The 144,179-nt window shown below is 44.9% G+C and overlaps 1 protein-coding gene across 2 annotated transcripts; it reads left to right on the top strand.

Annotated features, from left to right (window-relative positions):
• The first annotated feature begins 49,584 nt into the window (after positions 1-49,584).
• STEAP3 (STEAP3 metalloreductase) lies at positions 49,585-143,901 on the top strand. Of its 2 annotated transcripts, XM_060262182.1 has the most exons (7): positions 49,585-49,610; positions 87,994-88,104; positions 106,292-106,422; positions 107,022-107,516; positions 114,175-114,702; positions 123,567-123,731; positions 143,325-143,901. In XM_060262182.1, exons 4-7 carry the CDS (start codon positions 107,031-107,033, stop codon positions 143,613-143,615), a joined length of 1,470 nt encoding a protein of 489 aa, XP_060118165.1. In that variant the 5' UTR covers positions 49,585-49,610; positions 87,994-88,104; positions 106,292-106,422; positions 107,022-107,030; the 3' UTR covers positions 143,616-143,901. The 2 variants fall into 2 exon arrangements, with proteins under 2 accessions (XP_060118165.1, XP_060118164.1); XM_060262181.1 differs by lacking the exons at positions 49,585-49,610; positions 106,292-106,422 and having other exon boundaries at positions 88,077-88,104.
• Positions 143,902-144,179: the final 278 nt, after the last annotated feature.

The following is a 144,179-nucleotide window of genomic DNA, read 5'->3' as shown; positions in this document are numbered from 1 at the left end:
TTGTGGAAAAAAAAGTAAAGTCATTTGCAGCTGGAAATTTGGAGAGACCATTAAATATTATAACATTGTGCGCTATGCAGAATTCAATTAATCTAAGACCCGCCTTATTGGTTAAAGTATCTTTAGAACAACGGGGTAAACATAGTTGTAGTGGAGGGGATTCAACCGCTTCAAAGCCAAAATGAGAGATCCATTTCTGATTGTTACTGCCTATCCGAGCATTAAAATCACCAAAAATCATGAGCTGAGCAGTATGGAATTTCCTAGACAAAGACGTCACATAGTCAGAAAATTTCTCCCAAACAGCATCAAACTCCAGCTCACCATTAGAAGGGGCTAAATAAACATTAATCATGATTAGGGTCAGTGCTGGGGAGGACAGCAATAAAGCCTGGGCAATTGGCGGGCAAGGATCCAAGAGGATCACCTTAAATGGTAAGCTGGATTTCACCAAAGCAGCCATGCCTGCTTTACTGCGACCTTTAGAGTGAGATCTATAAGCGGGGAGATTAAAAACTTTAAAATCCGTCAGTCTAAAACTGTCTTCTGCCCATGTTTCCTGAAGGAAGACACAATCAAAGGATTTCAAAAAGTCCAAAAAATCTGAGTCATTCGCTTTACTCTTCCACCCAGCAATGTTCCAGGAGATGATGTGGATCTTCCTTGTGGCTTCCCTAGCTGGTAGTCAATCGATAATGGATATCCTTTCTAGAACCCTGGAGTCATCAGTGAAAATACAACCATTATGTTGGGGTGCCCTTGAGCCAGTTAGAGAGAGTTCCATAGACAGATCGATTAAGTCAGCTGATGGGGGACAAGGGGGCAGGGGGTTGCTTGCAGGATCTAGGTTGATTGAAGGAACTGATTTCCCCGGCTCTAAAGACCTTTGCAGCTGCAGCTTAGTACCTTCAAGTCTTATGAGTATCGCCTGTTGATCTTTTGCTGGAAGACTCCCAAATGACTGCAAAAGGTCATCTTCTAATGAAACATTAAGGGGACTATGCGTCACATCCATAGAGGGCTGCACTGATGACTCATTATGCAACTCGGGGTTTGCTTGGGACTGACCAGATCTGGATACCTTAAGACACATTGCAGCCTTATATTTTGCCGCTGAAGATGATGCGTTCTTCAAGAGATGGGGATTACTTCGTGTCCTGACCCCTGCGGACAGGTTAGGCAGCAGAGCATTAGTTTGAGAGTTAATAAAAGATCGAACAGGGAAAACCCCCTTTGACCATAGGTAATTCTTTCGCCTCAAAATTAGTGAAGGAATGTTGGAGGATTGAAAGGTAAGCAGAATCCTCTGCATTTGAGACTGATCATTAAGAGATTCAATGGTAATCAAGTCAATTTTGTGATAGTTCAGATGAAGAAGTTCACAGAGATGGGATTTAGCTAAAAGTTTACTTCTCCAGCATGGGGTCTTCCTGCCATAAGGACAAACAGTGATGCAAACCTTATTGGGCTGTAGAACCAATTGTTGCACGTTCCTTTTAAGGCCCACGCTGACCTTAGACTCCGTAAAGGAGCTCCGGGGATCAACCTCCTGAGTTGCAGACGGACATCGCTTTAAAGGGGCTAGAGCTCCAATAGAGGTATCATCCAGCTGGGCTAAGTAGACTTTATCCATTGACACTGATAGTCTCTTTAGTTCTAAAGAAAGGTCAAGAATTTGGTCTTCTAAACTCTTTAACTTTTTAAAGATACAATCCACTGTGCTTGCAATAAGGGTAATTGGGGCAAGTTCGTCAGAAGACATGGATCTTTCTTCATTATCATGCTGACTCTGCTGCACCTTTAAAGCCCCCACCCCAGACAGGAGTTGAGAGTCAACGCCATCCTCGTGATCAGACTCATTAGTCAATTCATTAGTCGGTTCCTCCTTTTCAGCAGGCTCTACCTCGTCTTCTAAAGGGGAGAAGCGATTCGATGTTTCAATAGCAAATGATGGCAGAGCAGATTTGGACTTATTGTTTAAGGTAAAAAAGTCCTCTATCCTGAACTGTTTGCAAAGTGGCAAAGAAGCAGATTCCTCCTCCACTTCTCTTGGCCGCTTGCCTGATGCCATTAAGAGGGTTCTGTTGGGTGACAATTAGCCCTGTCCTGATAAAAATGAATAAAAAAATAAATAAATAAAACAAATACCAAACAACTAATGTCTTAGAACTTACAGATAAAAGCCACAACATCTGCTAAGAATATCGTAAAATATCTTTAAAAGCCAAATTTGTCAGAGCCAACTCTGTAGCCGACTGCACTCCGCCTTGTTGCTTTGCAGGAGTTGACTTAATTTCAACCTTCAGTTCAAATTAAAAGATTCTAAAAAACACACAAAAAAAACAAAACCCTGTCTTTGAGAGACAGGCTAAGACTGTGTAAAACTTTATAAAACTTTATAAAACTTCAGCTGTAGGTCATTAGCTGCAGCAGCTTCTGATTAGGAAAACGAAGGCAGAGGCTTATTGACTAATTAAACAACCAGAGCTTGGGAAAGACAAAACAGAGGCACCAAATATCAAAAGTGAGGAGATAGGATAAGATTATTTAAAAACAATTCCTTCCATCAAGGCAAGATAAAAGTTAAAAGATTAAAACAACTTAGCGTTAGTAGGAGCGAAGAGACAAGCGGCTGCCTTCCTCCGAGTCTGCGCAGAATCTCAGATCCCTCACCCACCCAGTGAGCTTTATAAGGAGAAAGAAAAGTCTACTTCACAAGGCAACAGTCCATCCAGGAAACCAGGCTGGAGTGCAGAGCTTCTCTACAGCTTCCACACAGCTTAGAAGTCTGTCCTCCCTCGCTGAGGCCTCTTCTCTCCCAAGCTGTCTTCTGTGCTTGAAGCCATTCTCCCTCTGCCATCCAAAGCCACCGTCTTCTGACGCTGCCAAAGTCACCACCCTTCTCTCCGAAGTTGCCTGCTTCTTATCTACACAGCCTTCTCATCCCAGGTGTTCTTCATTTATAGTGCTATGTAGAATTCAACCCCTGCTACCTGGGACTGCCATTCACACTGCCATTTCCACTACAAACAGTCATCAAAGGGAAGGAAGAGGTACAGTTGCCATCTTCCAGGTGGGACCCTGAGATTTCCCAGAATTACAACTGATCTCCAGACTACAGAGATCAGTTCCCCTGGGGAAACATACTGCTTTGGGGGGTGGACTCTATGGCATCACATACCTGCTGAGGTCTTTCACCAAACCCCACCCTCCCCAGGCTCCATCCCTAAATTTTCACAAATTTTCCAGTCCTGAGTTGGCAATCTTAGAAGGAAGTCAAGTGTGACAATGGAACAGCCCATTTTTCACACTGTAGCTAAGATAGGGGTCGAGTATGATTCATACACCCCACATCCAGTATACCCCCCTTCCATGCACTTAAGAATGCTGTTGAAAATGAAACTTTAAAAATTGTTACATTTGTTTGATACTTTGCCTCAGAATAGTACTTTTTTTTTTAGGGGTAAGCCATTCCAGTATATTTTAAATTTCTTTTATTTGATATCTGGTCTGATAAATAGGTGAGTAAAAATCAGAAATCTTTAATCTCGACAATGTTGGTGATAGCTCATATGGTGATTGCTAAAAATTGGAAACCTCTACATACTCCCATGATTGAAATGTGGTATGATAAGTTATGGGACCAGTATGTAATGGGTAAGACAATGGATAACCATTTTTTCAAAAATGATACTGATATGGCTATAGATTATGATTTGCTTTGGGTCCCAGTTTTGGAATTCCTTGGGAATATTTCCTTTTTGTCTAATAGAATAAATTGTAGGCTTTCTCTTAATTCTTAATACCTAGCGTATTATGTATTGTTTTTGTAAATTATTTGTTATAAGCATCCAATGATCTAAATTGGATTCTTGTATGTTGGATTTGTATTTCTGTTATTTATTTTCCCTATGTTCTCTATGCTCCCTGTGTTCCCCTTGTGTTGGATTGGATTCAATAAAATAACTGTTAAAGTTATTAAGGGTAAGTTAAAGGGTAAGCCAGTTGGTACACATTGTGCACTTTTAGCATTTTAAAAAAGCCACAAGGGGAACAGCTGGTGTATCAGGGCTGTGGTACCAGGGACAGTTTTTTCTCAGCAGTTTTCTGATCGACACCATACACACGAGGTGCTATTAGCCACAACAAGGAAATGGTACAATAGGAAAAACAGAGAGAGATAAAATGAGTACCTGACATTTCTCTAATTTCCCCATATTCCTTCTTTGGCAGCTACTCTTTAACAGTAGACAACATAATATACAATCCAATTATAGAGATCTACTGTAATGTTTAGTTTGTTCCTTAGACACAGAAAAATACAAACATCACTCTCTAGAGCAGACATCTGGAGAGACAGCACATACATTTTCTAAATAAATATATAAAACCACTTTTGGAATCCTGCTCTGTTATTCCTGAACTTTTGGGACTCCCTGGCGATTCCTAAAATATGACAAGAACTGATTATCAGTTTGTTAGTTGCTGCCAAAGCCTCAATAGCCTCATTCTGGAAAGCTTCAACTGCTCCAACCATCACCACCTGGTTATCCAAAGTATGGGAGCACTTTATTATGGACAAAATTAATTCCAATCTTCAACAATCTAATCTCTCTGATTTCGCTGCTAAGTGGTTTCCTTTTGTTGCGTATGTCAACTCCCAAGAAATTCCTCCATGCAACCCTCACAAAGATCACTATTTTACTTTTAAAATCTTTTTTCCCCCTGTCTCTGACTTCTCTTCTGCTGGGCACAGGAGTGGATGACATTTTGTTTATATACGTTGCCTTTTGTCTTTAATTTGTTTGCCTGTGGATTTGTTTCACTTTCTCACACACTCACACTTCTTTCCTCTTTGTACTTTAACTTTTCTTTCTGTTTCAAGTACTATATGGTTATTCCCAGCTTTCTCATGGTCTTTGGTTTTACTGTGCCTTCTTAAAGCATTATTATATAAAATGCAGTTATGATTCATAGCACTTAGCCTTTTAATCCATTCTAAATCCATAGCTAGACACAATTTTATTATGCATTACCCATTTTGGTATCGTTATGCTTGGTGATTCTTACTTGTTTCTGTATCCTTTTGAATTTTCTTAATAAAATTTGTGCAATGTTAAAAAAATCACTTTTGGAACCAGCCTTATAAACAGTTGCTGATGAGTATAATTCTACAAGTTACAAAACGTTTATAGTCTCTTCTTCACAGGATATTGAATATATTAACAGAGAAGTCACAGAGCTATCCTGAGCAAAGTTACATGCATCTAAGCCCATTGATTTAGGAAAGGTGTGAGTCTGAGTTGACTTTCAGCCCGCCTCCTGTTTAGGCTATGGGCAGATTTATGCTTGCCCACAGAGCCAATTGGACTTTGGCTCTAGCCAGGCTTTGCCCTAGGATCAGCTCTGTGACACAGTCGGTGTCTTGGTGAGGAGGTAGCTCGTTGGCTTCTTCCTTGCTAAACACCACCTTGAGATCTCTGTATTCTTTAGGTATGGATCTCACTTCTTCTATAGTTAGGCATAATTTCTCATTCACTGGGGGTGGATCGGGGCCCCAGTCGCTTCTCCACTTACGGCTATCGCTGACTGGGTCCCTAAAGAGCCAGTTTGGTGTAGTGATTAAGTGTGCAGACTCTTATCTGGGAGAAACCAGTTTGATTCCCCACTCCTCCACTTGCACCTGCTAGCATGGCCTTGGGGCAGTCAAAGCTCTGGCAGAGGTTGTCCTTGAAAGGGCAGCTGCTGTGAGAGCCCTCTCCAGCCCCACCCACCTCACAGGGTGTCTGTTGTGGGGGAGGAAGGTAAAGGAGATTGTGAGCCTCTATGAGACTCTTCGGAGTGGAGGGCGGGATATAAATCCAATATCATCTTCTTCTAAAGTCTATGATTTGGTCTCCCCACCTAATGTTCAGTTCATGTTTAGCTAGCCAGCTTACTTCTAACATTAGGTCAAACGAGGACGAGGGGGCTACTACAAAAATCTCTCCGTCTCAGTGGCCCTCTATTCCTACTGGTACCAACTGGGTTTTCTCAGTGCAAAGTTCCCCCTTCATTATTGTCCCATCCATCTGCTTGAATTGGATAGGGTGGTGTAGAGGGCTCTTGGCTATTTCTAGAACCTCTACCATTTTGAGGGTAATTATGTCTCTGGTACACCTCGAGTCCGGCAAAGCCCTTACATGCATGAAGCGTTTCAGGGTTCAGTAAAGTTAGTGGGATGAAGAACAAAGTCCCCGTAATTCTCATCCTCAGGGGTGCCATTCAATTTCCGACCTGCTGCTCAGTGCCACTCAGTGCAGGTCGTTCCCATTTCCCAATGGCCCTTCTTCCTAGGATCCCTCTCCGGGCTCCAGCACTACTATAACATCCTCATCTCGCGGGGCAGCCATGGCGATGCTGCCCCATCCCAATTCCTTCGACTGGCCTTCTGACTTCTTGGGCTTGGGTGCGCTGGTCTTTGGAATAAGGGGGTGGCATCAAGGTCTCTCTGGGCTCTCATTTGCCATGTGGTTCACATCCTTACATCGGCAGCAACTTTGGGGCCCTGCGGGTTTTGGTTGCACCCTGCTGGGTCCCTGTTTCTTCCCTTCTGGTTTCACCCCACACCAAGACTCATGTCCCCCCTTACCCCTTTGCTGCTGCTGTCGCTGGAGGGCGACACGCCGCATATTGGTTTCCACTTCTCCCACTAATTGGATCCACCCCACCAGCGAGGTCAGTTGAGCTTGGTATAGGGCCCAATCCAGGATGCTGCCATTCAGCCTTCTCTGGAACTGCTCCATCTTCATCAGTTCACTCCAACCGCATATTTTGGCTGCATTGACCTGAAATTCCACTGTGTACTCTTTCACAGATTGGGTCCCTTGCTGCAAGTCACGCAGTGTTGTTGGGCTCGAGTATCATGTAGCGGGTCTTCATACTGGATTAGGACAGCTCGTAGGAATGCTTCTACAGTGTCCAGTTCTGCACTGCGGGTCTCATAGAGGCTTACATACCATCTTTTGGTTGCTTCTTGTAGTTTCAACCCCAAATAGTCCACTTGGCTAAATTCATCGGGGAAGATATGCCCCCCATAGTACATGAAACTGTTAGCTTGTATGGTGAAGTATTCTACTTCTTCAGGGTCCTTGGCGAAAGTAGCCGCCAACTCTCGGCCTCTCCCGTAATCTTGGGGAGGAGAGGGCGACTGTGCCGGGGGTAACTGGGGTTGCAGCTGTGCCAGTGGCCCCTGCGGCTGTGGTAGCAGCTGTTGGACTGGAGGCAGCTGGGGTGGTGGTGGCGGTCTAGCTTGTGGGGTGGGTGGTCAATGTAGGGCCAATGCTTGATCTACTGGCTGACCTTTTGTGTAAGACACACGTTGTTTGCCTGCATTTCTTCCCTCAGGTTGCGTGTCATCTCCACCATCTCAAACCTCATCAGTTGGAGGAAGTCTCTCAAATCCACTCCGTCTTCTTCCCCCTCATCATCAGGGATTGGACTTGTCACCTTCTCTTCCCTTCCATCACTCCCTCCTGCTCCTAGCTGGTCCTGGTCGTCCTCCGCTTCCCCTTATAGTTGGAGGGGGGATAGTTCCAGGATCACATCTCGTCTGGCTGGGCTGGCGTCCATTAAGCTGGTGGATCTGCGTGGCCCCCAGTCCTTCGAGGTGATGAATAGTTGCTGGGTGTGCAGCAGGGAATCCCTCCCAGCCTGTCTCCTCATGTCCATTATGTGCCACGGGGGTTGCTTTGGGATGGCTCCTGGTTCCCAGCCCCTGGTTTCTGGAGAGGCTGGTTGATCTGGTCATTGTCCAGTGCTTCTTCCACCATAGCGTTAAAAGTTACTGGATCTGGTTCAGTCCCAAAGTGAGAGTTCTTTCAGAACGTCAAGCTCCGATAGTCCCAATAACGATATCCTTTGTTTGCTTCAAATAGATCCATTTATTAAGACCTAGAGATGCTTACAAGACAGGTAACTGAAAGAACTGAAGAATCAAACCATATACAGAGGTATATAATAGGGGTACACAACTGTTACTATTTTGGCTGGCACTTCTACCTTAAGGATCAAATGTTACCATAATAAACAACAAAAGAGAAAGAACCACATATCAAAGATATAAAGAGTTTGAAGCTACCAGAGCACTCCTTCTCACACTCATGAGACCAAACAGTACTTCGTGAGAATCTAAACACCCCCTAGCTAGATGGCTATGGCTATTATGTAGTAAATACCAAAGATCAGCTTCTAAGGGAAAGATATATGCAGGAGCTTGACACCCTGGTTGAGAAGAGTTGAGTACTGACAGTTTCTGAATTCAACCCTGTATGACTGCAGTTTAACAAAGACAGGAGAACTATGGAAATTTGGCAAGGACAAGTGGATAGTTAGATGGGGTCTCCCATTTTAGCCAAGGAAAGGGGATAAATCTTCTAGTTAGAGGAGAATTTCCATACCCAGTGTTAGGAACAAGGTCCTGACAACATTGTTTGTTCAAGTTAAATGCTATATACTCATTCTGTTTGGTTTGGATTATCCAAGGTCCTGACAAGGTTGTTTCTTCTGGTTAGAGACAGTTTGGTGTAGTGGTTAAGTGTGCAGACTCTTATCTGGGAGAAACTGGTTTGATTCCCCACTCCTCCACTTGCACCAGCTGAAATGGCCTTAGGTTAGCCATAGCTCTGGCAGAGGTTGTCCTTGAAAGGGCAGCTGCTGTGAGAGTCCTCTGAGCCCCATCCACTTCACAGGGTGTCTGTTGTGGGGGAGAAAGATAAATGAGATTGTGAGCCGCTCTGAGCCTCTGAGATTAGGATATAAATTCAATATTTTCTTCTTAAATGCTATATATTCATTCGGATTGGTTTGGATTATCCAAGTATTATTGTCATTACTTATTTGAAAAACATAAAAGAAGCCATGTTGGATCAGGCCAATGGCCCATCTAGTCCAACACTCTGTGTCACACAGTGGCTAAAAAAACCAGGTGCCATCAGGAGGTCCATCAGTGGGGCCAGGACACTAGAAGCCCTCCCACTGTGCACCCCCAAGAACCATGAATACAGAGCATCACTACCCCAGACAGAGAGTTCCAACAATATGCCTTGGCTACCTCTGCTCCATATGTTTATCCAATCCCTCTAGAAGTTGGCTATGCTTGCGGCCGCCACCACCTCCTGTAGCAGTGAATTCTATGTATTAATCACCCTTTGGGTGAAGAAGTACTTCCTTTTATCAGTTCTAACCTGACTGCTCAGCAATTTCATTGAATGTCCACGAGTTCTTGTATTGTGAGAAAGGGGGAAAAGTACTTCTTTCTCTACCTTCTCTATCCCATGCATAATCTTGTAAAATTTTCACCCTCAAGGCCTCACTTCCAAATATAACAACAAAAGCCTTTATTGGCATATATCAGATTATAAAATAAACAGATACAGAAATAACAAAAACAATCATATGCAACTATACATTGGACAATCGATCCTTGATTACCAAACTCAAGAATAAAGCAACCTTTTCAGTTATTTCAGATGACAAATCATTCAGAAGAGGACAAACCTTTGCAGCATCTGAGCAGCCTGTCATATTGGACAAAATTGGATCCAGAAACCTAAGGTGTATAATATCATATTGGGGACAATAAAGGAGAACATGGGACAATGAGTCAACTTGTTTTAAATTACATATACAAAGTCTTAGATGAGAGTGGATTTATTACATATACAAAGTCTTAATGAGAGTGGATTTTTCTTTATATCTATGTGTCCTTCTCCAGCTTGCAAGCACTCCTAATGCCTGCACCAACTACACACCCCTTCCTCGACAGCACTGACAAGTGTATGCAGTTGGGAGTGTCAAGCATCAGAATTTCGAATAATCGAGCTATTGTTTAAATCAAAGACTCGTTTTATTGATAATCCAATACTTGCTCCAAGGAATGATACCCTGGAAGTGATGCAGAATGTTACACAGCATAGCATCTTAAAGGCTACTTCAAAGACAAGGTTCAGATAACTTCAAAAGCATAACATACAGATGTGAATTGCATAGAGGGTTCAAAGCATACTATCAACTGTTCATTTGGGTAACTACAATATCTCCTGTTTCCCACACATTCCTGGCTTGCAGATATGTATGGGAACTCGAGGGAGAGGCATTTTGCTTTACAATAGTAAGATTACTTGCATATCCTGCATCCTTGAGAGTTAACAGGGAAAGAGGGAAGGGAGGGGGGAGGTATGAGCACAGAACACATACTAATTCAATAATCAGAAATATCATGCTTGACAGGGAGTGCTGTTGCCATTGCCATCAGGATGTCAAGCTCGACTGATTCTGACCAAAGACTGCTGGGTTCTGGCCTGTCAAAACCAGGCCTGGGTAAAATCATGATGAACCAAATGCTGCTAGTTTATTACCCTTTAGTTACCTCCCTTTTCCTTTATGACTGGTAACTGTTGAGAACAAAGTAATCTGTGCCTTCCCACAGGGCCTCCCGAGGGAGGAAGATTCGCATAAGAATACAAGGACAACCAGCTTGATAACTGCCCTGGGAAAGTATCTTTGTAGTTGTGTGTGAATGTTCCTTTGCTCACCCCTCCCGTAGGAATCTCTTTGAAGCGTACCTTAAAACTCTTGTATCAATGTATTGGTCTTATTCCTCTCAAACCACCGGCTTGAGCCAAAGTAACGGTTTATCAATAAATGTAGTCTTAGTATCAATTTTGACTCATCATTGAATCCGTCTACTTGACACAGGAATGCCAGCATTCTGTACCACCCACACTGGGCCCTGGCAGCTGCTCTACTTCAAAATATGCTGAGGGTATACATTCACCACTTCTCTCTGCTTTACATTAAAATCCATTTTCAGGCTTTGCCTTTTCTTCCCTTCAAAGTCCCCCCCCACCTAAGAATTTTAGCTGATTTCTCCAGAGTCAGCAGTCAAGGGATATGCTGGTAACTATTTAGTCTCAAACATGCAGTAACTTTAAAAACAGATTTCTAAAAGTACACTGACTGGCAGACTTAACCCACAGGGGGCTTCCTGCCCTCACTGCTGCCTCTTTAGCAAAGTTTCATAAGAGCCAAAAAAAACCCCTTTGATTTCTCAATTTCCCTTCAATGTATAAGAAGACGTAGTTTAGTCAACCATGGAGGCAGAGGAAGGACCTCAGAAAACAGGAACAGAGCTGAAATCTAAATACTTGCTGCAGAGAATTCCTTCAAGAGGCGGATGATGCCTGAGAGCTAAGGGAGCTGGAGATCAGGGAGGGTGGAATAACTGTGAATAGAGCTGGACCCCAGCAACCTGACAACGGCTACTCTAAGGTTGCCAGGTCTGTGTTAGAAAATACCTGGACATTTGGGGGATGGATGAGGGTGAGGGAGGGTCCTCAGCATGGTATGATGCCAGAGAGTCCACTCTTCAAAGCAGCCATGTTCTCCAGGGGAAGTGATCTCAGCCAGCTGGAGAAGAGTTGTAAGAATGGGAGATCTCCAGGCTCCACCTGGAGGCTGGCATCTCTAAATCTAAAAAATCTAGTATAATTTACTTTGGCTCTGGTACCTATTCAAATGTGATGCTTGCAGCCATACACCTACAAAAGAGCTTATTGTCAACATTAATCCCTTTATGCACTTAGGCTGCAATAAAGAACCCCTTCATGGGAGAAAACCCCACTGGATAGCAAGGGTCTTACATAAGGTTGACAATTCAAGGATCAGGAATTCCTGGAGATTTGGGGGGAGTCTAGGGAGGATCCTCCATGGGGTATAATGCTACAGAGTCCACCCTCCAAAGCTGTCATTTTCTCCAAGACAACTGATCTTTGTAGTCTGCAGATTAGTTGTAATTCCATGAGATCTCCAGGCTCCTCCTGGAGGTGGGCAACCCTAGTTAGATCTGATCCAGTGCACTGAAGATTGCTCCCTGTAAGCCTAGATGACCCTGGAGACCCTTTCCAACTCTATGATTCTGGGATACTTCAAGCGGGGACTTGCATGTCAAAATACTCCTCCATACAAACATAAACTTTAAAAAAAAAAACCCTGCACACAGAAAGCTAGACTTCAAGGAGAAAGGTTGAAGGGCTTTCCTTGAAGCCCCTGCTGTATGAACGTTGCACTCCTGGGGTACATATCAGCTACCTAAGACAAGGCAAGGAGGGCCATGAGCTTCCATTTATATTCGTGGTGACCTGTATATGAGCCTCCCATGCACGGGTTACCTGCTATACATCGGTAAACAGAGAGGTGTCCATAACTTGTGAGCATGAAACAGGAAGGGAGGGGGAGGAAGAGACTGGTTTACTCTCATGGGCTCCAAGGTTTTGCTGAGCCAGAATTTCAGCACCTCAGCATTTTCTATGATCATTTTAACCACCTTCTAGAGCGACCCGAGCTCCACCTCCCCCAGGCAGCAATGGAAGAGGTGGCAGCCAGGGCCCAGGCCAAGAAAGGGGTGGGGACAGCACCAGGGATGGCAGACTGCTTTGCAAGTGGCTGTGTGGAAGTCTCGCTCCCAAGCAGGCAGCTGAGCTTGGCCCTTTGAACACTGCGGTCCTTCCCCTCCCTCTCATTCTCCCCCAGACCCTCTTCCACACAAGGCCTTAACCAGCCACCTATCAATGACTGGGCTCCAAGGCTTTGCTTCCCCCACAGCTGCCGCCACCGCAACAACTAAGATTGAGGAAACCTCGCAGAGGGAGGAGCGAGAAAAAGGGGTGGGAGGGAAAGAAAGCGGAGGGTTTTCCGGCTCCTTGCAGAGGAGCACTCACAGGGTTAAGGGAGGGAGATGGGGGGAGGGGACTAAAGCTGCATTTTGTATTTATCCATTGTAGGGTAACTGTGTGCTTTCTTCCCATTCCTTTCCACAAGTTTTTAATTTCCATCTGGCTCTTATGATCTGCCTTTCCAATTTAATACTAGAACAAAGTTTTGAGTCCAGGGGCACAATTTAGGGGTGGGGTCAGCTAAGGCTTTTTTGGTGACCCGGCATTGAAGCTGGCATGACCCGGTGCTGGGTCACGACCCAGCAAATGGAAAACACCATTCTAGAAGAAAGCCCTACATCATTTTGATGATCTGTTTTATTTTTATTTTATAAGATTTATATCCAGCCCTCCCCTAACGGGCTCAGGGCGGTTAATAGGTACAAAAAAAGCACTAATAGAAATGATGTGCAAGTTCCAGGCTCTTTGCACCAGGCTGTTTCCCAGGGAGGAGAAAGAAAGAGATCCACTCAGTGAACTCATTCTGTTTACAATCCATTAGATCTCACCATTTGGCCATCAACGCAACACACAATAGCTGTAAGAATACATTTTAAGGTCCATATCCCACTCCAAATGACAATAATGTACTAAATGCACAAAATGTTTTTATATTTAGCCAAATAACTCTCACCATATATATTCATATTTTTAGTTGTCTATATTTGTTTGTTTGGAATATGCATTTTAACAAGTTAATTTTGTAACATTTTTAAAGCATTAACCTAACATTAGTAGAATAGCAGGTATGAAAGTGAGCCTGCTCAAAAGTGAAAGCATCTGAGAGAACTTTTATCTCATCTCCAGGGAGACATAGATGAGCAGCAACCAAGATGTGTCTACCTTGAAATGCATGGCCTCGGCTGGGGAAAATATCAAAGTCTAGGAATCCAATCTGGTGGGAGGTTTGAGCAGGAGAATATGTGTCAGTTAACTGGTATCTATATAAGTCCTTTTAGGTTTTGTTTTTATTTAGTCCTGGCAAGACCTCAGTCTTGCTAACATGCTATAAGACTGTAATAAGAGTTTGCTTTGCTGATTCACTTCAAGTAAACTTTTTCTGGTTCTGCATGAGGAGTCTACCTGATTGACACCTGAGCAAAACCATATACCCAGTCAAAAGCCATCTACTAATGGATGGCCAGCCTGGCTCCGTCCCAGAAAGCCTGGACCTAGCATTGCAAGCCGTGGCAGGTTGGCTCAGACTAAGCGGGCTGAAGTTGAATCCAATGAAGACAGAGGTCCTGTGCTTGGGTCGCGGTGCCCTGGGAAGGGAAATCCCCTTGCCGGTCCTCGACGGTGTGCAGCTTAAAGCGGCACACAAGGTCAAGAGCCTGGGGGTTCTTCTGGAGCCTTCATTATCGATGGAGGCACAGATAGCGGCCGCTACCAAGTCCACGTTCTTTCATCTTCGACGGGCGAAGCAGTTGGCCCCCTTCCTGGTGCACCGTGACCTAGCAATGGTGATCCATGCTACGATCACCTCGAGACTGGACTACTGCAAAGCCCTCTACATGGGGCTGCCCTTGTGCCGAATTCAGCGGCTGCAGCTGGTGCAGAACGCAGCGGCTAGGCTGTTGTTGGGGCTCCCAAGGTGGGAGCACATACAGCCGGGGCTGCGCGGGCTGCACTGGCTGCCAGTGGCATACCGAGTTCACTACAAGGTGCTGGTTATCACCTTTAAAGCCCTATATGTCTGAGGACCTACCTACCTGAGGGACCGTCTTTCCCCATATGAGCCCCAGAGGGCACTGAGGTCATCCGGGAAAAACCAGTTGAATATCCCTGGGCCAAGGGAGGCCAGACTGAAGGCCACCCGGGACCAGGCCTTCTCTATCACCGCTCCACTACTGTGGAATCAACTCCCTGAGGAGGTGAGGGCCCTACAATGTTTAGATGGATTCCGTAGGGCCTGTAAGACCCACCTTTTCAAGATGGCCTTCAACTAGTGACAAAACTAGTGACAAAGCTAGAGGCTGCTGAAAATGCTTTTATTCTTTGAAACTCACTGATAACCTGTTTATAACGCTTTATTGTTAACGCCTTATTGTTATGCTAATTTTAATAATTTGTAATTGGTTTAACTATGTTTTTATAAGTATAATTGATGTAATGTGTATTTTATGTTGTGAGCCGCCCTGAGCCTGCTCCGGCGGGGAGGGCGGGATAGAAATAAAAAATTATTATTATTATTATTATTATTATTATTATTATTATTATTATTATTATTATTATTATTATTATTATTATCAGTTAGCTTTGAAGACTGTAGAGATCCCTGGTCTGGTGTGGTTAGCAATTGTCTTTAAGGACCTTAAGAGTCAGTTAAAAACTCAATATAAGTACTGGTGTTTCAGGAGTTCAATCCCCAGTGGAAGCTGGGTTTTCAGGTAGCCGGCTCGAGATTGACTCAGCCTTCCATCCTTCCGAGGTCGGTAAAATGAGTACCCTGCTTGCTGGGGGGAAAGTGTAGATGACTGGGGAAGGCAATGGCAAACCACCCCATATAAAAAGAAAATAAGTGGAAAAGAGTGGAAAATAAAAGGACATTGGACAATTTTTGATAATAATTAAGCTTTAAAAAGAATATACATTTTTGTTTTAATAGTTATGGGTACCTTTAATATTTTTTAAATAAAATTTAAGTAAATAAATATTAAGTAAATATTTAAGTAAATAAAACCATTGGCAACAATAGTTTGGAGGGTGGAGTCTATGACATTGTACCTGAAGTCCCACCCCTACTCAAACCCCATCCTCTCCAAGCTCCACCCCTCAAATCTCCAGGAATTTGCTAATCTGTAAATGTGTCTACCACCACCCAGATTATGGTTTTCCCCATAGATGGGGGCAGATCAGTTAAAAAGTCCATTGATACGCATTCCCAGGGGCGCAAGGCAGGAGGTGCCCAGGAGGAAGGCCTCCTCTCTTCTTCGCCATGATACACATGGGGCACCCTGCTGCATACTTTCCCACGACTTTTCTGAGCCCCAGCCACCAAAACTGTCTTTGGACTAAATGTACTGTTTTGACAAACCCAAAGTGCACCCCCAGTTTGGAGTCGTGTGACCTCTGAATCACTTGTTTGTGTAAGGGAGGGGGTACATAGAGTCTCTCCCCCTTCCACCAAAGCCCATCTTTGGATTTTTCTAAATTGAAATCTCCCCCCCCCCCCCAGGTGGGTTATCCAAAACAACTTGTTTCAGTTCCATTAGAAATCCCTCCAGGGGTTCGGCTCCCTTCCTGCTCTGCGCACGCGTAGTCACTAAAGCACTCCGTTGGGAGGCGTGAATAGTGAATCTACAGTTGAGAGTCCTCCCTTTTGCTGTCGTGTTGTGGGAGGCGGGACAGCGCGTCGATTAGGAAGTTCAGTTTCCCCGGGATGTGACCCAACTTAAAATTAAACCGCCGGAATAAGCCTGCCCACCTCACTTGCTTGTTGTTGAGGTTGCGGGTGGCTATAAGGGCGGCCAGGTTTTTGTGATCAGTCCACAGCTTAAAATGTTTCTTTGCCTCCTCTAGGTAGTGCCTCCATTTTTCTAGGGCGAGTTTAATGGCGGAAGCCTCTTTGTCCCAAACAGACCAATTGCGTTCTGCTGGGCTAAATTTTTTGAATACGTACGTGCAGGGGTGCAGCTGGCCATCTGGCCCTTCCTGGAGCAATATGGCTGCATGAGCAACGTCGCTTGCGTCACACTGGACCACAAACCTTTTGTTTTCGTCAGGGTGCACTAGGCAGGGTTCAGATGTAAAATGCGCCTTCAGTTCATCAAATGCTTTTTGACACTCCCCTGTCCACTGGAGGCCGGAACTACCTTTTAAGGCTTGCAGGCCCTTCCCTTTTGTTTTTAACAGTTCGATGAGGGGCAGGGTGAGCTCAGCAAAGTTATTGATGAACCCCCTGTAAAAATTGGCGAACTCCAGGAAGCTTTGGAGCTACTTGCAAGTGTGAGGGGGTTCCCAGTCGCCCACTGCTTGTACCTTGTTCGGGTCCATCCCCAAACCTCCTGTGGATATGCAATACCCCAGGAAATTGAGTTCCGTTTTATGGAATTCGCACTTGGATAGTTTGGCAAACAGTTTATGCTCATATAAGGTCTAGAGTACCTCCCTCACCAACCGGATGTGCGAGGGTAGATCCTGGGTGTAGGTCATCCAGGTAACAAAACATGCCTTTGTAAAGGTACTTATGCAACACTTCATTGATCAAGTTCATAAACACCCCTGGGGCCCCCTTGAGACCAAACAGCATGACCAAGTATTCATATTGTCCAAGTGCGGTGTTAAAGGCAGTCTTCCACTCATCCCTCTCCTTGATGCACACCCAGAACTATGCATCCCGGAGATCAAGCTTGGTAAAAATCTTCCCTTGGGACACCTCCCCCAAGAGGTCCTGAATGAGCGGGAGAGGGTACACGTTACTCATAGAAATCACATTCAACCCACGAAAATCAGTACATAGCTGTAAACTGCCGTTCTTTTTCTTTCTGAAGAGTACGGGGGCGGCATGGAGGGATTTGGCAGGTCATATGAAACCCCTGCATAGGTTCAGCTCCAGAAACTTCTGTATTTCCTCCCGCTCCCCTCGGCTCATTAAATACAGTGGTCTTTGGGCAGGGGCTCCCCCTCTACCAGCTCGATGGCACAGTTCGTATCTCGGTGGCTCGTCTGGCTCTTGGTATCTCGTCTGGCTCTTGGGCATCAAACACCTTATGTAGGTCTTGGTATTAGGGGGGTAGGGTGGGTGCCTTGACTTTGATAACAGTCGAGGCACTGTTTCCAGTTAGGGAGGGGAATGTGGGCCCCACCTCTTGTCGCAGCGATGACTCTCGCACACCAAATCTAGGAAGTATATTGCACTCCCACTCCATTGGACGAGCGGGTCATGATTGGCCAGCCACTCTAGGCTGAGGACGACTTGGAATTTGGTGGCTGGGGCTATGATTAAGGTGCAGGGGTCCCAGTGTTCTCCCACCTTCAGGGTGCACACTTCCGTCCCCGTGCTACACTGCTCCCCCTTCATCGGGCTCCCGTCCATCTGCTCGAATACTTAAGACTCCTTAAGGGGCACAGTTCTCAGTCCCAATACCTCTACTAAACTGGGCAACAGTAGATCTTTCGAGCACCCCACATCCAGGAGGGCCCGGATGCAGGAAAACTGTTTTGTGACTGGATTAACTAGGGTTATGGGCACATAGTACAAAGTTCCGGATAATCTCAACCTTAGTGGCGTGGACCTCCTCACAGCAGGTCATTGTCATTTCCCATCAGCTGGACCTCTCCATCCTCCCCCTTGGAGTCTTCTGGAATTGGTTCTCGAAACTGTAATACTGTGGACTTGGCTTTGGCAATCGGGGTCCTGGACACCCCGGCTTTCTACTTCACTTCCGGCTTGATCGGTATGGAAGTTCGCAGCTCTCTTGCCTTGCTCGGACATTCGCTGGCAATGTGGTTCTTCCCCCCACACTTGAAGCACAACTTGGCCTATGGTCTCGCTCCTCTTGGGAGATTGACTCAGGGGCCCTTTTGGGGAAGCTCAGTCTTGGGGTTTTCTCCTAGCCCTCTCTGGGGGGCCCACTTTGCTGTTTCTTGTGGAGAGCAATCGTTGCGATCCTCTATCTCACAGGCTATTTGGATCCAGCTGACCAGGTCTCTCGGCTCCCCCGCCTTGGGGGCTTTTCCATAAATATTGGAATTCAGGCCCCTCTTGAATTGTTCGATTCTGGCCCCTTTGTCCCATCAGTGGACCTTTGAATTTAGCACCTTAAATTCATTGAGGTAGTCATGTACTGACCCTGCACCCTGTTTTAGGTCCTGCAGGGCTGATATGGTGTTAGTCTCTTGCAGAGGGTCCTCGAAGTGGTGGCTTAGGACCCTCAGGAAGTCCGTGGTCAAATTGAGGGCAGGGGACCGGCTTTCAAACAGGGTGACATACCACTGGGTAGCCGCCCCATGAAGGCAGCTTCCGATGTATACCACCCGCAATTGCTTTGTCGGGAAGTTGCATGCCACATGCTGAGGTGGCCCCACACTGACACTATGAAGTAGGTGAGTTCTGCAGACCCCATCAAACTTCGCCTCGCTGACCCAAGGCCTGCCTTGCACTGGGACAGGTTCCTTTAGCCTGGGTTGGGACTGGGCGGCCGGTTCTCCCCCCCCCCCCCACTGGTGGCTCTCCTCCCAAAGGAGCCCCTGGTTGGTCACCCTCCCACGGGCCTTGTTGGGGGGAGCAGCCGTGACCCGTTCCACCACCATCTGTAGCTGCTGGGTGAGGTTGCGCATCTCCTGAATCAAGAAGGCGTGCATGGCTTGCATCTCCTCACATAGTTGGCTGCTCTGACTGGTGAGGGCTTCTTGCACCCACTCATTAGCGCCGTTCCCAATGCCTCTCGCACGGGGGTAGTCCCCTCCACTCTCATCACCCTGGAACCCTCATGGGTGGTAGGACCTCTGTAGCCCCAAGAGTTGGTTGTGATGATGGTGGTCCTCTCTCAGATCTCCAACAATACTCTCCCAGAAATCCATGGAACTCCACTCTCTCCTCCGGACCATCACTGTGGCAGGAGTCACCCTCGGCCCTTCAGGCTTTGGTTCCTCCTCCTCATTTATTTATTTATTTATTTATTTATTTAGTGGACTTATATCCCGCCCTTCTCACCGAAGTGTCTCAGGGCGGCTCACAGCATAGTGATTCATACAATTCAATTTAAAACATTTACAAATACAATTAAAACCATAATTAATAAAACAAAGATAAGATAAAATCAGCGGTCTATAAAAGCATTTTGTTCCATCCAAAGGTGTTCTCATTATCAGTTAGGTGTTATAGGCCTGCCGGAAGAGGGCTGTCTTACAGGCCCTGCGGAACTGCCCTAGGTCCCGCAGGGCCCGTACCTCCTCCGGCAGCTGGTTCCACCAATGGGGTGCCGCTATTGAGAAGGCCCGATCCCTGGTGGATTTCAGGCGGGCCTCCTTTGGCCCAGGGACTACCAACAGGTTTTGTGAACCCGAGCGTAGTACTCTCTGGGGAACGTGTGGGGAGAGACGGTCCCTAAGGTAGACAGGTCCTAGGCCATATAGGGCTTTAAAGGTAATGACCAACACCTTGTACTGGACTCGGAATATTACTGGCAGCCAGTGCAGATCCCGGAGCCCCGGCCGAATGTGCTCCCATCTTGGGAGCCCTAATAGCAGCCGGGCAGCAGCGTTCTGCACCAACTGCAGTTTCCGGGTCCGGCACAAGGGTAGCCCCATGTAGAGGGCATTACAGTAGTCCAACCTCGAGGTGACCGTAGCATGAATCACTGTTGCTAGGTCGTCGCGTTCCAGGAAGGGGGCCAACTGCCTCGCCCGCCTAAGATGAAAAAAAGCGGACTTGGCAGTGGCTGCTATCTGAGCCTCCATCGTCAGAGAAGGCTCCAATAGCACCCCCAGGCTCTTGACCCTGCCCGACGCTGTCAGCGGCGCGCCGTTAAAAACTGGCAGGGGGATTTCCCTTCCCGGGCCGCAGCGACCCAAGCAAAGGACCTCTGTCTTCACCGGATTCAGCTTCAGCCCGCCCAGTCTAAGCCACCTAGCCACTGCCTGTAACGCCCGGTCCAGATTTTCTGGGGCGCAGGCGGGCCGGCCGCCCATAAGCAGATAGAGCTGGGTGTCATCAGCATATTGATGACAACCCAGCCCGTACCCTCAGGCAATCTGGGCAAGGGGGCGCATATAGATGTTAAATAACATCAGGGAAAGTACCGCCCCTTGAGGCACGCCGCAATCAAGCGTGTGTCTCTGGGACAGTTCCTCTCCAATCGCCACCCTTTGTCCCCGACCATCAAGGAAAGAGGAAAGCCATTGCAAGGCCAGCCCCTGAATCCCTGCGTCGGCAAGGCGGCACGCCAGAAGCCGATGGTCGACCGTATCGAACGCTGCCGATAGGTCCAACAACATCAGCACCGCCGAGCCGCCTTGATCCAGATGCCGCTGAAGGTCATCCACCAGGGCGACCAGCACCGTCTCCGTCCCATGGCCCGGGCGGAAACCAGACTGGTAGGGGTCAAGGACAGAAGCATCCTCCAGGAAACTCTGTAGCTGCAACGCCACTGCCCTCTCAATAAGTTTGCCCAAAAAGGGCAGATTCGAGACCGGCCGGTCGTAGTGGTTATAGTTGTCCCCATAGCTTGGTCCTGTGCACTAGCCATTGATAGTCTGGGTTCAGGCCGCTCAGGGATTGGTAGAGTTCTGACAAAATGTCAGACCCAGAAGCAAGGAACAGACAAGTAAAGTTCAAGATCTTTATTCCAGCATCATAGGCAGATATAGGCATTGTCGGAACTAGCTCTCCCACCATTTCCCTGCTCTTATAACCCCTTGCCTTAATCGTTACAATTCAAGCCAAGCGCCCCAAGCTGCAGCGGGGATTTTACACGGGTTCCTTCCTATTCTATCATTACCCCAGGTGCTTGTTATCTACCCCCTCGGCCACATCTCCACCAGCTTTTTGACCTTGGTTGCATAGTAACGTGCAAGTTTCCAGACATGCCACCCTCTCTCTAGATAAACAGTGAGGATGCTTCAAAGCAAAGCATAGCAAGCACAAGCATTAGCATTTTATAACTGTTAGCAATTTGGATACATGTGGCAAGAGGAACAAAGATGGAGTGACTCTTGACAGCAACAGCCTCTGACTAGGGATGAGGCTGAGGGGAGGAGGGAGAGAGGGAGTGACAGGAAAGAGCTATGGCCTGTGAGGAAATGTTCCCAGAGGGACAAGGCCTTGCAGCCTAGTTGCTTTACAAATGCGGAGACTCGCTGGCTATTTCTGTGGCCTTTGGAGGCTGTGTGTGCTGTGAGGCCATCTGTGTGGACCGTTGATGGGGCAGCAGAGGTCTATTGCCAGTGACGCCTTTCATAAGGCTGATTGACAGAGAGGACACAGAGAAGCTTCTAAGATATGTCTGTCTCTCAGGTAAACCTGTTTTGGTGGTTTGTTCAACATTCCTGGGCCTGAACTAAGTTGGAGCAGGGGAATCTACCATTGGGAGGCCAGAGATGCTGACTGAGCTGTGATAGGCCAATAGTTTATGGAGTGCATGGAATGCACCCCTAAGCCAATGGGAGAACTCCATTTGGCCACCATCATTATGATCTACCTGTCTCACTACTCCATCTTTGGCAATACCACTAGATCATAATGGGGAATAAAGATTCCTCCAGACACACAATGCAATTGCCAGTTAAACTCTGGAATGGAACAGTCACAGAGAAAGAACCTTTCCTTTCCCAGGCCACCAGCCTTCTGGTTGGACTCCCTTTGCATTTAACTAACCTAACTTCAGCTTCAATTACACAAGGAGTGTCAAACATGTGGCCCGAGGGCCGAATCGGGCCACCAGAGAGCTCCTAACAGGCCCCACGAGTAGCAGGCTGTCATCTGCTTCATTCTCCCTCTCTCTTGCTTCCTTCTGCATCACAGCTTGCTTTTCCAGGCTTGCTCAATTGCACAGGAGCTACAAAGCAATGTCTCCTCTCTTGGGGAGGAAGGGGGGAGAAATAGCTTTTTTTGCCAAGCTCTCTCCATTGCACAGTAGAGCTGCTGAGCCAAGCCTCTCTTCCTTCTATTAGCTGAGGCTCTTCCCCCTCCTGGTCCCCTGGGGAAGGAAGGAAAGAGCCAGAGCTTCCTTTGCTCATTTCCCTGGATCACTTACAAGAGTTACAAAGAAAAATCTTCAAATCCAATGAGTGCTAATGTTTTAAGCATATTTTATTTTAATATTTTTAAAAATCTTTGTGTTTGTGTTCTTTATAAAGTTTATCTCTGCTACCTGGCATTACAAATTTGCCACAGAGCAAACCAAATGATAGGGAATCGGAAATTGGCTGTGAGGCTTTCACAGATTTTTTTACAGATAAGGTCCTGTCACTCTGCCACAACCTCCCTACCAATTTTGATACAGTAAGCGAGCTTGAGGCCTTGAGCTTGTCTTCTGTTTCAACTCCGAACCGATTCACTCCATTCAGTCTGAGGGAAGTCAGCAAAGTCCTCTGTTCTGTGCACCCTACTACTTGCGACCTGGACCTGTGTCTGCCCTGGCTGATACATGCTTTTTGGAATACGGAATTACTGGTCCCATTGCAAGAGATCATCAACAGGTCCCTGATGGGAGGGACTTTCCCCATGCTTCTCAAAGAGGTGGTGATTTGGCCACTCCTTAAAAAACCATCTTTAGACCTGGCTGAATTGGCCAACTATCGGTCGGTGTTGAACTTGCCCTTTTTGGGCAAAGTTATTGAGAGGGCAGTGGCAGCACAATTACAGGGGTTTTTGGATGACACTTTCGCATTAGACCCATTTCATTCCAGTTTCCATCCAGGCCCTGGGATGGAGACAGTGCCGGTCGCCCTCATAGATGATCTCTTAAGACATCTGGATCGCAGTGATGCAGCAGTGCTATTCTTATTAGACCTGTTGGCTGCTTTTGACACAGTTGACCACCAGTTGCTGTCACACCATCTTGCTGACGTCAGGATTCAGGGGTTTGTCCTTCAATGGCTTACCTCTTTTCTCCAAGGTTGGGGACAAAGGGTGGCCATAGGGAAGCAATCGTCCCAGAGACACCCACTTGTGTGTGGTGTGCCTCAAAGGGTGGTTCTTTCCCGATGTTATTTAACATCTATTTGCGCCCCCTTGCCCAGATTGTCTGGAGATATGGGCTGGGATGTCATCAGCATGCAGATGACACCCAGTTCTATCTATTGGTGGGGGGCTGAGCTGACTGCGTCCCAGAAAATCTGGACCTGGCCTTGCAAGCCATAGTGAAATGGTTCAGGCAGAGTCGACTGAAATTGAACCCAGTGAAGAAGGAGGTTCTGTGTCTAAGCCGAGGTGGCCTGGAAAGAGAGATCCCTTTGCCAATCTTTGATGGGGTGCCTTTAGCGTCAGCTTCTAGGGTCAAGAGCTTAGGGGTGTTCCTGGAGTCCTCATGGAGGCCCAGGTAGCAGCCACTGCCAAATCTGCATTTTATCACCTTAGGCAGATAAGGCAGTTGGTTCCAAACCTTGAACGCAGTGACTTAGCAACAGTAATCCACACAACGGTCACCTCGAGAATAAACTACTGTAACATCCTCTACATAGGGCTGCCCTTGACACGAACTCAGAAGCTGCAACTGGTGCAAAACACTGGAGCTACTGGAGCTGCCTTTATGGGAGCACATTCAACATGTGCTGGAGACATTGCACGTTGCACTGGTTGCCTGTGGAGTTCTGGGCTCACTTCAAGATGCTGGTTATGACCTTTAAAGCCCTGTATGGACTGGGACCTGTTTACCTCCGGAACCGCCTTTCCCCATATGAGCCCCAGAGAGCACTATGATCAAGCTCACAAAATCTCTTGACGATCCCTGGGCCATAGGATGTCTGGAGTGAGAGCTTTTTCGGTGGCAGCCCCTACCCTCTGGAATGCTCTCCTTGAAAACACCAGAGCCCCATGGAACTTGCCACAATTCCACAGGGTCTGTAAGACGGAACTGTTTAAACAGGCTTTTAACATCTAATGGAGGTGACCAGTACTTCACTACCCCACAGCACTGATACCCTACCCCAACCCAAACAGAAATGTAATGCGCTAAACACCATCTAAAAACATCACAGTAAAGAGTGCTAATCAAGAACTAATAATAATGCCATCTAGGGATTAGAACTGTATACGTTTGAGATTTTTTTTATTGTGATTTTATTGCTATGATTTAATTCTGTCATTTTAATTGCTGTTAGTCACCCTGAGCCCGTCAGGGAAAGACAGGATATAAATGTTATTAAATAAATAAATACAATGTTATGACACACACGGCCTGGCCCAACAAAGTCTCATTTATGTCAGATCTGGCCCTCATAACAAATGAGTTTGACACCCCGACTTACACCATGTCCAGAAATGCTGAAGTTACTTTAGCTTCTCTCTTCCCATCTATATCTTTCACACCTTCTGTGGATTTATACAAACATCAACTGGAGTTCAAATTAATACTAATTTGAATTTTTTTTTAGCATTATACTGTGTCATTTTTTCCAGGAAATCAATGAACAATGTATGTACCACAATTATGTCAAATGCTCTTAAAGAGGGGGGGGGACCTCTGTGTTAACCACTAGGTGGCACACTGAATGGCTGTTCTTTGATGCAACATCCTTCGAAGCAGCCGCCTCTTCATTGACTTTCTTTGTAAAAATTGTGCTAGATATATGTCCATCATAGAAATTGCTATAATCGTTATGTCAGCTATGGAAATGTTATCAAGAAAGCTGATTAATGAGGATTTGAGCTGAAACAAGAATTCAAAGCATGATTAAAACTCCATCAATTTCACAAAATCATGCAGCATTTGCTCCTATTCTGATTCCACATAGGAACTCTGAAGGTAGTTTGCAAAAAGACTGTCAAATGCAGGCCTCAGATTCAGCAGGCGGTCACAGGAGCACAGCTCCTGAACCTTCCTGAAGGCTCCCCCTCTTCTTCTCCACCTACCTTGTCCATTGAATAGTAGGTGGAGCACAGGGGTGGAGTCTGGGGCTGCAGTGTCCTACAGAGTTCCCATTTCCCCCAGTCCCCATCCAAAAAGATCCGAAGTTTTAGGTAGGGTTGCCAGCTCTGGGATGGGAAATACCTGGAGATTTGGGGGGTGGAATCTGGGCAGGGTTGATTTCGGCAGGGAAGGGATCTCAGCAGAGTATAATGCCATAGAGTCCACCCTCCAAAGCAGCCATTTTCTCCAAGGGAACTGATCATGGTCACCTGGAGATCAACTGCTCTACACTAGCCTGCCCTTGAGGTTGACCCTGAAACTCCAGCGGGTCCAGAATACAGCAGCACAAATCCTGACAGAAACACCATGGACAACACATATGTACTGGCTTCCAGTGGAGTACCGAGTCAGGTTCAAGGTCCTGTTTTTGACCTTTAAGGCCTTGAGTGGTCTGGGGCCAATGTATCTGTGGGACCATCTCCTCCAGTATGCCCTTGGAAAACTGTAGCACTTTTTTAACAGCAACTTGCTGGTGATCCCCAGCCCTAGAGAATCTCACTGTCCTTGACCGGGGCCAGGGCATTTTTGGTCCTGGACCCAACCTGGTGGGACTTTCTGCCAAATAACATCAGGGCCCTGTAAGGCAGCAATGGTTTATTTTGGTTGGCCTTTTGGTTGAAGGCCTTTTTGTCAAGCATAGGTATTTCAAGTAATCAAGCAGTTGTTAGATACAAAGACTTGGTTTATTGATAATCCATTGTTGCTCAAGGTGCAGCACCTTGAGAGTGATACAGAGTTGCTCAAAGCATGGTGTTTTAAGGATTACATCAAAGAGTATAGGAAAGATCGCTTCAAGACATAACAAGCATGTGTGAATTGTTACAGCTATGCAAAGATACTATCTTGCAGTTGAAACTTCCCTCGGTCTCATACATTCTTGTCCCTGTTGATAAGCAATGAATGGGAACTGTTCAGAGGAGGCACCTCCTTTCTTTCTATCATCAAAGTTACAGCATTCCTACATTTGCTACCCAGAGGTGGGAAAGAAGAAAGGGAGGTGGGAAAGTAAGAGAGGGGAGTTTAAGCTTTGATATGCAGCTATGAGAAAGGACAGTTGTCAGGACTAAAGATGAAGAAATCAGAATCCAATAATGCACAGAAATAGCATGCTTGACACTTTTGGTTGAAGGCAGCAATGGTTTATTTTGGCTGGCCACTTTCCTTTTTCTCTGCCCCCCCCCCCCGATGCTTTGTAAGTTTCCCTTCCCTTTCCCCATTATGATGTCCTGATAGCCCAAACTGTATACAAAATACTCATAGGATGCCATCTGAGCCTGTTATGAGGAATTTTAATGTTTATTTATTGTGTTGTTTTAAGGCTATGCATTGTTTTATTAAATATCATGTATATTGCACAGATCAGGGGTGGCCAACGGTAGCTCTCCAGATTGTTTTGCCTACAACTCTCATCAGTCCCAGCCAGCATGGCCAATGTCTGGGGCTGATGGGAGTTGTAAGCAAAAAACATCTGGAGAGCTACCATTGGCCACCCCTGGCACAAAGAATGGCTTGCTGGGATTGGGTGATTAATCAAATCCTCCTCCTCTCTATAATAAAAGCCAAATAAAGGTGGCCAAATCCAGGTCTCCCATTGGCTGAGAGGTATATTCAATGCACTCCATAAACCATTGGCCCATCATGGCTCAGTCAGCATCTCTGGCCTCCCATGGGTTTACTCCCCTGCCCCCACCTACTGCAGGCCCAGGAATGTTGACAAAACCACCAAAATAGTCTTACCTCAGAGAAAGACACATCTCAGATGCTTCTCTGTGTCCTCTCTGTCAACTGGCCTCAGAAAGGGCTGCAGCTCTACTGTGGTCTCACAAATGGCGTCATAGCTTCTGCTGGCAACAGACCTCTGCCATCCCATTAACAGTCCACATAGATGGCCTCCCAGAACAAACAGCCTCCAAAAGCCATCGAAATAGCCAGGGAGCCACTGCTGCCACCACCATAATGCAACTAGGTGGTGAGGCCTGGCCCTGCCAGGAGCATTTCCTCAGAGACAATAGCTGCCACCTCTTTCCTGTCACTTCCTCTCTCGTCCCCTCATCCTCACCCCAGGACAGACAAGGATTGGGCCACTGGGGAAGCTGTTAGTCAGAGGCTGTTGCTAGGCAATACAGGATGGCGTGGAATTGTTTTCTGTGGCCCCAGAAGGTAGCACCAGAACCAGTGGGTTGAAATAAAATCAAAAGAGTTTCCAGCTCAACATTAGGAAGAACTTCCTGACCATTAGAGCAGTTCCTCAGTGGACCAGGCTTCCTTGGGAGGTGGTGGGCTCTCCTTCCTTGGAGGTTTTTAAACAGAGGCTAGATGGCCATCTGACAGCAATGAGGATCCTGTGAATTTAGGGGGAGCTATTTGTGAGTCTCCTGCATTGTGCAGGGGGTTGGACTAGATGACCCTGGAGGCCCCTTCCAACTCTATGATTCTAAGGTTGCTTTTGTCCACAAAGGGAGAGGCTTCAGCTGAATAGAATGCCATAGAGTCCACTCTCCAAAGCAATTTTCTCCAGGGGGAGAGAGCTGTTGTCTGAAGTTCAACTACAAAGGAAAAGTGGTGAACTACCATGAACAGTCCCTAGTCATATAAGGCAAACCTTATTTGATTCTTGTTTGATTCTTTATTATAACATCCATATGAAATAATCAGAACAGTCCCATATACATATCTTCTTTCTCTTCCTGGAGAAACTGAAAGTGAATGACAAACTCCGTTGACTTCACCGTGTCAAAATTAAACTGCTGGAATGCTTCTGTTGTTTCCACAGTTTAAAGGTCCTTGAGCACTAGATGGTCCCATAGGTACCAATAACATTCATTAACAGATTAGTCACTTCACAAGTATGAAAACAGCAATATACTTCAATCAAGCAGACGGACACGCCTCCCGTTTGTAGACAGGTGCTACTTTCTCAACATTTTGCTTAATGCAAAATTCTTATTTGGAACCACAGAAATAATTTTATATGAATCTATGCTTAATATTTTTACACAAAATTCCAGTAGTTTTCTTCACAACAGCCTTTATTCATAATTTTCGATTTTTGTGTTTTTATGCTTTTATATCTTAATGTGATTTTATGTTCTATGTATTTACATGAGTGTGCAAGCCGCCCTGAGCTTGCTTTCGTGAGAAGGGCGAGATATAAATTAATAAAATAAATCAATAAATGATGATGATGTTCAGGGTTGGCCAGCGGTAGCTCTCCAGATGTTTTTTGCCTACAACTCCCATCAGCCCTAGCATTTGGCCATGCTGGCTGGGGCTGATGGGAGTTGTAGGCAAAAAACATCTGGAGAGCTACCGTTGACCACCTGCTGGAATTTTGGTGCACGAAACTGGAAAGTAAGTGCACAAATACTTGGCCAAGTTTACAGTTTGTGCAGTCAAGGTGCAAGACTGGTTGGAAAGGGTCAAGACTGAATTTTACTGGGCCGGTCTAAATCTTGATCTCATGGCAAAAGTGATGGTGCAAAATGACCCCCACGCCCTACCGAGGTGGATATTTATTTATTCGGCTTATATCCCACCCTCCCCATCGAAGCAGGCTCAGGGTGGCTCACATTCCACAAAATCATAAAACCAGTATCAATATAAACCAGAGACATAAAAATATAAAAATATATATATAATAAAAACATAAAACAATATATATTAATGTGTTGGTAAGCTACCAATTCAGTCCATGGTAGGATTTATTTGGCTGTTACTACTGGATCTTAAATCTTCGTTCGCGAAGTCAAGCTGAGAGAGAGAGAGAGAGAGACTACTGGATGTCCTATTGAGAGAAAGGTCCTAAAGTCACAATTGTGCATTTGAGGTGGGTCAGATAGTGTCTGTTTTTATGGCTCAGTATCTGTTGTTTTCTGTTGTCATAGATCTTAATTTATAAATTCCTGGTGGAAGAGCACTGTTTTGCAGGCCCTGCAGAACTGTGGAAGCTCTCACAGGGCCCTAATCTCCTCTGGAAGCTCATTCCACCAGCACGAAGCTACAACAGAAAAGGCCCTGGCTCTGGTCGTCCTGAGCCTGGCCTCTTTAATGCTGGGGATCAAGAGCAGATTTTGTGACCCTGACCAAAGTGCTCTCTGGAGAACATGCGGAGAAAGGTGGTCCCTAAGGTATGCAGGTCCTTGGCTATATAGGGCTTTTAACGTAATAACTAGCACCTTGCAGTGAACCCAGCAGGCAATAGGTATCCAGTGCAGTACTTTTGGCACAGGTTGAATGTGTTGCAGTAAAGGAAACCCCATTAAAACCAGGTTGCAGCATTCTGCACTAGTTGAAGCTTCTGGGTTTGAGACAAGGGCAGCCTCATAAGAACATACAAACATAAGAGAAGCCATGTCAGATCAGGCCAATGGCCCATCCAATCCAACACTCTGTGTCACACAGTGGCCAAAAAAATTATATATACACACACACCCTGTGGCTAATAGCCACTGATGGACCTCTGATCCATATTTTTATCTAACCCCCTCTTGAAGCTGGCTGTGCTTGTAGCTGCCACCGCCTCCTGTGGCAGTGAATGTATTTATTTTGATTTGATTTGATTTATATCTCGCCCTACCCCACCGAAGCGGGCTCAGGGCGGCTCACAGCATAAAAATTCTAACAATAAAATTCAGAATTAAAATACAATAGTAATTTACAAAGTTAAAACATTAATATCGATACATCAGTCCAAATTCCACATGTTAATCACCCTTTGGGTGAAGAAGTACTGCCTTTTATCTGTTTTAACCTGTCTGCTCAGCAATTTCATCGAATGCCCATGAGTTCTTGTATTGTGAGAAAGGGAAAAAAGTACTTCTTTCTCTACTTTCTTCATCCCATGCATTATCTTGTAAACTCTATCATGTCACACCGCAATCGATGTTTCTCCAAGCTAAAGAGCCCCAAGCGTTTTATCCTTTCTTCATAGGGAAAGTGTTTCAACCCTTTAATCATTCTAGTTGCCCTTTTCTGGACTTTTTCCAATGCTATAATATCCTTTTTGAGGTGCGGTGACCAGAACTGCACACAGTATTCCAAATGAGACCGCACCATCGATTCATACAGGGGCATTAGGATACTGGCTGATTTGTTTTCAATTCCCTTCCTAATAATTCGCAGCATGGCGTTGGCCTTTTTTAATTGCAATCGCACACTGTCTTGACATTTTCAGTGAGTTATCTACCACGACCCCAAGATCTCTCTCTTGGTCAGTGCACTTCGCCACACTGAGCCTCATCTGCCACGTTGACGCCCACTCACCCAGCCTCAACAGATCCCTTTGGAGTGCCTCACAATCCTCTCTGGTTCTCACCACCCTGAACAATTTAGTGTCATCTGCAAACTTGGCCACTTCACTGCTCACTCCCAACTCCAAATCATTTATGAACAAGTTAAAGAGCATGGGACCCAGTACTGAGCCCTGCGGCCCTCCACTGCTTACCATCCTCCACTGCGAAGACTGCCCTTTTATACTCACTCTCTGCTTCCTATTAATTAGCCAGTTTTGGATCCACAAGAGGACCTGTCCTTTTACTCCATGACTCTCGAGCTTTCTAAGGAGCCTTTGATGAGGAACTTTATCAAAAGCTTTCTGGAAGTCAAGGTAAACAACATCTATAGGGTCTCCTTTGTCCACATGTTTGTTCACTCCCTCAAACAAATGTAACAGGTTAGTGAGGCAAGATCTTCCCTTACAGAACCCATGCTGAGTCTTCCTCAATAACCCATGTTCATCAATGTGCCTACTCATTCTGTCCTTGATAATGGTTTCTACCAACTTTCCCAGTATTGAAGTCAGACTGACTGGCCTGTAATTTCCCGGATCTCCTCTGGAACCCTTTTTAAAGATGGGGGTGACATTTCCTACCTTCCAGTCCTCAGGAACGGAGGCAGATATCAATGAAAGATTACATATTTTTGTTAGAAGATCCCCAAGTTCAACTTTGAGTTCTTTCAGAACTCTTGGATGTATGCCATCCGGACCTGGTGACTTATTAGTTTTTAACTTGTCTATCATTTCTAGGACCTCCTCTCTTGTCACCTCAATCTGACTCAGGTCTTTCAACACCCCTTCCAAAATTAGTGGTTCTGGAGCGGACAAACACTTCTTGTCTTCCACACTGAAGATGGAGGCAAAAAATGCATTCAACTTCTCAGCCATTTCCCTATCCTCCTTCAGTAATCCTTTGACCCCTTGGTCATCCAAGGGCCCCACTGCCTCCCTGGCTGGTTTCCTGCTTCTAATATATTTGAAGAAATGTTTATTGTTGGTCTTTATGTTTTTTGCAATATGCTCCTCATAGTCCCTTTTTGCCTGCCTGATCACAGTCGTGCATTTGATCTGCCATAGCCTGTGTTCCCTTTTATTAATCTCACTTGGACTAGCTTTCCACCGCTTAAAGGAGTCCTTCTTACCTTTTACAGATTCCATTACTTGGTTTGTTAACCATACAGGCCTTTTCTTATACCTGTTTGTGCCTTTCCTAACTTGTGGTATATATTTTATCTGAGCTTCCAGGATTGTAGTTTTAAATAGCCTCCAGGTTTCCCCAAGGGTTTTGACTGTATTTACCTTTTCTTTTACCTTGACTGTATTTACCTTTCCTCCTCACATGCCTCCACATCTCAGAGAATTAAAGTTAAATGTGGTCATGCTTGTCTTTTGGGGCAACTTTCTATTTATACAAATGGTGAAATCAATAACGTTATGGTCACTGCTCCCAAGCGGTGCGATCACTTTTACATCTCTCACCAAGTCCTGGGTATTACTTAGGACCAAATCCAGGATCGCCCCACCCCTGGTAGGTTCTGAGACCATCTGCTGCATAGCACAGTCATTGAGAGCATCAAGAAACTCAATCTCTTTCTCTCGACCAGAACACATATTGACCCAATCAATCTGCGGGTAGTTAAAATCACCTATTATGACACAGTTTTTACATTTAGCCGCTATCTTTAATCCTTCCATCATATTATAATTGTCCTCTATCTTTTGATTTGGTGGGCGATAACAAACTCCCATAGTTAAATTTCCTTTTGGGCCCTCTATTTCAACCCAAAGCATTTCTAGAAGGGAATCTAATTCTCTGACCTCAGTCTTACTGGACTGTATACCCTCTCTGACATACAGAGCCACCCCACCTCCAACCTTTCCCTCCCTATCCTTCCGATATAACTTATATCCAGGAATCACTGTGTCCCACTGATTCTCCTCATTCCACCAAGTTTCTGAAATTCCCACAATGTCTATGTTTTCTCCCAACACTAAACATTCCAACTCACCAATTTTACTTTGAACACTAATAGCATTTGTGTACAAACATCTATAATTTCCCAGGCAAACTAGGCCCGCCACCTTCCTCCTGCCACCTCGAGACTCTGGCAGGCAGTCCATTCTGTTTGTCACCATCTCAGTGGACAACTCTGATCCATTACCAGGTAGAAAAGTAACAGCTAACCCTTCATCTCTTTGAGATGAGTCCTCCCGAACCGGAGACATTTCATCTCCTGTCAGCTTTTCCACAAGATTTAGTTTAAAAACTGCTCTGCCACCTTTTTGATTTTAAGCGCCAGCAGCCTGGTTCCATCTGGGGACAAGTGGAGACCATCTCTTTTGTACAACTCCCGCTTGTTCCAGAAAGCATCCCAGTGCCTAACAAACTTAAACCATTCCTCCCTACACCATCGTCTCCTCCACACATTGAGACTTCTAATTTGTGCCTATCTCTCCTGCCCTGCAAGTGGAACAGGTAGCACTTCTGAGAAGGCTACCTTGGAGGTTCAGGCCTTAAGTCTCCCACCTAGCAGTCTAAATTTTTCCTCCAGGACCTCGCAACTGCATTTCCCCACATCGTTGGTGCCAACATGCACCACGACCACTGGCTCCTCCCCAGCACTGTCTATCAGCCTATCTACTACACACGTAATGTCCGCTACCTTTGCACCAGGCAGGCAAGTCACCATACGATCAGTATGCGGTTTTGCCACCCAGCTGTCTACTTGCCTAAGGATCGAATCACCAACTACCAAGACCCCACCCCCTCTCTCCCTGCCCAGGGATAGTTCCTTGGTGCAATAGGATTCCCGCTCACCAACTGAACAAGAGGTCCCTTCTGAGGGCATTACAATAATCCAGTCTTGAGGTGACCATAGCATGGATCTGTCACCAAGTCATCACATTCAAGAAAGGGGACCAACTGCCTTATCAGGTGATAGAAGGCTGATTTAGCAGTGGCTACTACCTGGGCCTCCATTGTTAGAGAGGGATCCAGGAGCACCCCTAAGCTTTTAACCTTCAGCGCCAACATGAGTGGTGCTCCATTGAATGTCAGTAGAGAGAGCTCTGCTCCCGGACCGTGATGACTCAGATACAGGACCTCCATGTTTGTCGGATTCAATTTCAGTCAACTCAGCCTGAGCCACCCTGCCACGGTTTGCAAGGCAATGGACAGATCTTCTGGGGTGGAGTTGGATTGGCCACCCATCAACAGATAGAGCTGGGTATCATCTGCATACTGATGGCAACCCAGCCCAAACTTCTGGGCAATCTGGGCAAGAGGGCGCATATAGATGTTAAATAACATTGGTGAGAGAACTTCCCCTGTGGCATGCCACATGTGAGTGGGTGCCATTGTGATAGTTTCTCCCATATCACCACTCTCTGTCCCTAACCCTGGAGAAAGAAAGAGAGCCATTTTAAGGCCAACCCCAGGATCCCAGTGTTGGCAAGGTGGTGGGGCAGTAACTGATGGTCAACTGTGTTGAACACAGTCAACAGATCTAATAGCATCAGTACCGCCGAACTGCCTCTATCCAGATGCCTCTGGAGGTCATCTGTGAGAGTGACCAGAACCGTCTCTGTCCTCTGACCCAGACGAAAGCTGGATTGAAAAGGGTTAAGCACAGAAGCATCATCCAGAAAGATCTGTAACTGCACTGCTACCACCCTTTCAATGATCTTGCCCAAAAAAGGCAGATTTGACACCTGCCAATAGTTTGCCAATATGGAAAGGTCTAATGATGGTTTTTTAAAAAGGGGACAGACCACTGCCTCCTTGAGAGGCTGAGGGAAGGTTCCTTCAAGTAGGGACCTGTTGATAATTTCCCTCAAAGGAACCCGTAGCTCTTCAGCTTTAATTAGCTAAGTTGGGCATGGGTCCAGACTACAGGTGAGCGTACAGTAGAGAGTGTTCTGTCGACTTCCTCCAGGCTGAGTGGAGTGAACTAATCCAAAATCTGACTAGAAGACATGCACAGAGTCTTGAGTTCATTTACTGTTTCAATTCTGGCAGGGAGGTCGCAGCAGAGTGACAAGAACTTATCTGCAAAAAAGCTCGCAAAAGCCTCACAGCCTATATCCAATTTCCTAGCGTTAGGTTTACCCTGTGGTGGGGTAGTTAAAGACCGAATTGTGCTAAACAATTTTGCTGGGCGCCAGTTCACAGAAGCAATCATGACCATAAGATAGACTTTCTTCACCGCCTTGACTGCCACCTCATAGGTTCTCATATATGACCTATAAGCTGTTCTTGTCACTTCATCACAGGCACGCCACCACTGCCCTTCTAGCCATCTGAGCCTCCGTTTCTTCAGCCATAGCTCTGGAGCATACCAGGGTGCCAGCTTTGAACGGAAGCGCACAAGGTACCAGGGAGTGATCTCATCAATGGTCGTGGTAAACCTGTTATGCCAGGTCTCCACTAGCTCATCTAGAAAATTGTCAGGGGACCAAGGGTTCCGTAGAGCCATCTGAAGCTGCATAGGGTCCATTTGGCTCTGTGGGCAAGCTGGAATACACTCACCGCCCAAACAAGGTCGAAGTGGGACATTCATACAGGCCTTCAAGGCAAAGTGGTCTGACCACAGCACTGCATCAGCAGTAATACAGTCCACTGTCACTCCCAACACAAAGATCAAATCCAGCATGTATCCAGCCTGGTGAGTGGGAGTTATTACATACTGAGAGAGTCCTGGTGCCACCATGGATGACACCAGGTCCACCAACTGTGTGGAGCCCACGTCATCAGCATGAATGTCGAAATCAACCAAGACCAAAAGTCTTGGGTGTTCCATTGCCCAGCCTGCTACAGCCTCCACAAGGGATGGTAAGCCACTGGTCAGTGCGTTGGGCGGCCGGTACACCAACCAAATAGCCAAACTGTCTCCAACATTATGCACCATGCCAACACGTTCAATGCTGGTGATCTTTGGAGGTGGAAGAGCCCAGAAAGAGTAAGCCTACCGAATGAATACTACCACACCTCCCCACTCGACCCACTAGTCTGTGATTGGTAAATGACCAAGAACCCTGGTGAAGCTAACTGGGAGACAGCAACTATCTCCCCATCTCGGTCCCAGGTCTCAGTCATGCAAGCCAGGTCCATATTCTGCTCTAGCAGAAAGTCCCAAAGGACGGAGGTCTTATTATTAATGGACCTGGCATTACACAGCACCAATGTCAGAGTTGGGTACTTCAACTTGGCCCCGCTGTCTGCAACTGTTGGGATGGGACACAGGCTGGAGGAGGCTGAGCATTTTGGTATCTCAGTCTCCTTCCCTTAAATAGGCGCCTGCTCCCACCACTACACTTTCCCCTCCCCAGGAGCACCGGAATCCCCAGCTCATTCATCACCTCTTACTGATGGTCTCTGCAATTGCCTCAGATCAATCAGAGTGTAACAGCTGGGTAATAACTGCAATACAGGGGAACCCCAATCTATACCTGGTATGCCTCTAACCTGATGACAACAAAGCCTCACTAACCTGATGAGTCCCTCGTTAAGTCTAAGCTAATATTCTAATACATTTGATTTCTACCTACTAAATTAATTAAAACCCTCAATATTGCCAATTAATAAAAACCTCCAATTAGTACTATAATAATCTCCAATCAATTCAAAATACTCCTAATTAATCAGAAACTCTGACAGTTAATTTAGCAGCCAATTTTCTCTAAAAAAAGGGAAGAGAAAAAAATTCTGTTTTCCTACCTGCTAAATTAATTAGACCCTCACTATTGCCAATTAATCTAAAAATAATTAGTACTTAGAAATATAAACCTCAGTCAATTTAAAATACACTAATTAATCAGCAAAAATTCATACAATTAATTTAGCAGTCAACATAATAATGTCATTTTAGCATTAGTTCTAATTAGACTTAATTAAATAAATTCATTGTCCGATACAATTAATTGTCCTATACAGTTAATACAGTTGGCGTGCAGGACTGAAAACCATGAACAGGTGTGAAACTCCTGTGGCAACAACATCAAGCTAGCCACAGGAAGGCAAGTTGGAGGCCCGGGGAGAGAAAATTTGGCACCAGTGGGAGATACAGATACAGAGAGGGACCACTGGAGGAAGATGGGCTTGAGTCTGAAATGTGGTGCTGACAACCATTTTTCTATGAACTTCATTTCTTTTTTTTCTTTTCTTTTTTTGAATATATGAAATTTTATTAAGAAAAGATGGACATACAAAGAAAAGAAAGAATAAAGAACGAACAAATACAATCAACATTAATCATACGAAAAAGATACATTCCAAACACCTTAGACGCTTGGGCGCGCCATACAGTCAAAAACACATCTATGTCTAACGTCTACCACTACATCCCAATCATACACACTGGGGGATGGAGAGGATTTGAAAGGAAAGAAAAAAAATTCTAGCTACTCCATGTCGAAGCCTCTACTTTTGACCCATTTATAAATGGGGTCCCATTCCTCCTGACATTTTTGCACATTACCCTCTCTTAATCTTGTGGACATTAAATCAGATTCAGCGACTTCCAACAGCTTATTAATGAATTCGTCTCTGTTCGGGATTCATTTCATTTTATTTAGTTCATATCCCGCCCTTCCCACCAAAGCGGCTCAGGGCAACTCACAACACAAAAGTTCTAACATAGGATTAAGTTTTAAAATACATCAATTTACAACATTTAAACAATACACCAGTAAAAACAGTAAAACAAAGCCATTTACCAAAGTACCATACTACAGCTTTCTATTCGAAATTTTCAAATACCGATCAGTTGTATGCCAACCGGAAGGGGACTGTCTTACAGGCCCTGCAGAACAGCCCAAGGTCCCGCAGGGCCCTCACCTCTTCCGGTAGCTGGTTCTACCAGCAAGGGTCTGTGATTGAAAAGGCCCTGTCTCTGGTCGACTTAAGTTGGGCCTTTTTTGGCCCGGGGATTTCAAGCAGGTTTTGAGAACTTGATCTCAGCACTCTCTGGGGAACATGTGGGGAGAGACTATCCCTAAGGTAGGCAGGTCCTAGGCCATATAGGGCTTTAAAGGTAATAACCAGCACCTTGTACCGTACTCGGTATATTATTGGCAGCCAGTGCAGTCCCCGGAGCCCTGGCTGGATGTGCTCCCATCTAGGAAGCTCTAATAGCAGCCAGGCAGTGGCATTCTGCACTAGCTGCAACTTCCGGGTTCGGCACAGGGGCAGCCCCATGTAGAGGGCATTACAGTAGTCCAACCTCGAGGTGACCGTTGCGTGGATCACCGTTGCCAGATCGTCATGCTCCAGGAAAAGGGCCAACTGCCTCGCCCGCCTAAGATGAAAGAATGTGGACTTGGCAGTGGCTTCTATTTGAGCCTCCATTGTCAAGGAAGGCTCCAATAGTACCCCCAAGCTCCTGACCTTGTGCGCCGTTGTCAGTGGCGCACCGTCAAAGGCTGGTAAGTGATTTCCCTTCCCGGGCCACGACGACCCAGGCAAAGGACCTCTGTCTTGGCTGGGTTTAGCTTCAATCCACTCAGTCTGAGCCATTTAGCCATGGTCCAAGTTTTCCGGGACACAGTCAGGCTGGCCGTCCATAAATAGATAGAGCTGGGTGTCATCAGCATACTGATGGCAACCCAGCCCATACCTTCGGGCAATCTGGGCAAGGGGGCGCATATAGATGTTGAACAACATCGGGGAGAGCACCGCCCCCTGAGGCACCCCGCAATCAAGCGTGTGTCTCTGGGACAGTTCACCCCCAATCACCACCCTTTGTCCCCGACCATCAAGGAAAGAGGAAAGCCATTGTAAGGCCCGCCCCTGAATCCCCGTGTCGGCGAGACGGCAAGTCAGCAACCGATGGTCAACCGTATCGAACACTGCCGATAGGTCTAACAACATCAGTACCGCTGAGCCGCCTCAATCCAGATGCCGCTGAAGATCATCACCAGGGCAACCAGCACTGTCTCTGTCCTATGACCCGGGTGAAAGCCAGACTGATGGGGGTCAAGAACGGGAAACTCTGTAGTTGCAACACCATTGCCCTCTCAATGAGTTTACCCAAAAAGGGCAAATTCGAGACCGGCCAATAGTGTGCCAATTCGGCCAGATCTAATGTTGATTTTTTCAAGAGAGAGCGGACCACCACCTCTTTGAGGGGCGCTGGAAAATGCCCTTCCATCACGGATCTATTTATGATATCCCATACAGGATATCTAAGCTCCCTCTGGCAGGTTTTAATAAGCCAGGAGTGGCACGGGTCCAGATTACAAGTTGTGGGGCATGCAGATAGGAGGATCCTGTCAACTTCCTCCAGGCTGATAGCACCGAAACCATCCAGAATATGATCCAAAGACAGGCACGAGGCCTCGGGTTCACATACTGTCTCCAATATGGCAGGGTAGTCGTGGCAGAGCAACGCGATCTTATCTGCAAAAAAATTCGCAAAAGCCTCACAGCAGATCTCCAATTCCTTAGAATTTGGTCTTCCTTGTGGCAGCGTTGTAAGAGTCCAAATTGTATTGAACAATTGTGCTGGGCGCGAAATTGCAGATGCAATCTTAGCCACAAAGTATGTCTTCTTTGCAGCTTTGACTGCCATCTCGTAGGACCTCATAAACTCTCTATAAGATGTTCTAGTCGCTTCGTCTCGAGTATGCTGCCATTGCCTCTCTAGTCGTCTGAGCCCTTGCTTTAATTGCCGCAACTCCTAGTTATACCAAGGTGTTGGCTTTGGACGAGGGTGCAGAGGATGCCTAGGTGTGATCTCATCGATGGCTCTGGAGAGTCTATCATTCCAAGACTCCACCAGATCATCTAAAGAGTCGCCAGGTGGCCAGGGGTTCTGTAGAGCTGTCAGGAACCGTTCCGGATCCATCAGGCTCCGTGGGCGAGCTAAAATATGCTCGCCACCTAAACAGGCTTGGGGTTGGACATCCACACGAGCCTTGAGGGCATAGTGATCTGACCATGGTACTGCTTCAGCAGTAATATCGTCCACTGAAACTCCTGCTGCGAAGACCAAGTCTAACATGTGCCCTGCCTGGTGAGTGGGCGTTGTAACAATTTGGGAGAGTCCTAGTGTCGCCATTGATGATACTAGGTCCATCGCCTGATTGGAGGCTGCGTCGTCAGCATGGACATTGAAGTCACCCAGGATCAGAAGCCTTGGGTATTCCAATGCCCAGCCTGTTGCGGCCTCCATCAGGGATGGTAAGGCACCGGCCGGTGCGTTAGGCGGTCAGTACACCAGCCAGATCGCCAACCCCTCCCCAACGTCCCACGCCAGACCGGCACATTCAATGCCCTTGATCTCCAGGGCCAGGAGAGCTCGGAAGGAGTAAACCTCTTGTATGAATAGAGCCACCCCTCCCCCCCACCAGCTAGTCCACGACTGGTGAAAGACCGAGTACCCTGGGGGATCATCTGGGAGAGAGCTACAGTCTCCCCATCACGCACCCAGGTCTCGTCACGCATGCCAGATCCATATCCTGCTCAAGCAGGAATTCCTGAAGGGTAGAGGTCTTATTATTTATAGACCTGGCATTGCATAACACCAGTGATGGAGGTGAGTAATTTAACCTTGCCCCACTACCTGCCACTGTCAGGATGGGACACAGGCTGGAAGGGGGTCGAGCACTGCCATGTCTCGGCCTCCTTCCCTTGTGATTCCACCTGTTCCCACCGTCATATCTTCCCCTCTCCAGGAGTACTGGAATCCCCAGGCCAGTCATTTCCTGCTGGTGTCCACCAGCCCTTCAGATCGGTGAATAGCTGGATCTACTTCCTCCTCAACCCTGTCTTCTCCAGCTGATCTATTCAATATTCTAATCTGCCAATATATCTAATAGTTATTTAATTTACAACCCTACCCTATCAGCCCCTTAATTCATTAGCTAACAATAATTAATTGATTAATCTACAGGCTCCTTAAATATAAAAACCCTCCCAACCAATTTCTCTTCCCTAATTAATTTGCCACAAATACGCTTCCTCAAATTAGCTAATCAATTTGCCCGAACTGCCCGAAGGACTCCACCCCGCCTCCAGGGATCAAGAAGAAAGACACTCTGTGAAAGGGGGCCCCAGGACAAAGCCAGACAGGTCCACATCAACAATGGCCAGACAGCTGGAAGAGCCGGTGGATAGCCAGTCCACCTCATAATCAGGAAGCAACAATGAGAGATCTCCGCCATCAGGAAACAAGTGAGACCTGCTGTGAGAGGCGTGAAGCAGCAGGTCTGGGGAATGGATACACCACTTCCAGTGAGGACTAAAGGAACTCTATTTTATATCCCAATCACACTAGTGAACCCTAGGTTGGGAACTCATATCAGGGTGCATGCCCTCCTGGACATGGTGAGTAGCCAGGAAGTAATTAATTCAATACTAGTGACAGGACTGGGCCTGAATATGGTGCAGCTTCCAGAACCCATCTGGTTCAAGCAAATGGATGGGACCCCAATGAGGAGGGAACCATGTACTCTAGAGATGGAGCCTATACCTGTGGGGATGGGCCACCACTGGGAGGAATGAACTTTTGTAGTTACACATATGCTAGTTTCCCAGTGGTCTTGGGGGTGTGGTGCCTAATGGATCATGACTTATATGTGCAATGGAGTGGACTACGGTTGTGTTTCCCCAGCAAATTGTGTAAAAATCATAGCTGGAGCACAGATTGGAATCCAGCCCCACCACCAATACCTGAAGTTGTGTGCTTGACACAGGAAAACCGAGGGCAGATCGCACCCCCCCCCTCAAATACCAGTCAGGTATTTGGGGAGAGGGAGGTGGATGAGCTACCACACCAAAATGAAAATGACAGTGTAATAAAGTTAATACCAGTAAAGCCGTTGCCAAAGGCTAAGTTATACTCCATGAGCCCAGCAAAGAGGGCGGAGTTGCAGACGTTCATTGACAAGAACCTGGCAAGGGGGTTTATCCGTCCTGCTAATTCCTCTCATGCTGCCCCCATCCTATTTTTTAAAAAAGGGACAAGGATTATGTACTGACTACTGGGGAATTAACACAGTTTCCACTTCAAATGCCTAACCCACTCATCCAAGACTTGTTGGGGGAGGTGGCCAAAGGGAAAATCTTCACCAAATTGGATCTGTGGGACACATATTTCAGAGTCTGCATTAGAGAGGGGGACAAGTGGAATACAGTGTTCAACACCTGTGTGGGACAGTTTGAATATTTCATCATGCCATTTGGACTGCAGGGTGCTCTGGGAGTGTTCTTGAACCTAATTATTAAGGCATTACATGTCTTTTTATACAAGGGGGGGTTGTATTTTTGGATGACATGTGGTTTTGATCACGAGGTCCTAAAGACATCGTACAAGCACATGTTGTTTGCTAAACTGTCTAAATGTGAGTTCCATTGGGAGGACCTGGACTTTTTGGTCTATTGAGCATCCCAAGCGGGACTGGGGATGGGCCCTGCCAAAATTTGAGATGTACTGGGTTGGGAGGCCCCTAAGACACAATGCCAGTTACAATCTATCCTAGGATTTTCCAACTCTATTGCCCTTTCATCAAAAACTTCACCCAGGTGGCCCTGACACTCACAGACCTCCTGAGGACTAAAGGAAAGGGGGCAGAAGTGTCCCATAGTGTCTCGCCTATTGTCTTTAGCAAAGCCAAACTTAAGCAGAGATTTATTTATTCTATTTATTGCAAAGTATGGTAGCATTTGGTATCTCACCTGTCTTCTGATTTATGGCTTCAATGATGAGGTGGAGGAGTCAAGACCTTGCTCAGGTTTGTGCTTTCCCCTCTTTTTATTCCAATTTCTGAATGATCTGACCACCCAACTCAACCAATCTCGTGTGAGGGGTCAATTCTTGGCTCTAAAGTCCATTACTCATCCATGTCAAATGTCATCCTGACTTTTGGGTATTTCCAAACTATTTCTCCATTCTTACTCTGGCATTTCTCCATATTGCCCAAAAAAACTCAATTTCCTATCAAATAATCCATCTTGAGTATGACCACTTTGGCCCTTTTCTAAGGTAAAACACATTCATCTATCAGGAACACAACTTTGCATGAACAGGTCGGCTGCTTTCACACTATTGGAGGCTTAAAATTCTTTTCCTTGCTTACACAGATAACATGAAATGGAAAACATGACTAAGGACTAGGAAATAGTGGATCCATGTTACAAATACATACTAATGTATACAAGTATGTATTCCTCTTAATACGTAAAAATTTACCATTGAAATATATTAAATCTAAGAACTTCCCCTTAAAATTCCAATTCTTGGTATCATTCCCTATCATTTTTAATCACTCCTGATCAATCCACAATTCCCTGAAACATTTTAAAATCACCTTCTTTCAGTAATGAGTATTCTTGTATTATTAAAACAACTTTTAGTAATGAAAAGCTTAAAAACAATTAATTCTCATTCTAAATACGTTCCTTTCTCCTGTTCAAAAGACGAATTCCTAATGGGTTCTGGCACCAAGTCCCGCATTGGATCGATAATTCTTCATATTTATGACTGCAATCATAGTTTACTATGATTTGATGTAAGCTGCCCTGAGCCCGCCTCGGCGGGGAGGGCGGGATATAAATTGAATTAAACATAAACATTTTTAGGAAAAAGAAGGCTGGGGAGTTCAGATTGTGTACATACTATTCAGAAATAAACACGGTTTCAATGTCCAATACCTATTCCATCCCTTTGATTGGGGACCTATTGGGGGTAGTAGCAAAAGGGTTTTTTTTTTTACCAAGTTAGATCTCAGGGATGCATACATCTTAGTTCACATCAGAGAGGGAGATGAATGGAAGACTACTTTCAACACCTCCTTGGGGCAATTTTAATACCTAGTGATGCCGTTCAGACTCCAAGGGGTTCCTGAAGTTTTCATGAATTTGATCAATGAAGTGCTACACAAATTCTTGTATAAGGGGGTTGTCATTTATCTTGATTATGTCCTGATTTATTCAGATGACTTGTCATCTCACGTGAAATTGGTGAGAGAGGTTCTGCAAACCCTCTATGAGAACAAGCTGTATGCTAAATTATCTAAAATGTGAATTCCACAAAGAAGAACTAGCCTTTCTGAGTTCCAGCATGTCTCACAAAGAGTTAGGGATGGACCCAGCCAAGTTCCACCCACAACCAGATGCTAGCTCCAATCCTTGCTTGGCTTCACCAACTCATGTTGCCACTTCATAAAAAAAAAAAAACTTCATTCAAACAGTGTTGTCACTAGCAGATATGTTAAAAAACAAGGGGAAGAAGCTGGAAGGAGTGAAGCCAGGATATAAATTGGCTTGGACTAGCAAGCACCAACAGGCCTTTCAAAAACTTAAAAATTAGTTTACTTCTGAACCTGTGTTACATCACCTCGATGAGAACAAAAAGTTCACTGTCCAGGTGGATGCCAGTGACGTGGCTGTGGAAGGCATCATATTACAAGAGGGTCCGGGGAGGGAGTTACTCCCCTGTGCATGTTTCCTGAAGTTTTTGGAGACTGAAAACATTGTGCTGCATGGGATATAGAGGCTGCCATAGTGAAATTAGCTCTAACCACTTGGCGTCATTGGCTGGAGGGCTCTAAGGTACGCTTTGAAGTGTAGACTGACCATAAAAATTTAGAGGCACTATAATTTCCCCAATGATTGAGGGTCAACCAGCTTAGATGTGTAGAATTCTTTTCTAAATTCCAATTTACACTAAAGCACCTTCCAGGGAAGGAGCCCCGTGATGCAGAGTGGTAAGCTCTGCTCATGACCTGAGTTTGATCCCAGCAGAAACTGGGTTCAGGCAGCTGGCTCAAGGTTGACTCAGCCTTCCATCCTTCTGAGGTTGGTAAAATGCTGTGGGGAAAGTGTAGATGACAGGGGAAGACAATGGCAAACCACCCTGTAAAAAGTCTGCCAAGAAAACATGATGTGACATCACCCCATGACATCACCCCATCACCCCAGAAACAAATCAGTGCTTGCACTGGGGACTACCTTTACCTTTACTTTATCTCCCAGGGAAGTAAAAAATTCCAGCAGACATGCTAGCCCACCTCCTTCAACATGAGAGCCAGAGGGAGGAGATTGTGGACACTATGTTTAAACCTGCCCAGTTGCGAGGGGTGGTAGTGACTCATAGCAAGGCACGAGACTCTGAGAAACTCTCACCCTACCCTTGGGTAGAAAAGGTCAAAGAAGCACTGGGGAACAAAGGAGGATTGGATTTTAAAGAAGAACACTGGGGAGAATGGCTCTCTCTATAAAGTGTTAGCCATGATTATATTGCTGTGAAAAGCCATATGGATTCCTGAATGCATTCTGATGGGCTTGTTTTAGTGTGTGTGTTAAGTCTGTCCAAGTCTGTGTTTCTCAGTTCAAACCTGATTTCAGCAAGAAAAAGAAAATTTCCACTGAGTTTTGGTGAACTCTGTTGCAATGCAAACATAGCAGAATCAACAGCGGCTATAAGTAAAAAAACAAAACACCGAGGCCGTGTGTGGGGAGCTGGCAGGTCATATAAAGCCTCTTGCTAAGTTCTTGTCAATAAATTTCCATAGCTTGACCCTCTTTGTCAGTCTCACAGAGCATAATCCCCCCCCCCCCCCCCCGAATCAGTTCAATAGCAGTCTGTGGCTTGATGGGGAAGCCGTTCATCTGCCTCTTCCTCCTCAAAAAACCTGGCTTAAGTCTCTATTCTCTGGTGGGATCTCTTCCTCCTCCTCCCAAGTTAAGCACACAGTCTCTGCAGTAGGAGGAGGGCTGGCTCCCCACTCGGGAACCTAGCTGGGCTGTTTACGCCTTTTCTCAGCAAAAGCTAGTTGGCCCTCACTCCATGGTACACAGGGGTCACGGCCCATGAACCAACAAACTCCTAAGACTACTAGAAACCTTGCCATGATCATCACAACGAAAGTGTGCCTCTCCCAGTGGTTCCCCATTGGCATCAATTCAGTTTCGAATGAGCAGGGGTCCCCTCTCATTGGTGTCCCATCCATCTGTTCAAATCTTATGGACTCTTGGAGCTCTTCTAGCTCCAGTCCCAGCCCTGTGACTAGTGTTGAGCCAATCCAGTCTCTATTGCATCCGTCAAGGTGATGGGAATATTTAATATTTTGTCCTCACCCAAGGTGGTGCTTCGATCCCTTGGCTCTGCAGATTGGGGCCCTTCACAGCAGGTCATGCTTGATAGACATGACCACTTATTTGCACATTTTAGCTTGCACTATTAACTCAGAGACACATCAAGAAACCATACTTAATACTCAAAATCAAATCAGAATACGGGCGACATATCGATTAGGCATATAGCATTTCTGTATTAGAGTTCATTTTTATGTGATGTTCCAGGAGGATTATTGAAACAAGCTTCCACACACAAAATGTGAAGACAGCAGCCAACATTCCTAAGGGACCATTGTTCTTGCTGCAGGAACTGCTAGATAGTGCATGTGTTGTTGCTTTTTACTTCCTGGCAGTGGGATATTTCAAGAGGTAAGCAGAAGGCTAGAAGACGACAAAGGAATGTCCCATCTAGAATCTGCAAGCAAAGTTAAATTTAAAAGTTATATCTTGGCTGAGCCATCACAGGCCATAAGGGTCTGTTCAGCAAAATGCCCAATGGTCTCATATTTGATTAACCAATCAAGTTTTTTCTGTATAATTTTGGGTGATGTCATTTTAGGTATAAAGAGGCCTGCACATCCTGTATTCCTCAGAGACCTGTAGGAGTTTTGAGGATCTTTTCCCTCTGTACAGTCTCTCTAATGTATTAATTAATTATTCAGTTCCCATTTCTCACAGGACTCCAAGTGTGCTCTGACTTGGGTAGGGGAGCACGTTTGGCTCACAGTTTGTGTAACATGCTCATTTCCAGATAGCTTCATTCCCGTGCTCTCACTGGCAAAGGAGGCCCCTGACCCAGAGCTCTCTGGGTTGCATGGAAGATCAACTAACACAATTGTTTCCCTTACTTTAGGGGCAGCCTTGCAGGGCTTCACTGATGTGGAGCTTTTCCACTTGGGGTCATTTGCCTTATCATCCGATGAGGGCTTCTGCAGCTTGGGGCACTCTGCGGCAAAGTGATTATCAGCCCCACACTTTAGGCATTTGTTGTTATTTAGTCGCACAGTCAAGTCCGACTCCTTGCGACTCCATGGACAAAGTCACGCCAGGCCTTCCCATCTTCCACCATCCTCCGAAGTCTGCTCAAATTTGCGTTTGTTATCTCAGTAACACTGTCCAGCCATCTCATCTTTTGCCGTCCCCTTCTTCTTTTGCCATCCCTTGGAGGCCAAGGAAGTCTTTCCCAGCATCAGGATCTTCTCCAAGGAGTGCTCCCTTCTCATTTGGTGCCCAAAGTATTTGAGCTTCAGCATCTGACCTTCCAGGGAACACTCAGGGTTGATTTCCCTTAGGACTGACTGATTGGATCTTCTTGCAGTCCAAGGGAATCTCAAGATTCTTCTTCAGCACTACAGCTCAAAAGCATCTGTCCTTCTGCACTCGGCCTTCCTTATGGTTCAGCTCTCACAGCCATACATTACTACTGGGAATACCATCGCTTTGACTATACAGTCTGAACCCTGTCATTCTAGTCCCATAACATCTCTGCTATACTCAGGAGCTGTCAGTCCACTCTGGGGGCTGCATTGTGTAACCGATGGAGTTTTAAGGAAACAGTGCTAGACAGACAGGCAGGCAGGCAGACTGTTGATAGATGATAGATAGATAGATAGATAGATAGATAGATAGATAGATAGATAGATAGATAGATAGATAGATAGATAGATAGATAGATAGATAGATAGATAGATAGATAGATAGATGATAGATAAATGATAGATAATGATAGATGGATGGATGATAGATAAAAGGTAGATGATAGATAGATAGATGAAGAAGAAGAAGAAGAAGAAGAAGAAGAAGAAGAAGAAGAAGAAGAAGAAGAAGAAGAAGAAGAAGAAGAAGAAGAAGATATTGGATTTATATCCCGCCCTCCACTCCGAAGAGTCTCAGAGCGGCTCACAATCTCCTTTACCTTCCTCCCCCACAACAGACACCCTGTGAGGTGGGTGGGGCTGGAGAGGGCTCTCACAGCAGCTGCCCTTTCAAGGACAACCTCTGCCAGAGCTATGGCTGACCCAAGGCCATGCTAGCAGGTGAAAGTGGAGGAGTGGGGAATCAAACCCGGTTCTCCCAGATAAGAGTCCGCACACTTAACCACTACACCAAACTGGCTCTCTATCTATCTCTAGATAGATAGATGGATGATAGATAGATAGATAAATGATAGATGATAGATAGATGATAGGTAGATAGATAGATATTTTAAAAACTGAGGAAGAGCTCACACCTATGGCACTGTAATCCCACCTTGTGACACTTGCAGTTTTGAGATTAACAACAAACAGAACCGTTCATGCCTACTAGTCAGATGTAACTGTGAGCTGTTGCCTTAAAGCACGGGTTCCAGAGTATAAAAGTTGTGGCCAGAGGAAGTGTAAAGGAAACATGAATTTGAACCTAGGACTCGTGTCGCCGCCACTACACCTGTTGCATTACTCTTCAAAGAGGAGCAGTCGGGTCCATCTGCGTCTTTCAACAGAAGGAAGAGAAGACAGCAGACTCTATGTACCTGGCAATCTTTAAAATTTGAGTTTCTACTAAAGACTGATCTTTTGCTTTAAAGGGCATTTAAGAATTATTTTGTTAAAGTGTTTGAGTAAAAGAGTGCACAAGCACTTGCACTGCAACATTTGGTGAGCGGTGTTTCTTCTGTCCCACCTGAGGACTGGCACCCCGAATGTTGAGAGCGCTTCTCCCTGCAGCTTCAGGCCTTCTAGTCCAGAAGAGGAAATGTCATTTATATAACACCCCCTTCAAATAAGCTCAAGAACAAAGTACAGACTTTCAGCAATTATTATAAGCAATTTTAATACTTATAACAAAATATAAATACAAAATATTCACAGCGAGGAGTGCTTCTATGGTGAGAGTGCTTCTCCCTGCAGCTTCAGGCCTTCTAGTCCAGAAGAGGAAATTGTGCCTTTTCTTCCTTATAGGGAGGAGCCCTACTCTTTAGTTCCCTTTACTGGAGTCAGGGTTACAATTGCACTCTGCATTGCATCTGCTACCCCCAGGGACTCCCATTGCACTCTGGGGACTGTCATTCTAGTTCCAGAACACTTCTATTAATTCCAGGTGTTGTCATTCTACTCTGTGATCTGTCATTCCAGTTCCAGAATAGTCTATCTAGGCCCAGAGAACTCAATGGGAAATCCAATCTGCATTTTCTTTGCAACTTTTTTTTGTGCTGTAATGTATTTCAGTGGAGCCCTTGTAAGTCAGTTGGCATTCTTGGTGGCTCCCATTATCTGCAACGGGCCTTCAAGTCCCTCCCATTGGTTGCCATGGGCAATCGTGTCATTCCTTTCCATACATCCCCAGGAAACCAGAACACCAACTGGGGATTGCGACAGAGCGTTCGTCCCCCTCTTGCTAGCTTCTAAGGAGCGTTTTTCAGTTGAGCATCTGAAGTGGTGCGGTTCACTCCGCCACTTTAGCCTCCTGGGAACACTGGGCAGGCACAACCCGGGGTGGGAGGGGGAGCCCAGAGGCCTCTGAAACAGATGCTGAGTTTGCTGCCGGCCAAATGTTTGCTGCACCAGCCGCAGGGGCCATGCAGGTGGCTGCCTAGGGCAGAGGAAGCAGGCGGCCGGGCCTCGCTCCCAGGCTGCCTCCCCGGCCACCCCGCTGAGAGTCGGGCAGAGGGAAGAGGCAGCTCGGCCGCCAGGGGAAGGCCTCTGTCGCCCGGCGGGGTGCAGCGACTGCAAGAGCAGACCTGGGAGGGGCAGGCAGATCCACCTGCAGGAGAGGCGGCCTTCTCAAGAGGCAGCCCGGGGTGGCCAAAGCCCCCGCCCCGCCGAGCTGAAGCCCTCCAGGGCCGGCGGAGTAAGGCGGGCTGGGCGGAAGAGGAGGAGTCCTGCAGCCGCTGGGGCCAAGCGCCGAAGAGCCGCGGCTTTCTCTCGTGCCGCTGCTCGGGCTCCTGAGGCTGGGTGAGTAAGCGCTGCAAGGTGCCCGCGTGGCCTGGGAGTGGCGAGGGCTCCCGTCGGCTGCTGCTCGCTGGTTGCCCGCGCGGAGCGGGACGGGCAGGGCAGGGCAGGGCAGGGAGCTGGGCTGCAAGGGGCACGAAGCCCCCGCGTCGAGAAGGGGCCGAGAGGTGCCGCGCCGAGCTCTGGCAGGCCTTGACGCGCAGGTGCCTCCTCTCCTCCGCAGCCCGCGTCTCCCGGCCCGCTCTGGCACCCCAATGCGCCTCCTGCCGCCGCTCTGCGAACACATGTGCCGGATGGGCGCCTCCCCGCCTCGTTTGGGCTTCTCTTGCCCACGCTGGGTGCAGCCCCGCCTCCAAATGTCGGCTGCGCTCCCTATGCGCGGGGTGCTGCCCGGGGGGCTCCCTCTGGCCAGCGTTTCGGGGTGCATGTTCCCCTCCACCACCCCCGCCGCCGGGATTCGCTTTGCGGGCTGTCTGAATAAAGGAAGACTCTATCCCTGTCGGCATGAGCTGGGGCCATCTGGTATTGCTGCCGCCTTCCAAATGTAGGTACAAATCCTTTGATCTAAGAAGTGCGCTGAAACTGGCATTTGGAGATGCTGTGCTTATGTTATGAACCGGAGTGCTAAAATTACGCGCTGCCCAAATCTGTGCATATATACCAAGAGACCGGCTGTCCAAAAAAGGGTTTATGCTCAAGTAAAATGTGCATTGGCCTGCCTTAATGTACTCCCAGAAGGATATATTCACACCTACTCTCATGAACATCAGTTGTTTACTCCAGCTGGAAAGCAGAAAGGTGTTTCTGTGTTGTCTACCCTGCAAGTGTAGTGTGTGATAGTACATGTTTGTGATGGGTACCTAATCTGCACCCCAGGGTCAGAAATGGAAGTACTCTACTGCTGAAATTAATGCTTGAGTAAACATCAGACAGCCTATTTAGGATTGTGAAAAGCTGGGCTCTCTTACTCTTTCCACTTGGGAGACCACCTTGTTTGGGCTTCTCTTGCCCATGCTTGGTGCCATTTAGCAACCTAAACCTAGGCTACTTCCCTACATAGGTTTTTCATTGCTTTGGCTTCCAAGCTGAAGGTGAGGGGAGTGACCATCCAGGTAGTGTCATGCTCTAGTGGTCCAATCCCCATCCTCCATATACTTTCCCAAGCACAGTCTGGGTAAGTTGGCACTCTGGATGGGAAGATACATACTTTCTTGCCTTGCAATGATCTCATGAACGTCTGTGCCATGTTCCTGTTGTCAGCCCCTCATGGGTACCTTTTTTCTTTGCCATCCCACTGAAGGACTTTTTAAAAAAGTAATTGATATAGCTGATTGTTGTTGATTTTAAAAACCCTCAAAAAGCCCTCTGGTGGCACAGTCCGGGAACATTTCAGGGGAAATGGTGATCATAAGGAGAAAAGAGATTTTTTAAAAAATCCTGAGTGTCTTTGTTGACTGTGTAACAAGGCAGTGATGAAACCAGCATAGAGAATCCTTGTTGTGAGTCAGCAGCCCAAAACATGATAACCGACTCCTGTAATTATGTTTAGGATCAGAACTTGTGTGTATCACCCCATGATACACAAATAATTTTATCATTCAAGGTAGCGTTGTGTTCATCTAATATTTTGCAAGCCACTCTGAGCTTTGTCCAGACTAATGATCTGCAGACATTTTGTGAGTCTGTTTGGAAAACTAAGTACTGTATTTTTGACTGGTTGTTACCTGTCTAAGAATGCTAAGGGCACAGTTACTCTATGTTTTAAAAATCAGAATCTACTTCAAAAATGTTATAACTCTTGTTCTATTTCTCTTATGCAAAATTCAGATCTAATTTTTTAAAGTGCCGATATTATTCACTAGCTGTCTGAAACTAATTAACACTTGTAATAGAAGGGGAGTGCCAGGTTTGGTAACATATTTAACACCTGTGGTGAGTGAAATCTCAAATCAACATGAGGTGGAGGAAGGACATGGTGCTGACTCTTGAGCTTCTTGTTAGTGATCAGAATCTGTTAGGAACATGGTCTTCAAGATATACAGATATTCAGAGGATAGAATGTTCAATACGGAGAAAGTTTTTTTAAAATGGTACTTATTTTATTTATTTTATTTATTTATTCGGGATTTGTATCCCGCCCTTCCCAGGAGTGGCTCAGGGCGGCTTCCAACAATAACAATTTAACAATTTAAATATAAACAATTAAATACTTCACATTTAAACATTAAAACCAATACATTTCAATTCATAAAAACAATGCAGCTTAAAACCAATAACCTATCATTTTATATAAACAGATGGCAGGCCAGTTACGTCAAGTTCCATCCCGGCTAGGTGTAAGCTAGCCGGAAGAGGGTCGTCTTACAGGCCCTGCGGAATTGAGCCAAGTCCCGCAGGGCCCTCACCTCTTCCGGCAGCTGATTCCACCAAGTGGGGGCCATAACGGAAAAAGCCCTATCTCGAGTGACTTTCAGGCGGGCTTCTTTTGGCCCGGGGATAGAGAGGAGATTTTGTGTTCCTGACCTCAGTGCTCTCTGGGGAACGTATGGGGAGAGACGGTCCCTCAGGTAGGCAGGTCCCAGGCCATATAGGGCTTTAAAGGTAATAACCAGCACCTTGTACCGGACTCGATACATCACTGGAAGCCAGTGCAGAGTCCGAAGACCCGGCCGAATGTGTCCCCACTTTGGGAGACCCAATAACAGCCGGGCCGCGGCATTCTGCACCAGCTGCAGCTTTCGAGTCCGGGACAGGGGCAGCCCCATGTAGAGGGCATTGCAGTAGTCCAACCTCGAGGTGACCGTAGCATGGATCACTGTTGCTAGGTCGTCGCGCTCCAGGAAGGGGGCCAGCTGCCTTGCCCGCCTAAGATGAAAAAATGCGGACTTGGCAGCGGCTGCTATCTGAGCCTCCATCTTTAAGGAAGGCTCCAACAGCACCCCCAAGCTCCTGACTCTGTCCGCCGCCATCAGCGGCGCACCGTCAAAAGCTGGCAGGGGGATCCCCCCCCCCGGGCCGCGGCGACCCAAGCAAAGGACCTCTGTCTTCGTAGGATTTAGCTTCAGCCCACTTGTGGATTTGTTGTTGATTATCATGCATATGGAGTTGAGCTCAATGTTAGAGCAGATGCTTTGCATTCAGGAGGTCCCAGCTGTTTTCTCTGATATTTCTTTGGGAAAGGCTTTTTTCTGCATGAGCCCTAGAAACTGTTGCCAGATAACACAGAACTGAGCTGGACAGACCAATGGCCTGACATGATATAAAGCAGCTTTGTGCTCTGATAAGATTAGAGCCTGGCTGCAGTGAACTGTTAGGTGATAGAAAGTTCATGACTGCATAAACTCCAGCACCCATTTGTATTACAGTGTCGTCTCCCCTCTTCTCTCCTCCTATCACCTTTTCCTCCAGCCAGTGCAACACCATTCATTGCAAGAACATGATCTCTTCCTCTTAAGAACATTTAAATTACCTTCCAAGTACAGTGTGTGCATTGAAATAAACCACTTCTGGGACTGAACTAAAAGCCAAAACTGCTGGGAGAGGAGGTGTGGCACATAGTATCAAAATTCCTGCAAAAATTTATTTTATTTTTTCTTTGAGAGTTAAATGTAATGCCAAGTGCAGTTTTATAATAAACCATAAATACATAATTACTGGGAAAAGCTAATAATAATAAAGTTGACTAGATAGGACATGCAAACAAATTACAGGAAAAAATGCAGGAAGATGTTGTTCCTTTAACATTTTATCTAAAATGCTCACAGTGCCCTTGAATATTTTACAAACAGTTATAAGGGAGTGCTGGGAAATACCCCCACTCGGATTAAATGCAGTATCACAGAAGGCCTCTCTGAGCAAGTTAAAAGAAAAACTACGACAGAACTCCTAACATGTCATGTAGGAGATCCAATATCCAACAGTCTGTGGTTAACATTTTGTCTAGTGGTGGACAAATGGGAGAAAATATTGAGCCAAGAATGGAATGGGCAGAAGCACAGTGGAAGATATGAATGTATATACACCGCCTTTATAAACAGTCCTTCAAAATGCATTACTAGCATGTATGGTACAATAACATCAAAAACTGAATAAAATAAAATAATATCCTAAAGCCCTAAGTGAAAGAATGAAAAAATAAAAAGATCACAGGACCATATGAAAAGGTAATCATCCCAAATACCATACATTCAAATGTGATGATGGGAACTTACACCTGTGCCCCTTAAGAATTTAGTCTTAAAATCTTTACATACACAGAAATATCTCTTTCTAATGTGTAGCAATGTTGTTGGGCCAAGGTGGGAAAAACTTAGCCTCTGCCTGTAGCTAATAAGGAATCTTGCGTGGGAGTTCCAAAAGAATTTATTTTTAAAAAAATATAACTATGTATTTTTTAAAAGATTTTCCAAAATTTTCTCATGTATCTACAGTACTCAGGTTTTCAAAAACAACATTAACTTTACAAACTACTGACTGTTCTACTTTTTCTAACAAACGAGCCAGAGCAAAATTATAACATAAGACTTTCCCTATACTTCCATAACTACTTATACAGGTGTCAATAAGACATGAGAGTCAGTTTGGTGTGATGGTTATCTAGGAGAACCAGGTTTGATTCCCCACTCCTTCACTTGCTGCTGCTGGAATGGCCTTGGATCAGCCATAACTCTCATAGGAGTCGTCCTTGAAAGGGCGGCTGCTTGCAAGAGCTCTCTCAGCCCCACCTACCTCACAGGGTATCTGTTGTGTGTGTGTGGTGGGAGGGGAAGGTAAAGGAGATGGTGACCACTCTGAGATTCAGAGTAGAGGGTGGGATATAAATCCGATATCTTCTTCTATAATTACATTTTTAAAAAACAAAAACAAAATCCAAATATATCTTTGGTAAATCACAAGTATCATTCTCATTATTTGTGATGTACTGAAAAAAAGAAAACAATTTCTCAACAAAGTTTGACTGCTTCAGTCTGTCGGGTTGCCAGGTGGGGTCTGGAGATCTCCCGTTTTTACAAATGATCTCCAGCTGGCAGAGATCAGCTCCCCTGGAGAAAATGGCAAAACTATAGAATCTTAGCATACAGCTGTTTTTTAAAAACAGATGGTGGAACCAGCTACCAGAAGAGGTGAGGGCCTTGCGGAACATAGGGCAGTTCCGCAAGGCCTGTAAGACGGTCCTCTTCCGGCTGGCATATAACTGATTGGGATTTAAAAACTGTGAAGGAAGGTTATAAGAATAGTACTAAATTGATTGACTGTTTCTCTGTTTTATTGTTTTAATTTTTGTAAATTATTTAATGTTCTACTATTTATTAAGCCGATTGTTTGAATTTTATGTTGTGAGCCGCCCTGAGCCCGCCTTGGTGGGGAGGGCGGGATATAAATCAAATAAATAAATAAATTAAAATCCTTTGTGATTGAAAAGACTGCTTTTGAACTGTCTTCTGTTTATGTTTTTTTGCTGCATGCTTTCTATTTGGAGTTCTTTGTGCAAGTTTTGTTGGTACACCACTGACGTCTATATTACACCCCTGGAGAAAATGGCTGCTTTGAAGGGTGCACTCTATGGCATTGTACCAAGCTGAGGCCCCTCCCCTCCCCAAACCCCACCCTCTCCTGGATCCAGCCCCAAAGTCTCCAGGTATTTTCCAACACAGACCTGACAACCCTATCAGTGGGTTTTCTACCAGTAAGATTTGTGAGGCTATTTTATCACACACATTTATGTCCCAGACTTTCAGAAACCATTGTCTTACACTTGGAATTGGTTCCTTTTTCCAAGAATGAGCAATTAAAGTTTTGACTGCTAACAAAAGTAAAGCAGCTAAGTCTGCTCCTGTTTTATGCGGAGGTGCTTGCACAGAGGACTACCTTTTCCTTTTTATGTCCTCTTAATAGTTTAATAAAATAGATTCCAGAGTATTAGAGATTTTATATCCAATAATTTTGTTAAGAATATTTTCAAAATAATTTTTAAATACAGTGAAAATACTGGAGGAGGCAGTTCCTCATTATACTCATAGTGTATAATCCCTAAACTGCAATAAAATAAATAGCCAAATAGCAAAAATATCCACTTTCTTGGAAAAAAAATAAACAGTATTAGAGAATGGAAACTCCAAAAGCTCCTTCAAAAGTAAACATCTGTCTAAGTTCTGGCACAGATATAACTGAAAATATAAAGTGAAACACACGAAAGCATTCACACCCACTGGTCACCAGTCCCATGTCCTTCTCTCTTCTCTTCTCTTCTCTTCTCTTCTCTTCTCTTCTCTTCTCTTCTCTTCTCTTCTCTTCTCTTCTCTTCTCTTCTCTTCTCTTCTCTTCTCTTCTCTCTTCTCTCTTCTCTCTTCTCTCTTCTCTCTTCTCTCTTCTCTCTTCTCTCTTCTCTCTTCTCTCTTCTCTCTTCTCTCTTCTCTCTTCTCTTCTCCCACTCTCACTTTGTCTTTTGCCTTCTGTCACTAGAGTCTCTGGAAAAGAAGTTTTAAATTAGTTAACATCATTGACTTTGGAAACTTACTATAATATATATTAAGAACGTTTGCATAATAAAATATATGCAAATAGATTAATTTGCATCATTCAGATTAGGCTGGAATTTGAAGATTTCCCCCCCCCCCCAGACACAGAATACACCAACTTCTAATACTTCCTTTTACAGCCTAAAAAAATAGATCCAAGAGGGCAGCCATGTTGGAGTGAAGCAGTAGAACAAAGTAGGAGTCAAGTGCATCTTTAAGACTAATAAAGTTTTATTCAGAACGTAAGCTTTCATGTGTTCCAAGCACACCTCATCAGACAAGGAATCGGGTACAGTGAGCAGGGCTGTATATAGCTGGTAGGCAGTGGTTTAGAATGCAAAATGGTACAAATTTAAGATCTAATGACAGAATAGTAAAATTAACAAATTGAGTAAACTTTTGATCTGGGTAGCAAGAGCATGCAAAAGCAATAAAATATGTCAAAATATGAGAATGTCTGTCAATCACTCTATTATATAAGCCTGGGTCAAAAAGAGGGCATTACTTTCTCAGTCGATTTTCCCATCCAACTAATTTACCTTGTAATATGTAACATGTGTATAGTTTGCCATTAGAAGAAAAATACATTAAAATATAGTGGAAGATGGGTTTAGTATATGTAATGCGATAAACAGCCAATATCCCTGTTTGAGTATGTCAATACAGATAAAAGAGAAATACATTGGATAGGGATGTTCTTGTCTACCTAATTTACTACATGTAAACATCATTCTAGTTTGCCATTAGAAAAAAATAAAAATAATAATACAATAAAATATAGTGAAAATGGATTAAGTATATCCCCATTTTGAGTATGTCAATTCCAAAAGTTCTGATACACTATTCTAAAAGAGAAATACATTGTAATACAGTGGATGTATAACTATACTCAGTGAGAGTAGGTTTAGCATCTGTAATGAGATAAAAAACCAATATCCCTGTTCAGTCCTGGGGAGGTGTTTGTTCCAAGTTTCATAATAATCACTCTCACTGCAGATACTCCAGTTTACACTTCATAAAAACTAAAGATATTTTAATGTGCCATCTCAGTTCTGCAAATATTTACATTGTTACTTGGTCCCGGTGCTTCGACAATTTCTAATGAATATGAATGCTAATTAGGCTAAAATCATTATTGATAAATGCCCTCATCCAAGTGCATTACGAATCAATTGTACAAAATAACGGGGCATCAGTAGTAAATGCCACCTCTTATCCATGGGAGGGCATTCACTTTGTTACTGTCAGCTATTCCACATAGGCCCTGGGAAAATTTCCATTAGACTTTTAGTTCAAAGTATTCCAGAGCAATAGGATTTAAAATCAATAAAACATCAGTTTTAGTAAGTCGATGCTTCTGGCATGCAAAAAATGTTTGACTTTATATAAGCCATTTATAAGCAAGGTACAGAACATTGTGCAAGAAAGGGTGCCAAGGAATATCAGAACTGTGGGTCTGTTTCATTAAACCTCAGGCTCCAACGGAGCACTGCTGTCTGACTGTAGAGGCTTCTAGGATTCTGGATGATTATTTAGCTCTTGGATTATGTTCAGCAGAAACTCTGGCATTTTAAATGTTTGATGGATAGGTCCTGCTTACCTTTGTACACAAAAGCTTAGAAGTAAATAGCATTATTTCCACATCTTTTATCTTCACATCCACCCTGTGAACTAGGTCATGGTTATTCCCATTGGACCATTTGCATGGTGATGCTGAGATAAAGTGGCTTTCCCTGGCTCTCATAGTCCTTGGTTGTCAACTTGCAGGCTAAGAGCTCCTGTGGTGCTCAGGGGTTGGAGTTTGGGGACAGATCCGCTCTACTGGAAGACAAGCTGCATTTGGAAGTTTCTCCCCCACCCCTTCTGACAGGGAATCTCACAAGGAAGAAGGAACTGAACAAGTGCCCTTCTGGTTGATACTTAGAGCAGCCAGACAGGTCATCTTGCTATACAAGATAGTAAAGCTAAAGATGATTAAGGAAAAGGGGGAAAAAACTCCCTCTAATCTTTACTAGCCTCACACATGCTGAATGCACACTCACAATTGCCCCAGGATGCATCATGCTCGTTGATCTCACCAGGGATGACAGTATAGCCCTATAAACAGAAAAACAGCTGTATGACTTTCAAAGTTTCCCATGTTTCTGAACCATTCTTGGATGTGCAATTAGACATGAACAGAAACATATATAAGGCTCATTTTGGCAGCAGCTAAATCAATAACAATGGAAAATAAAACACAGCAAACAGCAGCATCAGTTTCATTAGACATCAGAGATGCATGACCTTCAATTTATGACTGATAAATGCAAAGGACTTGTGCTGCTTTTGTACTGCAATATGACTTTTTACACTTGTACAAAGCACAGAAGGTCATTGTGTATCAATTGAACTTGCAAATTCTTGCATTGCCTTGCTTTACTGTCTAGCTATTATATTTTGTTTTACCCTTCCTCCAGAGAGCTCAGGGTGGTGTACAAAGCTTCCTCTTTTATTTTATTTTCAAAACAACTGTGCCAGATAGGTTAAAGGCACCCAGTGGACTTTGAGTGTGAGTAAGGATTTGAACTCTGGTTACTGATGTCTGAATGTGAAACTCTGACCACTGTATCACACTTGGCCTTTCACACCCACATGTACTAAGCAGTCATTTTAGCATTTGGATAGTGACAAAACTGTCCACCGTCTTCTAATTGCAGCTGTCATAACCAATACTCCCTCTAAGCAGTGAAGGCTTATGAGCAAAAATTCTACTTCGTGAGCTACTGGCATTAAAGCTGTGAGCTACTGAATAATTTAGTTTGCTCTGGGGCCGTTTTTCCTAAGCTAAGACAAAAATGCATGAGCTATCTCTCACTAACTCAGCTTAGTAGGAACACTGGTCACAACACAGAATAGTTATGGCACAGGAAAATGAGTGGCTATCTATGATGGCAAGCAATACTCTTAGGGTGTACCTTGAGATGAACCTGGAGGCTGACAGCTGAAAATAAATATTTTCAGGTTTCTGTAGGCAATAGACCTCAGTGGTCAAAAAGATTAACTTGTATAAATATTGTCCACACTCTGATGAGATGCTTTTCATTTTTTTTATTGTACTGTCCTGACAGGGCAACATCTGCCTTTTTGAATTATGCTAGAAAGTTTTCCAGCCGTGCATTCAATGTTTGGTTTCTGTTTTGTTCAGAGCACCATTTTTAGAGCTGTTACCCAAACTTAGCACTTTTCAGGCACAGAACAAGTTTAATTGTGAGGAGGTGCTGAAGAATAACACATCTTTTTATTTTATTTATTTTTGGGATTTTTATCCCACCCTACCTTGCAAGTGGGTTTAGGGCAGCTTACATAAAGCAGTACATAAATTCCATTACCAATTTAAATTTTATTGAATTGTTTGACATTTAACTGACATAACAAACATAAGGAATTTCATTCCAAGCATTACAGACAATTAGTGTGTGAGATCAACATATGTATCCATAAACCAACATTCAAACAAAATTACAGAGGAAGTTATATATTAATATATTGATAACTTCATCTTTATAAAATTCACATTTTAGGTTTCCTGAATAGTTAATGAAAAGCTAATGATCCTTAGTCTAATATCAATTTTTTTAAAATATTGATAAGGGATAGAATAAACACATCTATGTAATACTGATAAGGAGTAGAATAAATACATTTATGTAAACAACCATATATTATAATCTGATTTGGTAGAACATTGTTGGATTTAAGATAACCAATAACTGGATCCCAATAGTATTGATATAGTTAATTTTTGATAGTAAAGAGTCTCCTAAAAAGAATACATTTTGAGTAATTTGAGACATAATGAAAGTTTCCCAAATTCTATCATACCATGTCTTGAGTGTAAGTTTAGCTGAATCTTTCCGATAGGAAGCAATGGTATATCTGGCAGCTGCTAGTAACTGGGAAATAAAATTTTACCATCGAGATACCTGGCCAGTGATCGAAAAGCAGGAAAATTCAGGACTGAAAGGGATGTTCACCCCTGCCCACTCTACAATTCGAATCCTGACTTTTGACCAAAAAGGCACCACCTCCTGACACTCCCACCACAGATGAAAGTATGTTCCGAACTGACCACATTTTTTCCAACAACAAGGGGAATGGTTTGTATCAATCCAATGAAGCTGGCTAGGTGTCATATACCAATTTGCAACCAGTGCAGCTGGTGCAGCACTGGCTGAATGTGCATCTGCACAGATGTCCCGGCTAGCAGGCGCACCACTGCATTTTGTACCAATTGAAGCTTCTGGATCAGGTTTAAGGGCAGACCTGCATAGAGCAAATTAAAGTAATCAAGCCTGGAAGTGACCATTGCCTGGATCACTGTCACCAAGTCACTGGGAAGAGAGGTAGGGAACCAGTTGCCTGACCAGCCAAAGACTGATCTGGCAAAATTGGTGACCTGAGCCTCTATAGAAAGGGAGGCATCTAAGATCACTCCCAGTGTCCTCATGGTTGGTGCCAGCATCAGTGGCAACTCACCAAAAGCAGGGAGTCAGATTCCCAAACCCTGGCAACGCTGGGATCCGGGGGCTGGCCTTTCAGTGGCTCTTTTCTCCAGGGTCGAGGACAAAGGGTGGCTATAGGGGAGAAGCTGTCCTAATGACACCCGCTTATATGCAGTGTGTCACAAGGGGCAGTTCTCTCCCTGATGTTGTTTAACATCTACATGCGCCCCCTTGCCCAGATTGCCCAGAGGTATGGGCTGGGATGCCATCAGTATGCAGATGACACCCAGCTCTTTCTGTTGATGGATGGCTGGTCTGACTCCACTCCGGAAAACCTGACCTAGGCTCTACAAACCGTGGCAGGGTGGCTCAGGCTTAGTTGACTGAAACTGAATCCAGTGAAGATGGAGGTCCTGTAGCTAAGTTGTAGTGGTTTGGGAGTAGAGATTCCACGATTGGCTTTTGATGGGGTGCCGCTTACATTGGCGTCAAAGGTTGGGAGCTTAGGGGTGCTCCTGGATCCCTGTTTAACAATGGAGGCCCAGGTAGTAGCCACTGCCAAATTGGCCTTTTATGACCTTTGGCTGATAAGGCAGTTGGTTCCCTTCCTTGAACACAATGACCTGGCGACAGTGATCCATGCTGTGGTCACCTCAAGATTCGATTACTGTAATGCCCTCTACATGGGGCTGCCCTTGTCGCAAACCTGAAAGCTTCAGCTGGTGTAGAATACTGCAGCCAGGTTGTTACTGGGCCTTCCCTCACGGGAGCACATTCAACCTGTGCTGAAAGTGCTGTACTGGTTACCTATTGCATACTGGATTTGTTTCAAGGTGCTGGTTCTTACCTTCAAAGCCCTGTATGGCCAGGGACCCGCATACCTTCAAGACGGCCTTTCCCCACACGTTTCCCAGAGAACACTACAGGCAGGGTTGCAAAACCTCCTTTCAGTCCCCAGCCTTAAGGAGGCCAGGCTCAAGATGACCAGAGCCAGCACCTTCTCTTTTGCAGCTCCGAACTGGTGAAATGGGCTTCCTGAGAAGGTTGGGGCCCTGCGGGATCTTTCACAGTTCTGCAGAGCCTGCAAGACTGTGTTCTTCCACCAAGCATTTGTTAGCTATGATTGAAGACTGCAACAAAAATTGAAGTGATCTCGACCACCTCAAAACACAGGTCCGACCCTAAGATTTTTTTTCTTTGAGGAACATCTGGTAGTAACAGCTGATGATAGACACAGAATGGATAGGCAGCTATCCGCTGTCAAATATACCATCATGATAAAATTGTCCTAGCACCTGAAATTGTTTTATGCTTTTAGGTTTTAAATGTATCAGGAGTATATTGACTTAACTGGTTTTGTGTGATGTTCTATGCGTATGTAAGCCGCTCTGAGCCTACTTTGGCGGGGAGGGCGGGATATAAGCCCAATAAATAAATAAACCCATCGCCCCATGACTCGGTCCTTTTAGGCATCTGATGTCGAGCTTTAACAATACACTTCAGCCACATGGCTACTGGCTCTGTATTATTGGAAAATGTTTTAGCACATTGGGCCCTACCAATCAGCCTCTTCAGCTCTGCCCTGAGTTCTTGGCTGACTATTTCTGCAGCACAGCAGGCCTTCTACTCTGGCAAGGCAGGGCAATTATTTCGCTATCCAGGAGAAGTGCTACATTTTTTCTAGCAGGAGAATGCAGTGCTTTGACTGCTTGAAAAATGTGATATTCCACCAACAGGAGCACTCCCCAGAAGGATAACATGTGGACAAATCAGAAACGGGTGCGATTTCAATGTGTGAAAAGGACTTCAGGCGATCAGTCAGTATCTAAGGCTCAGAATTCCTTATACAAGATGTCAAAAACAAACTCGTGTGTTATCCTGTGGCCATCAGTTGTACCGCATTACATGCTAGGGACATAGCATGTGGTCACAATGTTGTCTTTTCCACCATATAAGCATTTAGAGTCTCAACATCCAGATTCAGCTAAGCCTGTAGACAAGTGATTCAGTCCCAAAGGGATTTAGTTATGCACTTAGCGTTAAGTATAATGCGTAAGCAGATGCTGTATCAAATTCCTAGGTCCTACTTCTCTGCAACAACAACTATATTTACGCATAGTTCATAGAATCACAGAATTATAGAGTTGAAAGGGGCCATACAGACTATGTAGTCTAACCCCCTGCTCCATGCAGGATCAGCTTAAAGCATCTCCAACAAAAAAATCATCCAGCGGCGTTTTGAAGACTACCAATGAAGGGGAGCTCCCCCCCTTCCTAGGCAGCTGGTTCCACCTCTGAGCTACTCTGACTGTAAAAAGATTTTTCCTAGTATCCAGCTGGTACCTTTCTGCTTGTAATGTGAGACCAAGCAGAAAGGTACCAGCTGGATAGTAGGAAAAAACTGTGAGAGCCAGTTTGGTGTAGTGGTGAAGTGCGCAGACTCTAATCTGGGAGAACCGGGTTTGATTTCACACTCCTTCACATGCATCTACTGAGCAACCTTAGGTCAGTCTTGAAAGAGCTGCTTTCTCAAGGACAATTCTGGAAAGAGCTCTCTCAGCCTCACCCACCACAGGGTGTCTGTTGTGTCTTAGACTCCTTTGGGTAGTCTCCTCCTTCTCCTCTTCTTCTACGTAATGTGACTTATGGCAGGATACTCTATTCATTATGCAGTAGTGGCTGAAGAGTACAACCCAGTACTAGGATTACAGTATTGGAGCAAAGGAATAGTGTCTCATTTTGCAAACCCAGTTCTTCCTCCTTCGCTGGCTCAGTTGTGCCAGGACTAACTTAACAGCCTCCCTAACAGTGGGGCTGAGCCACACAAGAGGCATTTTGTTGGAGTGCAGTTTCCAAAGATCCTTGAAAGGCATCCTCTGCAGTTCTAACTATCATATTAAAAAAGTGTGGCAGACACTGAGCTGATGTGGCACATAGTATGCAAGGTTTTTTCAGTAGCCACGTGGCCAAGCATAAGACAATGAAGGACTGAGATCCATATTCCTAAAAGGGCAGGACCACCTCCCTTTATTTTTGAATGTACATGTAAATATACCATACATTTGTGGTATACCCAGTAAACTATGTTGTAGATTTCTCAGCTATCAAAGGGTCCTCTGAACAGTTTAATTGTCCTACCATAGAAGCATATTTACAAAAAGTACCATTGCTTTTTTTTTTTTTACTGTAGCAACATTGTTTAGCCTGGGGCCTTTTCATATGTGTCAGAATCTTCCTGAACAAGTTCTAAACCCTTTGTCCTTCCAGATGCTGTTTCCTTCCTTATAAAAGTTTTCTCTCTCGATCCACCTGGGCTGCAGTTCATACTTTCAGAGTTAGTTTACTTTCAGAGTCTCATGGTATATGTCAGGGGTGGCCAAGGGTAGCTCTCCAGATGTTTTTTTGCCTACAACTCTCTTCAGCCCCAGCCAGCATGGCCAATGGCTGGGTCTGATGTGAGTTGTAGGCAAAAAACATCTGGAGAGCTGCCCTTGGCCACCTCTGATATATGTGCATTACAGGAAAGGAGTCCCTGCCTTTAAGATGTACAACCTTTGGGATATATCTGCAGACAGAAAGGATCTCCAGTTGCAGAACTTATTGGATTGGTTTTAATGTTATTAAGTTTAATGTTTTAATGTTTTATATTGTTAAATCTAAAGGCTTTTATCTACTATTGTATGTTTTTATAAAATGTTGTTAGCCGCCCTGAGCCTGCCGAGGTGGGGAGGGCGGGATATAAATAAAATTTATTATTATTATTATTATTATTATTATTATTATTATTATTATTATTATTATTATTATTATATTAGAAAGTGACTTTCTCGCCTTCACCTCCCCCTGCAACCAAAAATGCCGCCCAGCATGCTGCTTCTGAGAGACTCCCCCAGCATAGGTTGAGGGAGAGTCAGAGGTCTGCAGCTGGAGGAGGGAATTATCAAAATTCCCCCCCCCCCCACTCAAATTCCACTAGCAAAAATATTTGATGAGATCCAAGACTAGGCACACAATATGAAAATTTGAAAATTCACAGTTCTCAAACTGAAAATTCTGCACTTAATTACTCGGTAGGTGGTTTCATCATGAGTTGTTGCATCAAAGATATAGGCCTAGACCCTAACTGTGTTTTCTGCTGATGGAAGGCATTGATGCAGGCTGGAAAGGAGGGTGATTTTTGCCAATTCTGCCTTCCCATCACAGGCTCCAAAGTTGTTGCTGGGAGCTCACCAACCCCTTCCCCGAAGACACTGTTTCAGAGGATGCAACCGTCTGCAGTGAGAGGTGGCAGACTGGAAACTTTACTTCTGCAAGAGTCCCTCTGCTCACCCTTAGTCAGAAGCTATGACCCAACTAGGCCAAGGAATTACCCAGGGGTTGACGATTTTTAATCTTCTAACAACACCCTCCACACCCATGCCACATGACAAAAATGCTTTTCTGAGTCCTTTCACTTTCAAAAGCAATGTATCATACATTATCAGTGAAAGAAACAAATTCAAATTCAAATAACTGAGCGGCTGTTTGGATCCTGATCAAACTTTGCACTGCTGCTAATTCCCTGCTAATGTAAGCCGTATCTCTGCACTTTCAATCAACAAGGTGAAAACAACACTTCATAGAGTGTTTTTTCCCCTTACTAAATTCTTTGAACCATACGAGTGAAGCACAGAATGTATCAAGAGAAAAACCACAGCAATCTGGCACCAGCGGTTAGGGGCAAACCATCCTATGGCATCATAAAAACAACCTAGGAGGATAAGCGGTATTTAAATTCTAGATTGGGACAATCACAAGATAAGTCTATAAGAACAGTACATCTGCTATCTGTCCCTACCTCACTTATTTCTGAGCATCTCCTTTGGTGTTTCCCATGCAGCTGCTTGGTAACAAAAAACTGAAATTTGTAGCACCAACTCATGGCCTATTACTATGTACATTGTCAAACCAGAAGATTCTGGGTGTGTCTCACCTCAATCTGTCTGTTGTCTATCATGACAGAAAAGTCAATCAGCTTGTGGTACACCTTCTTTCTTTTGAGATATTGACCGTTTTCGCACACAGCTCACCTTGCAGTCACAATCCTGTTCCCTCCCCAGCATCTGTCGGAGTTCCCACCATCTACGCAGAAGTTACAGGAAGTGTTGCAGCTTTTGCGTAGCAAACGTAAACTGGGTTTTAGCGGTTTACGTTTGCTACGCAAAAGCTGCGGTACTTCCTGTAACTCCGGCGCAGATGGTGGGAAATCCGACAGACGCTGCGGAGGGAACAGGATTGTGACTGCGAGGTAAGCTGTGTGCGAAAACGGTCATTGTGTTCTTTGCCTTTCCTACCCCCAAACAGCCTTTTACATTGTAGAATAGCTTCTCTTTATTGTGGGTCCTGAATATCATGGGGCTGTCTTTCTTATTTTTTATTTTCCCTCAAATTAACAGCAAATTAAGATACTCAATTAGTTTTCTCTGCTTACTCAGTAGAGGGAAAATATGGACTCCGTGCTGAGACACAGAGAGCATAGCAATTGCACTGGTGTCCTAAGCAATCCTGCTGCAACCCATCAGTCATGGAGTAGCATGCCTATGATGTCCCGCCCTTGTGACATGCAAAGGTTAGAAGCAGCTAACTCACTAACTCAGCTGTGCCCCTCTGAGATATCAGCCCGCATGGTCCTCATACAGATCACAGCAGCTGAGAAAACCCTTTTATCAGGTGCACCCGTGGGGAATGAAAGATATCCACTCCATTCACATGCCTCTGCAGCTCACTTGGCATTGGCAACTGCGACAGGCTACCAAAGACCTGACCCATACAAAGTTCTTGTCTGGGGAGTTCCCCAGGAGTACCAGCCTTTTGCCAGGCAAGGGAATGCAGGTAGAAGGATTTCCACCCAAAGAGCATAATTCCCCCCCCACACCCCTTTGCTGCAGCCTAAAGTGCCTTCGTCCAGAATTCAGTAAGCACTATAAGTATTTGGACAATGACAACGCTTTTTAGAGGGGAGTGGTTGTTAACTATTGGTATGCTCCTTGTGTCTCCCACTTGCAGGATGGGCTACACTGGCATGACACTAGTCCTCCTAGTGTGTCTGCAGGGAGCCCCTCCAGGGTTGCTGCTTACAGCTGTTGAGGGAGGCTGGGTTGTTGAGGCAGCACACAGGGAGGGACACAGGGAAACAATTGTGGCAGTCACAGTTTGGGGCAGGATTCTGTCACCTGTGTGAGGTACATGGTCCTCACATCACCAGTTAGGGGAGTAGTGTTTGTATCTTACAGCGGAGCACCTGTAAAGGGTCTGGGCAGAGCAGTGTTATACCTATGCTAAACAAAGTTTGTTCTCATATGTGGCTGTTGATTTATAGTACTCCTTTCTGCAAAGTGCACTTTATTTACAGTTCCCAGCATCATAATGTTCCTAGCCTGAGGCTAGAAAGGTACAGCATCAGGCCATGCGCTCCCTCACCTGACCATAGTATCCTGAGGTCTATCTGGTGCTTAGGACTTCATGGTGACTTCATAATAATAATAATAATAAATTTTATTTCTATCCCGCCCTCCCCGCCGAGGCAGGCTCAGGGCGGCTTACAATATGTCATGATATAATATCATGAAGTGACAATACAAGTAAAATCAGTTCACAATAAATACAAATACGAATATAAATATACATTAATATTAAAAGCTAAAAACAGTATGGTGCTACAATCTCTGTTTATCCTGGCGGTGTAATATTCAGTCTGGTCACGTCTTGAAGGCTTCTTGGAAGAGGGCAGTTTTGCAGGCCCTGCGGAACTGGTTAAGGTCCCGCAGGGCTCGCACCTCCTCCGGGAGCTGGTTCCACCATTGGGGCACTTTTATGGTGAAGGCCAGCTCTCTAGTTGTTTTAAGTTTGGCCTCCTTAGGCCCAGGGATTTCCAGAAGATTTTGTGAGCTGGAACGCAGTGCCCTCTGGGGAACATATGGAGAGAGGCGGTCCCTCAGGTAGGCAGGTCCTTGGCCATATAGGGCTTTATAGGTAATAACCAGCACCTTGTAGCGAACCCGGTACACTATTGGCAGCCAGTGCAGTTCCCGCAGCCCAGGCCACACGTGTTCCCACCGAGGTAGTCCCAATAGCAGCCTGGCTGCTGCGTTCTGCACTAGCTGTAGCTTCCGCGTTCGGTACAAGGGCAGCCCCATGTAGAGGGCATTACAGTAGTCTAATCTCGAGGTGACTGTTGCATGGAATTCAGGCTTAGTTATGTTGTGGCTTGGAGCTGTGGCAGGAAGCTGAGGGAAGGAAATGTGTTTTTACTGTCTATATGTCGTATGAGAATTTTTAAAGTTAAGCCAGGTTTATCACTAGTGTAATCTTAAGAGGAGACAAAGGTCTGCTTCTCCTCCAACACTCTCCTGAGTCCTGACACCATCATTGGTACCCCAGCACTGAGTTAACACAGACCTGATGATGATGCTGGTGATGTTACTCAAAGGGGAGGTGACCTAATTAGATGGGGGGATAAGTTTTTAAGGAGATGGAGTGAGAGGCAGGTAACTAGGGATCTCCACCTATGCAGACCAGGATTTTCCCTTAGCGAACTCTCAAATCAGGCTGAAGTTCAATAGAGAAACTATTTTTATTATTTTTTAAAAAATAAAAATAAAACAAACACAACACACAACACACAACCAAAAAATACACAAGCTGGCTAAGAGGAAGATAAAGGAGTAGTGGGGGAATAGAGTTTGGAGAGGTAATATTTACTGGCCCAGAAGAAGAAGGTCAGTGAAATGGCCTGTGTTTCACGAAGGGAGAAAAGCCCACATGTAAGCAGAGGTGTATGTAGGAGCCACCCAAGAGCATTCAGACACACACATTGGAGCAGAGTGCTGGCTGCTAAAGGAAAAATTTGCCCTGGTGCTGACATGTTTGCCCCCAAACAGTGCCTTGATTAGTTTTTTGTAGGTGGACAAAAACCTTGGGAAACATATGATAGGGTTACCTGATTTAGATTATGGGACTAATGACTTCCTGATGATCCAAGCAGTAAGGGGGTGGAATTTGCATGGGAAAAGAGGAAGTAGCTGATCCCAACCACCAGACAAAGCCAGTCACCTGGAGCTGCCAATCGCACTGCTGACCCCAAGAGTAATATGCAGTAAATCTTTAATTAGGAGGGGGGGCTGTGCTTTATCTGCAGGCTGTCAGAACTTGTAACTTTACATGCTTTGCTTGACTGAACTGACTCCATATTATAAATTAGAGTGCCTGACAGCGGTCATTGACCCAAGGCCCTTTTGCTATGCAAAATATTCAGGGGGTAAGACAGGCGGCAGAAAGTCTCTGCTCAACATCACAGGTGCGCTTTGAAGCCAGGCCGCTTGGCCTTCGCAATAGGGGGGCATCCTCCTTTGCTGATAACGATGGCTGGGAAGAAGAGACTCTCACTTGATCTCGTGTGACTTATTGTTTTATTATGCTTTGCTGTGGGCATAAAATGTAACCAACTGCCCAGATGCGCCATTACTGTTATTTCGTTTCTATAGTACTGTTGTTCCTCAAATAAAGATCCTAACTTGCTACAAGTATTGGACTCGCTTGAAGTTCATCCAAGTTCTGACATTATAACAGTAATCTTTTTATTTGGACTTATCTGTGCTGGCAACCTGGCTGATGGCGGTACTGGCACCAGACAACGGAGAGCCCAACCTCCCACCCGACGAAGCACCCCTCGACCCGAAAGTAACGGGGGCGAGGAGGAAGATTAAAGTCCCCGCGCCGTTCTCCGTGGATGCTTTCCCTCAACGGACTTACAGCCCGAGGAAGTCCACGGCAGCCATGGAGGCAGCAGAACAGCGCTACCGCGCCCTCGCAACGGGCGTGGAAGAGGGGGACGAGGACGAGTCCAGAGACGAGGGTCTCGGCACCCAGGGCGGAGGGGACCCAATCTGAACACTGCGCAACGAGCTGTACGATTGGGTGAGAGAGATCCACGATGAGGTCCATGCATCCCGAGCCCTGATGGCCGAGGAAATGCAGCAGAACATGGGAGCGATCCGCGACCAGATTCGCACGCTCCAAGGAATAGTGGCGGCCGGGCAAGCCCCTCCTGGGGGGGTACCAGCCGGCCCGCCAGCGGGGCCCCCGGCCGGCCCCCCAGCCGGACCGCCGGCTGGCCCTCCCGCGGGGCCCCCGCCGGGCCCACCCTTCGGGTCGCCGGTCGGGCCTCCGGCTGGCCCTCCGGCGGGGCCGCCAGTAGGGCCGCCGGCTGGGGCCCCGGCTGGACCTCCGGCCCCACCGGTGGGTGGGCCGGTCGTCCCAGTGATCCCTGCCCCGGTCGCCCCAGTCGGGGGAGACGGGGGGGGCACCGAGAGCTGAAAATGACTTTCGATGGGGACGGAGACGCGGTGGAATACTTCACCATTCAATGCAACACCTTTTTTACGCACTGGGGAGCAGGCTACCCCACTGAAGCCAGCCGGGTGGCCCACATCGCTTCCAGACTGAGAGGACCGGCTCAGAAATGGTACGTAGGGCTCTACACTGGCCGAAAACCCGAGCTGGCCACCGTGGCAGATTTTCTACAGGCGATGCTGCGCCAGTATGGAGACCCGCTGCGCGAGGAGAAAGCCGTGGCGGCCCTCCAAAGAATAGAACAAGGCAACCGCTCCACGCGCGAGTATGCCACTGAATTCATGGGCCACTGCGCAGCGGCCCGAGGTTGGAACGAAGTAATGAAGTACACTGCGTTCAAGAATGGCCTGAACGCCAACATCTTGGATCGGTGTTACCACCAAGGGAGACCGGACACCCTGGTAGGGTGGATTCAACTCGCCGGGGAAGTCGAGACCGACCTCCAGCATGTGGGAATGCGGCGCCAACAACAGGGAAAGAAGGGGATCAAGTCGAGCCCTTCCCCGGGAAAAGGTGAAGGCAAGCGCGGGCCCACAACGTCCACCCCCTCAGCCACCCCTAGGAAGTGTTTCAGATGCGGGGACCCGAATCACCTGGCGGCCAACTGCCCGGTGAAACCGCCGGCAACTCCGACGCCCTCCAAGCCAGCGCCCACCGCACCGAAGAAGAAAGGCGGACGCGCTAAGGAGCCCAGTCGGGGCACTGTCGCCACCTCCTTGGCGATTGACGAGGAAGTTACCACCGTGGAAGAGTCCAGTGAGGAGTCCTGGGACCAGGAGTCGGCGGGAAACGACAGCGACCTGCTTTAATCAGTGCCGCGAAGCAGGTCGACAAAACGCCGGCACTACTAACGGTGAGAGTTTCCGGGGGGCTTTTATTTATGGCGGTCACACTTTTGAATCCCAACTTAAAGAGATTTATGCACGCCCGAGCCCTGATTGACTCCGGGTGCACCAGGGACATTATCACCCCACGCTTGGTGGAAGCCCTTGGGTTAGCCACATCCCCCCTACCTCACCCCATTCAGTTCGAACAGATGGACGGGTCAACCATGCGGGGGGAACCGTGCACCCTAGAGACCCAGGCAACCCCTGTGGGGACTGAGGAGCATTGGGGCATAGAGACTTTCGTCATAGCCCCCTCATGCTCGTTCGACGTGGTGGTGGGGTCCGGATGGTTAGCTAAACACCAGCCGGACATCCGATGGGCTGAACAAATCGTGAGGTTCCCGGACTGGCGGTGCGAGCACCACCACTGGAGGCCCGAGTGGGGCCCGAAAGCGCCTCCCCAGAACGAGAGACTCTGCCTCACTCTTGAGGAGGTGGGATCGATCCCCAGGGAATACCGGGACTTGAAAAAAGCATTTAGTGAGCGGGAAGCGGACGAGCTCCCCCCGCACCGCCCCACGGACTGTGCCATCGAACTAATCCCTGGGCAGACCTTACCCAAAGCCAAGCTTTACTCAATGGGATGGGCGGAGAAAGCGGAACTGAGAAAATTCATTGACAAAAATCTGAAAAGGGGGTTCATCCGCCCCGCCCCCCCACGCAGCCCCTGTGTTATTCCGTAAGAAGAAGGATGGGGGGCTTAGGCTTTGCACAGATTTTCGCGGGATAAACGGGATTTCTATGTCCAATGCTTATCCGATCCCGCTGATAAGAGACTTGTTGAACACAGTGGCCGAAGGGAAAATCTTCACTAAACTCGACCTCCGAGACGCGTACTTCCGCGTAAGGATTAAGGAGGGGGACGAGTGGAAGACGGCATTCAACACTCCCATGGGACAATTTGAATACTTAGTAATGCCGTTCGGACTCCAGGGCGCGCCGGGGGTCTTTATGAATTTTATCAATGAAGTGCTAAGGGAGTTTCTGTTCAAGGGGGTGGTGGTGTACCTTGATGACATCATTATTTATTCAAAAGACCTCGAATCTCATGTGCCACTAGTGAGAAAAGTGCTGACCACGCTGTGTAAAAACAAACTGTATGCTAAACTGTCTAAGTGTGAATTCCACAAAACGGAATTAGACTACCTGGGGTTCCGAGTGTCGGGGGAGGGATTGGCGATGGACCCAGCCAAAATCCAAGCAGTTCTAGATTGGGAACCACCCCGAACCCGACGGCAGCTACAATCTTTTCTCGGGTTCGCAAATTTTTACCGCGGATTCATTAAGGGGTTCGCCCGGGTGATGCTCCCCCTCACCGAACTGCTGAAAACAAAAGGGAAGGGGGAGGCAGCGAAAAAACCTGGGGCACGCTTGGTCTGGACGCCAGAGTGCCACAGAGCTTTCCAAGAACTTAAACAGCTCTTCACCTCTGAACCGATATTGGCTCACCCCAATGAATTAAAACCATTCGTGGTCCAATGCGACGCCTCCGACGTCGCCGTAGGAGCCATATTGATGCAGAGGAATGAAGAGGGGGAACTACGTCCCTGTGCTTACATTTCTCACAAATTCTCAAACGAACAAAGAAACTGGTCAGTGTGGGACAAAGAGGCTTTCGCAGTAATGTTCGCCCTGAAAACTTGGAGGTCTTGGTTGGAGGGGGCCCGAGTCCCGTTCGAGATCTGGACCGACCACAAAAACTTAGAGGCACTCACGGGCCGCCGTAAATTGACTGCCAAACAAATTCGGTGGGCGGGGTTTTTCGCAAAATTCGACTTTGTGCTGAAGCACATCCCGGGAACCAAAAACTTCTTGGCCGATGCTCTATCCCGCATGCCCCAACATGACAGTCAGCGAGAGGAAGTAATTGATTCTCTCGTCCCTCCTTCAGCCGTGGCGGGGGGAGTCACCACCCGCTCCGGAAAAAAGACCGACGCGCCCGCTCCCTTCCCCACGGAACGGCTAGCCTCAGAGGCGGAGCTGGAAGGAGCGGAGCGTCCGGAAGGGCTGGAACAAGGGGAGGGTGGACTGTGGCTCCACAAAGGGAAAATTTACGTGCCCAAATCCATGAGAAAGGAAATCCTAGAGCAAAGTCACTCCAGCCGCCTGGCCGGGCACTTCGGGTATGTAAAAACCCTCCATCTAATCACCCGACAATTCTGGTGGCCAAAGTTAAAACGAGACGTCTCAGAATTTGTACTGGCCTGCCCTACATGCATCATGTCCAAGCGCCGGGGGGGGGAAGCCGCCAGGCCACCTAGTCCCCCTCCCAACCGCGAGCCGCCCCTGGGCCGTGGTCTCCATGGACTTTATAGTAGAACTCCCTCCTTCCCAAGGGAAAACGGTGATACTGGTAGTAGTGGACACCTTCTCAAAACAGGCCCACTTTATCCCTTGCAAAAAATTACCCACAGCCAAGAAACTAGCCCAGTTGTTCTTCAATCACGTGGTACGGCTACACTCATTCCCTGAGAAGGTCATTAGCGACCGCGGGCCGCAGTTCGTTGCCAACTTCTGGCGGGAGTTTTGCAAGCTAGCTGGCATCGAACAGGGGCTTAGCTGAGCCTACCACCCCCAGACGGACGGACAGACTGAGAGAGTGAACGGGCTTCTAGAACAATATTTAAGGTGTTACATTAACTACCAACAAACAAATTGGGTGGACCTCTTGCCATTCGCCGAGTACGGCCACAACAACAGTTTTCATAGCTCTACCAAAACCTCCCCCTTCCAGGTAGTAAATGGGTACGAGGGGAAGCCCTTTCCAAACCTTCCCCTCCCCGCCGGACCTACTGAACCCACCTCGTGTCAGCAATGGTGGGAGGGAATAAAAACCGGGTGGAAAGTGATACAGGAAAACCTGGAGGAGGCGAAAAAGGAGTACAAAAAGCATTTTGATAAAAAACACGCCCCTCAGTGGGATTTGAAAGAAGGGGAAACTGTGTTTCTATCCACCAAGAACTTGCCCTTACCTCAGGGGTGTCGAAAACTCGCACTGAAATACTTAGGGCCATTCAAAATAAAGAAGGTGATTAACAAAGTGACTGTGGAATTAGAACTACCCAAATCCCTGAGTAAGATCCACCCTGTTTTTCATTGCAGCCTTCTTCGAAAGGATCCTGGAGCTACGCAATTCCATCCTCGTCCCCCGGAGCCGCCTCCGACTATAGTGAAGGGTCAGAGTCACCATGAGGTGCTAGAAATCCTGGACTCTAAGGTCCAAAGGGGGACACTATACTACCTGATAAGATGGAAATACTTTCCTCCTAGCTGTGATGAATGGGTAAAAGCTAGTGATGTATCCGCACCGCAACTGCTTAGAAAGTTTCACCTACTGTACCCACACAAGCCCAAGCCGAAGAGCTTAGGGGGGGCAGTATGTCAGAACTTGTAACTTTACATGCTTTGCTTGACTGAACTGACTCCATATTATAAATTAGAGTGCCTGACAGCGGTCATTGACCCAAGGCCCTTTTGCTATGCAAAATATTCAGGGGGTAAGACAGGCGGCAGAAAGTCTCTGCTCAACATCACAGGTGCGCTTTGAAGCCAGGCCGCTTGGCCTTCGCAATAGGGGGGCATCCTCCTTTGCTGATAACGATGGCTGGGAAGAAGAGACTCTCACTTGATCTCGTGTGACTTATTGTTTTATTATGCTTTGCTGTGGGCATAAAATGTAACCAACTGCCCAGATGCGCCATTACTGTTATTTCGTTTCTATAGTACTGTTGTTCCTCAAATAAAGATCCTAACTTGCTACAAGTATTGGACTTGCTTGAAGTTCATCCAAGTTCTGACACAGGCTGGATTAAAGACCTCAATGGGTTGGTTCTGACCTGTGGGCCGTATGTTTACCCGTGAACTAGAGATAAAAAGAGGGTGATGCCGAAGTCTTTTAAACAGAATGATAAACACACATTTGCTTCTAGTTTCTTTTGTTCGCAGCACCATCTCTCCAGATTTCACTCCAGCAGTCACATAGGCTCATGGAGAACCATTAGATCCTCTTTCAAATGTGGCTCCTTCAACTCCTGATTCAGTAAGCATGGATTCCATAGAGCTGGCACGAGGGGCAGAGATGACAAATCATCAAAAGCCCATCCCAGTAGGAGGCTGTCTACTGTTTTTCCACAACAGATGGATGAGATCAGTAGTAGACTGCTGTCAGTCTGTCCAGTCATCAGCAAAGGCCCAGAGCTTGTAATGTTCACCTCTAATCAGAGTTACTCTTATTTTTACATCTTCTCTAATCTGATTGAGGGAAATACTGGCAAAAGATGCTACGGGGGAGCTGCGCACTTGCGCTGCAGAGCGCGCCACAGAGCTGCCCATCACTCTGCTATCAGGGGCGGAGCTCGGGCAACCTCACAGTGTGCTCTGCGGTGAAGACACATGGCTGCTCCCTGCTACTTTCAGAGACAGTGGGGTGCCCTGCCTAGGGCACTCTTCCACCTTGAGCTGCTGCTGAGTGGAACAAGTTTCCTCAGGAGGTGGTGGGCTCTCCTTCCTTGGAGATTTTTAAACAGAGGCTAGATGGCCATCTGGCAGCAATGCTGATTCTGTGAATTAATTTAACTACTGAGAATAACCTGTGACAAAATTACTAAGTACTCTAAGGTATGAATTTGTATTTAAAACTTTACATGCTCGTGTCAGTGTACCAAAGTGAAACACAGGCTGATCTCAAAAAGAGTCCAAAACACATTAACCCATAAGTTTGCAAAGTCTTCAAAGGTAAGGTAGCCTCAGTGCTGCAGTGTCCAAGAAGAACCATACATGACATAAACAACTCCCTCAGTGGTCTTGTGTCTTCCAATGCAGTTGTGGAAGGATACGTGGCAAACTTCCACAAGTTACAATTCTTAAATCCCATTCATATGTGACAGGTAGCCGACCTGTGCACGCCTGTTTCAAAGTAGTCTCTCTTCAGGCAAGGGATTATATTCACTGTAATATAATAACATCAATCGATAATCAACATACATACCATCCACACTAACTCTAGCACATTCCAGTTACACACATTCCAGCATTTACAACATCCAGATATACTTACTATAAACTGTTTGTTCAAATTCTTATAAAATGTTTCAAATGAGACGTAAAGTCTTCAGAAGGATTTCCAAAAAGGCAACATGCTCAAAATGGCTTTAGACAAAAACCACCTTGGTGCTAGACATTTTAAACCCTAATTACTAGCACTTGTCAGGACTGTTAAATACCTACTATGATATTTTTAATGCTGTATATTGTCTGATTATAAATAACAAAACAAATCCAACGATCCAAGGACATGTTTAACCCATAAGGGGTGACACAATTTAACTTATATATTCACAAAGCAAAATTTTATGTACATCTTCCATCACACTCCTAGGTTCATATTTGTATAAAAAAATGAAAACTGTCTTATCAAAATAATCAAGATAAATGATGACTACAGCATTCCCCTGAACTAGCAAGGTAGTATCTTTCTCAAAAAAAGAGATCAGGTTAGTCTGACATGACTTGTTCTTGAGAAACCCATGTTGGCTCTTAGTGATCACAGCCATCCTTTCTAAATGTTCCAGGACTGACTGACTGATTATTTGTTCTAAAACGTTTCCCAATATACAGGGCTTTTTTTGAGCAAGAATGCACAGGAACACATTTCTGGCTGGCTTATCTTGAGGGTGTGGCCTAATATGTGAATGAGTTCCTGCTGGACTTTTTCTATTTAAAAAGTGCAGTGTGAAACAATGGTGATGTCAGGGGGTATGGCCTAATATGCAAATGAGTTCTTGCTGGGCTTTTTCTACCAAAAAAGCCCTGCTGGTTTAGATGTCAAGCCGACAGGATGGTAGTTACCTGGATCCTCCTTTTCCCCCTTTCTTGAAGAAGAGGACAACATTTGCCCAACCTCCAGTCTTCTGGCACCTCACCTGTTCTCCAAGGATTCTCAAAAATAATGGACAGAGGCTCAGAAATTATGTCTGCAAGTTCTTTTAGTACTCTTGGATGCAGTTCATCTGGCACTCAGAACTTTGTTTCATTTAAAGAAACTAGGTTTGTATGTACTATCCCTATGCTATTCCTAGGCTGCAACTCCCTTCCTTCATCATATGTTCTGTTTTTGCCATGTTGAGTACTGCTTCCCTCACAAGAGAAAACTGAGGAAAAGTAGGAATTGAGCATAAGAACATAAGAGAAGCCATGTTGGATCAGGCCATTTTGTCCAACATTCTGTCACACAGTGGCCACCCCCCCCCCCCCCGCCCCCGATGCCAGCAGGAGCAGCTCTGCCCTCTCTTCATCACCTGGTACAATTTCACTTTCCTCTACCTGCAAGGGGTCTCCCATGTCCTTGCTCTTTTTCTTACTTTGAGCATATGAAAAGAAACGTTTTTTGTCATTTTTAGCATCTCTTGCTAGCCTAAGCTCATCCTTCCATTTCCTAAATGAGTCCTTTTTATTTCTCAAGTCCTCAGAAAGCTGTTTATGGAGCCACCTTGAATTCTTTAAGCTCCTCCCATTTTTCCTTCTCATAGGAATAGTTTGTGATTGGTCCCACCCCTCTTCGACTCCCTTTTCCTTAAGTATTTCTGGTGATGGTGATCACCATCAATATTGCCTTCCTGATGTCCAGCCTTACATCTGACTACATACAGCTTTTCCCTTCCCCAAGACGATAAATTCCAAAATAGCATGGCCATTACTACCCAGGGTGTGCACTACTTCCACCTCATCAACCAGTTCTTCCCTGTTGGTGAGAATCAAGTTCAAGATAGCAGATCCCCTTGTTTCCCTCTCCACTTTCTGGAAAATGAGGTTTTCAGCAAGACAAGGCAGGAATTCATTTGGGCTTTCATTTTTAGCAGAGTTGGACTTCTAGCAGATGTCCAGGTAACTGAAATCTCCCATGACCCCTCTGTCCCTTCAGTTGTTCTTGCTTAACATCTCTCTAGCTTACATGAAGATCAACTTCCAGTACTCGGTCTGAGAGATCAGAGATATCCAGATGTTTGAGATACAGTTTCTTCACAATCCTGTATTATTTTAAAATATCTTACTTGTGGGATCATGGTGACTCCTGTATGAAATGGCATTTGGGCTTATTCATATTAGAGCACTGTTTGTAACATTATCCCAGCAGAAGAGGCAGGAACATGCTGTAGTTCACTGAGGCCTGATCTTCTTATTTAACAGCATGAGGTGCTAAAATGAACTCAACTACTTATAAATGTAGGGGTGTTTGTGTGGGGAGGTGCCAGTTCTAAATGGCCCTCCATGTAATGGATGCCTTGCAAGTAAAAAGCTAACACTGCAGAAAGGTATGTTCGAGATGAGCTCACTCTGTGTTGTGCTAGATTACAGTCTGCAGTGAGTGTTTCTGTAATTGAGCATTTTAAAATACAGTTCCTCACCTGTACTTTGGTTCAGCCTACCATATCAACTTCAGAGTTCAACAGCCTCCTTTTTCTGCAGTCACACTAGTGCATGGAATAAAAATAGGCTTCCCAACCCTCCCGCCCTGGCAGGGGACCCCTGGATTTGCAGCCTCTTCCCCTGCTCTCCAAAAATCTGGAAGCGGGGGGAGGGGAGGAACGGTGCCAAGGAGTGTGACAAGCCACGAGTCCGGGTCCTTCTGAGCCCATCTTGGAGGAGCAGCCTCTAAATAAATCCAAGTGGGCAGCCCTGTTGGTCTGAATCCTACTTTGTTCCTCTGGCCTTGGATCACTCCTACATTGTAGGAAAGACCGCGCATGCGTTCAGGGCTCGTTTCTTTAGAGGGAGCCCCGTGGCTGTCGGGTAGACCGGCCTCTGCGCAAACAGGCATGCATGGCCGGGTTCCGGTGACATCAGTGGTGGACTGGCCATGGTGTCAGCTTAGGGTTGCCAATCCCCAGGTGGGAGCAGGGGATCCCCCAGTTTGGAGGCCCTCCCTCTGTTTCAGGGTCATCAGGAAGCGAGGGAAATGTCTGCTGGGAACTCTATTATTCCCTAGGGAGATTTATTCCCATAGAAAATAATGGAGAATTGATCCACGGGTATCTGGGGCTCTGGGGGGGTATTTCTTTAGGTAGAGGCACCAAATTTTCAGTATAGCATCTAGTGCCTCTCCCCAAAAGACCCCCCAAGTTTCAAAACGATTGGACCAGGGGGTCCAATTTTATAAGCCCCAAAAGAAGGTGCCCCTATCCTTCATTATTTCCTATGGAAGGAAGGCATTGAAAAGGTGTGCTGTCCCTTTAAATGTGATGGCCAGAACTCCCTTTGGAGTTCAATTATGCTTGTCACAGCCTTGATCTTGGCTCCACCCCCAAAGTCCCCAGATATTTCTTAAATTGGACTTGGCAACCCTAAATAAAAATCAGCTGCTAGGTATCCTGAGACACATCAGGGACTGCATTCTCTTTTTCCTACCCATCAGTAGGTTTTGCCATTAAGTTTGGATGACCCTGAATTGTGATTTGCCTTTCTCAGTTTGCTCTGTCAGATCATATTTATTTTCCCCTACGGCAGTTGTTCTTGCTTAACATCTTTGTTGCTGTTATTGCAAATGCTTTGTCAGTGGGTCAAATTACTCCATTTCTGGCTGGAGACAGGCCGGCCCTGCCGCTAGGCAAACTAGGCCATTGGCTAAGGTGCTGGGCTTCTGGGGGCGCTGAACTGGGCATCCCCCATGTGCCTCGGCGACATTACCAGTGCAGGGGAGGGGTGGCAGAAGTTAGCTTTCATTTGACCTAGGGTGCCAGATAGTGGAGATGCTCCCGAGAAGACTTGTAAAGCTGGGTACAGAGAAAGAGAGAAAGAAAGAAAGAGAAAGAGAGAAAGAAAGAGAGAAAGAAAGAGAGCGAGAGAAAAAGAAAGAAAGAAAGAAAGAAAGAAAGAAAGAAAGAAAGAAAGAAAGAAAGAAAGAAAGAAAGAAAGAAAGAAAGAAAGAAAGAAAGAAAGAAAGATTTTGATTAAAGAAGCCTCTTTTGTATCTAGACCTATTCAGCTCTCAGCAGGGATGTAGCACCTGCTCTGTTTTTCTGAGAACTCTCTCCAAATTTGAGCAGGGAATTTAAAATAGTTTTGTTTCTTTCATAATGAGGCAGCTGTGTGTGTGTGGGGAGGGGGAGATTTTTTCAGCTCCCTTTGTGTGTGTTGGGGGGGGGGATAGCAAAATAGTTCTAGAAATTTGGTGTAGTTGCTAACATTCTCCCCACATTTTCTAACTTTGACGATGATTGATCACACAGTGTCCAGTTTTTAATGCTGAATGTGTTGGGTGGAACTTACTTTGGCCATGTAAGAGATGATGAATATAAGTAAATGTGTGTTTATAAGTATATATAACAGAAAGGCTTCCCAGCTGATGTATTAGCAGTCATCCAAGATTAGTATCTAGAATGTGATCCAATTTATTCAGCCTAAGACTGATATTTTGATATTATGAAAAAACCCATTGTAGGATAGTATCATATTTCATTTTGAATAAGTGACACGGTTTGCATAAATGTCAGTTTCCCAGAAGTAGATGTCCTTTTAAGAAACGGAAGAAATGCCATCACCACTGAAATAGCAGCAAACTAATATTGTGTTCTTAACTATTAACTATTGAATTGTGTTTTATGTTGTGTTTTATATTGTGTTTTATGTTGAATGCGTAATTTTAATGTTTATTAATTTAATTGTCTGTTGGGATTTTATGCTGTGAGCCGCCCTGAGCCTGCTTCGGCGGGGAGGGCGGGATATAAATAAATGAATGTTAAAATAATTACATTTAATTTAATTACTAGGCGTTCTCGCGCCAACTCTCTTTACGATCTTCTTTAGCATGATGCTTCAAAGAGCCGCAGTAGATCTAGATGATGACGATGGTGTCTACATCCGCTATCGCACCGATGGCAGCCTGTTCAACCTGAGGCGACTAAAGGCCCACTCCAAGACAATGGAAAAACTCATCCGAGAGCTACTGTTTGCTGATGATGCTGCACTCGTCTCCCACTCGGTATCAGCTCTGCAGCATATGACGTCCTGCTTTGCAGAGGCTGCCAAGCTATGCGGCCTAGAAGTTAGTCTGAAGAAGACAGAAGTTCTCCACCAGCCTGCACCCCAGGAAGATTATCACCCTCCCTGCATCACTGTGGGTGAATCAATTCTGAAGACAGTCCAGCAGTTCAGCTACCTGGGGTGCATCATCTCCTCAGATGCTAAGATCGACAAGGAGATTGACAACAGGCTGGCAAAGGCAAACCGTGCCTTTGGCCGACTGCACAAAAGAGTGTGGAGCAACAAGCATCTGAAAAAAGGCACAAAGATCAATGTTTACAAAGCGGTTGTGATGACAACCCTCATCTACGGCTCCGAATCGTGGGTTTTATACCGTCATCACCTGCGACTCCTTGAGCGCTTTCATCAGCGCTGCCTTCGCACCCTCCTCAACATCCACTGGAGTGACTTTGTGACCAACACTGAAGTTCTCAAGTGGGCGGAGGTTACCAGCATCGAGGCACTGCTGTTGAAGACGCAGCTGCGCTGGGCAGGGCATATTTCTAGGATGGAAAACCACCGTCTTCCCAAGATTGCCCTGTATAGCGAACTCTCCACCGGCCATCGAAATAGAGGGGCACCAAAGAAGAGGTACAAGGACTCCTTGAAGAAATCCCTTGGCACCTGTCGCATCAACCATCACCAGTGGTCTGACCTAGCCTCAGATCGCAAAGCATGGAGGCACACCATCCACCAGGCTGTTTCTTCTTTTGAGAACGCACGCATAGCTGGTCTTGAGGACAAAAGGAGATTGAGGAAGAATCGCACTGCTACAGCACCAACCCTAAATCAGACTTTTCCCTGCAGCCACTGTGGCCGGACCTGCCTGTCCCGCATTGGTCTTGTCAGCCACCAGCGAGCCTGCAGCAGACGTGGACTATTGCACCCTTCTTAAATCTTCGTTCGCGAAGCCATGCCGAGAGAGAGAGAGAGAGAGAGGCGTTGAGATGAATGCTGCCTCTGGCCCAACAGACCTAGAAGGCTGGTGTTTGTTCAATGAGAGGACTTTGCATGTATTTTGCAGGGCTCTGTAGGAGTGTAAGATGATGGAACTGTACCAAATTGGAAACAGGGCTGTAAAACTAACTCTGGCATGGTATAGTCAGTCAGTTTTTGTTGTCCCTGTCCTACCATGATGTCTGGTCCATGGCATTTCAAGATACATGCAAAAGGCCAAAGTTAGCTCCTGGTGGTCCAAACCCCCATTAGGTGTGACTTATTTTTTATTTTATTTTCTCCCTGATTAAGGTCCAAAGAGGCTTCACTCCTCTACTTTATCCTCACAACAGCAACTTTGTGAGGTAGGTAAGGCTGAGAGATTATTAGGCTGAGAGGCCCAGCATTACCCAATAAGTTTCCATGGCAGAGCGAGTATTTGAAACCCGTCTTCCCAAATTCTAGGCCAGCATTCTTAACCACTATGCTACACCAGGTGACTGTCACAGGCACCTACTGGATAGTGTATGTATCAAGTAATATGTTTCACTGACCCTTTAAAATATCCTTTCTTTGCTTTTATGTGAAACTGCTGTCCAGCTTGACATATATTATAACCTCTGATCAATATGTGAAAATAAAGCAACTAAGCGTGGTAGTGCACTGTTTATCTCAGATTTATCTGTTTTAAGGCACTTAGACTTGACTAATATTATGTATCTCCCCCCTCCGCCCCATTTACGTTTGTGTAGTTATTGGAGTTATTGTGTAGTTATTGGACTATCTTGAGTAGTTATTGGACTATCTACTGGTGGTTTTGCATGAAAAAAAGAGTTACTACTTGTAAAAATATTGCTGTCCTGAGAGTCGATGTTGCATTCAAAAACAAGAATAAGACAGAAGTGTGTGATCCTCTCCAGAGAAAGACTTGCATGTGAATCAGCAAAATTGAAGGCTTGCAGCACCCATGATGCATGACTCAGCTATCAGCAGCCGCATGACTTCCTAGAGAAGCTGGCTTAATTACCTTGAGCTCATTATAACATAGTGATTTAAACAATGGTGTTATTTAAATCCACTGTTAATTATATGGGAGATATCTGGTAGAGACTTTTTTTAAAGAACCTGGGTTTGCTTACATTTTCTAAGTCAAGTTGTCCAATTTTACGTACACCACATCATCTCCTTGCCCTGTGAAAAACAAAGCAACAAAGGCGCTATGTTGTTCATCTTGGGCCTTTTGCAGACAACTTTGTTAATTCTCAGTGATGATTATAGAGTGTAAAACACCAGAGAGCAAAGGCAACCAGTGCTTTTTGTGTGAGGGAAAACTTGCTGTGTTTTTGAAGTGTTGTCAGCCCATGGTCAAAGAAGTCTCTAGATAAAATAAGAACATACGAACATAAGAGAAGCCTTGTTGGATCAGGCCAATGGCCCATCCAGTCCAACACTCTGTGTCACACAGTGGCCAATATGTGTGTGTGTATACACACACACACACATATATACACACACACTGTGGCTAATAGCCACTGATGGACCTCTGCTCCATATTTTTATCCAATCTCCTCTTAAAGCTGGCCATGCTTGTAGCCACCACCACCTCCTGTGGCAGTGAATTCCACATGTTAATCACCCTTTGGGTGAAGAAGTACCTCCTTTTATCCGTTTTAACCTGACTGCTCAGCAATTTCATTGAATGCCCACAAGTTCTTGTATTGTGAGAAAGGGAGAAAAGCACTTCTTTCTCTACTTTCTCCATCCCATGCATACTCTTGCAAACCTCTATCATGTCACCCCACAGTTGACGTTTCTCCAAGCTAAAGAGCCCCAAGCGTTTTAACCTTTCTTCATAGAGAAAGTGTTCCAAACCTTCAATCATTCTAGTTGCCCTTTTCTGCACTTTTTCCAATGCTATAATTTATTTTTATTTTTTATTTAAAATTTGTATCCCGCACTTCCCACAAAAGTGGCTCACTAATATCCTTTTTAAGGTGCGGTGACCAGAATTGTACACAGTATTCCAAATGCGACCGCACCATCGATTTATACAGGGGCATTATGATACTGGCTGATTTGTTTTCAATTCCCTTCCTAATAATTCCCAGCATGGCGTTGGCCTTTTTTATTGCAATTGCACACTGACTTGACATTTTCAGTGAGTTATCCACCACAACCCCAAGTTCTCTCTCTTGGTCAGTCTCTGCCAGGTCACACCCCATCAACTTGTATTTGTAGCTGGGATTCTTGGCCCCAATGTGCATTACTTTACACTTGGCCACATTGAACCTCATCTGCCACATTGATGCCCACTCACCCAGCCTCAACAGATCCCTTTGGAGTTCCTCACAATCCTCTCTGGTTCTCACCACCCTGAACAATTTAGTGTCATCTGGAAACTTGGCCACTTCACTGCTTACTTCCAACTCCAGATCATTAATGAACAAGTTAAAATCTACCTCGATGTGTTGAATATTAAATGCTTTTGTTTTTTGCATAAACTTTCCAATGGATACCCAACCAAACAACCCTTTCTAGCTTCACTCAAGGGCTTTCAGGATGATAACCTCTTAACTCATTTTTTTTCTACCCTCTCATATTCTGAAAAGTGAATGTGAGGTTGACCATGAGCCTGTTGACTTAGTTGTCTTTTGGTAAAAATGGGAACGGGATCTCTCCTTAGCTTGCTACCTTAACATGAGGAAATTATTTTAAAAGTGATGATTGTAATCTGCATTTGTCGTTATGAGGACACCCCAAGATTTTTAATCTCCACTGAAATGCATTGATGAAAGGGACTTAATGAAGGCTGTCATGAAGATGCTTTGAAAATATCAAGAGGGAGGAGAATCCTTGTGATGCTTTGAGAGCAATCCTAAACTGATCTACTTGAAAGTAAGTCCCATTTATTCAATGGGGCTTATTTGTATGAAAGTGTCTTTAGGATTGCAGTCTTAGCTGCTTTAATTTTATGAAGAAAAACACAGTTCAAATGAGCTCAGAGTAAGCTAATCAATTTACAGCAATTATGAGAATGTCAGGCAATAGTAACTCTGACTCATGTAGTAATAACCAAAACAGATGCAACAAAGATCTTCATTCATCTATTAAAAAATAAAAATAAATCACAAGCATGTGATGTCCCCAGTTTATATTGGGGCTACACAGGGAGAGGAGAGAGATCTCATTCAGTCACCACATAGTTTCATTCATCAAAAATATTCCACTCTCCCACATTATTAGCACTTTAAAAGGGAAAAGATAGTATTTAAAATACTAACAGTATGGGGTGGGGAGTAGTTTTGATCAGGCCTCAGATTCATTAGGAGCTCACAGGAGCGTAGCGCCTGAACCTTTCTGACAGTTCCACTTCCTTCTTCCCACCTTGTCCATTGAATAGTAGGTGCAGCTGCCTAACAATCCCTGGATGAGCTCCACCATCTTTTTTTCTACAAAACAACCTCTGGTTTTCATTAGCAAAACCAAACAATAGTAAAGGCTTAAATCTGAGATCCCCACTGTGGTGTGGGCACCGTGACATCCACTGACAGCTTTCCTGGTGCCCACCAAGTTTCTTTAGAAAGGGCTTTTACTCAGCAGGGCTTCTTGTTGATCTCTGAAGATATGATTAACTATGCAGATTAAAATGACATTATTTAAGTGCCAGCTACCTCCACAATGTTTATTTTATTCTCTCTCATCCCTCTTTTCAAAAGTAAAATTTAAAATTACCATTCTTCTCCCCTGTATGTGGGCTTCCTATATGTATGTGTCTCTGTTGCCTGTAGCAGCCATTTTGTGGTTGGCTCTGCCTCCTGTGGTGACCATTTTGCAATTGTGTCCTCCACCCTGTGTCAGAATTCTAAAGGTGCTCACAGACTCCTCGAAATGGTTCAGGACCCTTAAGTTAAACCCCGTAAGATTTGCAAGTAACACTCAGGTAGACCTCTTTTGCAAAGATAAATGAATCTTTATTAGTGATTTGTTACAAGTGTTCTCTTCCCTGCTGGGGCATTGCCAGGAATAACAAATGCCAAGCAAACTGTTCTAAAATAGCCCTGCGCTCCCTCTAGGATTGCCAATCCCTAGGTGGGGGCAGGGGATCCCCCAGTTTGGAGGCCCTCCCCCCGCTTCAGGGTTGTCAGAAAGCAGGGGGAGGGGAGGGAAATGTCTGCTGGGAATGCCATTATTCCCTATGGAGATTTATTCCCATAGAAAATAATGGAGAATTGATCCGCAGGTATCTGGGGCAGCTGTTTTTTGAGGAAGAAGCACCAAATTTTCAGTACAGCATCTAGTGCCTCTCCCCAAAATATCCACCAAGTTTCAAAACAATTGGATCAGGGGGTCGAATTCTATGAGCCCCAAAAGAAGATGCCCTTATCCTTCATTATTTCCTGTGGAAGGAAGGCATTGAAAAGGTGATGGCCAGAACTCCCTTTGGAGTTCAATGATGCTTGTCACAGCCTTGATCTTGGCTCCACCCCTAATATCTTCTGGCTCCACCCCCAAAGTCTCCTGGCTCCATCCCCAAAGTCCCCAGATATTTCTAAAATTGGACTTGGCAACCCTAGCTCCCTCCCCCAACCTATACCCAAAATTCTAGTCAAAGCAGTAGAAGACATTCTTTAGGCTAATTAAAACACTATATAGTTCAAAGAGGGTAAGGTGCTGTGGAGAAACGCCATCTTAGTTAATGGTGGTGCTTGGTTGGGAGGGAACATGAAACTGCTAAGGCAGGCTTTGTGGCCTAGCCTTCCCTTCACTCCCTCCCCCCTTCCGGAGTTAAACCATCAACTCTAGGGGGAAAGCCTCCTAGAGGGGCAGGAAGTTCTTTTTTTTTATTGGAGTGAGGCAGGAAAAGGTCAGTTCTTGGCTGGCCCTCAAGGAGAGAGGTTGTCAGTCTGTGGGTTCCTCACTGTGGGAGAGGCCTTCTCCTGAGGGAGAGGAAGACTCCAGGCAGTCAGACCAAGGAAGTCATCCACAAGGCAGGGCAAGGTTAGACCAGGGACGGGAGGATGCGTTTAAATCCACCTTTTATTTGTCCTTCTGGTTGCTGTTCGGGTGCTGTGCTAAATTTTTACATGCAACTGCTTTTGTTTTGTTCTTTCTTTTTCTCTTCTAATTAAATATTTTTACTGTTTTGAATGCTGGCAGTCAAACTTTGTACCACATAGATCCCCAACCGCTTTAGACCACGCTGCTTTATGAAGGGGGCCCTGGGGAAGGGGGGAAGGCATGTAGTTGGATAAGGTGCCAATCCTCCAGGGGTTCCCCGAAGAAGTGCTGTGGTCTCTGTGATACCCAAGTACAGGGTGGCAGAGGACCTTGAGGCCTGGCCTCAGAGCTGGAGAGGGGGATTGGGAGTCCTGTTCCTCTCAGTCCGAACCCCTAGACTGAGCAGGTGATGGCAGCGAGCCCAAGTGGCCGGAGGAGAAATAGCTCCCTCTAAAAAGGGGAACGGGGTCTGGTAGGCAAACCAGGGCCGTTCCGTCACAGGTGCTATCAGAAGGCTGTGGCCAGATGATACATGTGGGAGAGAGGTGTTTCCAGGTTTTGAGCAATTCACTTGGGAATATGTTTAATGTTGTAACTCAATTCTCCCAGGGACAAGAGATATCCCCAAGATAGTCAGGCACAAAAAAGAGCAAGCGGGAGAAGGAATGGGCAAAGGGGAGGCAGGAAGGAAGAAAAGAAACAGAAGGGATGAGAACCGTAGCAAGCAATACAAGAATTAGCTCTAGGAATTTAACAAAGGAACTTTACAGTTTCTAATAGCCATGCATGGCAGAAAATCAGGAGGGGTTCTGACAAACCCTTTCCTTCTTATATGGCCTCAATCAAAAGTGGGCTGCAGACACTTGAGGTTTGCCCTTTACATCTTTTGTGGTCTTGAAATGTACCTAACATTCCAGATCGGTTAGAAAACATTATTTTATACATTATTTTATAAATACATCAGTAAGCAACAGTCAGAAGGTGGTACTTCTTTCTTTGTTCTTGAAGTCTTTCCCAACTCTTGTTGGCATGACAAAACTGCTATAATAATAGTCTCTCCTTCTCTCTCTCTCCCCTGACTCCTTCGGTAAAGATCAAACTGTATATTTTCTTCTGCATTCCTTAAAAATATTTTTTTTTCTTTTTTCAAATGCAGCTGAGGGAGCTGGAGGAAAACAGTGTCAAGAGAGAAGAGGGTTCTTCAACCTTGTAATCTTCTGCTGTTCTCCCATTGGAACTGTTACCTCAGAATTTCTTTCATCCCCAGGTGGGAATGCTTACAATTAGTTGTATTACTTCCACAGCAAGAGTAGCAGGATCCCAGGGGTTACTTTTTTGAGTAAGAGTAAAGGGTTAAATATCCTCTCTTTGCTGTTCTCCTCCTTGAAAAAGCAGCCCTGTGAGTCACATTTGCAAAGGAAAAAGAGTATTTTCAAATGAAGCCAAAAGAAAACATGACCCTTATCTTCATTACTGTTTTCTGTTGCTTTTGTTTTATGTCTTAATTTCATCTTTTTTTCTAATTTAGAGGGATTATTAAGGAAGACTGGAAAAACTGAGCAGAGACAGAATCTCTGAAGAATGCTTTAAAATCTAAGTGCTCACAGGAGATATATGAGAACAGAACCAGGGGAACAGGAAAAAACTGTAAAAGAGTTTGAAATAAAAACAAAAGGATTGAAGATTAAAAAAAACAGAGAAATCAAAGATTACATCTCAGGAAATATGTACAGTTGGTGGTCTTCAACAATAGAGAAGAGAGTGACCTGAGCAGAACATTTATTGACATATACAGATATTTATATCTCTGAAAGTGAGGATACAGATAATTCAGGGGGTGAGGGTCCTATAATAGAAGACTAAGATCAAGACAGTACACCTATGGCAAAAAGGGAACAACATTTTTTAGGACAAGGCCCACAGAGATAGGAGAAAAAGAAATAATAGTGGTAAATATTTACAGAATACCTACAGAAAATGAGAGGAGGGTATTAGGTAAGGGTAGCAGGATAGATGTCTTTAAATTAATTAGACAACTAAAATTTAAATATATATATATTCTAGATTGACTTCTGACAAAAATTCACGATGCTACTCAAAATCCACCTTTATGCCCAATGTGACAGTCTGTAATTTTAGCACTTAGGGGAGGGACGGTGGCTCAGTGGTAGAGCATCTGCTTGGGAAGCAGAAGGTCCGAGGTTCAATCCCCGGCATCTCCAAAAAAGGGTCCAGGCAAATAGGTGTGAAAAACCTCAGCTTGAGACCCTGGAGAGCTGCTGCCAGTCTGAGAAGACAATACTGACTTTGATGGACCAAAGGTCTGATTCGGTATAAGGCAGCTTCATATGTTAGGGGAGGGACGGTGGCTCAGGGGAGGGACGGTGGCTTTGGGGAGGGATGGTGGCTCAGTGGTAGAGCATCTGCTTGGTAAGCAGAACGTCCCAGGTTCAATCCCTGGCATCTCCAAAAAGGGTCCAGGCAAATAGGTGTGTAAAACCTCAGCTTGAGACCCTGGAGAGCCGCTGCCAGTCTGAGAAGACAATACTGACTTTGATGGACCAAGGGTCTGATTCAGTAGAAGGCAGCTTCAGATGTTCATATGTTCACTTTTAAAACATGGTCCTTAGGGGCATTTCCAAGGCTGAACAGGAACATCAGAAGCAGTGGTATGACCTAACAAAAGAGGAGTCTGAGGCCTTAAGAAATTGGTCACAGGACAAACATATATCTATAAAAAGAGAGACTTCATTTGTCAAGAGTGCCTATTGCCATGATGAGATTTATGACTTGATGTAACCTAAATTAACCTTTTGGTCCTTCTTTACTGTAATTTATCTGCTTTGAATATAGTTTGTTGTGTCTGCAACGTATCAAACATCCTTTCCACCCTAGGAATGCACACAGAGTTACTCCAAGGCTAACCACTGTTATCTCAATCCCAGCGACTCTCATAGTTTTGTTTCTTCATGCTAAGAGGGGTTTGGAATGCATAGGGGGATATGCTATTGGCAGATTTTGGCACTTAAGCTTTTGAAGATTGCAATGGCTAGACCCAGGGTATAACTGTGAGGGCAGGGGCCATACACCTTAGTTTCAGCAAGGACTTGCTTGCCTGTAATGTCTTTGCTCATTCAATAAACACCTTTAATGAAACAAGTGTTGATTGGTGAATAGGAGTGTTGATTGGTGGCTTACGCTTTTGAGATGGTGGTCTTCTATTGGGAGATGGTTTGCGCCTTATGGCGGTAGGAAAAAGGGTGTTTGGTAACAGCCTTGCTAACCTAATAAGGAGGGCTTTGAACTAAATTGTATGGGGGAGCGAGACAGTAATTCAAAGCCTCGTATGATGGCAGAAACTGGGGATAAGAACATTAAAGATTTGCAGAGAGTGGCGCATATGCTAGGTAATGTTAACTTGAAGGGAGGGACGGTGGCTCAGTGGTAGAGCATCTGCTTGGGAAGCAGAAGGTCCCAGGTTCAATCCTCAGCATCTCCAACTAAAAAAGGGTCCAGGCAAATAGGTGTGAAAAACCTCAGCTTGAGACCCTGGAGAGCTGCTGCCAGTCTGAGAAGACAATACTGACTTTGATGGACCAAAGGTCTGATTCAGTAGAAGGCAGCTTCATATGTTCATATATGTTCATATGTTTGTACAGAAACTAAACCCTCGGGATTCATAAAACATGGATTCCAATGTCTCTACACTAATGCACAGAGTATGGGAAACAAACAGGAGGAACTGGAAGTCCTAATACAGGAAGGAGACTGTGACATAATAGGCCTTACTGAAACTTGGTGGGATGACACTCACAACTGGAATATTAGGATTCAGGGGTACAACTTATTTTAAAGGGACAGGCAAATGAGAAAGGGCAGAGGCATAGCAGTATATGTGAAGGAGATATATACTTGTGAGGATATATGTGAATCTGAGCATGGCAGCTCATTTGAGAGTCTCTGGGTAAAAATAAAAGGAGTAAGAAACAACAGTGATATTATTCTGGGAGTCTGCTATAGACCACCAAGTCAGGCAGAGGACTAGGATGAGATACTTTTACAGCAGATTGCAAAGTTCTCCAAGAGAAGGGATACAGTGATCATGGGAGATTTCAATTTTCTGGACATCTGTTGGAAGTCCAACTCTGCTAAAAATGAAAAGTCAAATAGATTCCTGACTTGTCTTGCTGACAACTTCCTTTTCCAGAAAGTGAAGAAGGAAACAAGGGGATCTGCTATTTTGGATTTGATTCTCACCAAGAAGGAAGAAGTGATTGAAGAAGTGGAAATAGTGGGCGCCCTGGGCAGTAGTGACCATGTGATTTTGGAATTTACAGTCTTAGGGAAGGGAAAAGCTATACATAGTCAGACTTATAGGTTGGACTTCAGAAAGGCAAACTTTGATAAACTTAGAACTATGTTGGGTAAAATCCCATTGTCAGAAATACTTTGGAGGAAGGGGGTTCAGGAGGGGTTCAACATCTTTATGAACAATATGGATGAAGGAATAGAGGGAATGCTGATTAAATTTGCCAATGATACTAAATTGGGAGGAGTTGCAAATACAGTAGAAGACAAACAGGATACAGGATGACCTTTACAGGCTGGAAAACTTGGCTAAAATCAATAAAATGAATTTTAACAGGGATAAATGTAAGGTTCTGCATTTAGGTAAGAAAAATCTAATGCATGGTTATAGGATGGGGGAGACTTGTCTTAGCAGTAGTATGTGCAAAAAATATCTAGGAGTCTTAGTGGATCATACGTTGAACATCAGTCAACAGTGTGATGTGGTGGCTAAAAAGGCAAATACACTTTTGGGCTGTATCAACAGAAGTATAGGGTCCAGATCACATGAAGAGATGGTATCGCTTTACTTTTATTTGGTAAGACCTCACCTAGAGTATTGTGTTCAGTTTTGGGCACCACATTTTAAGAAGCATATAGACAAGCTGGAACAGGTCCAGAGGAGGGCGACAAAGATGGTGAGGGGTCTGGAGACCAAGTCCTATGAGGAAAGGTTGAAGGAGCTGGGGATGTTTAGCCTGGAGAGGAGGTGGCTGAGAGGTGATATGATCCCCATCTTCAAGTACTTGAAGGGCTGTCATCTAGAGGATGGTCTGGAATTGTTTTCTGTGGCCCCAGAAGGTAGGACCAGAACCAATGGGTTGAAATTAAATCAGAAGAATTTCTGGCTCAACACTAGGAAGAACTTCCTGACCATTAGAGCGATTCCTCAGTGGAACAGGCTTCCTCAGGAGGTGGTGGGCTGTCCTTCCTTGGAGGTTTTTAAACAGAGGCTTGATGGCCATCTGAGACCAATGAAGATCCTGTGAATTTAGGGGGAGGTATTTGTGAGTTGGACTAGATGACCCTAGAGGTCCCTTCCAACTCTATGATTCTATGAATATTGTGCAGTACTTGACTGAGCCCCTGCTCAATGCCAGTCAGTTTACAAAGTATGTGCCCCTTCCTTTCCCCACCTTGTATTTCCCCCCACCTTTTCCCCTCCCCTGCCTTGCTTTTTTTTTTTTTTGCCATACCTGTTCCTCCCCTGTCGGTTTCACTCTTCTCATCCCATCCCTTATTATACATTTTAGTTTATTTCCCCCTACCCCAGTATTGGAACTAACAGAGGCTAAGAATTCTCAGCAAAGTTGGAAAGTAATATCTGTGCTTTTAAAACTCTAAACAAAAATGTCTTCACTCTATTTGTATGCATGTTTCAATTAATATTCATATTTGTTTCTATTTTCACCGCTGGGCAATAATCAAACTGAGTAGGAGGGTTGTCTGGGTTTATTAGGTTAGGGAAGAAACAAAGAAGTATTGACAGGATCATTTTTTTAGTCTATCCTTGATTTTATACTAAATTTACATGTTTATAGTTCTAAATCGCAATTTCTTTTATAATATAATTGTATGGTTTCCTACTTGTTATTATCTGGATTCTTATGAACAAAAGCCTAATAAAGGTTTGCCAGAGTCTTTAAAAGAGGCAGATAAGGGAGGAGCTGTCATTAGTCAAGATACTAAGGATTATGTATGGGAAATTAGAAGTCAACTTGGGGATGAAACCAATTATATTAAAATCAGCTCAGACGCTATAAAACATATAGTCAATCTTATTAGGATTTTATTGGAGGAGGGCTTACTTGCAGGCTATATAGATGAGAACACAAAATTTCTTATTAATCAACATCTAAGATGCCCATCCTTTAAAGGTAAAGGTAGTCCCCTGTGCAAGCACAAGTCATTTTCGACTCTGGGGTGACGCTGCTTTCACAACATTTTCATGGCAGACTTTTTACGGGGTGGTTTGCCATTGCCTTCCCCAGTCATCTACACTTTCCCCCAGCAAGCTGGGGACTCATTTTACCGACCTTGGAAGGATGGAAGGCTGAGCCAACCTGGAGCCAGTTACCTGAACCAGCTTTCGCTGGGATCAAACTCAGGTCCTGAGCAGAGGGCTCCGACTGCAGTACTGCAGCTTTACCACGCTGCACCACGGGGCTCTTGCCCATCTTTTACATGTTACCTAAAATCCATAAATTAGAGCATCCACCTAAAGGCAGACCTATTGTGTCAGGATCCAACTCCATATTTCAGTTTCAGTTTATATCCCGCCCTTCCCACTGAAGCGGCTCAGGGTGGCTTACAACATATAAAATCTAACATAAAATTTGGTTTTTAAAATACATCAGTTTGCAATAATTTAAACAATAAAATAGTAAAACATATAGAACAAACAATCTGCCAAAGTGCTTCACTACAACCTTCCATAAAGTTTCCAATGTCAGTTAGTTATAGGCCAGCCGGAAGAGGGCTGTCTTACAGGCCCTGCGGAACTGCCCAAGGTCCCACAGGGCCCTCACCTCTTCCGGCTGCTGGTTCCACCAGCAAGGAGCCATTACCAAAAAGGCCCTGTCCCTGGTGGATTTCTGACGGGCCTCCTTTGGCCCGGGGATTACAAGTAGATTTTGAGAGCTCGATCTCAGTACTCTCTGGGGAACATGTGGGGAGAGACGGTCCCTAAGGTAGGCAGGTCCTAGGCCATATAGGGCTTTAAAGGTAATAACCAGCACCTTGTACCGGACTTGGTATATTATTGGCAGCCAGTGCAGATCCCAGAGCCCCGGCCAAATGTGCTCCCATCTTGGGAGCCCTAATAACAGCCAGGCGGCGGCATTCTGCACTAACTGCAACTTCCGGGTTCGGCACAGGGGCAGCCCCATGTAGAGGGCATTACAGTAGTCCAACCTCGAGGTGACCGTTGCTAGATCGTCGTGCTCCAGGAAAGGGGCCAACTGCCTCACCCGCCTAAGATGAAAAAATGGACTTGGCAGTGGCTGCTATCTGAGCCTCCATTGTTAGAGAAGGCTCCAATAGTACCCCCAGACTCTTGACCTTGTGCGCCGCTGTCAGTGGCGCACCGTCAAAAACTGGCAGGGGGATTTCCCCTCCTGGGCCATGACGACCCAAGCAAAGGACCTCTGTCTTTGCCGGATTCAGCTTCAATCCACTCAGCCTGAGCCACCTAGCCACGGCCTGTAACGCCCGGTCCAAATTTTCTGGGGCACAGGCAGGCCGGCTGTCCATAAGTAGATAGAGCTGGGTGTCATCAGCGTACTGATGACAACCCAACCCATACCTTCGGGCAATCTGGGCAAGGGGGCGCATGTAGATGTTAAACAATATCGCGGAAAGCACCACCCTTTGAGGCACTCCGCAATCAAGCGTATGTCTCCGGGACAGTTCACCCCCAATTGCCACCCTTTGTCCCCGACCATCAAGGAAAGAGGAAAGCCATTGTAAAGCCAGCCCCTGAATCCCCGCGTCGGTGAGGCGGCAAGTCAGCAACCGATGGTCGACCGTATTGAACGCTGCTGATAGGTGTAACAGCATCAGTACTGCCGAGCTGCCTCGATCCAGATGCCGTTGAAGGTCATCCACCAGGGCAACCAACACTGTCTCCGTCCCATGGCCCGGGCGAAAGCCAGACTGATGGGATCAAGAACGGAAGCATCCTTCAGGAAACTCTGTAGCTGCAACGCCACTGCCCTCTCGATAAGTTTGCCCAAAAAGGGCAAATTCGAGACCGGCCGATAATGTGCCTATTCGGCCGGGTCTTACGTTTTTTTCAAGAGGGGGAGGATGCTAAAAACTTGATGATATTGATATGATGATATTGGATTTATATCCCGCCCTCCACTCCAAAGAGTCTCAGAGCGGCTCACAATCTCCTTTACCTTCCTCCCCCACAACAGACACCCTGTGAGGTGGGTGGGGCTGGAGAGGGCTCTCACAGCAGCTGTCCTTTCAAGGACAACCTCTGCCAGAGCTATGGCTGACCCAAGGCCTTGCTAGCAGGTGCAAGTGGAGGAGTGGGGAATCAAACCTGGTTCTCCCAGATAAGACTCGGCACACTTAACCACTACACCAAACTGGCTCTCCACTTAACCACTACACCAAACTTTTCCCTCACTCTCCATGATAAGAATCTTAGGGACTTGGGAGAGTGACTCCTTGTTTTCAGTTTTATATAAAGCAAATTCTTAGTAATTTGAGAGCATTCAATTGATTCTAAAAGTTTGCAGGTATTCAGTAATTCTCTATATACCTTTTTACTCCCCTTCCTTTTATGAAGACCTTCCAGTCATTTGATTTTGTCTTTAAGATCTGTGACCACTGTTTGTTTTTGTCTTTTTAAGGTGACATTACAATAAGATGTATTTTCCATGTAGAACTGCCTTAAGAGCATCCCAACATATAGCTGATGTAGTATCTTTAGCTTTTTCCAAAAGATATTGTTTGACATTTAATTCCAATTCATTTGTATAATACGTTGAGTAGAGTAGTGATTTATCAAGAAACCATGACCTTGCCTGAGGTCATTATCTGTAAGCATCATACAAGATACTCACGCATGGTCAGACCACATTATGTTACCAATATCAGCTTCCCCTATTTTACAAGCCAATGTTTTTGAAGTGATGATGTAGTCAGTCTGAGTGTATAGACTGTGTCTCAGTGAGTAGTAGGTATAAATTTTTTTCTGATGGGTGCAAATGCCTCCAAACATCTAAAAGATGAGCTTCTTCCAGAAGCACTGACAAATGTGTGAGCAGAGATTTCTTGTTCCCTTGGTTTGGTGTAGTAGATCTATCAAGCCCATAGCCAACAATCAGAGAAGTCTCCCCCAAGAATTATTTCACCTTCCAGAAAGGATTGCAGAGATGTGAAAATGTTGTCCATAAATGTCACCTGATTATCATTCGGAGCACACACACTAGCTAGGGTATACATTTTGTCACCCAAAAGTCCTTTAACGAAGAGTTACCAGCCAAGTGGATCCTTTTTAACTGCTTTGCGTTGAAACTGAACATTTTTGAGAGCAAAATTGAAACTCCTCTGGATTTAGATGATCCATTGGCATGGAATTGTTGTTGAATCCACAATGTTTTTAAAAGGGAGGAAGAGATTGAATGCAGGTGTATCTCTTGAAGAAATACAATATCAACATGAAGTTTGTTAAGATTTGTTAAAATCCACTTTTGTTTGATAGGGTTGCAAAGACCATTAACATTCAGAGTCACTATCTTCAAAGAATGAGTCATATTCACACTGGGACTGAGAGTGTCTTGAAGAATTCGCTGTAAGGTTGCAATAACAGGCAATAGCAAGCAACTTGAACAAAGCAGGAATACAAAAAGACAGTATAGGATAATAATAGGAATACTAATAGTAATACTAGTAATAATAAATGAAGAATCAAAAGGATAAAATAAATAATTTATTTAAATTTTTAAAATAAAGATCTCTCTCTCTCTCTCTCTCTCTCTCTCTATATATATATATATATATATAGAGAGAGAGAGAGAGAGAGAGAGAGATATTGTATATAAAATAAATAAAAGAATGAATGGATCAAAAGAAAGCACTAGATTTGGGGTGAGTCAGCAATTTAAACCTTAGTTTAGATATACTCAGTACACAAATAATGTAAATACAGTAGTTCTATCTAACTTGCTATTACAATGATTTTTTTAAAAAAATGCCAACTCTATATTTACTAGTAAATATGTGAAGAACACACAGAATTTAGTATAAGAATTAATTTACAAGGAAATTTAATCAAGCATATGGATCAGAGGTCCATCTGTGGCTACTAGCCACAGCTTATTGTTGGAACTCTGTCTGGGGCAGTGATGCTCTGTATTCTTGTGCTTCAGGGGTGGGGGAAGCACAGTGGCAGGACTTCTAGCCCCACTCTTGATGGCTCTTGGGTTTTTTGACCACTGTGTGACACAGAGTGTTGGGCTGGATGGGCCATTGGCCTGATCCAACATGGCTTCTCTTATGTTCTTATGTGACACAGAGTGTTGGACTGGCTGGGCCATTGGCCTGATCCAACGTGGCTTCTCTGATGTTCTTATGTGACACAAAATGTTGGACTGGATGGGCCATTGGCCTGATCCAACATGGCTTCTCTTATGTTCTTCTGTGACACAGAGTGTTGGACTGGATGGGCCATTGGCCTGATCCAACATGGCTTCTCTTATGTTCTTCTGTGACACAGAGTGTTGGACTGGATGGGCCATTGGCCTGATCCAACAGGGCTTCTCTTATGTTTTAAACTGTAAATTAGTGACCCTATAATAAATTGGTTTTAATAAATAATAATAATCACACCCTAAGAATTAATCGCACTATAATTTTCTAAGCAATATTATGAATAAATGTGTTATATAATTGATATCTAGATTATTAATAAAAATTAATGAATAATATAAATATTTAAAGTTTTTATATAAAGAGTATATAAAAGTTTAAAGTACCAAGAGATAAAATCTTAAAAATTGTGAAGAATATTAAGAAGCTCTGGAACTACTACCTACTACCTCAAATAAAACTCACAACACTGGGGAAAAAATATACAAGAAGCAGAATTAATTATTGTTATATATTTTAAAATTGATAATATTATTAAAATGTGCTATCTAGAATTATGTATTTTATTTATTTTTAAAAAAATATTTTCCCCACCAATTAATTAGAGTAAAAATCAAACGTATACCCACACCCACTCACCTGTAAACACACACAAACAAAGGAATTTATGTTCAAAGACTTTTCAAAACAAGTAAAAAGTAGGAGCCATGATGAGTCCTCTCCCCTCTTCCCCTCAAACCCAAAAATTCATTACAAATATAAATAACAAGCAACCTGAACATAAAGCATTGTAATTATACAGACAGAGGCACTTAATGCTATTGTAATAGCACAAAAGCAGCGCAGTTTAAAGTTGAATAATTGAGAGTTTTTAATCTATCACTGGAGAAGGTGGCCGTTCCAATTTACGCTTAGAGGCTGACTTCCCAAAATCTGCAGGCATCGGCACTTGGAGATTCTGAAGGAGTCTCCCAGATTCCCAGTCATCAGCATTATATGTGTGTTCCTTGTGGACTACTTGTATTTTGACTAGATCTTTCCAGCAATAAGGAATGTGTGCATGTTGTAGAGCCTCCACAATGGGTTTCAAATCTCTTCGTCTACTAAGAACATCAAGGGGGAGGTCCAGGAAGACAGCTATAGCAGAGCCTTTAAATGACAAAGAACCCCTGGATCTGGCAGCATCATTTTCTCATGTGGGAGTCGGGTATCACAGCCAGAATGTCCCTCAGACCATATCTTTTATTATTGCGGGCAGTCTGAAGGCACCTGTTATTAAAGGAGCTGCCCCACCTCCAATTTTAACTCATGAGTAAGCCACCCCGTTAGAAATGTAGAATTCTGAGATTGGGGCCAAAGACTCATCAAAGCCCCGGAATTTAAGGTGAGTTTTACGTGAAGAGGCTTCCAAGGCTAAGACTCTGGACTGTAAGCGTTCATTTTCTGACTTAAGAGCCTGGTAGCCGTTTTGTAAATTAGTGCTTATTTCATGCACTGAGTCAGCTTTTTGTTTAACAGTTTGTATCAATATTTTTAATTCAGTCAGTTGCTCTAAAAGCGGCATAATAAGAATGGACATGTTGGCCATCTGCTTCTATTCCATTTTATTAAACAGTGAGGTAAAAATCTCGTCTTGTGATGGGGGGACTGCTGGCTTACCTGGCCTTGTTCTGTTGGCATATGGTTGCTTTCTTCTTCGCTCTCATCACTGACAAAACCCTCAGAAGCTCAGGCATAAAGATCAGGAATATATTTAGAGTCCTTTAAAGCTGGCCCTGACTTGTCTGCCTTCTTATTTCTCATGTCAGAGATAAGTATTTTAATGTTGAGATCGCATATTTATTTGGTTTAAGGGGGCTGAGAAAGCAGAGCACTAAATTAAGCATCCATCTCCGTCAGCGCTGACAACACGGTCCCCGGCCAGTTCTTCTGAATGAACAGAAATTTACCTATGAATTATGATTTTGGGATGGACAGTGACTTGATGAAGGAACAGTTCAGAAATTGGGAGTACTCAGAAAGAATAGTATGTAAGGCTAAGGAAAGAGTATAGGCAGTGGATACATCAAATCTATTAAAAGACAAAAGACAAAAAACATAATAACAAGCTAACATGGACCATTGATTACGTTCCTATGACTAACTCTATTCAGAAAATTATATTTTAAAAATTGGGCTTTAGTGGAGGATTTGCCAGACTGACAACATATATCTTGGATTGGGTTTAGGAAGCCTAAATACATCAAAGAAATGATTATTCATTCAAGGTTTTAAAGGGTGGATGGAACAGAAAAGGCCCCCAGTAGTCATTTTAAGTGTGGGAAATGTAAAGTATGCTCTATGACATTACATGATTCCTCTTTTAATTTACCAGGTGATCAAAAATTACTCTAAAGTAGGGGTAGCCATACTGCAGCTCGGGAGCGGCATGTGGCTCTTTCACACATGTTGTGTAGCTCTTGAAGCTGCCACTGCCCTGTTGGCCAGTTTGGAGCAGGCATTTCTCTCTTTAAATCCCTTCGCCAAGCCAGCCAACAGCTTGAAGAATGCATTTAAAGTTAAAGTTGCTTTCTTTCCACCCCTCTCCCTTCCCTGCTCTTCTTCCTGTCTTGTGGCTCTGAAACATCTGCCATTTATTCTGTGGGACTCTTATGTTAAGCATGTTTGACCACCCGTGCTCTAAAGCTTTTTTCAACATAAGCACTGCAAATGTAGTTGATTTAATAATATGCGGTTGTCCAAAACTATATGTAGAAAGTACAAGTTATCTCATTAAAATTCAGATCCCTGAACTTGCCTCCAGGGTTACAAATAAAAATTTGGAAGCTCCATTGACAGCATTTTCTTACAAATGGCATGGTGTATCAATATTTAGTATTGTATGTGGTCAGGGAAACAAGGGAGATCAGTGTTCATAGGAAGCTGTTACAAGAAGAAATGAGGTGAATTTCTAATGTAAACACCCTGACACCTAATGGTTTGAGTTCAGCAATAGACCTAAGTTGTTATTTATAAGAATAATGCATTTCTGTAGAAAAATTCTGAAAATGTGCAATTGTATTTGTTATGTATTGGAACTGGAGTTTGGCCTTAGGGCCAGCAGAGACTTGGCTGAGCTTCAGACCCTAAAACAAGAGCCTCCTGGATGCAGGAAGGAGGCCCATCAAGGATCGTTAGGCCAGCTATTAACCTACAGTTGTTTGTAATGGGATAATGGTAATGGGTTTTGGGGTGGGGAGGTTTGCATACATATAAGCAGAGCTGTTGGTCCTGCCAGACAGTTCTATTCCCATCTCACTATGCTGAATCACTGAATAAAGAGCTGAACTCACTATCTCTTGGATGTCTTCATGCTTTGAACCCAGCACATTTTACTGGCGATGAAGGTGGGATCCTGGTGAGCGAGGAGCCCCAGCCATCAGCACCGCACCATGCATCACTGCACTCTGCATTCAGTACCGCACAACGCATCGCCACCGCCGGACAACATGGCTGCCACTCCAGGACACTTAGATGAGTTCGACGCCACCACCAAGGACTGGGAATCGTACGCTTCCTGCTTCACTTTCTTCCTGGAGTCTTTGGCCATCACGGACGAGGCAGATAAGTGGGCCACCATCTTCTGTGTCTGCGGTTGCTCGACATTTGAGATCTTCCGTTCCCTGCTGGCTCCAGCCAACCTCAAAGACACGCTGTATCAGACCATCTTGAACCAGTTTCAAGAGCACTTCACGCCTAAACCCTCTATCATAGTGACCCGCCATGCGTTCTACGGAAGGAACCAGGCAGCGGGTGAGTTGATTATGGTTTTCATTATGGCTCTCCGAAGGGCAGCCCACCACTGCAATTTCAGCAACCTGGAGGAGGCCCTCCGGGACCGGCTAGTGTGCGGCCTCAGGAATCCAATGGAGGCTTCTTGCCAAGAAGGACCCCACATTCCAGGTTGCGATGGAAGAGGCCCTCACTGCAGAGGCAGCAGATCAGTTCACTGAGGAGGTCTGTCTGCCGCCTAACCCACCAGTTTCTAAGAGGGCCTCCACGGCAGCCCACCATGTTGAATCGGCTGATGAAGTGGAAGAGGTCCTACAGCTGCCCCGACCTACTCGCTGCGCCTCATGCCCAACCGCAACGCCACCTCATGCTGCAATCTGCACCTCATGCTGCCAGCTGCGGAGAGCTCCACGAGCGGAGGACCTGCCAGTTCCGAGATGCCCAATGCCAGAACTGTGGTAAGGTTGGCCACATCGCTGGAGTCTGCCGCTCCAGAGGGACCCGAATGCGACAAACCGCGCACCAGGAGTCAGCAGATGAGATGGAGCTCCGCATCACATCACTCCAACCACTACAAGTACTCCATCTGCCTTTGGACACCCTAGATAAAATCAAGGTGACTGTTAAGTTAGAGGGAGCCCCTTGCCTGATGGAATTGGATGCAGGATCTCCCATTTCAATTATTTTGGAGGAGACCCTCAGGAAAATCTGTCCCAACAGATGGCCTCGCCTCCAGTCCGCGGGGTTCATCCTCAGAGACTTTTCACAGAACAATGTAGAAATAAAGGGGTGGGGAAAGTTCCATGTGTAGTACAAAAATTTTGATGGTCTTTTGGACTTGCTGGTGGTGAGTGGCCGATGCACAAGTTTGCTGGGTCTGGCATGGTTCGTGCCTTTGGGGTTTGCAGTCACGGGAGTGCATGCCTTAACCCCCACAGTCTTGGGGAGGGTTTGCAGTGAATTTCCATCTGTCTTTGACGGTACCTTGGGCTGTTACAAAGGGCCACCAGTGTCCCTAGATCTAGACCCCCAAGTGCGGCTGATCAGAATGAAGGCCAGGAGCGTCCCTTTCACGCTCAAACCTAAAATTGAGGTGGAGCTAGACCGCCTAGTGGCCCAAGGGGTGTTAGAACCAGTGCCCAACGCAACCTGGGAAACCTCTATTGTCACCCCCATAAAGCCTAATGGAGATGTTCACATCTGTGCGGACTACAAGTGTACGCCGAACAGGGTGCTACAAGACCACGCCTACCCAGTGCCGATGGTGAGCCATGTTCTAGCTTCCCTCACTGGCGCAAAAATCTTTGGCAAATTGGATCTGGCACAGGCATACCAACAACTGCCAGTCGATGAAGCCACCGCCGAGACGCAAATGATTGTTACGCCCAGGGGTGTATTCAAGGTTAAGAGAATGCAGTTTGGGGTCAGCATGGCCCCGGGGATCTTCCAAAATTTAATGGACTCCCTCTTAAAAGGTATCCCCAGATCCAGTCCTTCTTTGATGGTGTTCTGATCGCCACCCCGACGGAAGAGGACTTCATCAACCGTCTCTGCACCATCCTACAATGTTTCGACTCGACTGGGCGAAAAGTGAAGCAGGAAAAGTGTCTTGGGTCGAGTTCCTGGGATTCTTATTCGACGCAGAGGACATCCATCCAGCTCTCAGTGCCATAATCGATGTCCCAGAACCCAAATCCAAACAGGAGCTACAAGCATTTTTGGTGCTCCTGAACTTTTATCATTCCTTCCTGCCCCTCAGAGCCACTTTTGTGGAACCCCTTCACTTTCTTCTCAACAAGAATGCTTCTTGGGTCTAGGGTAAGAAGCAAGCCTCCGCATTCTGGGCCGTCAAAGACCTGCTGACCTCCAACAAGGTCCTGGCACACTTCGATGAATCCTTGCTAGTCATCCTCGCCTGCGACGCTTCCCCGTACGGTGTTGGGGCAGTCCTCGGCCATCGCCTCCCGGACGGCAGGGAGGTGCCAGTGGCTTATTACTCCCGCACCCTGAATTCGGCTGAACGCAACTACACACAAATTGACAAAGAAGCGCTGGCCATTATTGCAGGAGTAAAAAAAGTTCCACAACTACCTCTACAGGCAACCGTACACCATTGCCACAGACCATATGCCCTTGCTGGGTCTACTCGCTCCTGACCGGCAAACCCCCCCAGATGCTTTCGCCTCAGGTCCTGGACAATTTTTCTAGCAGGCTACCAATACGCCCTGCAGCACAAGCCAGGAAAAGCAATGGGGCACACCGACACCCTAAGTCGCCTGCCGTTACCTGCCCAAGAGCTGGACCCGGTGCCGGCCCACCACATCCTACCCATCGAGGATCTCCCCGACTGACCATTGCAAGCTGCTGACATCGCCCACCACCGGGTAAGGACCACATCTTATCCCGTGCCCTCAACTGGGTGGGGAGGGGGTGGCCTACTGGCCAGACAGACCCCAAATTTACAGCTTTTTCCTCACGCCGGAATGAACTCTCTTCCCACAGAGGATGCTTACTCTGGGGCAGCAGGGTGGTGGTTCCCTTTGCCTTGTCCCAACGAGTTTTGAAAGCCGTGCACAAGACTCTCCCGGGCATCATTAAAATGAAAGCGCTCACCCAAAGCTTTGTATGGCGGCCAGGGATGGACAGTGAAATTGAGGCCTGGGTCAAGCGATGCCAGGCCTGCCAGGAAACCTGGCCAGAACCACCCCGTACCCCTGTGCAACACTGAGAGTCCACCCACAACCCATGGTCCCAGTTGCACTTGGACTTTGCGGGCCCCTTCCAGGGGCAAATATTCTTTATTTTGGTGGACTCCTAAACAAAGTGGTTGGAGGTAGTCCCAGTCACTTCCATCTCCTCCCGAGCGGCAATCCAAGCACTCCGTAGGATTTTCTGCACACATGGCATCCTGGACACGGTGGTCACAGACAATGGAATGGCCTTCACTTCAGAGGAGTTCCAAGAGAGTCTGGGTCGCTACTTCATCAGGCACATCCGCTCTGCCCCGTTCCACCACCCACCAATGGACAGGTGGAACGGATGGTGCGCACCACAAAAGAGTCCCTTCAGAGATTAATTCACAGGGACTGGGACCACCTATTAGCTGATTTTTGGCCATCGAGTGACCCCTAGTGCTACCACAGGTCATAGCCCAGCAGAGCTTCTCATGGGCCGCTGCCTGACTACCAGACTGGACCATCTCCACCCAGATAGAGCTCCTGAACCTCGGCCGTCACCAGAGTGCCAGGGGGAGCTCTGAGGATTTTTTCTGGGAGACTCTGTATATGCCTGGAACTTTGGCAGTGGCCCAGCATGGATCCCCGCCCGAGTCGTCCGAGTCACAGGCCCAGTTTCGTAAGAGGTCTCGACCGATGGGGGCCAAGTCCTGTGCAGAAATGTGGATCAACTCCACCACCGCATGTTCCCTGCTGAGCCAGACGCTACATCGGATACCGCAGAACAACCTTGGTTAGTGCTGCTGCAGGAGCCAAAGGGAGTCAGTGCCCAGCCAGACCACCAGGAATCGGAGGAACCCCCACCGGGCACCTCCGACATCAGGGACCCTTCAACCGCTACACCGCCGCAGCCTTCCAGCAGCCTGGCACCAGCAGCCCAGACAAGGGAACCAGACTCGTCAGCCACACCTGAGGGGCTTCGTCAGTCCAACAGGGAGCGACAGAAACCAGCACATCTTTGAGACTATGTTTGTTAGGTGTTGGGAAACTTTTGGGGGGGGGGGAGTGTTATGTATTGGAACTGGAGTTTGGCCTTAGGGCCAGCAGAGACTTGGCTGAGCTTGAGACCCTAAAACAAGATCCACCTGGATTCAGGAAGGAGGCCCATCAGGGATCGTTAGGCCAGCTATTAACCTATAGTTGTGTTTAATGGGGTTATGGTAATGGGATTCAGGAAGGAGGCCCATCAGGGATCGTTAGGCCAGCTATTAACCTATAGTTGTGTGATGGTGATGGGTTTTTGGGTTTGCATGCATATAAGCAGGGCCATTGGTCCTGCCAGACAGTTCTGTTCCCATCTCACTATGCTGAATCACTGAATAAAGAGCTGAACTCACTATCTCTTGCTTTGAACGCAGTACATTTTAGTATTTTTGAACATTGTAATTCCTGATACTTGGTTTTAGAAAACTGTAAAAGACAAAAAAATAAAATAAAGAGTACTGCTTATATATTTAAAAAAAACTGGATGGGTCCTTTTAAAGACAAAAGCATCTGCACCAAATAGTGAGGCTGAAACGGATAAATTCAGAAGGAAGGGGTGAATAACCTCCACTTGTTGGTCTAATAAAACTGATAACACCAAATGGTGTAATTAGCAAGTTTGAATTCAGCAGTAAGCTGAATGGACAATTTGGAGATATAATTTAGAGAAACTACTGTAAGTAATAACCAGCACGCTTAATTGCTTGAGTAGGCTTTTTGAAGTAGTTGCATGTTGTGATTATAGCTATGTGAGATCTGCCTTGAAGCATTGAACCCAAGCTATCCCATTGTAGGAACCACAAGTTCTGTTAATTGGAATTGATGTACAGAAGAAACTATCAAGTGGACCACAATGCAGTACTTTTTTGGAACTCTATATTTAATGAACTTGTTGACTTATTTATATCAGAGTTTGGTGACATATCCGTAAAAGAAACTTTATGATATAGGGATTTTTGTAAGAGATGAGGGAATAATAATTAATGATGATGTTGCATTTTTGGTTATTCCTTCTCCTTCTTTTTGAAGTAGACTTAATCACTTTGAGCTCATTATAACACTGATTTAAACAATGGTGTTATTTAAATTCACCATTAATTATATGAGAGATGTCTGGTAGAGACTTGTAATTTTTTTTTATCCTGGGCATGGTTGCATTTTTGGTTATTCCTTCTCCTTCTTAGTGAAGCAGACTTAATCACCTTGAGCTCATTATAACACTGATTTAAACAATGGTGTTATTTAAATCCACCATTAATTATATGGGAGATGTCTGGTAGAAACTTGTAATTTTTTTTATCCTGGGTTTACTTATATTTTCTAACAGTCAAGTTGTCCAATTTTATGTGAGTCACATTTGCAAAGGGGAAAAAAAGCATTTCAAATGAAGCCAAAAGAAAACATGAAGCGTATTTGACCCTTATCTTCATTACTGTTTTCTGCTGCTTTTGTTTTGTCTTAATTTCATCTTTTTTTCTAGCTTTAAAATTGAGGGATTATTAATTTCTACAGCACCTTTCAGTTTCAAAGAAGCAGCAGCAGCAGAGATTGGATTTATACCCTGCCCTTCACTACCCAAAGGAGTCTCAAAGCGGCTTACAATTTCCTTTCTCTTCCCCTCCCCACAACAGACACCCTGTGAGGTAGGTGGGGCTGAGAGCTCTGGCAGAAACTGCTCTTTCCAGAACAGAGTTATGACAGACCCAAGGTCACTCCAGCAGTTGCATGTGGAGAATAGGGGAATCAAACCTGGTTCTCCCAGATTAGAGTCCACACACTTAACCACTGCACCAAACTGGCAGAACACCCAAACTTACAACATAGACTCTGAATTCAACAGGGTAAAAAAAACAAACATGTAGCTTAAAAATGGCAAATAGCATTTAAATCCCAGGCTGGTTCATATAGTGGAGAGGGTCCGTTAGGTAGGAGAATCTCCAAGCTAACCTCAGGCCAGGACCTGGGATGTGTTGGTGTTTTATGAGCTATGTTATTTATCCATACTCCAAAGAATATTTGTCCCAAAGGCCCATTTAGAATTGGCTTTGTAGATTAGATGATCAAAGTAGATTCTGGTCTTGTTAGGCATGCTCAACATCCATCAGCCATCCCAGGGTGACTGCAAAAGTTGGTTCAGGATCCTGAAATGGAAATTTTGCAGAAGTTTATACGTTGTTCCAGGACAGCGGAAAGCCATTTTCTGTCCAATATTTGATACAAATTTGTCTTTATTTATTATCAGCTTAACAGGATGCCAGGAAGTGACATGGCAAAGCCTCTCCTTGGTCATCAGAATGCGGAGGGTAACTCAAATCTGGTCCCAGCTGCTGGCAGTAAGACCATTTGCATTCTGGGAAGCGGTGACTTTGCGCGCTCCCTCTCGATGCGTCTGGTGTGCTCAGGTTTCAAGGTAGTGATTGGAAGCCGGAACCCAAAGCGCAACATGAGTCTCTTCCCTTCTGCGGCTGAAGTGACATTCCAGGCAGATGCTATAAAGAAGACAGAAATTATCTTTGTGGCAATTTTCAGAGAACACTACACCACACTCTGTGGCCTTAGCGACGAGCTGTCGGGCAAAATATTGGTGGATGTGAGCAACAATGCTGAAATAAACCACCACAAGGAATCAAATGCTGAGTACTTGGCGTCACTGTTCCCAACATGCACTGTCGTCAAAGGATTTAATGTCATATCGGCATGGACACTGCAGTCGGGTCCTAGGGATGGAAATAAGCAGGTAATATTCTGTTATTGTTGTCAATTGTCTGTATATCATCATGTCTGGTAATGTCTGGAAGAAACAGAAGGGGGTAACATGGCTTTAATGTGGTTACAGGAATTTTTCTTGGCCTGTGATCAGAGCTCTGTGTAATTTTTGTATCTGCCACATGAGCAGCACATAGCCTATCACAGTTTTACACTGCCCTTCCTACAAGGAGTTTAAGATGGTTTATATCAGGGGGGGCAAACATGCCGCCCATAGGCCAAACCAGCCCCCCCCCCCCTCAGGGCTTCAGTCAAGGCTGCAGGGAACTCTTCTCCCCCGTCTCCCCTCCTGTCCTCACCCTTTGAAGCTGAGGTTGTTCCCAGCTCCCTCTTCCTTCTCTTTGCAGAGGCTAAAGCAGAAAGCAAAGCTTCGAAGAAAATGCAGAATGGATTTTCATTCAGGTTTCTGGGCAGAGCGGGCATGAATGGAAAATCCACTTCACGTTTTCCTTGCAACTTTGTCTATGTGTTTCATTGGCGAGGGACTCAGTTTAACTTCCCAGCATTCCTATGGCCAGCTGAAGCTTCCTGGAGTTGTGTCCTTGCAAACCAAACATTGATGTTTTGAGCCAGCTTTGTCTGTGCTCAGTGGAGTGAGAACTAGTATCTAGTGAGTACTCTAACTTGGGAACCCGCAGCCAAAAGGAGATATTACATTGGAGAACCATTGCTAATCTAAGTAGACCCCGGGTGGTGGGGGGGGGGGGAAACTTGCAATGCCTTTCCATTTCATGTTTTCCCAGGCTGAGAGCATTTTATTTTAATTTTAGTTTCTGCTGTGATCTTTGTGCTTTTTCTTGATGTTTTATTTTTAGAATTGCATTGCAAAATCCCACTATTCTCTCACCTTTCTGTTTTAAACAAAATATTGCAAGAGTTTTAAGTGTGTTTGTATTTTTAGTTTAAAAATGATATTTTTAATTGTGTTGGCCTGTGTCCTATATAAAGTCTATATCTCTGCTATCTGACATTACATTTTAGGACACGCATGACTTAGCCCCACAAAGTCCTATTTATGTCCGATCTGGCCCTCCTAACAAAAGAGTTTGACTTGTTTATGTGGTTCTCTCCGCTGCAATTTTGTTCTCACAACAATCCTGTGAGGTTGCTCAAGCTGAAAGTCAAGGTCACTCAGGATTCCAACAGACAAGGTGCTGAGAGTTGCATTAGCAGAGCTTCTGGTATTTTCTTTTCTCTAAAAATCAGATGCTGAGGGGCCCAATTAAACCTGGTGCTGCAAGCAGTGTTCCCTCTAAGCTGAGTGAGTGTGAGCTAGATCACAGTTTTTTAGCCTCCAGCTCACACATTTTTAACTTAGCTCTGGAAAAATGGCCCCAGAGCAAACTAATTTATGCAGTAGCTCACAACTTTAACACCAGTAGCTCATGAAGTAGAACTTTTGGTCACAAAGGGAGTATGGACTGCAAGGGATTTAAACCTCTCTCCCCCGCCCGCCCCCCCCCAGCCCTGGAGAGTCTCTGAAGTTTTCCCAGTTGGGAAACATACAACAAGGCAAATAGTCGCTCCATGGAGCCACCAGATTAGGAAAACAGTGTATGGGGAAGCTTAAAACTTTCCTCCTGTTTGCACCACAGTCCTATCCAAAATGGGTCCCTGGGCACTTGGTTTTTAGAGAACATGGGGCATTCTATTCAAAGGACTCCTGGCAGGTGGTGTATTTAAGCCCTGTGGCTCAGTACTGGCCTCAGCACTAGCCTATTAAATCATCCAGGGGTGTTCATTTTTTAATAATTATTTTAGTTAGGGTCTATTGGACACCCCCCCCCAAAAAAAATAATAATAATAAGATTCAGCATTCCAATAGCAGTATGGTATTAGGACCTGGAATTTTTTTGAAAATCCTGAATTGTTTCAGGTCCAATAGACCCGAGAAGAAAAATACTGTTTTTTTAAAAAAGTCAGCCCAACCCAGGGGCAAGCTGGACTTCTCCTGCAGCGCAGTGCAGTTTAAACCCTGCGGCGTGCAAACCTGGCTGGGAGGGCTTCTCCTGCAGTACAGTTTAAATTGCGCTGCAGGAGAAGCTGGCGCCAGGATTTGCTAAGCCACAGCAAGCAGGTTGCTCCCTGTGGTAAAGCAGCTCTCGGGGCCAGCTTCTCGTAGAGCCCGATTTAAACGGGGCTGCCCGAGAAGTCAGCCCCAAGCCAAGCCAGGGGGAGCAGTCTGCTTCCCCTGGTAAAGCCGGTCCTCAGGTCGAACTTTCAAGGGACTGCCCAGGAACCTGCTCCTGCATTTCTGATGGTAATTCCTGAATACATCTGGGGTTTTTTTTTCAATTTCCCCAAGAAAACACAGATACATTTGGGAAGCTGGAATATATTGGTATTTTCTGGGTATATTTTCGGCTCCAGTACATCCAAATGCATGCCCCTAATACTATCCTGGCTTCTTTTTTTTGGCGCTAATAATATCTAATAGTAATTTGTTGTCTAACAGTGTTTACCGTTCCTGAGTCTTCCATCTTTTAGTTTTTTAAAAAAAATTCTGGTCCTCAGCATTTCTGGAACAATGAATAATGCACTGCCCTTGATGAGGATTAGGTAGGGCTGCTGCTGTCCAGGTGGTGGCTGCAGATCTCCCACTATTACAGCTGACCGCCAGGTGTCAGAGATTAGTTCAGATGGAGAAAAGGAAGGTGAACTCTATGGCATTTTACCCTGTTTGAAATCCCTCTGCTCACCAAACCCTGCTTTTCTCAGGCTCTACCCCCAAAATGTCCAGGTATTTCTCAACACAAAGCTGACAACTGTCAGGGGTTAGGACATGCAATGAGATGCAAACACATCCCATGTCTTGGTGCAATTCTAAACAGAGTTACACCCTTCTGAGTCTACTGCTTAGAAAATAACTATGCTTATGATGCCACTATAAGGGTAGCTAGTAGGAAGGGCTCCCAGGACTTGTTGCTAGTAGAAGGAGCCTTAAAGTTTAAGCATAGGTGCCCTCTGACCATACACAGTAGCAGCCAGAACAACTGCACCTGAAGAAGTGGTTTCTAGGCAATGAGCGCCTAGAATAACGTTTTGTTAGTCTTTAAGGTGTGGTGAGACTCCCATTTATTTTTGCTGCAACAGACTAACAAAGCTACCCTTCTGGAATTGTTATGGAAAGGGGGGTTCCTGTAATTCCTGAAGTCCTTGGATTTTGCTGTGCACAGTCTTGTCCAAGTTGTACCCATAAGTCATTGCTGAGGCTTTGAGAACCTCATTTGTCATCCTCAGTCTGTCTTTGATAGCTTTGGCTCAGATTGAGGAGACTTTGAGCCAAATCTTCAATCAGTCTTGAAACTCACTGAATGATATTGGGTCACTCAGTGTCCATGAGTTTAACCTAAATCACAATATTGTTGCAAGGCTGAAGTGGGATAATGTCATATATGCCCCCTTGAAATCCTTGGAAGAAGGATGCAAATGTGGTAACTAATACAGACTGAGAATGCAGTGGTGAGGCCTGGTGCATGGGAGTTGGCCAAGTAAGTGGCGGCCTGGAGCACCACCTAGGTGCACCAGGAGGTTCCCCCTCTCCTCACGTGCTGCCTGTGCCCGCTGTGTTCCTGACCTTGCCAAGGCTGCCTGAGCCTTAGCAATGTCAGGGCATGGCAGCGAGTGCACTCTAACCGTGCCCGTTGCGTCCCAACCTTGTCAAGCCTGTCTGAACCCCAAAGGAAGATAGAGACGTTACGAACATAAAAAATTATAGACCAATTTCATTATTAAATGACTAAAATATATACAAGCATCTTGGCAGAACGGTTTAAACAATATTTGATAAATTTTATAAAGGAAGATCAAGCGGGGTTTCTTCCCAAAAGGCAAATAAGAGACAATATCAGAACTGTTGTAAATATTGTAGAATATTATGAAAGACATCCAGAAAAGGAAGTAGCATTATTCTTTGCAGATGCAGAGAAAGCATTTGACAATTTAAATTGGGATTTTATGTTTGCAGTAATGGAGAAAATGGAGCTAGGAGAAAGTTTTATAAGAATGATAAAAGCAATATATACTGAACAACGTGCAAGGCTATGTATAAATGCTGATCTTACAGAAGACATGATAATTAGTAAAGGTACAAGACAAGGTTATCCACTTCCCCACTGTTGTTTATAATGACTCTTGAAATATTACTGTTGCAAATTCAAGAAGATAAAGAAATAGAAGGATTAAAAGTAAAAGGATTTACTTGCAAATACAGAGCATTTGCAGATGATATAATGTTTATAAATGAAAACCCCATACAAGTCACACCTTTGTTGTTAGCCAAAATACAAGAATATGGGGAGTTGGCGGGACTTTGTATTAATAAAGAAAAATGAAAGCTTCTATGTAAAAATATGCAAATAAATAAGCAACAAGAATTGCAGAGACTAACGGGCTTTGAAGTTACCTCCACAGTAAAAATATTTGGGTGTGGAGATAACAATGAAGAATATTGATTTGTTCAAAAATAATTATGAGAAGCTATGGCGTAAAATGGATGAAGATATGTTAAAATGGAATAAACTTAATTTGTCACTGTTGGGTAGAATAGCCGCAATTAAAATGAATATTCTACTAAGAATAATGTATTTGTTTCAAACTATTCCGATTGTGAAAGACAGTAAACAATTTAATAGATGGCAAAGAAAAATTTCAGAGTTTGTGTTTGTGTGGGCGGGGAAGAAACCAAGAATTAAAATGAAAATTTTAACAGATGCAAAAGAGAGAGGCAGATTTCAATTACCAGACTTAAAATTATATCATGAAGCAGTTTGCTTAGTATGGATAAAAGAATGGATAATGTTGTTAAACAAAAAAACCTCTTAGCATTGGAAGGTCATGGAAATAAATTTGGCTGGCACGCTTATATGTATTATGGGGGGGAAAAAGATAGACGGCTTTTTCTCTCGCCATTATATAAGAAACAGCTTGCTAAATACATGGATGAAATATAAGAAATATGGGGATGAGAGAAAACCGTTATGGATAGTGCCAGCCGAAGTGATAAAAATAACAGCTGAGACGGGTGAAGAAAAGTGGTTGTCATATAATCAACTATTAAAAATACAAAGTGGCAAAATAGAATTGAAAACTGCGGAAGAACTGAATAATAAATATGATTGGTTTCAAATGCAACAAATAAAGAGCTTGGTGGAGAATGACATTAAAACTGAAGAAATAAGAAAAGAGCACACAGAAATGGAAAAAGTTCTGCTTGGAGACAATGATAAATTAATTTCAAAATTATATAAATTACTTTTAAAATGGTCTACGGAAGATGAAGTAGTGAAATCTCAAATGATTAAATGGGCAATTAATGTAAATAAAGAAATACAGATGGAAACTTGGGAATATTTGTGGAAGAACTCTGAAGCTTTCGACATGTCATAGTATTAAAGAGAACTGTTTTAAAATGATGTATAGATGGTATATGACTCCTAAGAAATTGGCAAAGATGAATAATAAGATGCCAGTTGTAAAAAACATGAAGGTTCTTTCTACCATATGTGGTGGACTTGTGAAAGAGCAAAAAAGTATTGGCAGATGATTCAACAAGAAATTTCTAGGATCTTGGGATATGAATTTAAGAAAGTTGCAGAGACTTTTCTGTTGGGATTACAAATGGAAAAATTTCCAAAAGAAGATAGAACTATAATTTAGTACTTGCTTTCAGCTGCTAGGACATTATATGTGCAGTTGTGGAAGCAAGAAAAAATACCAGAGAAATGGGATTGGATTGTAAAAGTTATGACATGGAATGAAATGGACAAATTAACAAGAATTTTAAGAGACTATGATTTAGAAGTTTTTTAAGATGGAGTGGAAAAATTTCAGAAGATATGTAGAAACAGAGTGGAAAATAAAAGGACATTGGACAATTTTTGATAATGATTAAGTCTTAGAAAAAAGAAGAATATTAATTTTTGTTTTTATTAGTTAAGGGTACCTTTAAACATTAGTACTTTAAGTAAATAACACCGGCGAGGGTCAAGTAACGGGGAGAGGGGTGGGTAGAAAGTAATATATGGGATAGATAAAAGAAGTTATTAATGATGCAAGAAATATAATTTGTTACCATATGTTACCAAATAAAATTGTTTTAACCAAAAAGGCTGCCCGAACCTCGGTAAAGTCGGGGTGTGTGGCAGTGAGCGTGCTTAGAGCCCGTCTCTGAGCACACCCACTGCCATCCAGGCATGGCACGGCCTGCCCTGTACCCGGCCCTCTCCCACATCAGAGGGAGATGAGAATAGATCTTTCCAGCTCCCTTTGAAGCGGGAGAGGGCCGGCCACAGGGCTTCACGCCCCGATGATGTCACACCTTGGGGGGGCAGGGACGCGTCCTGGGGCACTAGAAACCCTAGTGCTGGGCCTAGCAGTGGTGTGGGGCAGCAACTTTTTTTTTTGTAAAGAATCTTCTGTTCTGATTGTGGTTCTTTTGGTCATGGCCTAAAAACCAACTCCAATATTCAAACTCTGAGCATTTGTGGGTCCTATGTTGCAAAAATGCTCAAATGTGACTTCATTGTTGCTAGATAAGCAGTACTCCTGTATCAGATTCCATCACCTTGTACCTTCCTGTGCTTTTGATCTTAGTTGCCAGTTGCTCACATATTTTCTGTTTGCTATAGGTCTTTATTTGTTCTGACAACCAAGAAGCCAAACGTGTGGTTGCCGAAATTTCTCACATGCTGGGGTTCACCCCCGTGGACATGGGCGCCTTGACCACAGCTCGTGAAATTGAGAATATTCCTCTGCGCCTCCTCCCTGCCTGGAAGATCCCTGTCTTCTTGGCTTTGGCTCTGTTTTTGTGCTTTTATACCTACAACTTCATCCGGCAAGTTTTGCACCCTTTTATTCGGGACCATAAGAACAAGTTCTACAAGATCCCTGTGGAGGTCATCAACACCACATTGCCTTGTGTCGCCTACGTCATGCTGTCCCTTGTCTACCTACCTGGAGTGCTCGCTGCAATCTTTCAGCTGTACTACTGTACTAAATATAGGCGCTTCCCAGACTGGCTTGACCAATGGCTACAGCACAGGAAACAGATTGGCCTGCTAAGTTTCTTCTGTGCAGCCTTGCACGTGGCATACAGCTTTTGCCTACCTATGCGACGGTCCCATCGTTACCTGTTACTCAATGAGGCTGTCAAGCAGGTACTGTACTCTTCCTTCTCTAGCTTACTGACCTTAAAACTTTTATTTTGATTCTATTGGCCGAACCCTTTTAATGCAAAACTCTTAGTCATCTAGTTTCACTAACTCCAGTGCCGGATGAAACCCTGTGGAGGCCCCTGGGCACTCTAAATCTCGGGGGCCCCCTCACAAATTATCTCCTAATATGTTTTAAATTTTAACAACCAATAATTTTAATAAACCAGTTTTATTACACAAAACAAACATTAGCAATTATTGTTACTTTAAAAATTAACACGTTAGAAACAAGAATTATTAAATATTATTTGCCGACACTTGCAGCTTTCCCCGCCCCACTTCAGGTGCCCCCCCCCCCCACCACATTATCTCTTCATATGTTAAAAGGATTCCAGCCACTCTCTGTTTAACTACCAGATTACTGGGAACCCCAAAAGGAGCAGAAAGGTGTTGCAAGCCAGCTGCATCTGGATTTGCCACATCCCCCTAAGGTTGCCACTGCCTTGAAGGAACAACTGTGTTCCCAGTGATTCATCGCAACCCCAGGACCATGGGTTTTTCAAGGCAAGAGATGAGCAGAGGTTTGTTATTATCCACAAGTTTTTCTTGATGGCCTTTTCATCCAAGTACTTCTTATTAGCTATAACATTTCCCCTGAGAGCCAAAAGTCTATGACTGCTAGGTCAAGCTGACTCCCCACCCCACCCCAGTCTGGGCGCCATGTGAGGCATGGCAGCTTTGCCAGTTTCTGAGACCCTCTCTAAGTGGGTGACGATGTTCCCTGTAAGCTATGGAGCCCTGTGAGCAAAAATTGTACTTCGTGGGCTACTGGCATGAAAGCTGTGAGCTACTATATTAATTGTAGGAAAAGTGAGGGAACTTGAAACTGTTTACATTTGTAATTTACAGGGGTTTTAAATGTTAATTTTTTAAAAAAAATTATGAGAATAAGCAATATAATATCATCACAGGAGGTTTTATTTTTGATCCGAGACATTCAGGGGAATTCTGAAACTGTCAAGAGATTTACCATCTTTCACCAACCTAAAGCATGAAGCAATACCACACCGACCTGAATAACATTGGCTACATACCAAACAGGGTGCAAACAAGTTTTTATCAGTTTTTTCATAGTAGCATAGGAACATTTTCAGTGCTATAAAAGTATAGTGCATAGGCGGGAACAGCTCAAATTCTGATGTCTTTCATGAAAAAACTACCTCCTTAACTTTATTCAGCAAGCCTACCTAAAAGTCAAGCTTGACAATGTGCTTGGAACATCTGGCTGCTATTATTGAGCATCATTTGCTTTCAATATAATTTAGTAATTTAATTTATGTTCCACTTTTTCCCCCAATGAAGATCCCAAGGGGCTCACAACATTATCACCTCCATTTTATCTTCCCACAAACCCTGTGAGGCACTTTACTTTCAACAGCTTTACTCTGCTCTGGTAAGACCTCATCTGGAATAATGTGTTCAGTTTTGGGCACCACATTTTAAGAAGGATATAGACAAGCTGGAACGGGTCCAGAGGAGGACGACAAAGATGGTGAGGGGTCTGGAGACCAAGTCCTATGAGGAAAGGTTGAAGGAGCTGGGCATGTTTAGCCTGGAGAGGAGGTGGCTGAGAGGTGATATGATCACCATCCTCAAGTACTTGAAGGGCTGTCATATATAGGATGGTGTGGAATTGTTTTCTGTGGCCCTGGAAGGTAGGACCAGAACCAATGGGTTGAAATGAAATCAAAAGAGTTTCTGGCTCAACATTAGGAAGAACTTCCTGACCGTTAGAGCGATTCCTCAGTGGAACAGGCTTTCTCGGGAGGTGGTGGGCTCTCCTTCCTTGGAGGTTTTAATTTAGGGGGAGGTATTTGTGAGTTTCTTGCATTGTGCAGGGGGTTGGACTAGATGACCATGGAGGTCCTTTCCAACGCAATGATTCTATGATTCATTTTACGAAGCCTCCCTCCAGATTCAAGAGAAGTCTTGACTTCCGGGATTGGAAAATGGCGAACTGAGCTGTTTTTAAACAGAGGCTAGATGGCCATCTGACAGCAATGAAGATCCTGTGAATTTAGGGGGATGTGTTTGTGAGTTTCCTGCATTGTGCAGGGGGTTGGACTAGATGACCCTAGAGGTCCCTTCCAACTCTATGATTCTATTATTCTTATAATCCATTCAGATATGGTATATAGATTTCTTATTTAACACTGGTTGCTAATAGATTCTGTATTATGAAATGTATTATTAAATGCTTGTAAACTCACATATACTGCTACGCCTCTGCCCTTTCTCATTTGCCTGTCCATTTTATTAAGTTATACCCCTGAATCCTAATATTCCAGTTGTGTCAGCCCACCACATTTCAGTAAGGCCTATTGTGTCATAGTCTCCTTCCTATATTAGGACTTCCAGTTCATCTTGTTTGTTTCCCATATTCTGTGCATTAGTGTAGAGACATTGGAATCCACGTTTTATGCATCCCGAGGGTTTGGTTTGCGTAAAAGCCTGCAAGTTAACATTACCTAGTGTATGCGCCACTCTCTGCAAATCTTTAATGTTCTTATCCCCAGTTTCTGGCATCATATGAGGCTTTGAATTATTGTCTCTCTCCCCCATACAATTTAGTTTAAAGCCCTCCTTATTAGGTTAGCAAGGCTATTACCAAACACCCTTTTCCCTACTGCCGTAAGGTGCAAACCATCTCCCGATAGAAGACCACCATCTTGAAAGTGTAAGCCATGGTCCAGAAATCCAAATCTTTCCTGACGACACCATCAACGTAGTCAGTCATTTATTTGAAGTATTCTTTTTTCTCGTCCTAAGCCACAGCCTTCAACAGGAGCACAACCTGTGCGCCCAGCTCCTTCACCTTCTGACCCAGAGCCACATAGTCTTTTCTAATACATTCAGGGGTATGACAGACAGTATCATTCGTTCCCATGTGGATCAGCAAGAAAGGATAGTAATCTGTGGGCTTGATAAGTCTTCCAATCCTTTCTGTCACATGCTGGATGTGTGCTCCCGGCAGACAGCAGACCTCTCGGTATGACAAGTCCGGTCGGCACACTTTGGGCTCCACTCCTCTGAGCAAGGAGTCTCCAATCACCACCACTTTCCTCTTCCTATATTGGGGAGCAGAAGCTCCAGGCTTCTTATCCACAGGATCCTGAGAAACTTTGTTCAAGCTTCGTGGAGGCTGGGGAAGTTGGCCTTGTTCCAATGGTTCCAAATCAGTTACTGTGGGGAGATCCTGGAACCTATTGCTGAGCAGAAGGGGCTCAGAATATCTCCTGATTTTCTTTCTCCTCTGGGTTACATTTTTCCAGGAACGCTCCTCCTGTGTTGGATTCTCTTCTAATTGCTGAGATACCATTTCCTCTCCCTCCTCTTGTCCTTTCAAGAGCGCCTCATGCGTTTTGTCAAGAAAATCCTCACCTTCCTTTATATACTGCAATGTGGACAATCGTGCCTCCAGTCCCTGTATCTTCTCCTCCAGCAGGGCCACTAACTTACACTTGCTGCAAGTGTAATTCGTACTACTCTCAGGTAGAAATACAAACATCCCACAGTCTTCACATGTCACTTCCTCTGCTCCCTCACCAGCCATATTGCTGCAATCCGTTTCAAAATGTTCTTTATCTTCACTTTTCTTTAAATCCCACTATCAACTGCCACTTGAGACTACTTGTGGGTAACTACCCACCTATCTACAGAACCCCCAAGCTAGACCCCCAGGCTAAGAGCCACAGGTCAGGAGATCTTCAGCTCACGCCTCTGGCAAGGACAAGCCTTGCAAATTAAAGGCTCAAGCCCCCACCCACCTCTGACTCAACAGCCAGAGCAACAGCAGAGGGTGGGGCCAGCAATTACCCCCAGGCAAACAAGCTCTCCTCACTCAGCAACAGCTACACAAAAGCAATCAGAAACCCCTCTCCAGCAGGCACCAAGCAATTCAGTTCCCTCCCACAGCAACCCTAGGTAATGCTCCCCAGCAGTTGTAGAAAAGCAACTGCTGTTGGACTGGGGACTTCTCACATACCCTCCCACCAAAGCACTCAGGGCATTGTGTGTGTGTGTGTGTATGCATGTGTGTATGAGTGGTGGTGGAAACTGCTGCCATACAAACTTGTTGGTAACCTATGGCCATCCTGTGCCTCACAGGGTTTGTTGGAAGATAAAATGGAGGTGATAATATTGTGAACCACTTCGGATCTTAGGGGAGGGACGGTGGCTCAGTGGTAGAGCATCTGCTTGGGAAGCAGAAAGTCCCAGGTTCAATCCTTGGCATCTCCAAAAAAGGGTCCAGGCAAATAGGTGTGAAAAACCTCAGCTGGAGACCCTGGAGAGCCACTGCCAGTCTGAGTAGACAATACTGACTTTGATGGGCCGAGGGTCTGATTCAGTATAAGGCAGCTTCATGTGTTCATATGTTCATCTTCATTGGGGGGGAAAAGGAACATAAATGAAGTTAATAAATTATATTGAAAGTGCCAAGTGCCTGGCCTGACCTGGATAGTCCTTGGAAATTGAGCAGGGTCATCAGGCCGACCCTAGCCTATCTGATAACCTAGGCAAGGCTAACTTCTGCCCCCCCCCCCTTTCCAATTTCTGAAGAAAAGATGAATTATCCCCATGACTTCTAGATGCAGATGCACACAAGCACACACAAAAAAAGAGATATCAAATTAACCAACTTGAAATTGTTTTTTAAAAAAATATATTGTGAGAAAAAAATACAACAATCCTTCACTTTCCTTCTTAACATAATATAGAGAAAATATAACATGTAGATATAATACTAGAATCCAGCTCTTCTACAGTTGACCGACACACATAAGAGGCAGGCTCCCTAAGAACACAAAAGCAGCAGTGTTGGATCAAGCCAGTATCACACATTGGCAAAAAAAAAAGGGGGGGCCATCAGGAGGTCCACCAGCGGGGCCTGGACAGCAGAAGCCTTCCCACTATTGCCCCCCCCCCCCCAAGCACAACATGTTGCAATTGGAAGTTACAGAAGCACTCAGATACTGAATCCAAAAGCTATGAAACAGCTATAAATGCTGCAAGACTGGAGACTAGAGTTGTTTTATTTTTCTACTGAAACACACACGCCTTAGGAAGAACAAAAATGCAAACTATGTGGTTCTGATTTGCTCCTGGATTTGAATCCAGGTCTTCTACAGTTGACCAACAAACATACGAGGCAGATGAAATGTGCTTTTAGAGCACTAAAGCTTACATTTTGAATCAAACTTTGCTGGTCTTAAAGGTGCCACTGGACTCCAAATTTATTCACACTGGTCTTGTCACCTGTTCTACCAGTCAAGATTGCTTGCTAGGAATGCTTTGGAATCAGGGTCTGTTACCTACGACTCCAGATTTAGTACAGTCAAATAAGACTCATGTTCAAACAGACTAAAAGCCCTATGGTACCTGAAGGAGATATCAAAATATAACATTTAAAAAGAAAGAACATTCACAAGCAGGCTACAAATCATCCAAAGAGTTGTTCAGCTCCCCCCTCCTCAAAGCAAAAAAAGGAATGACTGTGACAAAGGAGAAATAATACAGAATAAACTTCTGAGGATAGCTCTAGGAATTACACACATACACACACACAGAGCAGCCAAAATAAACACAGCACACAAACAGGAAAGCTGTTGAATGCAACCAAGTTCTCCAGACCAACACAGGGAAACCAAAGGTTCTAGCTTACTCTTGTCTCTCTGTTTTACTGTGCAACGAGTTCTAACCAAAAGGAATGCAAAAACAAACACAGGGATTAGGCTAGTTTCTCACAGCACTGGGAACAACCACTGTTTCCTGCTCCATTCAGACTTCGGGCGATTTCCCACACAGCTTACCGAGGAGCAAAGTCCCTCCTCACCGTGCAGCGTCTGCTCGGATTCCCATCAACTGCTCTGCGGATTCAGGAAGTGCCAGACCTTTTGCGTTGCTAACATAAACTAGGGTTTTAGCGATTTCCATTTGAGACGCAAAAGGTCCGGCACTTCCTGCATCCGCGGAGCTGTTGGTGGGAAATCCGAGCAGACGCTGCACGGTGAGGAGGGACTTCGCTCCTCGGTAAGCTGCTCCTACAGAGTTAAAGGCTCTGCCTGGAAAGGCTGCACATGGTGGCTGTTAGGGCTGGGGCTTCCCTCTGTCTGCAGGCTGGCGGAGAGGAGGAGCCTGCAAAACTAGGACCTGGGGTCCTGGCAAGCCTAAGAGGCAGGCAGGAGCCCTTCCAAGTGCCTGCTGGCTTTCTCCAAGCTACACGACTGGCAAAAACAGGCTTGGGGAGGCAGGCGCTGGTCAGTATTTGGATGGGAGAACACAAAGGAAGCTTAGCTGCTACAACAATACAAAAGAGGAAGAGTCCAGTAGCACCTTAAAACCTGACCAAAAAAGAAAAGAAGACTTCAACCCCTGCTTCTCTTTGGCAGTACTGCAAATGACCCTTCCCTTCCTTGAGACAAGGACTTGGCGCGGGGCCCTTTAAGCTGTCGGGGCCTCTAGGCCGGTGCCTAGTCTGCCTATTTAGAAATCCGACTCTAACTCATTGAATCTCTGTGAAGATTATTTGACGCATTGCCTTAATGCTTACTGGATGATGCAACAGGGCTTTTTGGGGGGGGGGTGCATGTGTACACAGAAGCACACTTTTGAAAGAACATCCAATCAAGACAGTTTCTGGTAAACCAGTGCCAAAGATTGTCTTTATCTTGCATTTAGATAACACTGCAAATATTAAAAATATAAACATAAAAAACTCAAATATTTTAGAAGCCTTGATAAATCTTCAACTTGTGAGTTCCCAGAGGCATCTCATCTCATCTCCTGAGAAGAGAAGCTGGATCCACGAAGGGAATTTTTACATTCTTGATGCCTTTTATTGACTCTGAACCTTTAGTAAACATTGGTGGTGGAAACTGCCATCAAGTCACAGGCAATTTATGTCGACCTTGTAGGCTTTTCAAGGCAAGAGATGAGCAGAGGTGATTTGCCGTGGCCTGCCTCTGCATAGAGACCCTCACCAAGGCTGACCCTGCTTAGTTTCCCAACTCTGATAGGGTGGAGCTAGCCTGGCCGATCCAGGTCAGCTCATACATTTCATATACTTTCCTCTGATCTCATCCACAGTAGAAACTAAGTACTCCTCTATGAAAGTGTCGCAAGAATGGTCCTATATCAACTTACAGTATATTATCTTGGATAGTGGGCATAAAAATTCCACAATTGCAGACATTAAACATTTGGAAAACACTCATGTGAATTATAATGTTTTGCTGAAAAAACCCGTAGTGGAAATGTGTATGTCAAGTGTTAGTGTGCACAGTTTTTCCTATTGCATACATCTGTGCTCTGTCATGAAAGTAAGTTTCCGTTGAAGCTAATGGAACTTCATTCCACCTAACTAATCTTAGGATTACTGCCTAAACTCATTACTAAATAAGAGAACAGTGACAAATTAGAGAATAACACTTGGTTTTCTGCACAGAGGATACAGTCCTAGAGCTGTCCGTTCTAGCTGTGTATCTCTTCTGTGATGCTTGCAAATAATCCCAAACAAGCCTTCACAGCCCATTTCTCTCTCTTCTTACTTTTTGCTGTTAACATCCTTGCTTTGTGAATCACATCAGTTTCATGGATCAAACTGATGACTCTGAGAGTCAGTCTTCGTAATATCGTACAAATCCCATACCTTTCTTCCCCCATTAGCTTGAACACTTATCTCCTAAATGCACTTAAACCAAATCCCATTAAGCCCCTGAGCAGTCAAGTATTCCAAGAGCTATACTTGTGGTCTTAGCTTGAAACCAGAGCTGACTCTTCATGTTAATTGCAGTCCTAAATGGCAAAATCATGGTCTGAGCTTGCAGGTGCCAAGTCATTGGCAAGTCCCTTAGAGATCAGTGGGAATTGTGTGTGTTTTGTATGTCTCACGGTTATGCTTTAAGCCGCTTTTTGAAATCGTATTGCAGTGGCTTCTGCACATTTTCTGTAGGGATATGCTGGTAGGATATTGTCTCTGTTCCAAATCCATCTGTCAGTGTTTCTGATATGTGCACACACACCAACTAAGGAAGTCAGTCATCTGTTTACTTGTCATCCTGTATTGTGCCTAACCATAGTCAGCACCAGATAGAGCCCAGAATGTACAAAGCCCTGGGGCCCACTGTTCCGTGGCAAATAAATCCATAAGCAGTGTTTGCACTTAAATCTCATGTGCCCATCAGGGAGTCAAAAGTTTCTCAGTGGGAGCCAAAAACAGTTAACACAACTCCTGAATCTATACAGAGTTATGAGGTTAAACAGCTCAGCTGAGATTCTGAAATGGTTCCCCTGGGACCAATAGCTGAGTCACAACATCATCTCAGGACATACAAATACAGAGCTGGACTGAACCTAAAACACATATGCTTTTCTGGGAAGGTCATTTCTAAATATAGTGTAAATCAACAAGAAGGTTCAGCCAAAGTGAAGCAAAAAGACCAAAGTTCACAGCTGAGTGCACAGGCAGATTTATTTTGAAATACAATGCCAAGAAGCCACCACTGAAAAATCATACACAGAGTGTGTGTGACTTGTGAATACCTCAGTGCAGATCCGTTATGTTCTTCATATATGGCATTTGCAGTAGCCAGTGGCTGTTGAAACAATTACATACATAGTTTTTGCAGGGACTCAACCATAGTGATTACCATCTTTGACAATTGTTTACCAAACAGCTTTTCTTCAGGATAAGTAATTCCCAATAATAAACACACATAATTTTTAAAATGTTTTTAGTAACACATGCAAAGTGCATTAGTATCTTAAGAAAGCCCCTCAATCTATCCTTTTATTCTTTTTTTCTGTAGGCACTGGAAAAGAAAGAGAATGCCTGGATAGAAGAGGAAGTCTGGAGAATGGAGATTTATATCTCTTTTGGCATCATGGCCCTGGGTTTGCTCTCCTTACTTGCCATAACTTCGCTCCCTTCAATTGCCAATGTTCTCAACTGGAGGGAATTCAGTTTCATTCAGGTAAAGACAGTGTTCACAAGGGAACACTATCTACCACATGCTGGTCCTCAATCTCTTCACCACCCCCTGCCACTTTATCTCTGTTTTCTACTACCCTTTATTTCTACCAGCCCTTTATTTCCCTTTTCCGGCCCCTTCTTTTCTATCCCCCTCAGTCCTTTTTTTGTTTCTTGTTGGCAATTTCTCTCCATTTTCCTGCCTCTCAACAACTTTCTTTCCTGTCTTGAGCCCCCCCCCCTCCTTACAAAGCTTTCAGTAAAAAAAAAATACTGCATAAAACAATTGGCTATTGCGATTTCAATTACAGCAACATACAGGTTAAAACCAGTCAAGGACTCAAAAATGAATACATTGGATTATTCAAAATCTTATTTACATGCAGCAACCCTGTGATTCCATAGTCGGGCTCTAATAATCTGGCTAACAACATCATTTTACTGTCTGCTGGAAATTGCCTTTACCCTGATTTTACTAGCAGCCAGAGCAAAAAGAAGAAACTGTGAAGAGGAAACTGAAAGGAAAGGTAAATGCAGTCCAAACCCTTGGGGAAGCTTGGAGACTATTTAAAACTACAATCCAAGAAGCTCAGATAAAATATATACCACAAGTTAGGAAAGGCACAAACAGGTATAAGAAAAGGCCTGCATGGTTAACAAACAAAGTAATGGAAGCTGTAAAAGGTAAGAAGAACTCCTTTAAGCGGTGGAAAGCTAGTTCAAGCGAGATTAATAAAAGGGAACACAGGCTGTGGCAAATCAAATGCAAGACTGTGATCAAGCAGGCAAAAAGAAACTATGAGGAGCATATTGCAAAAAACATAAAGACCAACAATAAAAATTTCTTCAAATATATTAGAAGCAGGAAACCAGCCAGGGAGGCAGTGGGGCCTTTGGATGACCAAGAGGTAAAAGGATTACTGAAGGAGAATACAAAAATGGCTGAGAAGCTGAATGCATTTTTCCCCTCTGTCTTCACTGTGGAAGACGAGAAGTGTTTGCCCGCTCCAGAACCACTAATTTTGGAAGGGGTGTTGAAAGACCTGAGTCAGATTGAGGTGAGTCAGAGGAGGTCCTACAACTGATAGACAAATTAAAAACTAATATGTGACCTCTTTACTATATTTGTTTTCATTTGGGTCTTCAGAGAGAGCCAGAGAGAGAGCCAGTTTGGTGTAGTGGTTAAGTGTGTGGACTCTTATCTGGGAGAACCGGGTTTGATTCCCCACTCCTCCACTCACACCTGCTGTTATGGCCTTGGGTCAGCCATAGCTCTGGCAGAGGTTGTCCTTGAATGGGCAGCTGCTGTGAGAGCCCTCTCCAGCCCCACCCACCTCACAGGGTGTCTGTTGTGGGGGAGGAAGGTAAAGGAGATTGTGAGCCGCTCTGAGACTCTTCGGAGTGGAGGGCGGGATATAAATCCAATATCTTCTTCTTCTTCTTCTTCATTTGGGTGGGGGGCAGCCATCATTAGCAGGAGCTTCCTTCTTTTGTGGCTTAAAAAGGTGTAGGTGTCATGGGAAATGCATCTAAAAGTGACACTTGTTCCAACTAGACCTATGTGCTTTGTGTCCTTGGCCCATAACATTTGCAAAAGGACTCAATTCCATCACTTGGATACTTGTGGAGGGCATGACTTTACAAGGCATCTGTCATGCTGAGAATTGGAGTGGGGGTTGATGTCATCATTACACAAATGACAGCCATCTCTGTATCTCTAAGCTGAAATGGGTGAGATGGTCTAAATTTTTGTCTGACATCTCTGAGATGTCTCTTCTTGATAGGGTCACACTTCTTCCAGAAGATTGCATTTGGAAATGCTTTTGGACCCACAGTCTTTGTTAGAAAACCATACAGAAGAGCAGAGAAGAGCACATTTTTGGCAGTTTGAGTGGATTTCCCAGTTTGCCCCTTCCTGAAATAGGATTTTGACTCACTGCTGCATAGCTTGGGCAACTGTTGGACAACTGGACAACTGTTGCTTGCTTTAGGGTGAGACAGACGTAGAAGGCAGTTCTGCAGATACTGTTCGCTGCCTTTGAGTCAGATGACTGGGCTATAAAGATCAGTGTTGCCTACTCTGCCTGGTCTCAAGGAGAGGTCTTTTACATCACCTTTTTCTTGATCCTTTCACCTGGAGATGCCGGGGACTGAACTGTGAACCTTCTGCATGCAGAATACATGCTCTACCACTGGGCCACAAGGAATGTGCTAAGTCCTTTGTAAATTGTCTCTTTGCTTTCTGGCTAAATGAAAGCTATTGGCCAAGGAGTATTGAGGGAACTTCTTATCCAGTACATGTTCTCCTGCTCATGCTTTAACCAAACTATATATATATAATGAAGTAGCAGGTTCAGAATTGCCTTCAGTCAGATTGCCAAGTGCTCAGACATTTGTTTGTTCCTCTCAAGCATGAGATCTCAAAATAACCAGTCCTTGAATCTTGGTTTGGTTTATTGATAATCCATGTGGCTCATCTAAGCTGGGGAAAAATTGGAACTGATACTTTGTAACAGTAGAATACAGGCTTTAAGATGGCACATCAAAGGTTCTATAAACAATTCTACATTCACGTGTGAAATTCACACGCTGGGCTCCTTATCTATATTGCGACTAGCACATCCTGGGTTCAGGCCTGGCTGAGCCTGAGAACAAGTCCCAAGAGGTCTTATCTTCAAAGAGGACATTCCTGCATTTGTTAGTAGAAGCGAAAGAAGAAAGGTGGGGGTTGCTCCTTTGATGTGCCTTAGTTTGATTCAGAGTTAGTAACAATTCTATAATCTGAATACTATAACAGAAGATAAATATACAATGCTTGACAGTTTCTTTAAGGGCTCAGGGATAGCAAGGCAGCCTGCAACAATGGCATCTCTAATCTGGACATTTCCAATAGTCCTTTCTTTACAAACTCTTTACACTTTCTGCCTCCAATGGTGACTCTGGGGACCAGAAGCCAGAGAGGTGACTTCTTGGACTGATTTATCATCTTTTTTGGATTGGGACCACAGCACCAGATAGAGGGAAGTTCAGTCTATTCCTCCCTAGTGCCATTTTTCTGACCTGAAGCATCCTTATAGAGCTACTGTTTGCCCTGCGGGGGTCATCATATAGATCAGAACCAGCCCACAGCTCTTTTCTCCCCACCCCCACCCCCCATCCTTGCTCTTCCAAGCTGCTCTCATCTTCACTGGCTTTTCCTGTACTCGCATGAGTCTGCCAGAGTTCGTTGCTGAAGTTTCCTGGCTGAAGGGAGGGGGCTTGCTTGCAAATATTGTGCTTCCTGGTGGAGATTTTTCTTTAGCATTCATTTAGCTAAGGGGCCAGAGGAGTCTGCCAGAGTTATTTGCTGAAATTTGCTGGCTGAGGGGGAGGGGACTTGCTTATAAACATTATGCTTCCCAGTGGAGACTTTTCTCTTGAATTGATTGAGCTAAAGGCAGCAGCCAGGTCAGTCTGCTGGAGTTTGGGTTAGCAATAATCCCTGTCTCTCCGTTCTTCTTGAAGTGATGTTTAATTAGCTTTATCTATTTATTTATTATAATTCTCTCCTGCCCTCCCCACTGAAGCAGGCTCAGGGCAGCTTACATACCAATAAAACATTACATAAAACCAATTAAAATAGATATAAACAATAATACATTAAAACATTAAGATAATACATGTGCTATAATAAACTATCTTAAAAAGTTGGTATACTATATTTAATGTTGGTGGATAGTTGTATATCCATTCTGTATCTATTTTCATCTTCAACTTCTGCATCCAGAGGATCCATAAAAGTTATAGGCCTGTGCTTTAGGGTAGTTGTTGGAAGCCGCCCTGAGCCACTTGTGGGAAGGGCGGGATATAAATCCCAAATAAATAAATAGTTCAAGATATTTCATTCAGTCCCCAATCTTAGCTATCAAAGGCTTGGTGGAAGAGCACCAGCGCCTTGCAGGCCCTGCAGAATTGAGAAAGATCCTGCAGGGTCCTAACTTCCTTGGGAGGCTCGTTCCACCAGCATGGGGCTTCGAGAGAGAAGGCCCTGGCTCTGATCATCTTCAGCTTGGCCTCCTTGAGGCCAGGGGTCAAAAGCAGGTTTTGAAACCCTGACCATAGTACTCTCTGGGGAACTTGCAGGGAAAGGTATGCAGGTCCCTGCCTATATAGGGCTTTGAAGGTAAGAACCAGCACCTTGAAATGAATCTGGTATGCAATGGGTAACCAGTGTAGTGCTTTCAGCACAGGCTGAATGTGCTCCCGCAGAGGAAGTCCCAGTAGCAGCTGAAGCTTCCAGGTTTGAGACAAGAGCAGCCCCATGTAGAGGGCATTACAGTAATCCAATCTCAAGGTGACTGTACCATGGATCACTGTTGCCAAGTCACTGCGTTCAAGGAAGGGAACCAACTGCCTTATCAGCTGAAGAGGGTAAAAGGCCAATTTGGCAGTGGCTGCTACCTGGGCCTCCATTGTTAAAGAGGGATCCAGGAGCATCCCTAAGCTCTTAACCTTTGACGCCAATGTAAGCAGCACTGCATCGAAAGCCAGTAGTGGAATCTCCACTCCTGGGCCACCATGACTTAGATACAGGACCTCCATCTTCATCAGATTCAGTTTTAGTTGACTCAGTCTGAGCCATCCTGCCATGGCTTGTATAGCCTGGGCCAGATTTTCCAGGGCACAGTCAAACTAGCTACCCACCAACAGAGAGCTGGGTGTCATCTGCATACTGATGGCATCCCAGCCCATGCCTTTGGACAATCTGGGCAAGGGAGTGCATCTAGATGTTAAACAACATTGGGGAGAGAACTGCCCCTTGTGGCACTCCACAAATAAGTGGGTGGCATTGGGACAACGACTCCCCTATTGCCACCCTTTGTCCCTGACTCTGGAGAAAAGAGGAGAGCCACTGTAAGGCCAACCCCTGGATCCCAGCGTCGGCGAACTGATGGTTGACTGTGCCAAATGCAGCCAACAGGTCCAACAACAACAGTACTGCTGACCCAACTCGATCCAGATGCCCTGGAGGTCATCCGTGAGGGTGACCAGAACTGTCCCCATCACATGGTCTGTGTGAAAGCTGGATTGAAAAGGGTCTAGCACGGAAGCATCCTCCAGAAAACTCTGCAGCTGTAATGCTACCACTCTTCTGATAATCTTCCCCAGAAAATAATATGGCAAGGTCCAATGATGGTGTTTTTTAAAGAGAGGGCAGACCACTGCCTTCTTAAGAGGCTGAGGGAAGATCCCTTCAGATAGGGACCTGTTGACAATTTCCCTCAAAGGATCCCGTAGCTCCACTTGGCTAGTTTTAATTAGCCAGGATGGGCACAGGGCCAAGCTACAGATGGTCAAGAGTACAGTGGAGAGAATTCTGAGTGGAATGAACTGATTCATAACCTAACTAGAAGATGTGCATGGAGCCTCCAGCTCATTTCAGTTGTGGTGGGGAGGTCATGGCAGAGCGATAGGACCTTACCTGTGAAAAAGCTTGCAAAAGCCTCACAGCCTATGTCAAATTCCCTAGCATTTAATCTGCCCTGTGGTAGGGTAGTAAGAGACTGAACTGTACTAAATAATTGTGTTAGCGGCCTTGACTGCCATCTCATAGGTTCTCATAAACAACCTATAAGATGCTCTCGTTTCATCATGGGCACACTGCCACTTGCCTCTCTAGCTGTCTGAGCCTCCGTTGCATCAGCCACAATTCCAGGATATTCCACAGCACCAAGCTTTGAAAAGAGGTGCAGAGGGTGCCAGGGAGCAATTTCATCACTGGCCATGGAGAGCCTGTTGTGCCAAGTCTCCACTAGCTCATCTGGTGAGTTTCCAGGGGGCCAAGGATCCTGAAGCCGCATGGGGTCCATTTGGCTCCACGGATAAGCTAAAATATGCTTGCTGCCTAAGCAGGGTCGAGGTGGAGGCCTTCAGACCATGGTACTGCATTACATTTTTGCCTGGGCTATCCAGGTCATGGTTCAGTTGAAGAGCCTCTGCTTGGCATGCAGCGAGTCCCAATTTCTACCCCTGGCACTTCCAGTTCAAAGAACAAGGTTGTGAGACTTATTATTGGAAAGACTTCAACCCGGATCCCTGGAGAGCCGCAGCCACTTTGAGTAGGTGCAGGGGGAGCTTGCAATGCTCAGCCATTTCATCTTTTTCCCCTGGGCCCAAGGCTGGCTCAGAGAACTGTCCATGAGAGCAGACTGGGGGAAGGGTTTGCTCCTCACTCCAGGCAGTACGGGGACATCAGCATAGTGCTGCACTGCATCTTTAATTGTGTTTGTCTGTGTCCTTTGATCTCTGCTACCTGGCACTACATTTTATGACAAATATGGCCCAACCCAATAAAGTCTCATTTATGTAAGATCCGGCCCTTACGTAAGGTTGAGATTTATAGAAAATTTTAAGAATAAATGGAGCCAGAACAGGAACCTAGCAGGGTCACACACACATACCCCCAACAGTGATGGCAAAGATAGCAGCTGGGGGGGGGGGAGAAAAAGGAGAATCCCTTCTACCCGATGCTTCAGGAGGCAGACACATGGAACCCACCCAAGGTGGCAAGGCTAGCCGCATGGGGACAGCAACCAGGGGCTTCTGGTGACAGCTCCCTAGCTGAGGCACTGGGGAAGAGGCAGAAGGAGAGGCCCCCTTCACCCAAGGCTTTGTGAGAAAGAGAGGTAACTGCGCAGAACGCCCCAAAGAAAAAATGACAAAATACATGAGGAGAGCAACCTGGGGCTCTGGGGAACTGCTTGCTCACCATGCAAGATGCAGAGGAGTTGACCACAAGTGATGCTTCTGGACCCAGAAAAGCAGCTCACAACACAGCACAGCAGGAGAAACTTCGTGCTGTGTGGTGAGTGGTCCCTCCAACAGATGACACCCAAGGGAATGGGCCAACTCCTTCACAAACAGTCCCCAAGAACAGGGGGGAGGTACAGGGACAGCTTACCCCTGAAAACAAAGGGCCCTTCCTGCAAACGGAATGGTGGCAGGGTGAGTGGACTTAAACATGGCCAGAACAAAGCATGGTGCCAAGCTCCTTTTTCCATGAGCTGTATCCCAACTGTCTTGGCACTGATGTTGCTAGTCATCAGGGGGCTGTGGCCATTCCAGCCAGCATGGGGAAACACATTTAACATCTCAGGTGGCAGCATGCCAACAGCCAGCAGCACTGTGTGCGGCTTGGATGCAGGAAGATGTGAGGGGTAGATGGAGGCCAGCAGAGGAAATGCTGGGAGGGCTCCCAGAGAGCCAGTTTGGTGTAGTGGTTAAGTGTGTGGACTCTTATCTGGGAGAACCGGGTTTGATTCCCCACTCCTCCTCCACTTGCACCTGCTGGAATGGCCTTGGGTCAGTCATAGCTCTGGCAGAGGTTGTCCTTGAAAGGGCAGCTGCTGTGAGAGCCCTCTCCAGCCCCACCCACCTCACAGGGTGTCTGTTGTGGGGGAGGAAGGTAAAGGAGATTGTGAGCCGCTCTGAGACTCTTCGGAGTGGAGGGCGGGATATAAATCCAATATCTTCTTCTTCTTCTTCTTCCCTTGCCAACCAGCTCCCAATCACTGTCTGGGTTGGAACCAATGTTCCCTCTAAGCGGAGTTAGCTTGAGCTAGCTCACAGATTTTTAGCCTCCAGATCACACATTTTTGTCTTAGCTCAGAAAGGATTAGCCCGGGGAACAATAATTTATGCACAGCTTTAATGTCCGAAGCTCACAAAGTGGAGTTTTTGCTCCCAAGACTCTGCAGCTTAGAGGGAACATTTGTTGGAACCCTCCCCTCCCCTCTTCCCCTCCCCCAAAAAGGACCAGAACAAAAGATAAGCAAAGGCCATACAGAACTGCACTCCTCATAAGCCTCCAAGGATGGAGATGCTTTTGTTAACATGCACCCACACAACACACCCAGAGCCAGGAAGCTGCCATCCCTGACCAGAAGGCAGTTAAGATTCTCAACCCGTATCTGAGAGCAGGGACTTGTCCTTGGTGATAGCCTCGGTGGAGGGAAATTCAGACAAGGAAGAAGACGAATTATCAGGGGAGGAAGCAGAAACAGACACCTTGTCAAAGCTTTTCCAGGCAGAACATTTGCAGTGTTTCCTCAACAAAGTGATCACTACACTTAACTATCAGGCAAAAGTGCCAGAGAAGCCTAGGTCATCCATCTCTCTCAGTAAAACTGGACAGCAGAGGTTTTAAAAAGAGTGCAAACCATATCTCCCTTCCTAGATTTCTTTTGAGGATGTCATGAAGGCAGAATGGGCACTTATGGAGGCTGCCAACTCACTATTGTCTACAGAAAAAAAAAAGTTCTACACCCTTCCAGAAGAGGTCATGGATGATCTCAAGGTGCCACTGGTGAATGACCTGGTGGTGGTGCTGCATTCTGCGGACAGGGAGAATGTTCTAAAAGAGTCAGTGGACAGAAAGAACAAAACAGCACTGAATAAATTACATAAAGTGCCCTCCATAAAACCATTGGCAGTGTTCTCAAATTTTACAAGAGCAATTGTCATCTGGGCAGATGATCTGCTACAGAGCTCAAACATTGGCCTGCTGGACCTGAGGAGGTCATTGTTTCAAATGAGAAGAGTGGCAGAATTCACCTCAGATGCATCACAGGATACCATCCAGTTCTCTCCCAGGGCGCAAGTGGCGAACATAATCATATGAAAGAACACCTGGTTGAAAAACGGGGAAGTGGACCTGCTGTCAAATTCTCAGGCAGAGTCCTCTTCAGAGAATCAAACCTGGAAAGGTCTCAGTTGAGACAAAAGAAGACACAGATGACGCCCTCTTCCTTGACTAGCAAGAGATAGGTTCTGAAGAAGCATGCTTATACCTAGGTTAAAGCTTATACCTAGATTAAAACATTGTTGGTCTTACAGGTGCCACTGGACTCAAGTTTGGGTTCAAAAAGTTAACACAGCCAGTGGTTCACCTCCATCTGCTCCAGTCATATTCCCCTTCCTATGACAGCAAGGACTGAAGAGGCCAAAGGGATCAATTTTTCTCAATCATGCCAAATCATAACCACAAATGCTTGGGGAGCCTATTGCATGAGTATGGTGACTCAAGGAAGACAGGACAGATTGGAAGAGGTTCACAGCATCAACTGGCTGGAGCTTCATGTGATCCAACTGGCACTCTCAACTTTCCAGCAGATGCTGTGTGATGATTCCCACCAATAGCATGTCAACATGTTGTCGCCAAGGAGGCACCAGATCAAGAGCTCTGTTTCTGGAAGCCAAGTGCCTCCCTCTAGTGTGGGCAGAAAGGAACCTAATCAATCTAAAGGTGGAACACAAAGACCTGGACAACCTGGGGGCAGTTTAGCTAAATAGGAAAGATTTGAACTGAGGAGAATGGATGCTGAACGGAGAAGTATTTATTCAGATTACAGGCAGGTTCAGAGTCCCGGTAATGGATCTACCAGCAACCTCAAGCAATTGCCAACTACAGGTGTTCCTATCGAGATATCACGAGGTCAGTGGAGGCGAGGGTACACTCTCTGATCCATGGCCTGCTTTATGCCTTTTCCCCAATGCCCCTTATCAGCAAGTTTCTCAACAGAACCAGGAGGGAAGAGGTAGAAGTTGTATTAGTAGCTCCCTTCTGGCTGAGATGGTCATGGTTCTCAGACCTTGTGCAGATGTCAAGCACACCACCCTGGAGTCTGCCACACAGGCCAAATATCCTACATCAAGGACGAATCCTTCACTTAGACCCAGCCTGGTTGCATCTGACTGCATGGAAATTGAGTGGGCAGACCTAGGAGCTAAAGATTTCTTTAGCAGTATATTGGACACTATGCTTCAATCCAGAAGACCCTTTATAAGTTGCATATCCAGAGGATTCTGCTTACCTTTCAATCCCCCAACATTCCCTCACTAATTTTGAGGCGAAAGAATTACTTATGGTCAAAGGGGGTTTTCCCCGTACGGTCTTTTATTAACTCTCAAACTAATGCTCTGCTGCCTAACCTGTCCGCAGGGGTCAGTACGCGAAGTAATCCCCATCTCTTGAAGAACGCATCATCTTCAGCGGCAAAATATAAGGCTGTGATGTGTCTTAAGGTATCCAGATCTGGTCAGTCCCAAGCAAACCCCGAGTTGCATAATGAGTCATCAGTGCAGCCCCCTATGGATGTGACGCATAGTCCCCTTAATGTTTCATTAGAAGATGATCTTTTGCAGTCATTTGGGAGTCTTCCAGCGAAAGATCAACAGGCGATACTCGTAAGACTTGAAGGTACTAAGCTGCAGCTGCAAAGGTCTTTAGAGCCGGGGAAATCAGTTCCTTCAATCAACCTGGATCCTGCTGGCAAATCCCTGTCCCCTTCTCCTCCATCAGCTGACTTAATTGATCTGTCTATGGAACTCTCTCTAACTGGCTCAAGGGCACCCCAACATAACGGTTGTATTTTCACTGATGACTCCAGGGTGCTAGAAAGGATATCCATTATCGATTGACTACCAGCTAGGGAAGCCACAAGGAAGATCCACATCATCTCCTGGAACATTGCTGGGTGGAAGAGTAAAGTGAATGACTCAGATTTTTTGGACTTTTTGAAATCCTTTGATTGTGTCTTCCTTCAGGAAACATGGGCAGAAGACAGTTTTAGACTGACGGATTTTAAAGTTTTTAATCTCCCCGCTTATAGATCTCACTCTAAAGGTCACAGTAAAGCAGGCCTGGCTGCTTTGGTGAAATCCAGCTTACCATTTAAGGTGATCCTCTTGAATCCTTGCCCGCCAATTGCCCAGGCTTTATTGCTGTCCTCCCCAGCACTGACCCTAATCATGATTAATGTTTATTTAGCCCCTTCTAATGGTGAGCTGGAGTTTGATGCTGTCTGGGAGAAATTTTCTGACTATGTGATGTCTTTGTCTAGGAAATTCCATACTGCTCAGCTCATGATTTTTGGTGATTTTAATGCTCGGATAGGCAGTAACAATCAGAAATGGATCTTTCATTTTGGCTTTGAAGCGGTTGAATCCCTTCCACTACAATTATGTTTACCCCGTTGTTCTAAAGATACTTTAACCAACAAGGCGGGTCTTAGATTAATTGAATTCTGCATAGCGCACAATGTTATAATATTTAATGGTCTCTCCAAATTTCCGGCTGCAACTGACTTTACTTTTTTTTCCACAAGGGGTTGCAGTGTGATAGATTTTTGTGTGGGTTCACCCAACCTTCTGTCATCTATCGATAACTTTTACATCGATCCGCGCACAGAAAGTGACCACCCGCCCCTAACTCTATCCCTAAGATTGGATCTGGAGGTTAATATGGTATCACCTTCCCAATCCGTGAAGGCCCCTGAGAATGTTCTAAAAAAAATCAAGTGGTCCCCGGCCCTAGAAAGGGAGTTTTCTTCCCTCTTTGACTCTGAAGCGCTACGCAGATTAAGGGATTCAATCATAAATTCCAATTCAGACGATTCAATCCTTTCTGGATTCTCATTATTAATTGATTATTGTAGTGCCAAAGCTAAACCTGTGATCTTGTCTAGGTCTAGTTTCTCCAGCTGGTTCGATACAGATTGTTTAGCTTGGAAACAAGAACTGAGAGCTCATTTTAAAGAGGCTTGTCACTCCAAAGACCAATCAAAAATTAAGGCCTACATTGCTTACAAGACAGCCTACCTGGAGCTTACTAAATCCAAAAAGAAAGTTTTCTTTCAGAATAAATGGGACCAATTTTACCACTCGATAAAATCTAATGATAATAAGGCTTTCTGGAGAATCATTTCAGGTAATCTAAAAAACAATTCTGTTACTGACCCAAATATCTCTGAGCAAACATGGGTTGATTACTTCTCTAACATTTTTGCTGCTCCATGTGTATCCCCTCCTATCTTAGCAAACCTCTCAGTTACTGATATGCCGGTCTGGCCTCCAGTAACTCTAGAGGAAATCAGTGAGTTATTGAAGGATTTAAAAGCGGGTAAAGCACCTGGCCCTGATGGCCTTCCCGCTGAGGTATTCACAAAGTTTGCCGATTGGTGGCTCTTGCCCCTTGCAAAATTGTTCTCTTTTATCGATCTGCATGGCTCCATCCCTGACTCTTGGCTTGACTCTATAATTATTCCAATATACAAAAAGGGGGGGTTGGAGTTACCAGAAAATTTCCGCCCCATTAGTTTATTATCTATAGTGGGCAAACTGTATGCAAAACATTTAGAACTCCGATTAACTGACTGGATGCGCCTAGGCAACATCATAGGTCCTGAACAGATTGGTTTCTCCAACGGCAAATCTGCTATAGATCACTGCTGCACTCTGGCCTTCCTTGCTGAAAAATATATGCATACCGGGTCAAAAAAATTATACGCTGCCTTCATCAATTTGAAGGATGCTTTTGATTCAATAGATAGAGCCCAACTATGGATCAAGCTAGGTCACCTGGGAATGGACCCTCGTCTGCTGTTTCTCTTGAGGAAACTTCATTCTAATACCTTTTGCCAAGTGAAATTTTCTTCTAGCGGTGACTTGACTAGTAAAATCCCAGTGTTAAAGGGGGTTAAACAAGGTTGCGTGCTGGCCCCGCATCTTTTTAATCTATTTTTAACTGTCCTGGCACAATTTTTGAACCCTGTCAACGGTCATCCGCCTAAACTTGCAGGCCGAGCGGTCCCCTTATTACTTTATGCCGATGACACTACCATCCTCTCTTGTACAAGAGTGGGCCTGCAAAGGTATTTGAATGCCTTTTATGACTACTGTAATTGTAATTCACTTACTATCAATTACACCAAATCTAAAGTAGTTGTCTTTTCAAACTGCTGGCGTCCACAGAGATGGTTTATTGGCAATTCAACAATCGAGCAAACAAAAAATTTTAAATACTTGGGGATCACTTTTAACCACAAGTTAAGCTGGGTTTCACATCGTAACAACACCGTCAACTTGGCTAAATGTTCAGCTGCTCAAATTAAACAGTTTTTCTTTGCAAGGGGCAACCAATTAGTTCCAGCAGTTATTAAAGTGTTCAAAGCCAAAACGCTTGCCCAAATCCTCTATGGTATCCCTATTTGGATCTCAGCTTTTACTAGGAAAGTGGAGGGCATTCAAGCCTCATTCTTTAGACAAATTCTTGGTTTGCCAAAATGTGTGTCCTACTTTGCTCTCTGCTCTGAAGTGGGTCAGTCTTTGGTGGAGACAAAAGCCTGGATTGCAGTGTTTAAATTCTGGCTCAAAATTCATTTTAGAACAGATCCCAACAGCCTTCTTGATTGTATGAAAAGAGACCCATATATTTCATCCTGGACAGCAGTGCTTCTGTCTAAACTCAATCAATTGGGGTTAGAGGTAGATGATTTTTCTACCGCTGATGAGTCATATATCTTCAGATGTATTAAACGGAGACTATGGGAATCGGAGGAAACGAAATTACGGCCAACTGACCCTTATATTTGCTCTCCAGCTTCCTTAGGTCTTTATGCTTTTTGTGGCAAAATGCCCAATTATCTATCAGACCTAACCACTCCAAGTCATCGCAGGGCATTTATGTTGGCTAGACTAAACGCGTTTCCCTCCAAAGTTTTACAAGGGAGATATCAGTGAGTCCCTTTAGCCGACAGACTTTGCTCCTGTGGAGCAAATACCCCTGACTCAATCCAGCATATATTGCTTGATTGTTCTTTATACCATAACCTCCGTAAAGATTTATTTGGCAAGCTTTCTTTTTCTCCAGATTTGTCTATTCTGCCACCCTGTTGTTATTTATTGAGTGATACTGAGGGGGTGGTTAGTGAGGCTGTGGCAAAATTTCTGGCTGACATCCTTAAATTTAATTCTGACCATGTTTGAATGCATCTGTAAGCTTGGTTTTACTTTGATTTTATCTCCAATGTTTAAATTTTTATATTCTGTGTATTTTTATCTGATTCTATTATGCCATTAAAGGTTTGGTATGGTATGGTATGGTATAAGTTGCATATATATCCACACATGGCGTATGTTCAAGAACTGGGCTAATAACAAAGAGCTGGACCCACTACGCCCTTCATACAGGGACATAGTGGTCTTCCTCTACAATGGTTGGAAACCCAACACATTAAAAGGCAGGCTCCATTAGACCCAGCCCTCCCAAGTGGGCCTTTGAGGCTCACAGTTCGTTCGTTCATCTTGCACAGCAGCATAAACCTATGAGGAAAGATCCACCATTGCATTCTAGGTTAAACAATGCATATTCAAGGTTTATGAGGCACAGGGATTTCACCACCTGGCAAGATCACAGCTCATTCAACTGGAACAGCAGTTATCTCAGCAGCCTTTTCCACTGAAGTGGAAGTTGAACAAATTTGCAGAGCTGCAACACAGGCATCCATCTCTACCTTCATCAAACACTATAGCAGGGGTGGCCAACGGTAACTCTCCAGATGTTTTTTGCCTACAACTCCCATCAGCCCCAGCCATTGGCCATGCTGGCTGGGGCTGATGGGAGTTGTAGGTAAAAAACATCTAGAGAGCTACCGTTGGCCACCCCTGCACTATAGAACTGACCAAACTGTCTCAGCAGAGGCAGCCTTTGACAGGAGGGTCCTGCAGTGAGTGCTCAGTCCATAGAACATGAGAAGGATCCCACCTAGATGTGCAACTTGGGTAAAGCTAACCCCATCCCCCCAAAGGAGAATGAAACACTGGACCTTACCTGAAAGGTTTCTTCTGTTCAGTGGGGTAAAGTCATCCATTTCCCTCCCCTCCCCCCAAAAATATGTGTGTGTGTAGATATATGGTTATAGAGCGGGCAGTGGCAACACAGTTACAAAGTTTCCTGGATGATGCTTCCGCACTGGAATTATTCCAGTCCGCCTTTTGTCCAGGCCATGGGATGGAGACTGTTCTAGTCGCTCTCATGGATGACCTCCTATGACATTTGAATTGGGGCAGCTCAGTGGTGCTCTTGTTGTTAGATCTGTCAGCTGTATTTGATAGGGGTTTTTTAATATAAATGTATATATTTTTATTATTATTATTATTATTATTATTATTACTATTATTATTATTCATTATCCATTTCTCTACATGCTTTCTAGTATCCATTTACATTTTCCCCCCAACCCACCCCCCTTAGTCTATACATCCTCTTCTTCTTCCAGCCAGGGACAAAGGACTTGTAGCTTCCACTGAATGTCCACTCTCCTTTCTTCCTTCACCCATTTCAGGTAGGTACACCACTTTTCTTTGATTCTTGATCTTCTTTCCTCCCATGATTCTTCTTGCGACATTATAGCAGCTATATCTGACTGGATAAAATTGAAGAGATAGTTATGCCAAGTTCTTTCCTTCCATTTACTTTTATCCTTCCATCCTGCCGCTATTACCGCTTTACCCGCTGATATCATTGCTTTTAGTAAATCTTGATTATTCTTCCCTATTATCTCATTCCCTAATATACTCATCTGCATTAATTCAAAGTTAATTCTCACCTCTACCTGAAAGAATTTCTTTATCCTTCCCACTACCATTTCCCATAATTCCTTGGCCTCAAAGCACTCCCACCACATGTGGGTGTACCATCCCTTCTCTTTCTTACAGTGCCAACACATTAGGGCTCAACCCAGGAAACATATTGGCCAAAGTAGCCGGAGTTCTATACCATTTGGTGAAAAATTTCAGTTCCATTTCTCTGACCTTATGAATCTTAACTTTTTTAAAACCTTCCATTATCTTCTCCCCTGTTCGTTTCGTTATTTGGCCTTCTGAACTCCATGTCCGTTGAAGGTAGCTTAATGCTCCTTCATTGTCTGAATTCATACTCCTGTATAAGATGCTTACTAATCCTTTTTTTGTTTTTCCCATTAATTTGTAAAACCTTTCCATAGGTTCTTCTTCATTTAAATTACTCTTCTCCACTTCCTTCTTAACTTTAGTATACAATCCTATAGCCTTAAGCCAATATTGTACTCCTACGGCTTCTTGTAACTCCTGTAATGGTTTTAACTTATCTAATATTAACAAGTCTTCTGCTCTTCTAAATCCTTTAATCTTAAGTAGTTCGCTCCACCTGTGCTCCTTATCTCCCTCCATCAATGTTTCTAATGGCGTCCATCTAGATACCCGATTCAGCCATTTCGGCTGCCATTTCTTCCAAACATTTAACCCATTTTTCCTTGGTCCCGCGTTTAAATTAAGTTCCTTCACCCCCATGTTCGTAAAGATGCCATGTTTTCCTACCCCACTATTAGCTTCATTCTCAAACCTTATCCATTTCTGATCCCCTTCCTTCTCTATCTCTAATAATGCCTTAAGCTGAAATGCTTCATAGTAATTAATTATATCTGGAACTCCCCATCCAAGTTCCGATTGATGGTTGTATGCTAATTTTTTTGGGATTCTAAGTTTCCTACTACCAAATATCCATTCCCTTATTTTAACGTTCCAGTTAATCATTTTTTGCTTATCTAACTCCAATGGTATCGTTTGAAAAAGGTACAACAACCTTGGCATTCAAAACATCGATACACTCTTTATTTTAGTGGTCAAGCTCATCGTCCTTTCCCCCCACTACTGCATATCCCTCTCTATCTTCTCCCAGATTTTTTTATAATTTCCTTCCACTATCCTGTTGATATTTTTATAGATTTCTATCCCTAAATATTTAAATTTCTTAACTCCCATCCCCATATTAGTTATCCTATTAATTTCTTTCCTTTCGTCCAATCCAACATTAAAGTACATTATTTCTGACTTTTCCATATTTATTCTTAGACCTGATGCAGCTTCAAAATCCTCTAATATAATTTTTGTTTCCCTAATGGCTTCTTTCGGGTTAGATATTGTCATAATTAAATCAACTGCAAACAAGTTGATTTTTATTTCCTCCTTTCCCATTCTACAACCATCTATTCTGCCTGAATTCCTAATTCTTTCTGTTAATTGCTCTATCACCACTATAAATAAGCATGGGGAAAGTGGACACCCCTGTCTTACCCCTCTCTCAATTGAGAACTGATCCGTATGCCCATTATTTACTCTTACCACTGCTGACCCCTCCCTATAGACCTCCTGAATGGCTTTTAAGAATAGTGGCCCAATCCCATACTTCTTTATTATGGACCATAAGAATTCATGGGACAACGTATCAAATGCCTTATATACATCTAATTTAAGCAAAGCAAGTTGCCCAGAATGTCTATGGTACAATATGTTTAATATATTCCTTATAGGATGTGCAATACTCCTATTCTTCACAAATCCATATTGATCCTCTTTGTATTTGATACAGTTGACCACCAGCTACTGTCAAGCTGCCTCACTGATGTAAGAATTCAGGGGTCCACCTTGCAGTGGCTGGCCTCTTTTCTCTAAGGTTGGGGACAAAGGGTGGTGATGGGGGTGGGAATCATCCCGGAGGCACCCACTTGTATGTGTTGTGCAGCAAGGAGTGGTTTTGTCCCCGATGTTATTTAACATCTACATGCGCCCCCTTGCCCAGATTGTCAGGAGGTATGGGCTGGGATGCCAGCAATGTGCAGATGACACTCAGCTCTATCTGTTGATGGGTGGCCAGTCTGACTGCATCCTGGGCAATCTGGACCTGGCTTATACCATGGTATCTTGGCTCAGGCTGAGTCGACTGAATCTGAATCTGATGAAGACAGAGGTTCTCTAAGTTGCGGCGATCCAGGAAGGAACGTGGGGAGTAACTGATACCGGCCCTGAAGGTCAAGAGCCTGGGAGTATTCCTGGAGTCCTCTCTGACTATGGAGGCCCAGGTAGCAGCCACTACCAAATCTGCCTTTTTCCACCTGTAACAGGTATGGCAGTTGGCCCCTTTTCCATGCTACAGTCACCTCGAGAATAGACTACTGTAATGCCCTCTACATGAGGCTGTCCTTGACTTTGATTCAGAAACTACAGCTAGTACAGAATGATGCAGCACAGTTCTTAATGGGGCTACCTTGATGGGAGCACATTCAACTGGTGCTAAGAAAGCCGCACTGGCTGCCTATTGCATTCTGAATCCGTTTCAAGGTGTTGGTATTGACCTTTAAAACCCTATATGGTCAAGGGCCTGTCTATCTATGGGTCTGTCTTTCCTCATATGTTCCCCAGAGAGCACTGCGTTTGGGAGCTCAAAATCTGCTCTCTATCCACAGACCAAGGGAAGCCAGACTGAGTTCGACAAGGGCCAGGGCCTTCTCAGTGGCAGCGCCAATGATGTGGAACACCCTCCCAGAGGCCATAAGGGTCCTGCGGGATCTTTCCCAATTCCGCAGGACCTGCAAAACAGAATTATTTCGATTGGCCTATAATATCTGAATGGGAGAGGACTGCCACTTTAATAGAGGCTGAGCAACACCAGGTGTGAGGAACTGGAGACCATCATAAGGACCATTATCAGATAAAAGTAACTATGAAACCATTACAAACTAAACTACCTGCTGAAGAAGGTTGTGATCCTGCTTATCTAATTTATCTGAGTAGCACAAACAGCAATGTTGTTTTAATTGATTTTTAACATTGTTTAAGTTTAATGATTTTAATACTGTAATTTTTGGTAGATTGTTAGCAGCCCTGAGTTCATTTGCAGAGAGGGCAGGATATAAATCCAAAGTAAGTAAATAAATAATAAATAAAAAGGTGAAGGGGGGAGAGCAAGAAAGCATCAAGGTATGCAATCTTAGTAGAGAGAGACAAAAACAAAAATTCAAGTGAAGAACACACAAAGCAGAGCTTGGACTGGAGGGTCAGCCTTCGATCACTCCGCTGGGGAGACACGCAAAATTTGCAAAGCCCTACTTGAGCAAGCAGAAGTATGACATAACTGTTAGAGTATTTTGCACGCAGCAGAAGAGCTGAAGGAGAGGGACAGGCAAAACACAGGAATTAATAGACAAGAGAAATAGCTGTATTCAATGGTAGATATATTTACCATGAAAGTATCCAATATTCAGAGTCGTTGCCAGGCCAAGGTCATACACAGTAATCAGTACACACTTCAGTAGATAACAGTATACAGCAGTAAGTATACACAGCACGATCCAAGCACAGTAGCCTAGGATCCAACACCAGCAGTGTCTCGCTGCCACCCAGATAGTGGGCCTCACAGAAGCCACAATCCTTACAGGCAGACTGAGCAGGCTCACTGAGCTTCCCTAAGTACACGTACCAATCATGCAACCTTACCAGAAGGTTGCATCAGCTTTGTGAGTCAGCACAAAGCCTAATTACAGGTGAGGTCATCCCACCTTACCTCAGTAACAGGTAACAGCTGGATCATGATGCAGCATGACTCAGCATGACATTGCAGAAACAACATTACTATTACTAAGATGGAGTCAGTCAGCCATTTTAGGACTGAGTTCCAACAATAACAAGCTGAATGACTCTGTTGCACTGAAGAGAGATCCAGTGTTTCCTCCTCCTCCTTGCTGTCACATTACATGATAAGCCCTTCTCTCAAGAATCCAGTCGTTTTTTAAACTGCACTATTAGTTGTAACAATGACAGCTGGGGCTGAAAAACTGGAGAGAGCTCTTTGCACATGAGTGTAGTAAGAGGGATTCTGACTAGATTTTGATAGGATTCTTGAAAAGTTAAAATTTGATTAAATGGTGTTAACTATCAACATTTTTTTCCCTTTCCTTCCTTTTAGTCCACTCTTGGATTTGTTGCTCTGGTGATCAGCACTCTCCATACTCTGACTTACGGCTGGACCAGGGCGTTTGATGAAAACCAGTACAAGTTTTACCTGCCTCCCACCTACACCCTCACGCTACTGGTGCCATGTGCAGTAATCCTAGCTAAAGTCTTCTTCCATCTCCCTTGTATGAACCAAAGACTGCAGCGCATCAGAAACGGGTGGGAAAAGGGCAGGTATGTTAAATTCACACTGCCCAGAGCGACCGGGGAATTTTCGAGTGGAGAAAGCAGCAGCACTGTGTAACAAAGCCTTTCCTTTCCATTAGGAATTTGAGGCAGCACTCAGAAGATTCCTTTTTTATAGTTTTTTTAAGACCTGTAAGTTTGCTATTATTGGATGGTGGGTTATAAATATAATTCTACTTGGATATTTTAGGGGAGAAGGAAAAGTTACCAATGTTTACCAGCATTTAAAATATACTGGTAATTCTCCAGGAGAAAAAAATGGTTGCCTTAAAACATCATTGTGAAATTTCAACAATACATACTAAAGATATATAAACAATAGAATCTTTCTATATGCAAAAGGACATGCTTAAGTGTTAGCTTCACTTTGGAAAGCATTTTCTCTTGGGCTGCCTTGACACTAGAAATGGGCCTCTTTCCTAAGTTCACTTCAGTAACCAACCAAAAAGGTTTCTACCTACTTTTCTAAAGCCAGTTTTCTGGCTCATATATACTAGAACTATCATGCTCAGTTGTCTAGTGGACAAATTTGTGATTTTGTAAAATCTAATTTTGTAGCAAATAAGATGTGCTGATTTCAGTGGAACAGTTTGGATTCTGCTGAAAATCCTTGCTGATAGCA

This window comes from Heteronotia binoei, chromosome 21 (assembly GCF_032191835.1).
Source record: "Heteronotia binoei isolate CCM8104 ecotype False Entrance Well chromosome 21, APGP_CSIRO_Hbin_v1, whole genome shotgun sequence".
Taxonomy (NCBI): Eukaryota; Metazoa; Chordata; class Lepidosauria; order Squamata; family Gekkonidae; genus Heteronotia; species Heteronotia binoei.
The sequence above is the reverse complement of the archived record's forward strand: the minus strand, read 5'-3'. Positions and strand labels throughout refer to the sequence as shown.

Excerpts from the sequence above, each read along its gene's own strand:
- STEAP3 (XM_060262182.1), top strand. The coding sequence starts at position 107,031 with ATGCCAGGAAGTGACATGGCAAAGCCTCTCCTTGGTCATCAGAATGCG. Across the intron at positions 114,703-123,566 it reads TCAATGAGGCTGTCAAGCAG|GCACTGGAAAAGAAAGAGAA; the intron begins GTACTGTACTCT and ends TTTTTTCTGTAG. Across the intron at positions 123,732-143,324 it reads GGGAATTCAGTTTCATTCAG|TCCACTCTTGGATTTGTTGC; the intron begins GTAAAGACAGTG and ends CCTTCCTTTTAG.